Genomic DNA, 144,179 nt, shown 5'->3' on the forward strand with positions numbered 1-144,179 from the left:
AGCGCCCCATAGGGCAGATCCGATATTCCCGTAGCTCTCGGTTAAACTGCTTTGGATGCATCGCCGAAATAATTAAATAACCGTACGTAGCACGCGCACGCAGGAAAGTCCCCGTGGATTAAATGCGGAAAACCTACTAATCGTGTGAATGTTATTGACACAAGAGACGACCCTATTGTATTCGCTTCCCACGAAAGTTTTCACAACGTGCGGTTGTGAAATAGCATTAAATATTAATCAAAACTACAGATTAATGGGCAAAGGGACAGGACGAGCTGCAGGTTTCCTTAATACCGGAGGTAGCCTACAGCAGGAAATAGAGCCGAACCTTTCCCATGCATTCACTTCTCCGTGAATGATAACTTGCTTCCGTTTAATTATGGTACATATTATGTCGACAGCCTGGTAAAACACACGTAAACCGCAAGTCCTACATGCCTGTTGATTTAATATTTGTCCGGATCGTAACTTTTTGGTTAACTTGCTATAACATAGGCTAGGCTATTTGTTTTTGCGGGGAAATGTATCGGTTGCAAAGTAAGTGCATTATTATTTAATTACATTAATTAATGAGGTTTTATTGACACTCGTTTCAGGACAATATATAGGCCTACATCATTTCGACGGTTTACAGAAACAAAATAAATAAATCGTCATTTTATGATTTGACTGAAATATAAAAAGTGCATTGGGGTTTGGCAAATCTTACAAACAATCATTATTTAATAGGTTATTATTTAAGAAATATATAGCGCTCATAATACTTTATAAGGAAAAATTGGGATACGTAGCAGCCCAGAATACCGATAAATCAATAAAACAAAACGAACCCACAAAAGAGGTTGAGTCCACATAAAAAAAAAAATATTGAATAACAAATAAACATCTTATTATATTGTTATTTATGCGACTGCTTTTGTCAGAACGGTCCCACATAAAATGATTTTGTACAATGATACAGTACGATTTAACGAAAACTTCTAAAATCAATTAAAATTAAAAATAATTTTGGTTATTATTTACTCGAACGTTCATGGAACGTATTTGATTCCACAGATGAATCCTGTAATTATACAGTATCTAAAGGTCAGAGAGCAGCGCTGCATTCACTTTTTCCTGGACTAATGGCATGCAGACGAATACGATGTATAGGTATAAACACACAGGTAGTTAACCATAAACACACAGTACCGCTTTATGTAATAATGTACAGCGATTTTAGGTAAGTTTGACTTCGCCGGATCACATTAAGTGGAGGTTTCTAAAATTTTTGTTCTGTAATTTTAACAGGTCACTAGAAGAGGCAGAAACACCATCACGTCTCTTTAGAGGTCCGGACGAAAACCAGTGACCCAGTGAGAAGAAAGGAAGACCTTAGCTTAAACGGAAACCCCCTTCAATGTATTTTTGAGGTTTGTCGAGCCGAAGCATCAGGGAGCCATATATGTGGTTAAGGTTTGACTAAGCCTGCAGAATGTGTGGACGTGGGAGGCGGTATCAGTGCGTGAAATGACTGCAACCCCGGTACGGTGACTGACTGAATGTCATGCTCAGCATCATCTGGGAGACGAGCGGACACACAAGACGTTTAAATGCACCGCATTAAAAAGTCACTCATGCAGGCTGTGTGCAGGAACTGGCAGCGCACAGGGGTGAGAAAACATTCACGTTATCTGAAAAGTTCAAACAGCTACATGAATTAGAGACTGAAAATGGAAATAGCAGAAGCAGACAAAAGGGACAGATAGATAAATGCGTCAATGGCACAGACATCGGGAGGACCCGAGTACTCGAACTTTAGTACCCAAACTTCAAGGTTCAAAAACAGTTTATTTTCTGAAATATTACGACTTTACAAAAGTTGCTGATTTCACGGTATAAGGTTGTCGTTGAATAAACCGCTGCTAACTTGCACACCCCATGTATCACCATCACTGCCTAAGTCCGGGGTGCAGCCTGGGCAGGATGCCAGCCCATCATAGGCCACGTGCACTATGGGTAGTCTAGACACCCCGTAACCTAATTGCATGGAGTTACTTCTTATGACACTTTATGAAAACTCCTACAGCTGAGTTGCTATTCAAATCCTCAACCCCAGAACTGTGAGTCAGGCAGGATATCTACTGAACCATCATGCCACCGTATTGTCTGTGCTTTATTGAAAAGAATAGTTATTTGAACACCAAAGTACAATGCATTATGTTGCGCAAAGAATACCACGGTCCACTGTGGGAAGTTCATCCATGGACACTTGGGCCACATGCAGTACCACCAGCTTCCCAGCTTCTCACCAGCTCAGCCCCAATGTAACAGATATACTGAGATGTCGATAAACACAGAAGCATGTGTTCATGTGGGTCGTTGTGTGTGTAGCTTTTCCACTGCGGGGATTATGGGATGGTTGCCGGGTCCCCCCGTCCCGGATGCTGCATATTGACATAATCATATCATCAGAGTCTTCATATTTATGGCCTCACTTTTTGATAAAGCAGCTTATCCTAAGATTAAGGATCAGACTTTGTGAAAGTTCTTACTTCGTCACCTTGTGAAATTAACTCACATGTCGCAGGTGTTCAGTAATGCAGTCTTATGTGTCCAGATTACTGCCTCTCCAGAGGAGGGGGAAAAAAGAAAAACAGCTGAAAAAATGGCAGAAAGAAAAGCCACAGTGTAGCACTTGATAGGAAGAACCCACCATCTTATTCTTACAGTAACTAATTTCCTGTCATGGTTCCATTATTGAAATAGTTACTATTTCCCAGAAGCACAAGCGATGATGCAGGAGACTCTCTGGCTGGGATGGCAGCGAATCAGAGGGACTACTGGGCAATTTTGATATGCCGTATCACCTGGCTACATGGTTTTGGATTGTCTGAGTAAATCTAAATGCATGTACAGGGGAGACCATACTAAGTGCATATGACCCCAGACGGGGGTGCATATTAAACCCCTAAAACGGCATAATAATAATAATAATAATAATAATAATAATAATAATAATAATAGCAACACAAGTTTCATATATTATATATATGATGATGATGAAGAAGAAGAAAAGAACACCAGCCATCAGAAAGAAGAACTCTGTAAATACCAAAAACACTGAAAACTGGCAATTCTGTACAGGAAAAAAAAACTTTCAAAATACATAATTTAAAAATGACATAACTTATCTTTCGGTTAGTGGACCCTAGTGGATCCTTGTTTGCTTTATTGGAGACAGATTTTAAGTGAACAGCCTCCAGTGATAGTGCAGAGAAGCTGTAAATGTTATTTATGCTTTGCGTCGACTAGTCACATGCTTCCAATGAAGGTCCATTTACCGGGAAGTGGTGAATGAATGAGCAACTTGTTGAACGGATGAATGCAGGAATAACCGGAGCCTTTTATTACAGGCATGTGCGGCCATTAAATGGGGAAAAACTGCCCTAAGCTGAATCATTGCCTAAATTAATTTCAGCACATATGTCCTGAGCATGAAAAGCAGGTGGGGAAGGAAAAACAAGATGCTGCTTGGTGGTTTCCTTGTTCCATGAGGGAGGGGGGCATGTATGACTGTATTAATCAAATAATTTAAGCTCAGGGTAATTTCTGAGTGGGGGGAGGAGAGTCCACATGTCTGTATTTAGCAGTGAGCTAAATGAAATGGCCAGCTGTGTACTTTCTCAGTGTCAGCCAACAGGGAAATGGACCCTTTCTTCGACCATCGCTCAAAATACTTCACTGGAGCATCACTGAGAACTCTGCCCTACTTTTGGCTTCTCCTGACCCACTTGAGATACCTCAGATACACAAGGCACGTGCACACAGCTTTGAAGCATCAGTTACAGCTGGAGTGGGCTAATCACACCATAGAAATATCACTTACTACTGTAGGAGGCTGATAACTTGACTGGAAAACAATTTAATTTGATTAAATAAAGAGCCATGGATATATCTAAACCAACTTAACAAATCCTTTAAGTTTAAGTAGAATTTTTTATAGTAACCAATTTGGACTTAAAGAAAATGTATTTTTAATGATACAAAGTCAAAAGTCCTCTTACTCTTCGTCAGCTCATGGTCAAGTTCATCTGTGGTACATTTACACAGTGTCCTTGTTTAACTAAAAGTACTGTTGTTGCACTGACAGAGCAACTATTACTTTGACAAGACAGTGATTCATGGAGAAGCACCAAAATGAATCCTCCTTCAGTTGTCCTAATGACTAATACGAAAACCCAGGCCGGCATTAGGTGTTAGGTGACGTTACCAGAGGCCACTACAGACGTTAACCGTGAACCGCCACCAACTCCAACAGCACTGGCAGCAAATTCCGGCGCCAGAATGACAAAGGAAGGTTCAAATGTTTTAATGTACAGTTTGAAATTGATTTATAATAATTCAGACGATACTCCAATCCCATACTAGTACGTTTTATTTTCAGTAACACTTGTTTCAGATCCTATGATGTCTTTCTGTGAATGAAATTCCCTATACAAAAAAAAACCTCATACTGAATAATACAACGGTCCGTGTCAAATGACCAAACCTAATGGAAATAGGGGTAAGCAGTTGCTTCTTCCATAGGCAGGCAGAAAGTCCTCGCTTGCCTAGAGTTCTTAAAGAGGAAACTCTGAAGAGGTGTCAGCCAGTGGCAAATGTGCTCCTCTAACTGGTGGATGCTGATTATTAGTGCATAAAAGAGCCTGCAATTCAGAATTAATTTTAATGAACAATCATTACAGCCTCACCATTCCTGAACTAATACAGTAAGTATTGGCCTACCCTGAAAACTACTGTTCTAAAACAATATTTCCCAACAATATATATGAACATAAATATAATAGACATTTATACACGAGTGGTGTTCTGAGTGACACAGTCATTCATGGAAAACAAAAACCTAGATGAACAAAAACCTCCAGACAAAATACAATTTATATTAATACTTTGTGAATAATTTAGATAATAATTTTACTTCAAATAAAATAAATAAAACCAGAAAGTCTTGCACATGCAATATTATTGGTCCGATCCCTATCCTAAGTGGAAACGTAAGTCCTCTTATTTAAAACGTCTACCCACACATAGTTTATTCTTCTTTAACTCATTAAGCAAAAGAGAAACAAGTCAACTTTTGGAGACTGATACCATCCCTTTAAGACATAATTTACAGCTCAAATGTCATGGTCCTTGCATAATAAAGTATTCATATTGCACATCATACAAAAATAAGACAAATACAGCTTGCTCTACTAGTAGTAAATACAAAAAGATCTTTCACCGCATCTCTCATTTCCTCACAGTCCAGTACAGCCCTGCTGCTGTGTTTCAAGTTCACCCAGTAAAGGCCATGAGATGAAAATTCACATGAGTTTATATAGAAAATGCGTGGCCCGTAGTCCTGTGCAGAGGAGAGGGGCGGCAGGGGGGGTGTGAGCGAGGAATCCTTGGTACCGGTTTGGCTTAAAAGTGTCCTAAGGGCGAATTTAGATAAAAGCTACACACTCATCAAGTTGGCTCGGGATGTGACACCACATTTCCACTGGATCTGGACTCCTAAGCGAACGCAAAGCGGCTGTTGATGTGACTCTCCCCCTCCCTCCTCCCATCAGCTGTCAGTCAGTCCTCCTCTCCTCATGCTGGTTGCTGTGGATTGACGTTCATGTGGGGGGGGTGCCCCAGGAGGCCGATCCTCTGTTTCTGCTTCCTCTGCTCTGTCATCTGGAAGGACAGGCAGGGCGAGAGCGCTCTTCATGTCACGACACCAACAGGCACATGAACACGCACATTTTACTGTGTCAACGCTTCTGCCAGCCAGATACTGGCATGTGTCAGGGCCAGACATGCTGCAGGCATGATTGGTCCCTGATAGCAGCTGTCCAGAATCATCTCATACTGAGAATGAAAAGTTAGACCGACCGAAGGAAGGAAAGAAGGGAAAAAATAATAATTTAAATACTGCTTGCACTGATTTTGTAAGTTTCAACATATTTCACCTCTGGCCACTCATGCAACGCTGAAGGGCATTTCTGAGTACTGAGACCTAGTGATCTGGCTAGATCTCCAAAGGTCTCATTGATCAGCCATAAACTTCTATACCAAATTCAGCGTCCATTTCTGTTGGATGATATATAGCATTTGCCAGCAAAGCATACATAACAGAATTACGCTGATCATCCCAGTACTGTTCTGCTCACCAGGCAATTGCCAAACAGTTTATCATTTCAAGGTTCCAATTCAAAGGCAATTGCAGGTGACTTTGCAATGGTCGCCTAGCAAGCTCACTGGGTTTTTCATTGATCCTGTGATCCACCTGGTCGCACCGCATAGCCCCTACCGCCCTCCGCCACACCCTATGGCCCCTACCGCCCTCCGCCACACCCTATGGCCCCTACCGCCCTCCGTCACACCCTATGGCCCCTACCGCCATCCGTCACACCCTATGGCCCCTACCGCCCTCCGTCACACCCTATGGGCCCTACCGCCCTCCGTCACACCCTATGGCCCCTACCGCCCTCCTCCACACCCTATGGCCCCTACCGCCCTCCGTCACACCCTATGGCCCCTACCGCCCTCCGTCACACCCTATGGGCCCTACCGCCCTCCGTCACACCCTATGGGCCCTACCGCCCTCCGCCACACCCTATGGCCCCTACCGCCCTCCGTCACACCCTATGGGCCCTACCGCCACACCCTATGGCCCCTACCGCCCTCCGCCACACCCTATGGGCCCTACCGCCCTCCGTCACACCCTATGGGCCCTACCGCCCTCCGCCACACCCTATGGCCCCTACCGCCCTCCGTCACACCCTATGGCCCCTACCGCCCTCCGCCACACCCTATGGCCCCTACCGCCCTCCGTCACACCCTATGGCCCCTACCGCCCTCCGTCACACCCTATGGCCCCTACCGCCCTCCGTCACACCGTATGGCCCCTACCGCCCTCCGCCACACCCTATGGCCCCTACCGCCCTCCGTCACACGCTATGGCCCCTACCGCCATCCGTCACACCCTATGGCCCCTACCGCCCTCCGCCACACCGTATGGGCCCTATCCCCCTCTGTCATTCTCCATGCTCTACCACCTTATGTTTGTAACTGGCTTTCACAAAAGAGGGCGGGGGCGGCGGCAGTATTAGAACACAAATGAAATGCATGCTGCTGTGTACCAGGAATCATCAGGAGACTCATTTAAAAAAAAAAAAAACTAAGAAAAAAAAATAATGACAATGGTAATAAGGATACTGTGATCTTCATCTGGCCTGTCTGTACAGTGCAGTAATATTTACTGAATGGGGTTATGGGCACAAAAACAAATTAGTTAATATGAAAAAAAAAGGCGGAAATGGCAGAGACTGGGATTTTTTTGTACTGCGGTGGAATTGTCTCAGAAACAAAATTAGAGCAACTAACGTTTAATTTGTTGTTGTCTAGGGCCAGACAAAACTTTTCACCCACTCCAGTTTCCTTCTGTCTGGACTGGTGTCTAGATACAACTTCAGTTCCTCATAGACACTTCTTATTTCATCTCAATCTGCACTTTTACCTACAACTCTAGCGTTATTTATCAGAAGTAACACTTAGAGTGTGACTGGAGGGGTCTTCTCTTCTCATTCCTAACTTCTAATTTGATCCTTATCATAAGATTGCACATTGCATTGAAGAAGTGCTTGTACCTTTCACTGTCTGGCCTGGTTTTGATCAGCACAACATGATGGTTCCTGCTCTTTATCACAGGAAGTGAAGATGACCGACTGGAGTTCAATAGCTCATCAGGTTAGGAGGCTAATATGTCGAATCACAAAGATACGGCAAATAGAGCGACAGCCAAACCAAGACCCACCTGCTCCTTGAGCTCAGTTAGCTGCCCAGAGAGGTTGGACACCAGTTTCATGGTAGACTCTAGCTTCTCCTGAAGGTTGCGGATCTCATTCTGTTCACCATCACCATCGCTGCTGACCAGAGACATGGCACGCATGCGGGGGAACCAGTCCAGGTTGTGCTCCTGTAGATACGGGGAGGAAGTTACCGTTGTTAGGTGAGGCTTCAGCTATGGGGCTTGATGTTAAACTAAGACCTATGACAAACCAACAGTGAAGAACTGAAAAGTATATTTGAGATGTTGTATTCCTCTGAAGCTTCTCCTCTGAATCAATCCACCGTGTAAAATTCAGAGAATTCATGCTTCGGTTGAACTCCCAGTGACACTAAATATATGTTTGCCTGGTCTAACATTTCAATGCCCCTTTGACTGGAATCCCCTTAATGATGAATTCCTCTCTGTTTTCCTCTTTTTACATGAAGAAACATTCAGAAACTAATAACATTAAACCAGAGGATGTTCCATATTAGAGCGGAATGTAAAACGCTCACATGTGACCGGTGGAAGGCGGTGTCTAGACCTTTGTCATCTTTCTGTACGGTGATGTCCAAATTTTACTGGCCTCGAAGATGAAATGGTGCAAGGTCAGGCCAAACTCTGCAAGACTCCATATCCTGACTGAGCTCCTTTCGTCAACATGGGAGGTCCCAGTATACCAGATAGACAACAATAACTCAGTGTATCTCAAATAAGACGTCAGCCAGGTGGTGGTGGCTCCAGATCATTTGTTTTATGTCACAAATTGTGAGATGTTCACAGGTTTTCTATTTCAAACCACGCACACACACACAGAAATACACACACACACACACAGAAATACACACACGCACACACAGAAATACACGCACGCACACACAGAAATACACACACGCACAGAGCATAACTGCAGTTCTTTAAATCTTTTTTTTTCAGACTGGTGTCATCTTGTCATGACACTGTATGGTTCATGTCACATAACTATAAGACGTCAGACCGACACACACAAAACACACACTCACACGCACAAGACACAGACAGCACGGTCTAGTGTTTTGGTCCTATTCAACGTAAATCTGGCAACACGTGCCTGCATACGAGCAGACACACACGGGACGCGTGCACGCAAACACACACACAAACGCACACACACACACACACACACACACGCACACACACACACACACACACACACAGGTGTCTCGGTATAGCCACAGTAGAGGAAGCAGCCGCGGGGTTGGGGGTGGTGCTGGCGGCAGGCCTGTAAAAGTCCCCGCGATACAGCTCCACAATCTCAGACATGGGGGTGGGACGCAGCCCTGGGTCACAGGGGAACCACACACTGTCATTCTGAGAGCGGAGGAGAGCAGAGAGGAACACTGCTTCCTGAATGCGGTGAGACAGGGGGGTCTGTATTTACCTACATCTCTGACCTTCCCACGTCACCATCACAGCTGTCTGACCTCAGCCAGTCAAATGCTGACAATACGGCCGGCATGCGGCATGCCCCCCCCCCCGTGACACAATCTTCCCTTACAGTCTACAACCCTCTACTCCTCCTCACCCAAACCCACTGAAACAGAATCCAGCCATGATTTTATACAGGCTATTTTACAACAGACTGTCCGTGGGGGGGCGGGGGTTCAATAAGTGCTTACACAAGCACCCAGGTTGCTGGGGGCATCTGGTCCATTGTGTCAGAGGCTCGTGAGCAACAACCATTAAAAGTAAATAAATGAGAAACAACTTCAAATCATTTAGTCACGTCAGAAGCTTCTGGATTGGCCTAACGCTGCACTGCCAGTAAATGTCTGTCCGCTATCTTTCACCTCATCGATTTTAACCTCACCAGTAACCCCAGCTTTACGCCAGTTTAATGGAAATGACGGAAGAGCTGTTTTCACAGTTAAAGCCACAGATGGGAGCGGAGAGACAGGAAGTCGTGGCTTTGAAGCTACAGAATGACAAAAGAAATAAATGGAGCTTCATTCACTATGACCTTTTTTTAAAAAAAAAAATTCCCTTTTGTGTCAGGTGCTCTGAAGCGCGTTAAGGGGACGAGGCTCTACGATTTCACACTGCAAAGAATTTGATGTTCTACTGAAGGAGTCTCATGCAGTGAGGCTCCGTGTGCATCTGTGCTCAGCCGCCTTTAGTGTTAAAGTCTTCGTAGTGGATTTTTAAAGGCACAGAGAGAGGCTGAATGAGTGCCATGATGTCACTGACATTAGGGATGCTGCCATCACTACGTTTGTCACTCTCCTGCCTGTCCCCCTTCCGCACTGGCAGTGGCCTGCCTCGATTTCCCTCATGCCTCCCACACCCCCCCCCCCCCCACCTTCCGGATTCGCATCACGCCTCCGGCATCAAGAACATGAAGGAGGGGCTGCCGGGGGACGCATGGTGACAACACAGAGGACACCGTGAGGAAAGATGTGATCTCAGGTGCTCTACCTATCCTGAGTGAAAAGTCCATGAAGTCCTGCTCTGTCAGGTCATCTGAAGTCAGTCGAGGCTGTGAGGGGCGAGGTTATTTATGAAGCCCACACATCAAAAGCATGCTCACGCAGTGGGGGGGGGGGGGGGGAGTAGTGGGCGAGGATTATCGGTGCATGGCAATCCGCTGACCCTGGGTCGCCCCCGTGTGCTTCACCTCGGATGACCGGCTGTGCCGTCGGGCCAGATAATCCACTATCAGGCAGGAGGTCCCCGCACAGCAAGGGATAGACCTGGACCAAACGGCATATGACCCCACCATAGCTCTGACGGCAGCATGACTGAGGCGAACAACCGCGCCAAACACGGATGATGCTCGTTCAGATACCAGAACAAACACGTTTAACGTCCTCCCTGAATCGGGAAAAAGTCACGTGTGAGACTGATAGGGGATTTACTGTGCTGAAAAAAGAAGTGTAATAATATAAAACATTACAAAAAAATCTTCCCATCTGGTGTCTTGTGTGTCAGTCTCTGATTTTATGCCAGTTTGTTTTTTCAGTTTTCCCACAATCCTCAGCTGCTAGTGGGTTTTCTGGTGTATGGGTTCAATGTGTTTTGTCCAGAGTCTCTGACAGTGCGATTACATAACAGAAGCCCACGAGTGCCAGGCGTATGGAGAATTCAGGGAACGCAGAGCAGACCTTGAAAGAGACCCTCATTACAGCATCTATCTGAAGGCAACCAGATAGCTTGGCCAAAGGCCACTTGCTTATTGCCTGAGTTGGACATATATGTAGATCCACTGAGGTTCCTGTAACTCACTAATGTTCGATGGGTCAGGATCAACCCTACCTTGATCATCTTGGCCACGTAGCTCTCGGGACCCGTGTACTCAGTAGAGTCCTTCACCTTGACCAGGACAATGAAGAACAGGTAGTGCCACATGTTGTGCTCCACCTTGATGTGCTCCTCAAAGGTCACCGTCTTGTTGTCGAACTTATCACGCTCCAGGCCTGCAACGTGACAGCAAGCACGAGAGATGAGGACACACTGGAACGTGTGCCTTGGCTTGCAGGGACAGATATGTGGGACACCAGGCCTCCCCTATTGTATGGGGACACGTCCCAGTGTCTGGCCAAAAAATGTAAAGACTAATTAAGCAAGCAATTCAGAAATTGTGTTATGCTTGAAGAGGTATCACTAGGAGAGGCTAAAGTTATTTCCAATGGAACAGAGTTCCCCTGAGAAGCAGACTGGTGTCTCCTATGTCAGCTAGCCCTGAGGACCACCTGCTTGGACCTGGGGGCAGATTTTCAGCCCTTGGAAGGCATACCAACAAGAGGCTTAGCCTTGCTGCATACCTGCCCACACGGCACATGACCACCAAACTAATTTCAGTGGGAGAAGGACAAAAAAAAGCAGAGAGGTAGAATTTGGAGCTGCATCTCTGGGGGATTACAAACTGAGCTGGGAACAGGGCCGACCCCGCTCACGAACTGGGCAGGGACAGGAAGGCCTCCTCCGCCTGAGCAGTGACTCAGCGTTCCGGGAAGAAGGGGGCGTCTCGGCCTGGGCCTCAGGCAGACGCTGCTAGTGTTTACTTTTATGAGCAAAACATCTCGCTTTCTCCAGCAAGCCAATGATGCTGCGTCTGGCTCCAGGTTAGCGTTGGCGGGTGTGGTTGCATCTATCCTATAGCAGTCATCATTTGTGCCATCCGCCCACCACCAAGACCCCGTCAGTAGTGCGAGAAGAGGCTGAGATCCAGCCCCGGTGTCTCCTTACCGCAGATAAAGCAAGTGGTTTTTAGAACCTCTTCTTTCTTCTGCTTTTCACTCCTCAGGTCGGCAAAGGTATCAATGATCACTCCAAAGATCAGGTTGAGGACAATGATGATGACCATGAAGAAGAAGAGAAGGTCGTAGATGACTCTGGCAGCAAACAAGGGTTCCTGCCAAGGAAAGGCAGGGGTTTTTCCCAGGCACACAGAGCCATACTGTCCCCCGATATATTGACCAGCATCCAAAGCTCTCAGTACAGTATCAACACAAACATCATTATTAGTTTTTAACCACAACTACTGACTAAGCTGTAAAGTTTTAGACAGGAGATGCAACGTAGTCCGATGTCATCATATATTATTTCGCTAAACACCTGGGGAAACTGCTTCTAAAATACAGTCATATCAAGTCTGGAGGAAAGCTTGTTTTTAAAAAAAAAAAAAAAAAACACCCTGAAACTCCTGCTGTCAACATTAAACAGAAGTGGAAGCTTCATTTTGTGGGTCCAGCAGCTGGGAAGCTCAGCCTAATTTCCACTCATTAGCGCTGGTCCTGCTGAGAGCAGCTCTGGTACATTTATGTCCAAGACAGAGAGATTTCATCGCACGCACCTGTCTGACTCACTCCGAGGCCCTCATACAGGCATGGAGAATCATGGGACAGGATCGGTTTAGGGGCCCCGAGTGTGACATATGGGGGCATGACTTATACTGGAATTCTATGGCATGTGAAACAAGTATTTAACATACTACATGTGAGGTGATGGAATGCAATACAAATATTCTCCATTCTATCAGTCAGCATTATAGAATTTCAGTTACATTACATATTTCCCAATTCATTTCTGACACTAGAAAAGTTCATACTTTCATAATACCATACTAATCACCCTCAGTATGAATATTAAGTTGACTGTAACTTTAGTAAACCATTGTGTTGTGAGTTGGGGCTTTGATAGGCCTATTTTAGGGGGGCTTTGGCATCCATTCATCTCTAACTACGCCCCTGATTGTGAGCATCCACAACTAAGCTTTGAGACAGATTAGCTCAGAAATCCTGCACAGTTCCCTCCTATTCCTGACGGACTGACTCCATCACCAGTTGGACACGCCTTTGTGTTCAATTCCGATCCGGCCCCTTCCCAGAGTGGAAATGACTGTACCTCTTTGGACGGTTTTCGTAGGACGTCCCCGACCCCGCCTCCGCTGCGGAGTCCGTGGCTTAGGACAGTGACGATGCACATCAGCAGGGAGTCACAGGTACGTTCCTTATCTTCGATCACCAGGGCAGGTGGATGTGCAGCAGCCGCTGCTGAGGTATGGGTACATGCCCATTCTTAATGCGCATCTACTGCTTTGCTAATATGCATCAGCACAATGCTACACACAACATTCATGAGCACACAACTTTACAAACACGCTGCTGACACAGGTACCTACTGACCCCTTCAAAGAGCATTACCAAGAACTGAAGCTGTTACGAATTGAAGCCCATGGCTACACAAAGCCTGTGTTTACAAACTGAGCTGAGGCCAAAACAGGGTTCACTGATGCTGCTAACGTTCTTCTGATTCTTCAGGATACATATTTTTTTTATTGTTAAAAACGGCTGCTAATTCATGGCACTGCTGTGTGAAGATTGAGATTGAAGTTAAGCCAGGGCTAGACAAGTTGCTTATCTTCGTTGATTTCATAATCCCATGTCAGGATTTGTACAGGTCAAACTTCCAGGAGCCCTGACCTATATGACCCTTTAGCTTTCAGCTCACCTATTGGCTCTTGATTGCAATTAACCTCTGACCTCCCCCTGTCATTTGTTACCCCATGACTGCCACGCCAGAGGATTGATGGTCAAGTTGAGCAGAGGATTAAAAACAGCAGATCAGGGTTGCCTCGTGAGTGCTCCGAGGTCACGGAGGAACAAGAGGAAGCCTGTGACCCAGCAAACCTTCTACGGCAGCATCACTCGAGCAATTGTCCCCGCTCTCCTTCCGGCACACTCCAGCAGACAGGAACTCCCCGAGCATGCTGGCTCCACTTTCTGTCAACAACGGACACGGCAGGGAGTCAGGAAACACATGCAGCAGGACTCGTGGCCCATGCACTGCCCTTCACACCTGGACAAACATGGCTGCCAATGTTTGCAATTCCATTTCATCCTTTTTCAGTTTTATATACTGCATTTCCTAACAGAGTTGCCTGAAGGTGTTTAAAGAACAAACAAGAACATAGTACAAATCTATATGTAGAGGTAGGGTGTATAAGACAGGGGTTTTATCATGAAAGAAATCATGAACCTCTCTCCAGTGTAAACTGGGCTATCCTTAGGCAAAGAAGACAAATGAAAGCTTTGAAAGAGACTAGCAGGATGTGCAGCCATAAAGACCTGATCACATGCCTGACTCCCGTAGGCGCTCAGCCAGGCCTGCACAGTTGCACTTCCTTCCAGAGCAGCTGAGCTCACTGGGGGTGCAGGTTCATTTTCTCATTAGGCATCGCCATCAACAGCATCCTCATGGAGCTGGGAATGTAGCAGGGCTAAACTGACATGCACGCATGCAGAGGACATACCCAGCGTTTTATTTGGGATCCTATCCACCGCCAGGATGAAGTCATTTTTGAAGATGATGTAGCCCACGATGGAGAACAGGTAGACCAGAATAAGCGCCAATACTGCAGTGAGGACAATGGAGCGGCCATTGCGTGTCACGCTCTTGATCACGTTCAGCAGGGTCTCTTCTCTATAGACTAGGTCAAAGAGCTGGACAAGGCAAAGAGAGCATGTGTCAGGGGTCTAAAAGACAAGAGAGAGACTACAGGGAGTCTGAGAGAAAAGGCGGGGAAAGACTACAGGGAGGCAAAGAGCCAAGAGACAGAAGCAAAACTACAGGGAGCTACAGAGATGGGAAAGAGACTACAGGGAGTCAGAGAGAAAAGACCAGGAAAAAGACTACAAGAAGGCAAAGAGCCAAGAGACAGGAGCAAAACTCCAGGAAGCTATCGATATGGGAAAGAAACTACAGGGAACAGAAGAGCTAAGAGGCTAGGGAAAGACTACAGGGAGCCGGGAGATGGGAGAGAGATGGCAGGGAGCCGAGAGAAATGCAAGAGAGACTACAGGGAGCTGGAGAGACGGGACAGAGACTACAGAAGGCAAAGAGTCAAGAGACGGGAGAGATACTATAGGGAGCCAAGAAATGGGATACGGAGACTGAGAGACCAAAACCAGAGCCACAATATATGGTGGCCAAAGCTCACGATCACAAACCTGGCTGGTTAAAGGACAGTTTTATAGCCAAGTGTAAAGTTCATTTTAATGCCTATAGACATCACAGGACACAAAATCATGGAGCTAAATGACATTATGCCCAATGTGCTCCAAAATAAGGGCGCTTCAACCATTCAGAACAGCAAAGAACCATATCCATCATGTCATAATGTAATTGTTATGAAAACTTAAAATATTATCAAGGTCCTATGTAGAATATGGTTAAAAATATCAACTAATTAATTTTTTTTGTCTTTTTTTGGGCATTCCCCCAATAAATGCTACTTTGAAAAACAAGCCTACAGCTACCTAACACTACCATAGGGGATTCTGTTTTGTTTATAATGTTTTATAGTGTTTGAATTAGTTGTTCACACACTAATGGAACACCTTACTGTGCATAACGCATTTGGAACACTGCCCTGACCCACAGCAGTACACATCATTTTTTCCTCTTATTTACGCTGCCTGTAAACACACTGGCCTTCCCAGCAAGGCGAGCCCTGAGACATCACACTGACTACAAAATCATGTCAGATGCCTCACGCCCGCCGTGGTCAGTGTGGTATGAGGCAGTCACAGAGGCAGTAAGAGCAAACCAAAGCACGGAGATGGCCTCCTTTTGATAAGATAGGGCTGCCTACACCCCACACAGACAACACTCATTTCCAAGGGCTACTGAAGAAGAAAGTGACACTGTCAACACAGGGCTCACCAGAAGGCTGTAGAAGAAGACGTGGACAAACACACCAAGGCTGCAGATGATCAGGTAGAGCACATGGTACAGAAATTCGACATCCATGATCATAGCTCTGTAGCCTCTGGTGAATGTCCCTCGATTCCCCACAAAGCTCATCAGGAAGATGATCTTATTGCAGACCTTTTAAAGGATAGCAGGAGACACAAAATCAATGTTATCATTTATTAAAAAATAAAAACTTTTAAAGTCATGTCAAAAAGGGTGCATTGTATTTTATTTTATAAGAATGAAAAATATGTTATAAAATAATAATAATAATAAAATATATATATATTTAAATATGAAAATAGTATTAATGAGAATAAATAGCTTTTAATAAGGAAACTCAGTTTTCACAGGCAGGTATCGGGGGCTCTGGTCACATGACTTCTTGAAGGCTGAGGAGCCCCGACGGACTAACAGCTGAAGCAGGGCTGCGGAATCCAGCGTGATCTGTGACGCATCTAGCCTCAGTGAATACCGCCGCGCGCAGTCATGTGACATGGGGTGGGGCAGCTTTCCAGGAACACCCAGGGCTGACCACTCACGTTGAAGGCTCCAAGCAGGAAGAGAGTGGGTTCCAAGCCCACCGAGAAGATAAGGCGCAGAATGGTGGAGGCGATGAAGGCTCGGATCCCATGTGGCTGGGGCATGATGATCACTATGACCAAGGACACCAGCATGGCAATCCATAGCAGGGCGGACAGGTGTGGCTCCAGAGTACCTGACAAACAGAGGAACTCTCAGATCACGCGAGCAGGAGGAGACAAATTACATGTCAGGAGAAATATGTGACTTATGCTGCTCACATACCAGACGAAAGTATGCAGTCATTTGAGCATGTGACTGTATTGGGTTGGGGACTGAAGGAGGCCACGCCCACACTACCCCAACCCCCATTCACGTAAAGATCACATGACAGGTGTGACTTACACAACAGCAGCAGCTAAAAATAGGTCCCTCCTGAAAGATTGATGAAAAGCAGCCCATAAGCCCAAAACCCAGGGGCAAAAGGCATGACATCACTGCAGGGCCTGCTGCCACCCCAATGGGAGAGAGGAGCCAACCAAAAGTCTCCATTCATCTGTCCTTCACAGACTTACAAGACTATAAGTCACATAACCTGTCCCCTGTCCTGAACACAGGCAGATTACTACTGGAAAAAGGAAGCAGAAGAGAGAGAGCGAAAGAAAGAAAGATGTGCTGACGGATCTCAAACCCCAACATGTAAAACCTCAAAGAAAAGATGGATAGAAATGCAAACATTCTGCTTAAAAATTCAGGACAGATGAACTTCTGTGTGGGAAATTGTCCCTGTGGAGCCACCACAAACTTTGGGACTTCTCTCTCTCTCCACACACACACACACACACACACACACACACACATACATTGTATATAAATATATATATAAAATTTTGAAAGATAGGAATGTGAGAGTACATGTTCCTGCAGTCCTGGTACACTTTCGATGGCCGCCACCCTACATTCCTGGCTGAAGCGCGGTAGAGTTGTTTCGCACTGCACACCACTAAAGCTGCTCCAAAGTATGCAGACCTGCTTATGACCCTGGCCTGGGCACGCTTTGACAAATGTTTCCTTTCAGTCATGTGACTGGCATGTGACTATCTGGAGATTCGGCGGCGACGCTTGGCCCTGCTTTCCAGTCTTTGGCTGCGTTCCCATTTCGAGCAGGAGGAGAGAACGGGGGGGAAGGAAATCAAGACTTTCCATTGTCAAGAGTATCTGGGCGTCTACATTAATTCCTGAACTGAAGACAGATGACATACATTTCATGGAGGGGAATCGGCATTACCAGTCAGGGAAGCGGCACTGACCAAAGGCTCCTTTCTGTACCACAAATGAACACGGACGCCGTTTTATTGCAGGACGACAGTGTTACTGAAGTCACCCTCAAAGCACCATCGCAGCATGATTCCATAAACCTGGGACTCCATGTGACCTTTGAGATCGTCATGGCAATATAATTTCTCTCTCTAAAAAAAATTCCCTCCTACAATGGGGAAGTTTGAACAAAAGGGACTGTGCGGTTCAACCGAGGTCAGAACAATTGAAAGTTTATGTGGATTCAGGGAGGGGGGGTAACAGTGTTGTTCTTCTCCCCGCATGGCAGTGTGGAAACAAAGGCTGGATTCATTCTGTTAGACGCACCAGCGGGCCAGCAAACGTGACATCGGCATGATTTCACTCAAGCTCGGTCTTACGTCTCCGCTATAAATAATCTCCAGCAGGCAGGCTGGTCCCAGCAAGACTGGCCAAACACACCAAACTAGGTTCCAAAATTCACGCCTGTCAGGTGAGACGAGATGAAGTCCGTTCCTGATGAATGGCGAGTAAAATAAGGCGGAAAACCTTGGGCCCAAGGTGTGGCTCTGTGGGTTAAGACTCTTCCATGTGATCAGAAGGTTCAAATCTCATGGTTAGCAGAGTGACCTCACTTTTGAGTCCTTGAGGAAGGCCCTTAACCCCCCCCCGACTCTGTGGGTTGTTGTGGGGTTTTCTCTACGTGCTCTGGTTTCCCACAACAGTTCAAAAACATGCTGAGGCTAACTGGAGCTACTAAACTGCCTGTAGGTGTGTGAGGTGAGCACCCCATCCTGGGTTGTTCCTTGCCTTGTACCCATAGCCTCTTGATAGGCTCTGGACCCCCTGTGACCCAGAATAGGACAAGCAGTTACAAAAAAAAGGATGAATGGGCCTCACACTTGCAGGATTAGCACTTTAATAGGGACCCCAGCTGAGTTTATATGCAGTTTACATGCTCTCCTTTGTAAATCCACTCAGGTTTACTCCCAGAATCCAGAATTATGCAGTTAGCATCTCTAAATTGCCCAAAGTTAATATGAAAAGTTAAACGAGATTAGGTTATTTCGAACAAGAATGTGTGATACATTTGGAAACTTCAACTTTGAAAACATGGAACCTAACGAGAAATATGTTTTGTAACAGTACAGCAACACCACACCACAGTCTTAATTAGCGAAATGTAAATTTGCAAAACTGGAAGAGACTTAAGTCTTGAGAGAGGACAGTCTCGGAACATAATCTGAGAGTGGTGTTTAGGTGCCATTTCTATGAAGAGGCTGTACTCAAAAGTCTGCACTGGTCAAGGAAAGGCTGCAGATCCAGACCTTTGCATGTAGTTCATTGGAAATATCTCAAAGGTGGATCACGACAATTTCATCATTATCCCTGGTTGTTTAACCCCTTTCCAAACTATACAAGGTGCAGAATATTAAATGCAGCTCTAACATCAGACAAAAAGCACAAATTCAGTTACCTAGCTACGGCTTCAATGACACAATTAACGTTGTATAGTCAACGTCGGGGCACAGTGGTTAGCGTTGCTGCCTCTGCCACATCTAGGACCAGGGTCTGAGTGTCTGCCATGGCTTCATGTAGAGATTGCACATTCTGTCCGTGTCATCGTGAGGTTTCCGGCGGGTACTCTGGCTTCCCCACCATAGTCCAAATGCATGCCATGGAAAATTGGAGTAACTAAATTGCCCATAGGTGTGAGTGCACCCTGCGATAGGTTGGTGCCCCATCCTGGGTTGTTCTGTGCCTTGCACCTGTAGGCTCAAGACTCCCCCATGACCCAGAATAGGAGAAGCGGCTACAAAAAATGGATGGGTGGATAATCAAGGGTCTTCTCTAAAAAAGGGATTTGTGAAGGGTAACTTCAGATTCTTGCCTTGGGGAGGGGCGTTGTGGGTGTTGGATTGGGTAGCGGAGCTCACTCACCTTTGTGGCTGCCCTCTAAGGGGTAGAAGAATGCCACCAGCAGGTTCATTAGCACGGCGAGGTTGAAGGAGATGCTACTCCAGAAGGACATGTTGCGTGAACACCAGTAGAGAACAGGCTGAGCTGGAAGAGTAATGGCAGAACCCTTAAAAGCTGGTCCAACATGAGTATTCCCAGCAGACTCACATCTTACACACTCGAGCTGGTGCATTTCTGTACATCAGTCTCACATTAGGGACATTAATATAATAATACTTTTTATATATTTGAGTCCTTTAAGAGAAACTCCATACTCTACATCAGTGTTTCCCAACCTGGCCCTCGGGGACCCCCAGACAGGTCTCTGTTGGGAGTTGGGGGAGCAACAATGCAGACTGTCTGGGAGGGAGCCAAAACATGGACTGTCGGGGGTCACCAAAGATTGGGTTAGGAAACACTGCTCTACATCACTAATGCTAATCAAACATTAGATGTGCTTATAAAGTAACTGGATGCCAGGCTTTCCAAATCAGGGACCAAAAAAGTCCAGGTGAAATAAGACCAAAATGCCTGGGCTCAAACTTGCTCCAGTGGATTTACTGGGGTCAAGTTGTTTCATTTCTGAAAATGTGTCATGATGCAGAAGCCTGGTGACACAGGGATTAGAAACACATCCAAGCCCTCTTGAAATCACAGCCTTTGTTGTTCTGCTGTGCTTTCGTCACTGTGGTTGTGTTACAGTATGTTCAAGTGTGTTCCTGTCTCCTGTGGTTGGCCAAGGAGGAGTTTGTTAAACTGGCGTGCACGTGTACCCTATCTATTTCCTCTTCAAAAGGATCTTTTAAGGAGTCGAATCATCAGTGTAGGCTAGAGGAGAGCAGGTCTGGGCCTGCTCTCCTCAGGAAGCTCAGGTTCTACGGGGGCACCAAGCCTTTGGAAAGGAAATACAAAGAGCCATTGGCATTGTTAACAACCTCCAGAAACTAATAAGTATTCTTTGATCAGCGAGAAATCATTCAATCAAAGCGAAAACTCTGCAACACCTTATCCGAAAAGTCAACTTCACTCAGATAATCCAGTGAATGCCCCCAACCCCCCCCCCCCAGGATGCTGAAAGCACCCCAATTTATTTCAGGTTCACATGGATGGTTAAGAATGCACAGTGGAGACTCTAGAGTAATGCTTAATCTATGACCTTTAATTAGGTAGACGACACCCACAAGGCGCTTAGAGGGGCTGCTTGAGCAGCTGCTATTTTTGGACAGTAGTTTCAGTTTAGTTTTAAAGGAAATGAGGAAGTTAATGAGGGGATTTCTCCACCGCCCTCCGCGAATGGAAGGTGTTGCTCTCATGACATCAGCATGGCTGTTTTGTTTTTTTTTATTTATTCAGATCAGAAGCACTCATGCCCCCCCTCCACCCACCCACCCACCCCTGAACATCGGCTGAGTGCCGACGGTCCCACTGAGAAAAAACAAACCGTACAAGAAAGGTGATTTTGGTAGAGGTCCAGACATAGACACTGTGGGTGGAACCATGTGGAAAGATTCTGAGGGTAGAAAGGGGTGCTTAAGGTCTGTTTTACAGTGGCAATAAGTAGCCACCAAATACCTGTGTTGCTCTAGTTAACACTGTATACCCCATGTATACAGTACTGTATTCTATAATTTCATTGGTTGTTCCAATTTCGATTGCAATTTAATAGGATATCAGCTGAAATGATGAAACCAAGTGCATGGGTCGGGGGGGATCTGTTTTCTGTGCCAGTGCATATACTTCCCATCAAATTAGATCTACACACAAGGTACAATAATGGCACAAGAAACCATAAGAATACAGGGCATGGAAATGGCAGTGCCAAAAGCTTTCAGGTAATTTCTTATGACATTATGCTATCAGAAAAAAACCTTAGATAAGAACCTTATATGTCTAATTAACTGTGCTTACGTATCCTTGACCCTCCCCCCTGTTCCTGGGTTTAGGGCGGTTCCTGCAAGGTTAAATTGGAATGGCCCTGAATGAGTCAGGAGGTCAGGGAGGGGTTAAGGGTCTGTAAGACAGCTCTAGAGAGAGGTAGGAAGAGAACGCACAGGGGAACGTGTTTGTGTTACCAGGACCCTCTTGAGTACCTCGCAGCTTCTTCTGCCAGTTCATCTCATTGAAGAGGTCTTCAGAACGCAGGAAGAAGTCATTGATCTTACTGCCCTGCTCGTCACGCTCGGTGGTGTAGTACACTCGCAACTTGGACTCGTTGGTCAGGAACTCGCAGATGTTTGGCACAGGAAAGACTATCTGCTCCATGGTGCGATCAAGCCGCACGATCTGAATAAAGCCAGAGACTAGTCACAGGTACGGTCAGGGGGAACAGGGACCAGGGGTAGGGCTCCTCAAGCAGGACCAGCAACCTGTCCTAATGTGAACAATGAGTAACAATATATATGAAGCAGAATAATATACAGCTTTTCACTGACTTCACAGAGGAAAGATGCATTGACCTTCATAAAGACTGGCTTGAATCTTAAGCAGCCATCTTCCAGGTCACTTCCCTAGTGTTTAGGCCACCAGCCTTTGTAGTCTCATGGTAGACATGACAACAGCAGGTCTGAATCAAATTCAGCTTGACACTCATCTGGGAATCTGTTTTAATGTCACCATTTAACTGTGATAGTGAGTTTCAGGTAACACTTTTAACATCCAATGTGCATCTCTGGGATGAGATTCCTGGCAAGGGAATATTCAGAAACCTTTCTGAGCCAACATGTTCCAACATTTCCCAGAATAAGATGTGCAGATGGTCAAAAGGCTTCTGAAGACCATGATCCAAGTGCTGTGTGGAGCGTTTCAGATGATGCTCGATTCCTCGGTTTCAACATATCAAGAAATGAAGGATAAGGGGCCGTGAACGGTCACTGTCACTGACCTCAATCTGAGCTGTGTGCTTCGCGTAGAACTCCAGGGCCTCGTCACCGTCCCCGTAGTTCCCACTGGGCTTCAAAATGGCCTGTAGCTCCTTATTGTGCCGTGCCAACTGTGTGTGTGTGCGTGCGTGTGTGTGTGTGTGTGTGTGTGTGTGTGTGTGTGTGTGAGAAAGAGGACAACAGACAAGTCAGACCAGGCCTACATTTAAAACTTAACAAAGGAACAGACCATCATCTTAAAAAAAAAAAAAAAACACAAAAAAAAAACAGTATTAATAAGAGAAGCAGAGGGACAAAACGGACGTGCCGAAAAAAACTTCCGTCACACGATGAAGCATCCGACAGCACATCAATAAATAAAGACAAACGCCCCCATCATAATGCCCTGTTAAGTTTCAGTATTACAATGTGCAAAACTCCTCGTTGCCTTCGTCAGAAACATCTGATTCATATCTCTTAATGTATGGTTTTCTGTGAACATGTCAGACTTTCAGGTGTTGATTAACAATAAGAGCATATTTACAACATTACAGCACATATATTATTCATATGTTGTATAATTTACCACTGATTCTCCCTAAACAAGATCCACTTTCATATACTATATACTGTAATACTAAAATGCTATATCTTTAGCAAAAAGAATTACTGGTCAGCTTATCGTTTTATTATGAGGAATTACATGAAGCTACGAGTACTACTAAATCTGTCATTAGTGTGAGTGCACAAGTGTGTATGTGTGAGCTAAGGAGGACATCAGGCAGGCAGATTCTAGTCCAGATTGCAGGCCTTGTCGCCACTGGAAGTGCCCTCACTGGAGGTTTACAGTAGTCAGACGGTACTTTCCACACACTGTAACATTCACTTAGCCGCACTGAAACTTGTGAGCTGTGTAGCAGCTCTAATCTGTCCGGTTTCGTTTGCGTGAGCAGCGCTCAGAGAGCACAGAAACCAGCGCTGTTCAGCACTCGAGGTTTCTCCAGGTGATGCCCGCAACCTCTGTGGGCTCGACTCGCCAAGTCCAACACACTGCTGCTCCTGGAGGCTGAACGCACTTTCATCTGGAACTTCTGATTCATGCAGCATGGTGGCAATAACAGGCTGCTCATCAGAAGCTTCTCAGGATGACTACCGTTTCAACAGAAATGGAACCAATCGAGGTTAACATGACCTAGAAATATCTGAAGAGCTACAGTGTCTTAAATGGAACTCATCTTCAAGAATTTAATTAAACTTGAGGGGCAAACCATGTATATAACCCTGGTTGACATTAGAGCAAAATCTACCTGATGAGCCAAAATGTAGATGTTGTGGCCGACGTTTCGAGGTGAGGCTGAGTGCTCTTCCTCTCCTTCCTCATCATTCTCAGGCTCCTTGACCTCCACCTCTCCTTGCATATAGGCTTTTTTGATTACCTCCACCTGTAAACGGCAGCTTGACTTTCATTCAGCACTCTCAGGACTGGTTTGCATATGTTTAAATGCAGTGAAAATGTGATCCAGGTCAACAAAAGTGTCAGCTTTTCATTCAAGGCAACCTAGTGTTTCTCAAACACTGTTTTTTTCGGGGGGTGGGTGGTAGAGACCCACCAGACAATCTGCGTTTTTGCTAATATGTGGACTGACTGGCAAAGAGCTGGAGGGAGCAAAAACGTGGAACATCTGTCGTTCCCCAAAGACCGGATTGAGAAACGACGAACACCTTAACAGATGCAAAATGCAGAATGGCTGTTTTATAAAGCAATGAATCCCACTAGACTCACCAGCTCTTTAGGTCTCATGTTGTACAGGATTCTCTCAGCGTTCTCACTGTCATGCCGGCTCTCCATAATGGCCAGCAGCAGCTTGGAAGCATTGTTCTGGAGAATGTGAGATGGTGTTCAGTTTCAGAACCACTTTGGTGTATAATAAAATTTTTCTGTTCCAAAGTGGTGCTCAAGGATTTCTGTTGACTGACTGCCAGCTATGGTTGAAGTTATAGCATCTTTAAGACCCAGGATAACAGCAGTGGCAAAATATGTCCATAGTGAATGGAGGTATCACTTCTAAACCAGCCCCTCACCTTGAGTTCTAGAACGAGATCCATCCGTTTCTTCCCTAAGGGGTTAATGTCATTGAGGATCAGGGCAATGATGATGTCAATCCCGTTGCACTCATGGGTGGCGATACAATTCTGGTGAGAAAGAAAAAAAAAAAATCTTAATTATGAAGGTAATTAGATGAAGAAATTGACTGTGTGTTGCACTGTATTTTATTATTATTTTTATTCAAACTTTAATAAGACACCACACACTCCAAGGCCAAAACAGCAAAGAAGGATAAACCACATGTCAGCCCAAAATCTCACACATGGCCAGCAGAGTCTAACTAAGATCAGAAATGGTTCACTGACGGACAAGACCAACCTGGTTCTCATGGCACGGGCCTTGACAATACTCAGTCAGGCTCTCCACGGTCTGGTTGATGAGTCCCACGTTCTTCTCATTGATGTAGAGCCCCAACAGGCCCAGACCCCCTGTAGTGCTGCCACAGATGCAGTCCAGGAATTGCAGTGTCTCACACACCAGGTTGTAGTTGTTCTTATTGTTCTGGCAGCGCAGGAAGTTCTAAGGGTGTGGGAGACAAAAGAAGGTGCCATGAGAGCAGAATGGAGATTAGAGCACCTTACAGTTTTGCACTTTGGCAAATGAGTGAGCTCTTCCCACATGGCTGGCTGACCTGCAGGTCTCGGTTGTGGTTCTCACAGAGCAGCTGCATGAGTCGAAGGATGGGTTGCATGATAGTGATGATCACACTCATCTCCCCGTCATCCTGGCCCTTGTCACCGATGCCGGTTGGACTGTCGGCTGGGGTCGTATGCTCTTCTGGGTCGGCTTCACGCCGGAACGAACAGAATGCTTTCTTGGTGACCGTCGAGGCCTCCAGCAGCTGCTCCCTTGCTTCTTCCGTCACCACAGAGACGACATCCTTCACTGTGTACACAGGGAGCAAACGGTTCGCAGGAAAACAACGGGAGGCCACAAAGGCTCATGTGGACACTGGAGGTCTTTTATCTGCATAACAACACATCGATTGTTGGGCTTTCATGTGGCCAAGATCAGTGGGTACCATATAGCTTGGGTCGGGTGCTACTGGGTAGGGCCGGGTCCGTGAAATAAGAATCGTGGCAATCATTTGCGTAATCATCTCGAGAGTGCCCAGGACAGCAAGGTCTGCTCCAGTCACCACCCTGCCCCCACTCACCGGTCCCCTGAGCTTTTTTGCGTGCAGGGGCGTCCTTATCGGAGGCGTCGTCATCCTTCTTCTTGCTGCCCAGGTCGCTGGTGTTGACCGTCACAGTGGCTTTGATCTCCTGCTGGGCCAGCTTCATCCGGTCGTAGAAGACCTTGAAGAACTTCTCGGATTTCTTGTCTTCGGTCAGGCGGCAGTAAAACGAGCGCTGCGAGAGCGGAGAAGGTGCTCGTGAATGCCGGCAGCCCGCACCGAATGGCGAGGCACGCTAACAGCTAAAACGGAGCCGTCTTTCTGATACTCTGATGAGGATCATCTCAGGCACGTGCAGCAATATCCACGCTCGACCTTAGTTAAGCAGCCACGTTCGCCAAACATCTCTCATTTGGCAACAACGCCGCTCACACAAGCGGCATTACATAATGGGACGTCCCATGAAGAAGGCCTTTGATGGTTGGGGTCACTTCAGCCTGCCTTTCTCAGACATATGCTGGTGTCAGTCACAGTCTGCTTATTGATATTCAGAACAAACAGCTTCTGGGCTTAAGGGTAATTACAATACCAGCCTTTCTGTCCTCAACACTGTTAGACCTCAGAATCCCAAAACCCCAGCAAAAGGGTCTTTGAAACAACCATTCTGATCCCCTTCCAACACCTTATGCTGAAAGCCAGCATTATTATAAGGGGTGGGACACTTTCATGAACGTTTATGTGCGAGACTGGGCAGATCTGGGTCCTGCTCGGGGATTTTTGTGGGAAGGGAACGTCCGGAGCAACATTTCCTTAACGTCTCCACTCTCCACCAGACCTCTAATCTGTGGGGTGGCTTCTGGAAGAGCTACAACAGTGCTACACAGCCCAAGTATGCTGGGGATGAAAAAGAAAAAAAGGAAAATCCTGCCCTAGTTTCCGTGCCAAATTGACACAGGGCAAGTGCATGGAGAGAGTGAGGGGGGTATGAGTGAGGATCTAAGGCAGTTTGGAGTGTGTTACATAACCGACCTTCTTTTCCAGGTCACAGCTAGTGGGGACAGGATGGGCCCAGCTCTAGGAATGCCTCCGTTAAGTTCACAAAGGATCCCAGAGGCCCGAAAATGTACAGAAATGATCATCATAAAGGGGGTAAACATTCCCATTAATCAGTTTATTCATTAATGAGCTACTGAGAACCACATATATAGGACCAACCGTCTCTTTCTGGCCAATGAAGTACGCAGTCGTTGGTAAAGAAGGTGTGCATTCCTGGCACACTCATGTACAAGGTCACAGAAGTGCTAAGGCAGGTGGACATGCAGAGCTGCCATGTCCCTTAACACACAGGTGGGTGGACACACTGAACCAGACGATGCGCTGACTCAGCACTGACCACCGGCCGCGTTCCACCTCAAAAGGGACCTCGGAGCCACCGACTGTGTGGGGAGCATGAAGGAGAGTCCGGCGCTCACAACGCCGGTGAGTCCCAGGCGTATTTTGGGAACGGCCACGTGATGCCACACGCGACGAGGAGGGGTGACGACTCCAGGGCATGGATGGGCGGAGGCAGTGACGGTGTCACAATGACCCCAAAGCTAGAATACAGCCACTACAAACACACGCACACACAAGCCCTACCGCCAAATTCAAGCACATCAGTGTGTGATTATATATATATATAATTTGTTTTACCTGTTTTTGGACTTACTATCTTTGTGGTGACATTTATAAAAATGTGTCTTTCTCAAAAATAGGAAGCAGACACTCAGTCATACACTGAAGACTTACTCTGCCACCATGTACAGATTGTGGAGGTGACTCCTTGGCACTCAGATTCGGGCCGTAACAGGGGAAGTGAGGTACGGCCGTATTCGCATCTGTCTCTGCGAAAGCTTTCGCACAGAAGCTCGCCTTCCATCCCGCTGACATCACTCACGTCTGGCATTGAGTCCAGTCAGGCAAGAAGAGCCAAACGTTCACATGGAGATGCAGGACTACTCGTCTTACACCTCTCATTCTGCAGACACTTCATCTGTGATGTAACACCCTCCCACCCCCATGGGGAAGGGGGGAGTGGAGATCCCGGCCGTGCCGGCCTGACGGCGGTAATCATCCTGATCCGCTTGCGTAACACACATTTCACACTCTGCCTGGTGATCCAGGTCAGCAGTGTTCACGTCCGCAAGAGCAGGACCAGTCCGGTGTGGAGGGGGCGTCTACAAACTACGGCCCGTGCACAGGCATTCAGCAAGGGGTCGTGTTCAAACTCCAGCACACACATGGGGACAGCTAGCAGGGCATTCTGAAAGCCTCCTTTTTTCAGGACCCCCACCCTCCCCCCAGATGGGACAGGGGGACAGGTACCTCCAAATATTTCATTTGATTTAATTCGTCCCTCCTATAAATAGACCCTTTATTTTGTGGTGTGTCCCCCCCCCCCCAAGGGCCTGGTGTAGTGCATTTTGTGTGCCCCCCCCCGCCCAAGTGCAACTTTGGGTTGAGCATTGGGGGGGTTGAGGTCTCCACCCATTTAAGAAGGTTCAGGGGATTGTATTGATTGGTTTTGATTACTGGGGAGTGTTATATCCCCCCATAATTTATGCCTATGCCCCACTCCAATAGCAAATGCTCTCCTAAGGCATTGCACCCAGACACCACGGGGGCTACAGCACCTGACCCCGCACTGGCGTTTACATGCACGCTAATGAAGGCGTTACCTATGAGAGAATGAAGCCGGCTGTGTCACAGCAGGGGTCTCAGTAGCGCCCCCCCAAGGTCACCCTTGGTTAGTGAGAGGTCACCTGGATCCACAGGATCTTGGCCAGAGGATATCCCTTTGGAATCATGGGAGCGTTCCAGTTGAAAAGGCTGAATGACTCACTTTGAAATGTAAGCGTGTTCTAGGGAAAAAAAAAAGCTGGGGATTTTCCTGCTCACCCCCAGCACCCCCTTGGTCCGAGCAGGGCACATCTGCAAAGAGCATCTAAAGGCTACCCCCCCCCACCACACTCCCCTCCCCTCCTGCTGCCTATCCTGAGTGGAACACACCAGTCTGTTCTGCCTCTTTTCAGATGATCCCTCAGAGGAGGAAGAATTTTCTGCAGGCAAGGTGGGGGCGGTCTAATCTGAAAAACAAGGTCATGCCGCACCCCCCCACCCCCCCCCCCCCCTGTCCCGGCACTTTGGCATCAACAAAGGGATGTTATATAACATCTATTTATAATCAGGCTGTTTGCTCAGTGGCAGCAGCGGAAGGGGAGCTGTTAGCAGAGGGGCAGCTCAGCGATGCCTCGTCTCGGCTCGCCTCCCGCTTCGCCAACCGCGTGGGAGGACTCCGGCGAATGTCACTCAAAGTCACAGCTTCCAAGTTCGCCGCATCGCACTCCCGCTAAGGCCCGCTTCCGGCCGCCCTCCCCTCACGCTTGCGGGGGCGTGTGGAAGCCGCCTGACCAAGCGTGCCTCCCCGCCCCCCCTTCCCGGTTCTGCTACAGACGAGCCCATCTGGCACTCGCTCCGAGGACGCCCCCGGCAGCAGCTCAGCGAGCGTAACCGCTCCCGGACGGGGAAAGGCGGAGCAGCGGGGGCCGAGGTATCCCGGCGGCACCGTGACATTTCCGCCCACGCGTCAGCCAGCACCGGGGGCTGCGGAGGGCAGGCTGAGAGCCGCCCCGCGCACAACTGGCAGGTTTCGCACCTACAAATGGGACCGGCGCCGGGCAGGACGGACCACCTTCATGCTGAAATGGTCCATGCCGGCTGCGGCAATTTCAACACAGGCTGATGCACCTGTAACGACTTACTGTAAGCTGACGGGCATGAGTGTGGGCAGTAAGCAGACTAGGGATTACGGGGGGGGGGAGATACAGAGGATTTCGGACAGGCTGGCGCTAAGGACACCTCCACAGAAACACAAGAAAGGAATGGAGAGGAATTATGCTCCCCTCCCCCCCCCCACCCCCACCATGTTAGGTAACCTCATTAGGTGAGATGCCTTTGAGGGTCAATAGCCTCTTGAGGTTGGTTCACTTCCACGTACACGCAAAAACATGTGAGCACAAGGAACACCTGCAGTGTTAATTATCTGGCTGTTTGTCTGCGTACAAAAATCTAATTAATATGCGAACACCAAGAGTACCGGAATTGGGCTTGGCCAAGGCCCAGAGAACTCCTAGCGCAGACACGCAACGCAGCACCAAACAACCATGCATCCCCGACCAATCAGGGCCCAGATGTGGGGCTGTCTGACACAGAGCAGGTCAGCCCACGTTTCCAGGGTGTGTCCCCCCCCCACCACACACCATACTGCAAAGGCATGCATTAGTCAGTGCTACATGAGCTAGACAGCAGTGACGCCTGCTCACTGGGCGCAGTGATCACATGTTCGACCGGATGCACCGAGGTCAGAAATGCGCTGATCAAGATTCACGTGGTCCACACCCAAAAAGAGTGGACGAGTGTGATCAAGATGACCCACTAGTCACCATCGGTCACAGGCAGCCTGCAGTCCTTTCCCAACTGAATAAATAAAAATAAGTTGCATGAGGCTCCTCTGGTTTGCCTTTTCACCATCTGCGTGATGGCATCTGTGACCCTGCTTCCTCCCCCTTCGGTACCAAACACTTCTCACCAAAAAAAAATAATAATAATGAAATAATAATAATAATGGCAGCCTCGGAACAGATAAAATGTCGAGGAAGCAACAGATGGGCATCGCACGTCATTTGGAGAATCTTCCGGAATGTTCCATTATACCTCTCTGCAGGAAAGCCCCTAATTAATGCGGTGAGCAGATGAAAAGCTACCCTGTGAAACACCACCCTGGCAAGGAAACGGCACTGCTCTCCCCAGGCGTGTAGAGAGGAGAGCTCAAAGCACACGTCTGAGCCAAGGATGTGACCTGGCCCGTTCTGCCCCTGCGTGCCGCCCCTCCCAACCATCAAACCATGATTCCAGGCAGCAGTTCTATCGCCACGGAGAGCCGCGGTCCCGACGACCACTCGCACAAAAACAGCCGGGCGACAGACTGGCTGTGTTGAGAATCCTTCCTCGCGTCTCGTCCTGTGTCTCATTAAACGGCAGAGGGTCCTCGCGCCCCTCCTGAGGGCCATCCGCCCACCGTTACGCAAGAGTGGAGCACGGCGCGGGCGTCGATGTCTCAAGCCCGCCGAGCGCCACACGTGACGCAACAAAGATTGCTTGTTCCTGTCAAAAGCTGCCGGGCAAACCGCCCGCTTCATGTGTCGCAGAGGCGCCGGGGAACAGCGAGCTGGGGGGAAAACGACTGATGAGGAGGGTCAGGAGTTCAAATGGAGTCCCCAGAGAGGCGGGTGGGGCTGGGGTATGCCCCCACACGGGGGTCCCCTAGACAAATGTTCACATGCAGTCTCCATGGAAACACTCCTGAGGGTCGGCTCCCCAATAACCTTTCCAGTTTATGCTTTTTATTCCCGAATGCCTCCTATGAGCATAGGAAATTGTGAGGAGTGGTGGGAGGTCTACTGCGGAATGGGGGGGGGGGTCACAGAAGGTTTCTGAGAAAGATGAGTCAAAGTAAGTCAACAGTTCCCATGGTAACCTCCAACCGCACTGATCCACAAAGTCAGGTCCGATGACCATGAGAGTCTCTGGGTGTGTCTTTAGGGAGGGGGTGGTGGGGGGGTGGGGGTCGGTAATAAGTGCCAGGAGTGCCAGAGTCACTCAACATGTTCTGCCCACACAGGCTGTTTACAGTGAAAACAGACAGCACTATATACATTTCAGGTTTTGGTCTGGTTCAGCTGCTCTTATCAGACACCATTCTGTTCGTATGCATGTTGTAGCATGTGAATGATATGAAACCTCCATAGATGTCAGAGGTCATGTAGATCCCATGCTAAGGTGGGAGGAGCAGAAGGGAGGCGGATCTCCAACAGGTGGCAGCAGCGTCGCCACCACACACACACACACACACACACACACACACACACACACACACACACACACACAATCTGAACCTGGATTCCCAGGAACAGGTTGGTCTCAGACCGTGACCCAGAGACCCTAGACCTGTGCGTGCAAAGAATAACACTCTCCAGGATCAGTCATTGTTAAGGAGGAACAGAAGAGCTTAGTGTAAACACACAAATAGCAGCGACAGACACTTACACTCAGAGCTCGAGGTTAAGACCCGAGAGGAACGAGGCGACAGATGGATGGAGAGGGGTGTAAGCGCCCCGTGCTCACATGGTCTGGGTTTACTGGGTCCATCACAGTCCCTGTGGACACGGCTCAGTTTCACTTCCATTCAGTGCCTAAAGGTCTGATTAACATAACGAGGCTCGGTGATACCAGCGATACCCGCTGCCGGTCAAAGCTCGGTCAGTCTGATTCTACTGGACTCTGAGGCTGACTGAAGGTTACCGGCAGATTTGGTCTCAAAACTAGTGCTGCAAGTGGTAGAAGGCATCGCGATCTCACCAGGAGAATGAAAAATCAGGTACCCAAACACTCCTAAGCAGGAAGCAGGTGAGAAACTTTGAGAAAGACACGCCCCCCCCGGCACATGACCGTGTTCGGGGTAAACAGGAATGTTAGGTAGCCCGACTCAGCTCTTATGCAACAGCATCACGTGAGGCTGTAGAGGCGTGGGAAGGCAGGAGACATTAGGTAAGAGGACTATGCAAATGACAAGACCATTATGCAAGAGGCCTGTTTGTGCAAGTGAGCGCGTGCGCGCACACACACACACACACGCACACACACACACAAACTCACAGGCGTCACGCCAGACTGGAGCGATATGCTTGCCCTTGATCCAACACCCCCACATTTCCATTTCCACCCCCCCCCCCCAACTGCCTCTCATTTCACCTTGCCAGAGGTTAGCAAGGGGCTCCGTTGCCATGACAACCCCCGGCTGACGCGTCAGTGCGCATGCAGCTTGGCCGTTTCCCAGCAGACGGCCGATTCTCGGGCCGCCCCCACAGCCGCCGCCATAAGCGGCTCGGAACGGGACCCTGAGACCCCACCTAGGATCGCGACGCTGCTGAATCACCCTACCACCCCCACCCCCGCCGAGTCCGTCAGTTCGCAGAAACAGCCAGCCTCATCTTGCCGCAAGTTCAGACTTCTGGGTGTGGACTTCTCCTCCTTCTCCTACGCCTCCCGTTCCTTATAAACAGATACGCTCACCGGGGTTATCGCAGCAGGATGACACTACCATTCTATCCTCGCCCAGGGTGTCAGACACAGGATAATTGCAAACCAACAATTGACAAACTTTTGAATGGTATGAAGCACAAGTTAAATAAGGTAATGGTTTTGAGTGTTTACCATTAGCAGTTGCCGTCAGGATATGCACAGGAAGCCAAACTGATCCGTTACATTCCGCAGCCTCTCAGCGGACCATACGAATGAGAACAATGCACTCACAATGTTTCACCTGAGACTAAAGACAAGGGACCTTAAGAAGGGAAACATCCTCCACGTGCATCTCCCATGACGCAGCCAAACCGTGAAACGTGAAATTCTGCTGGAAGGGAACCAAAAAGCACATTAAACGATCTGGGCTGCTTATGAGAAAGACGTTGCGTGGAGTTTGGTTCAGTTCTGTGGAAAGGCAGATCCGGCCCACCCACACACACATGGGGACGCGCGTATGGTATTTTTGAAAGAATGGCAGTCGGATAACATTATGGCTCACTGTGCAACATTGCCGACCTCACGGCCTGGCCTGTAAACACAGGGCAGCAAGTCATCATTATACATCATGCAGGTCACTATGGAAACGGCTGCAAGGATGAGGAGGAGATGATAAAGCACACGCACGCGCGCACACACACACACACAGACACACACAGACGTTCAAAGGGACTTCCCATTGACTTCCATTTTAAAAGCAATTAATTATACCGCAAAATTTTTTGCACTTTCATATTTTCTGCAGACAGCGAAGCAGGAAAAAAAATGTCCCTGTGGGGACACCCCCCATATATGTTTTCAGGATTTTTCCTTACACCAGCCGGCCTTGTGGGGTCCTGGCAGAGAGAAAGGATTTCCATGCCGAACGCGGCTGAAAGGATGACAGCAGCGACATTAGCATTCAGGATGATGGGGTCCGAGGGCAAAGTGTACCTCCTACACACTGGTTCCCAGGCTGTAGTTTGGGGATTTCTGCTGGCGCTGACGTCGCTCCAGCCAACCTTATAACAGACTAGCGTGTTGCATCTGACCTCGATAAAAGCAGCTACAAGTGGTGTTTCATGACTTACTCTTTTCATGCTTTACCGTCACTTTATTCTAGCAATCGTTCATATGATACAAATCTGTTTTTATCTCGGTCCATTTAGAGATGACAGCGCAGTGAGTCTCACCTGGATGGTGGGGTTCCCACCCTCCAGCAAGGCGATCGCTAGCAGGATGCTCTCTTGAAAGATACGGTCACTGGTGGCGTTCATGATGAGGTCGATGACCAGGTCAGACGCTCCCTCCCTGTCAAGGTGACACTGGACCTCTGCCAGGCTTATCTCCCCCCGACCGAGAGATCCGGGGGCACTTCCTGCAAAAGGTAAGGCGGGGGGGGGGGGAGGGTCATGGACAATGGCTTAGCAATTCAGCCGTTTACACTCCCTGAAATTAAGCAAAGCAATTCAGGCGAACTGGGGGTTTTTCAGATCTTTAGGTACAGTGGCAAAGTCCTCCCTGAAATCTGACCTTCCACAGTTTGGCCTCCATTAACCGTTACCCGTGTCCCTGTAGGCAGTCTATGTTTGAGCCCACAGACAGCAGGGCACAGTGTTATGGAGAGAAACACTAAACGCAATAACACCAAACATGGAGAACTCTCGGCTTGCCAGTCACACAAACTCCGAAAAACTGAAGAACACACTGAATTAAATCATGCCTCTCTCTGGGTCGTACCCAAGATGAAATCATGGCTCACACCAGCCAGTTTCATCAGTGCAGACCTTGATTGTGTTCAGCTGCCATTTACAACATCCTGTGGCCAAACCATTTGTTTATGTTCAATTTGTTGCTATGTGGTTTAGGCTCCTGATTAATAGTTAGATACACGAAGGGTTCTCCCGGTTTTTCCGACTAGCTGATTTCCCAGCCGTTCCGTAAATGAATCCAGACAGACCATCGATGTGACGTTTAAACACATAAGAGTTGGCAGGGGTGTGTGACTTCGCTGGGAAGTAAGCTGATTAACTCCCATGACTGCATCCCCATATAAGTAACCACTCACATAAGCTTTGCGACCAGGTGGGGCAGGAAACTCAGAGGACGTGAGCTCCGGCCCCGTTGCGTAGCAACAGTAATGGCTGAATCGAACGTGCGGAGAGGCTTCTTGACGTGAAACGTCAATGGGGGAAGAGAGAGTGGCTTTAAAAGAGGGGGTTTATGAACAGCAATTTGCCACAATCGAGTTAACTGCCTGAAGAGGACATATCAAACACCGATGCATGCCAACAATCTCAAAGTAACATAACCGAACACGAACCAAGTATTTTCACTGTTCCTAAGAATCAGGGGGTGGGGAAAGCGATGTCTAATGGCAAGCAGTAAGCAGAAGATCAGAGATGGGACTGTTTACTGTGAGCTTAGAGGGTCATTCTAGGGTTACTCGACATAGCTTCTATTGTTCCTGTTTGGGGTAAAATAGGAAAGACATTTTAAATGTTTGGTATCAGCCATCAGACACGTGGGATTTTCGCATTAACTTCTGCTTATCTGTAAAATGCAGATTGGGGAAATACAACAGAACATGAAGAGGCTATTTCCTATTCGACATTGTTATGGGACAGTATGGGAAACTGTCTCGTCTCCCCACCACACACAGGTAGAAGGATCCATGCATCCAGACAGACACGGACCCACACAAGCTCTCTGCGGCTCACCTGATTGGGTCTTCCCCTGGCCACCGGGGGTGAGGGGACCATTGCTCACACTGGTCAGGCTGTCCCTCCTCCCACTGGGCCTGAAGTTTCCATAGTAACGATTCACCAAAATCTGTCTCAGTGCTTCACCCTTCAGATGGAGAGAGCAGCCGGGAAGAGAGACGTCAAGAATTGGCTGACTTCCGGGGGGGGGGTTGAGCGGTCGCTAGGCCTACTCAAAACCATTTCATAAGGCTTGATGGATGCCAGCCGAGGGGGCTGCCAAAGCCCCTTCGAGATTTGTCACTGCATAAATTACCATGTATTTTTGTGAGGTTCCATCTCGCACCATAATGCGGACGATGTAACACCTAGACAAGCTACTCTTGGAGACAGCAGGAACGTAAACACGGTGAAACAGAACTCAACAGAAGTACAACACTGAGAGATGGACATATTTGTGTGTGTGGGATGGGGGAGCTTCATCTGAATGATCTAGTCTTCGAAATCTGAACTAAGGGATCAGTTGGGGAAAAGCCTGCTGATGTAATTCTGTCAAAAATGGGGAGGGGCCAAATCAGCCAGGGTATCTCTGTCGGTCATTTCTATATACCTCAGAGACATAACACACATAAACGGTGTCTCTCCATAGATAAAATAAAAATTACAATGTTTTACAACAACAAAATAAGAATCAGCTTCTCATGGGCATACTATTTTTGCTAAATATATTTAGGTGGTAAGTGCTATAAGTGTAGATTTAGCCAGAGTTAGCTGTTAAGAAACTCAGTGAGAAACCTCCCCTTTCACTGAAAGCAGTATCTCAGGACCGTAGTGCCACCAGGTACGATACCGTCACAGCAAGGAAGAGCAGCAGGTGAGTAAGCTGCCGGCCAATGAGAGCATAACAGGAAATTATAAGACACCATTGCGGGGCTCGAAAGCAATGCCCACTAATTGGACCAGGGGCTGGACCCACATACCCAGAGAGGAGGAAAACAAACCGTCCCATTAACACCAGCATGGATTGGATGCCTCGTGCAGAGTGCAGGGGCTGTCAGGACCCATTTACAGTAAGACAACGCAACTGAAACCCCTGCAGATGGTACACGAAGCTAAAGGGCTGAAGGAGCAAAATGCATTGACTCACACACACAGTAAGGCAGTGCTGTTTCAATCATATAATGGAAAGTAAAGACCCAGTTCATCTCTGGACATACTCATGTTAGTGGCAGACAAAGGATGCATGCTGTAGAGCAGTGTTTCCCAACCCGGTCCTTAGGGACCCCCCAGACAGCCCATGTTTTTGCTCCTTACTGGGAGCTGGGAGAGAGCAAAAATGTGGACTGTCCACGGCTCCCTGACCACCGGGTTAAGAAACAGTGCTGTAGAGGGTATTGTGGGGAGGTGTTATTAAGATTAAGGTTAGTCATCTGCAGTTGGCAGGATCGCTCCTTCAGAGACCTTGGTTACATACCCTTCTCTGATCCTCCAGTTGCTTCTGAGGCTGATTCGGATCAGCATCCTGAGAGGGCGGAGTTAGCAGAGAACAGAGATACCAGAAGAATCGTGGGGTGGGGGGGGGGGGGGGGGGGGGGGGGCACACACAAAAGAGTGCGTTAATGTCGTGCTAATTAGTCACTTTCCTCACATGCAAGAAGGTGTGGTAGATCTTCTCATGCTGTTAAGGGAGTGTTGAGTGAAGTAGCGGTTTCGCAAACTTAATCATGCAGAACATACTGGGGACCTCTAACGAAAAAGTAACGGTGTGGATTCAATGTCACCCAGCGACCTGGGTGGCCTTCTGATGGGGACCAGGCACTGGACCTTGCTTATCCAGAGCCCAGCTAACAGCTGCTCAGAAGCCCCCAGCTCACCAGCCGGGAGCCCAAGGGGGACAGGAGTCAAGGACACGGCGCCACGTAATGGAGCAGAGAAAGGCTAATGTGGAGGGCCAGGACGGGCTCTCCGAAAGCCAACAAAGATGACATTGGGGACAGGCGGGAAAGGTCAGGCCTGACCAGGCCAGGACGGCGGGGTAGAACACGACGACAAGGGTACAGCTGGAGAGGTGGCACACAAATTGAAAAAAACAACAATAGGACAGTCAGGTCTTCTGGGAAAACGGCTACGATGATCAACACACAGGTGGTCTGTGAGGGTAGACAACTAGAAACACAACAACCCGTATGCATACACTGGGGGTAGATACAGGTGTTGGACACACCTCAGTGGGGGCTTCTGGTTCCGGCGGGGGGGCCAGCTGATTGGAAATAAAAGTGTCGGGTTAGTAAAGCATTCATCTCTTCACATTCTCCCCCCAAGATAGCGTAGTCAGCAGCAGACAGCAGGGCTCTTATGGTATTCTGGGGGTGGGGGCACAGCGCGGGTCTGATTACTACCCACGTTACAGCGGATGACTGTCCAAAAGCGACGACGACAGACACCATCACGTAAACATCAGCACCAGCGACAACCACAGTAGCAACAAGGTCACCATCACACAAATCACTGATAGAAAAACCAGGAGCAAAAAGCTTTGCCTCAATAGCCTGTGCTGTACCAAAGTATTCCCCGCGTTCAGCACTATGACATCACGCCCATTCATGAGGTCACCATTTACACTGACTGGTATTGGTTCATCTACCTGTCCATCATTTGGTTACGTGTCGTGTGATTGGAGTATTCAGGTAGACAAAAAATAAAAAAATACAGGTATGCACTCCAACGCAGGTATGGTGTCATTGTTCTCAAATTCTTATCTATTGCTGTGTAAAGCCTCACCACAGAAAGTATGCTTACATTCTCCAGAACAGGGACACAAGTCACTCCACACCACACCCCACCCCACCTCGAAAGCTTTATTATGAGTAAATCCAAAATTACAGTAATAATTCATAAGCCTGACCAGTTATTCTTACAGCTGAGGACAAAAAGGGCTCCTTCCCATCCTAACTCTTAGTCTGGATCACAGACACACAAAAGCAAAGAAATAAAAACGAGTGTTAACTTATTTGGTGTATGGAATGTTCAGGTACAGGTGATATTGGGTATATCGCATCAGACCTGCTCAAATGTGTTTGTGTGTGTGTGTATGTGTGGGGGTGGATCTGGTCACACTCACCTTGACAGACAGACAGACAGACAGAGAGACACACACACACACACACACGGGTGCCTGAGTAATTGCGAGACCAGCCTGGAATCTCCCTCAATCTGACTTCTGTTTATTCAAAAGATCAATTTTCACGCAATAGGAACGTGCACGCACAGAAGCGGCAGTTCGAAACATCCCCCTTTCTGCCTTGCCGAGTCTGCTGGCCGTAGGGGCTGATGACAGGAGTGATAGGTGTTGTTTAATACTTCACTGCCATGAGGCCTGTGAGGGAGACTCTTCAGAGCTTCCACACATGCAGGTTATGTCGAAAGACATGGAAAGGTCACGGCAGATGGACTCGAAGTGCCTTTGTAAGGAGTGCATGCAATTCCTCCAACCCAATCACACTTAAAACACTCATTTTCTTTTCTGTAGTTTTTTCTTTTTGTTTCAGTCCCATGTATAGTGGCAGCACTTTTAGCAGTTTGTCCTTTTTCTTTCCATGCAGAATTCCATTTTTATGATTCATCTTTTAATTTATTGTATTTTAATTAGTTTAGTTTTAGGACAGCACTAGCGACTATTACTAGTTTAGATCAGTTCTATTGCTTGTATGTGATGGAAAGTGCTGAAATCTAAAATGAAGTATATCATAATTATAATCATTATCGTCATTATTATTATTACTTATAATGTGTTTATTAAAAATGTCTTGAGAAACTAAATATATAAGGGACACATTTTTCCAAAATGATTCAGAATAAATTATGACTACCTGCTTAATTGTTTTTTTTTTTTTTGTTTTTTGCTGGATTACTTAATTTGTCGTCACTGAAAGCGAAAATGCATGAACCCGATGACACTAAATAATAAATGAACACCGGCCAGCGACACGCTTGTTCCTCAGGGGTAACCCTTAAAGGTCAAACCAAGCAGGGAAAGCATTAATGCAGCAGCAGGTCTATAACAGTTCAGACACCAACTGCTCGTGATACACCAGTAATTCTTTACTGGGCTGCAGGCAACAGGAAGCCTGACTCTGATCGTCACTGGTGTGGTTAGAGAGCCATTAACCAGAGTCGATGTTTCATGCTGCTTAAGGCAGAGAGACGTGTCGGTCCATCACCGCCGGACGTTTGGCAGCTGCGAAAGTGGGAAAAGTCACATGTTCACCATTGACCAAAGAAGGAACAGCTTTGGCTCCCGTACATGCAAAAGCGTCCCTGGAGGCCTAACCCTTCAGCTTCAGGAGGCAGTACCCGATTTCTGGGGCAGACCTGCCTTCCACGCGGCCCCGCCCAAGGCGTGGGGGAAGCGGCTGGAGAGCGTCCAGAAGCCCCGCCGAAGCGTGAGAACCTGCAGGCTGCGGCCGTGTCCTTCAGTCACGAGGCGATGCGTATCTAGCGAGCATGATACTGAAATAAAGACACGGCCTGGCCTGTAGAGATGACAGCCCCCGCCACATCCGACAGATGCAGGAGTCAAAACGCGCAACACAGACAGGCCAGGGATGGGACCCACTGCACTCTCTGGTAGGAATAGTGACCGGCCTGCAAAGCTGCTCCGATCCTTTATTATTATTATTATTATTATTATTATTATTATTATTATTTTTATTTTATTTTTTTAATAGCAGGATGTGACTGAATGTCCTGGGGGCATCGCTGCTGAAGTGTCCCGGGGGCAGAGCATGAGCTCAGTGAAGCTAACGGGGGCACTCACCACACAGCACATGCGTCACCCAGAGCCCATCAGTTATCGCACACTGATATAGATCTGGTACCCAGACGCCCCACACACCACCACCACCCCGGCCGCCACCAGGAGATCAGGCAGTTGAAGAGGTCCTGCATCAGCCAACCTCTGAGGGCTGCAAAATGTGCCAGTACCCTCCCCCTACCCCCCAACCCTACGAGACGCTGCCAGTATCTCTCAGTAAACAGCTCACCGCACTTTTATTGGCAATTACCGCTGAAGGTCACACACCAGTGGTGAGTCTGAATTCCAGGAAAAAAAAAAAAAAAAAAAAAAAAACGACAGATCTTATGCAACTGCTGCCCGAGAGCTGGCAGCGGCTCAGGAAGCGGCCCAGCGTGCAGGCTGGGAAACTGGGACGGTGGATTCGCAGCCTCACACAAACAGTCACAGCTCCTCCTACTGGAGGTCAGTGGCAGTGCGCTCAAATGGCAGAGCCTGGGGACGGCCGAGGACTGTGAGGGAGGGGAGAAGGGGAGATGGCTAGAAAGAGATGAGTGAGGGGAAAGAAGTGGGGTCTCCTACAAGGACACCGTCCTTGATCTAATAATATTTGTACATGTGTACATACATTCATCGACATACTGATGTCGGCAATGACTGTTTTCTTGTATCGGCACAACATTCTTTAATTGAAGTCCTAAATGCACCAATATAAACGCATGAACTTCAACTCAACTCTTCACTCAACACACAGCTGGGATGATCTTACACAACAGGAAATGGAAAGAAGTGAACAAAACATAAAAGGAAGTGAAAGAGGGCTGACACAACGCATCCCGATGGAAGAGAAAGAGAGAATAACTGGTATCAGGGGTGCACTGCACCTCAGTCTCACTCGGCGTAAGATAACTGGCAGTGGAAATGAGAGGGACCAGGATGGGGTGGGGCCGGAGTGAGAAAAGCCCCACCCCCAGGTTACTGCTCCACCAATCAGCCTCCTCCTAGACTTACATTACCATGACAGCACAAGCCTCACCCAGGCCAGAGACCCAGGAAACACTTGGAGCCTCAAATGGGCCCCCCCCAGATGTCCTTGACACAGAAGGATGGTGATACTATGGCCGATGGGGGAGGGCATGGTATCTGTATGAAAGAGAGGCCAGTGTTCTTTCCTAGAAAGCACCCTCACCCCACCTAACCTCCCCCGCCCCCCCAGGTGTAGGGGCTATACCATTTCACGTGCAGCATTCGCAGGATGACTTGGACGGTTAGCTTGGCTATTAATACTCACAGCTGCTACTCCGGAGTGGCACAGAGCTGAGGAAGATGAGAACTACCCCCCCCCCCCCCAATCTGCCTGCATTCTCCACTGCCCCCATGGGGGCCCCGTCTGACCAGTGTCCCTTTCCCATTCAGGGTCAGCGGTGAGACAAGGTCAGGTGTGAATAGGGGTGCGTCCCCCAGAGCTGCAGAGCTCAGCCACCAGGCCCCCCCCCCCTCCCCGGGAGACAGCACTGGTCTGCACATGGTCAAACCTGATCATGTCGACCGGTTAAGACCAACAGCCCAAGACATCCTGTTCTCTGGGGATATTTAGAGATGGATGAAAGTATGACACACACACACACACACACACACACATACACACACGTAGGGTAAACATATCCTTATGGGGACCGCTCATTCATTTCAATGGGAAAAATGCTAACGCTAACTATGACAGCCTTAACCCCCACCCTGCCCTAACCATAACCATAAGTAACCTAACAAAATACAAGAGTTTTTTCATAGCAGTCACCGATGTTTATAAAATAGAGTTTTCCCTTATGGGGACCAGGAAACCGGTCCCCATAAGGGAAAAAAAATGGATATTTATCACGTTATGGGGACATTATGTCCCATAGGGATAGGTACACACACACACACACACACACACACACACACACACACACACATGTAGGGTAAACATATCCTTATGGGGACCGCTCATTCATTTCAATGGGAAAAATGCTAACGCTAACTATGACAGCCTTAACCCCCACCCTGCCCTAACCATAACCATAAGTAACCTAACAAAATACAAGCTGTTTTTTCATAGCAGTCACCGATGTTTATAAAATAGAGTTTTCCCTTATGGGGACCAGGAAACCGGTCCCCATAAGGGAAAAAAAATGGATATTTATCACGTTATGGGGACATTATGTCCCATAAGGATAGGTAAACCCACACCCACACACACACACTACAGCTCCCATTTTAATATAATAAATGACTCCTTAACTTCTAACTCACAAACATCAGAAATGCTGTTTTGCTTTGAGACTTAAACGGGAATGCACACACAGGTACACGCGCTGATCGAGGCATGCGGTCACGCAAACGTGTTGAGTGCGTCACTGGCTCCCAGTCACCCCCAGTCCTTTCCTGCACACTTCGCTCACACCCTAGGGGGGGGCGTGTTGACATGCTGACAAAGACACAGTGTCCCGAAAATCACTGTGCCTCTGAAATCCATCTGAAAATGTCCCCATAAAATCTGTGACCTATAACCTTTGTTGGTAGTTGCTTCATGGTCAGTAATGAGGCACATTAATGTTATCTCCTCCCATAATGATGTTTATATGTTTGGACATTTGCTGAATATCTTCCGAGTACAAGGCCACCTTCCATCCAGAGGACGCAAAGCTGGAATGAAGCGTTGCATTGACACGGCCACGGCGCGCACCCACACCGCCGCCTCTCCACAAGCACGCAACGGCAGATGCACAGACTCAGCGAGCTGGTGGGGTCACCGCCACAGCCCAGGCACTGGACACATGGCAACCCAGGGGCCTGCAAACTGCCCCCAGGGGAACATGGAGCAGACAGCAGCCAAGGAGGCACAGCGGAGAGTTAGGGGGGAGGGGGAGGGGGTGAGGGGGGGTAAATAAGCAGCAGGTCACCAGGGAGACAGAGAAGCAAACAGTGAAGAAACCAAGAAAAAAACCGTCAACCTCAGCCACATCCATCTCATCATCAAAGGCAATCAACTGGAAGAGAAGAGCACAGCAAACAGTCAGTATGGGCGCATCTGACAGGGCTGGGGTGAAAAACGACAAAGAAAAAAAAACAACAGAACAGAGGTCATTTCAGAAAAGCACACCATGTCTGTTAGTAAGATACATAGGAGGAACAGCATTTCAAAGCTCTGGTCAGTACCAACAGAAAAGAGGGAGCAGATACAACCAAGCCGACAGACCGGAGATTAGTAATGAGATATTTACACAGCCGGCAGAGCGTATTAGTCCTGGGGTGCTTTAATACATGCTGCTGTCTTTGACTCATACTCCAGAACATGCTGCAGGCCACCAACCCCCCAAAATAGATGGAATGATAGGGCGGGTCCTCCGAAGACAGCTAAGAGTGGCCTAAGAGTGTGTTTGAGCGTGTGGGTGTTAAGGAGGGCATGTGCTACGCTACCCCTCGCCGGCCACCTCAATAATAAGCGGAAGGCAGCAGAGCAGGAAGAGGAGGAGTCATCCCAGCTCACGATTGCCATTCGTGCCCAAGGTGACAGAGCACCCAATCAGAAGACTGGCAGCTATGCTTAGGGTGACTTTAATAAATAAATAATAACATAAAGGGACAAGGCAGGAATAAGATTGTCCAAACCATACCATGTGTTTCTTAAACTGGCACATTGGTGTCTTTACACTGCAATGCTGAGATGTTCCCTTGGAAACCCCCCAAAGTGGAGATATGGAAGAAATCCCTTGGACTCACTAATAGCAGGAGCAGTTTTGATGTGAAATCTGCATGATAACATGTGGAACCCCTGAGACCAGGGGATTTCCCCCACTCCGCATTTGTGTTACAAATAAATGTTTTTGGAATAAAGATACAACTCGGAGGGCAATGCTAAGATGTTGTGAACCGTTGAAGCTTTCCTCAGCTGGCTGCCGGACAATATCAACAGAAGAGCAAAAAAATAAATAGATTAAACAGTACAGACACAGTTACTGCACACGGAGATTCCCAGAGGCGTCTGAGGAGAGGCCTAGACCAGACTGATCAAACAGCAGTGGTCAGGACAGGCGATCGGGCAGTCTGGATGCTGAGGACGTGGCCTTCAGTACCTTCTCCCCGTAACCACGGTCTTTGGTCATCATCTCCCGTAGAGTCTGCAGCACCTTGATGCAAAGCCGTTCCTCGTTCTCCTCCAGCAGCTGCTTGGTGTGTTTGATGAGCCTAGTGGAGGCAGGAGGGGGGTCCAAGCATAAGCAGGTACCAGGGGGGCCTGGGTGTGGACTTACAGAAGGGGTGTGCATACACCAGCCTGGGGAAGCCTGTGTCCTTATGACATCATTCGCCTCGTTAAACAGAAAATTCCCCAAACTATTCCTTGCTGATCAGTTCAGGTTTAGGTTAAAATGAGAGTCCCCACGAAGATGTCATGCGTGTGTGTGCGTGGGTGTGTGCACTGGCAACACATATGGCCGGCAACACATCTAATTGCCCAAAGGCCCAGGCAAACAAAGGTAAACAAAACTGGGTGGACTCTGGAAGGAGCTGAGCAACTCTACTCAGGAGCCAGCTAAACTCAGAGCTCTGGCACGCCCATCCGCGGAAGGCGGCCAAGGGCAGGTTAAACATTCTCCGCTTTGGCGGAACGTTGTGCGGCGGCTCCGCGGTGCAGCAGGCCGCGTCCCAGCACTCAGGATGATCGGCACCCTCTGCGTTACAGGCTCCCGGAGCACATGCTACCCTATCCGGCTTAATCAGGCAGGCACCTGTTCATAGAAAGCCGTGGGCTTAGCACAATATCTGCAGATGGGGCGCTGACGTCTGTCTTAGTCCCCCCTGCCATGGCCCCGTGGGGTTGCCATGTGCAGCACTGGGAGGACAGGACGCAGTATAGCACACACTTTCTAAAACGGTAAAGCCTTTTTTTGTACTTTTGCTTTCCCTTCTCACATCCTCTTCTCACAGACGGCACAGAGCGAGTTTATACACTGGAGTAACAATGCTGCCCCACAGGAATATTACCCCACCCTCTGTCCCAGCTCTCGATTCCTATTCCAGTCAGTACTGGCATCTAAATCCCCATCTGGTGCAGACATCACAGCCTCAGTCTGGAGGCATGTTTAGTACACAGCTCTTTGCCTGAGCCAGACAGCACTGCGGAAGCACCAAAACAGAGAAGTGCTTTACCTAGAGATACGCCGGGCCAACCTTCACGTGAAAAGTTCATTAGAATTGTATTTATGTGGGGTCCTGGGGGCTCCGGCTGAGCTTATCACTGCTTTAGATTAATAGACATTTTTGCAAGCGATGTCCCATCTCACAAATCACTTTTCAGGTTATAAATAACAGCCATTATGTCTGTCAGTAGCCAAAGGTTGCTGAAAATTAGCCCTCTGCTGGAAGGTTCCATCTTTATGCAAACTGACTGTGAATGAAGTGATAATGACAACTTGCAGAAGGCGGCAAAAGTTACAGGGTGGCGGGGGGGGTCTGACAGCTTGGCCCCGGGTGGGGGGGGGGGGGGGGGGGGGGATAGGGGGGCGGACAGCTGTCAGTGGCTGGCAGGGATGCCTTACTTGCAGATGAAGCCCCCACTTTCGCACTTCTTCCTGGCATCCGTGTTCTCAGGGAAGAGCAGCTCAGGACGGTGGAGAACGTCCACCAAGACCGAGAGCTCTGCCTGCACCAGTGGCCGGAGACGGTCCTCCAGCGCCGACACGATATCCTGCAGGAGAGAGTGCAGGTCAGCCACCACACGCTCCTGGGATCTTCTGTCCACACGGTGCCCCCCCCACAAGTGGCTCACCAGGACAATGGCACTAAAACGAATGCAGAAGGTACGACTCTGGCCTCCACGCATGGCCTGTTCATGGAGTCACTATACCTCCTGTTATACTGGGGCTGCTGGGAAAGGCAGGCTCACACTCCAGTTTCATCTTACATCATGTTCAACAACTAAAAATAAAAAATGTGAAACAAAATGCACTAAAAATTTTATTCTATAAAATAAGTTTAAGGGGGAACAAGTCATATTAGAATATGACTCATAATTTAAAAATTAATAATAAAAAATGACCAAATTTAGTGCTCTAATTCGTTTTATGTCTTTCCTTTGTTGCCTAAAAGTATTCTGTTGTTTTTCCCAGTCACACAAAACCCCATTACCTACCCAAGCATGTTTTTAACCCCCAACCAGAGGCTGTTTACTAGATCTTCTCTTACTAGATCTTAATTACCAGCTTAACCTTTGACTCCTCTGGACTCTCTGGTAGAACACAGAGCGTTAACTAGGAGCTCTGTGATAAACAAAGGCCATCAGGACTATGTGTAGGTCAGGGGCTCTCCAGACCCTGTGTAGGTCTCTCAACAAAAGGTGCACATCCTCTCAATGAGTTGCTGCAAAAGGTCAGGGCATGTTTTCCTCAAGGTGATCAGAAGATCTGAGGTAGACAGAGGAGTAACTTCCACCTAACTTTGTCATGCTGGGTGAGGCAGGAATAAATGTGTGTGTGCATGGTTAGCCAGTTCCTTCACAACATCGTGAAAAGTCACACCTACCCAACCCCAAGGCCGAGCAAAACTGTGACCGCTGTGTGACACGTCGGCGCCCTCACACGCAAACACGCACATGCTCACTCTCCATTGATCTGCCAGCACAGGACCCTGTTTAATCTGCACACTGATTCATGCAAATGATGCAAGAGCAGAGTTCTACAAGGACTTTGTCAGAGCCACGGATTCTGTGATGAAAAGGTTTTAATAATGGCATCCATGGCCTGAAATAGCTGGAAGACTCCCTGCCTTTTCTGTAAGTAAAGTCAAATCAGATCATATCAAAGTTTATTTATCAAACGCACAAACATTATGTCAAACAGAGGCATATGGGCACTGAAATGAGTTGAAATTAGAAAAATATTACATAATAGGATTGATGACATTTTAATAGAAAGTGGATGGAGTTACCAGCTTCTGGTACAGTGTGAAATATACATGGACCTATTTGTCCATTTCAGCTGGATTGATCTCAGTTTATAAGTTCCAAGCCCCCAAACATGGCCTAACAGGTAAGTCAGAGAGCCAAGTGGTGAAGTGTTTCAGGCATGAGAGAACGGCATGCAGAGTTTCACAAGACTTGACCCATGATCTCCACACAAGCCTTTTTCTCCCCTCCTCTTCAGCTTGTATGACACCATTATTTCTAGGAAGTCATGCACCACCCACCCTCGGGAGAAATGGCTGGCATTTCCCTCCTCCTCATGCCGATTATACAGTCACTCTGGAAGGTTCTGCTTAAGGCCGGGGTTCGTACTCACCTGGAGCCGCTCGATGATATTCCTGTAGTCACGCGAGGTGGTCAGGGTCGAGTCCCTGCGGGTTGCGTTGCGAGCGGAAAGCCTCCAGCTCAGTGCCGTCTTCTGCACAATGTTGTTGGACTTGACAAACAGGTTATTCACCTGGCTGTCCAGGTCCACTGGGATGGCTATCGCGCGGCTTTTGGCTGCGTGGTCAAAGAACCAATGAGGGATGGAGGCAGAAATGCAAGTTGACGTTCCTTCAGCAAAATTATATACAATTATATATATATGGAGCTAACGTGTTAAACTTGGCTCCAGGGAGAGGGGGCCGTGCCATCTTCACACAGGTGTCTTACCCACATCAGATAGCACCTTGATGCAGGCCTCCACGGAGGCCTTCTGTGTTGGCGTGAGCCAGCTACAGTGATAAATCCTGAAGACCCCCTGCAGCAGCTGGACAAACACCGGCTGGCGAGTCTACAGGTGGAGGAGAAGAAATAAAACCCAAGAAAGAGAGGGAAGAAGATAGGAAAAAAAGTTCGGTGGGGGAAAGTGGAAGAACAAATCAAAATGATGGTGAGAAGAGAAGGTGACAGACAAAAGAGGGCAGAGAAATGAGAATTAGGCCACAAGGAGTCAGTGACATTTCCTTGGATGAACAGTCTGCACTGATGGGTGTTTCAGGTAACTCATACCCTGTCCATCAGGGTGCTCCTATCTCAGTTTGCCCTGTGGTGAAACGAAAGAAGACACAGCCAAACCACATCAAGAGGCCTGAAAACCAGGCCAGTTTGGCTGCCACAACAAAGTCCCAAAGTTGAGCAATTTCAGTTTTCCACGGCATAACTAAATGTGTTTATTCTAGGCCATCCAAGATTACAAATAGCCACTTAATACAAAAATGTTTTGTTTGCCTTGGAAGTCTTCAGATCTGCAGGGCCGTACAAGAGATTTAGACAGATGGATCTTATGATGGTGGACAACTTGGCATCATCACTGCTCTATAACCAGACCACATCCTCCTAGAGAGGAGGGTCTGTAATCCGTTTCACCAACTATTTGCTGATATTTCTAGGCACAAGTGACGGTGCCGACAGCCCTGCACTGGGAAGTTCATATGGTTATTGCAAAGATGTACCACAGACCAGTCAGGCATATCAGCTGACATGACTACAGCTGAGGTTCGATCACACCAAGGTAAGCCACAGAACTGTGGAAAATACAAGCAAATACCTCTGTTATGTTGCCCAAAACAGATGCATGTTCTGGAAAACAGAGAGGTTTGAAGGTCTGAAAATTTGAATCTGTCCTGAATAACATCTGGCAAGTTTTCACTAACAAAGGACTACAGTTTCTTAAAATGCCCTCAAGTTCATTTTAATACATATCCACCGAGGAGCAGAATAAAAATGTCTGAAATTAACATTTAAATAAGAGGAATATATCTCTACTGCTGACTGATCAGGTCCATACCAGCCTGTGGTCGATCTCGCTGTTTATCCTGCTTCAGCATCAACTGCTTCACGCCAAGTGAGGTATTCACGCTATTCTTGCAAAGTCAACAAACAACATCAAACACACCAGCCGAATCAGAAGGGAGTGCAGAAGGGTGTGTGTGGCTCATGTGTTTAAACACACCACTCTCCCGAGCACTGAAGCAGGGCTGAGACAAGATTACATCTGCATCCAACTTCCTGTTGGTCCACAGCTGAGCCTTTCTATGCCAGAAGCTCTCCAAGTTAAACGGGAAGGAAAGGAAGAAATTTGATTTCCTTCAATGTCTGTAAACCTACAGGCTTGAGCAAACAGGAGCCGGCTGACAGGCAATGGGTGGGGGGGGGGAGGTGCTGAGGCACAAAGTTTCTGAAGACACATAAGAAAAATTAGACATTCCTCTTAAGAAGAACAGACATGGCCATATATTTTATTCAAACTTCACAGACACTAGGTCAAGATAGGTACAAATGTTTCCAGAAGTAAAAGGACCAGGAAACTAACAAGACCAGCTTATTTTGGACAAAAGCAAAAGGCTTTCTTGTCACCTTCTACTTGTTGGTGGTGACAGAAGCTATCCCAGATCCACAAATGGAGCTGAAAGTGACTTCCATGATTTCCTCAGAATGAGATTATTTTTAAATGTCATACTTCCTCAAATAAAAAGACAACATATCAAGTGGGATCAGCAGGACAGGAAATAAGAGACATATTTTAACCTACTTCTCAGTTGTTGACACCAACCTATCCTAACCTGAGGTGGAAAGTTCAGGTCGAGAAAGTACAAATCTAGACTAAGGTTTTGTTTCAACCCACCAGTTCAGTATAAAGAGTCACAGTCAGAGTACTTCACTGGTTGGTTGAAACAAAACCTTGGTCTGGATTTGTACTTTCTGGACCTGAACTTCCCACCTCTGATACTAACCTATGTGCAATATGACACTGATACAAGGGAGGAATTCAGTGTTTGTAGCTAGAAAAAAAATGATTTAACCTTTATAACAAAGATGGTTCTTAGGTTTTTAATCACTAACTGACATCTTAATTTTCAGAGCTTTCAACAAAGTTTGGTGTTTCCCTCTGGTAACTCTAAACTCAGTTAATCGCTTCACTGGTCTTTCATGGTAACTGAATTGAGTTCTGAATGCCACTTTGAGAGACATGGTGCTCTCACATTTCTAATGCAAGGACAAGTTAAATTATAACAGCAGTAGAGTCATAATTCACTAGAGGAGATGTCCTCCAAATTCAAAGTGGTTTTAAGAAAGCAGAGCCCCCACCGACTTCTCCCGTGGACATACCTGGAGACTGGTACTCTGGTCTGAGAAAGGGGAGCTGAAGAATGTGGTGACAATGCTCATGACCGTCTCGGTAACGTAGCGTTCCAGAATGTTATCAGCATGCTTCCTGTCACTTGTACTGTTGCATACCTGACAGGGGTTTGAAATTTCACATGGGTCAAACAAGCCTGAATTCTGGGTGAAGATCTACTTCATGAAGTTATTCTAGGGAACTGGAGGGAGCAAAATCAAGGAATGGATTTGGAAACGCTGCTCTAAAGAAACAGATACTGCCTTCCAGGTTCAAGACAATATTTTCTGATGTAGAAAGACTAGGCAGCAATTCTCCCAGAACATTCATATCCCATTCAAATCTTAACAAAAAGGTCCACGTTTGATTTTTCTGCCTTCTTCACTAACATCCACAGTTCATCACATTATTACTTATGAACAATGAGAATTAACCTTTACATTTCATACAATGGCATCACCACTGTTGATGTCTTACCCTGCATATGTCTATCAAGAAGTTCTCAAACAGTTTCCACATATGGTTGCTTGTGTAGATCTCCTTCATTTCAACCTCAGTGTCAACATAGCAGTGGTTCAGGAAGTTGATGTAGGCAATTTTCACCTGCAAAAAACGGAGAACCGCTTTGACGAATTGGCTTTCCCTGGTGCACAAAGTAGCATAAGACAGGTTGTAGCAGTATATCTGAGCGCTGAAAACATTACAAGGAAATTTTAGGGCACATAATCTAGTTATGTAGACCCATGAAATTATGTTTTATGAGTGGATTGTAATATTCCATCTGCTTTAAAAGATATTTTCCTGAGGAGTTACATTCCAGACAGCTAATAACATTTCCTACACACTGGTTTCATAGCACGTTCTGTTCCCCATGCTGGAGGATAAGTGGGTTTTCCAAAACTGACATGGTGACCACTGGCACTTCTCACCTCAGGGATGCAGTCCTCATGTGTCACCACACGAACAATGTCATCCAGGGGGAGTAGCGAGTTACATTTGATCTCAGTGTAGACATTCTTGCCCTCAGTGCAAATGGCCAGCAGCTCCACCAAGTGGATGTGGTAAATAAGAGGGCTGTTCTCGTCCATGCGGTCACGTTCCGACCGCATCATCTGCACAAGCGTCTGGAAAGAAGCGCGGTCGTTGTAGAAGACCAGCACATCCTCGCCTGAGTTCACCAGCTGTGAGACGGGAAAAATAGAATAGTATAAAACCACTTACAGACAAAGCTGTGGTCTGTTGCATTAACATAAAGCTCTTGGACAAACAATTGCAGGACAGAAGTTTTTAATAAAGATGTTAATAAAATCAAAAAGCATGTCTGAAGGATTGTTCTCACCTCAGCCATTACTATGTCCTGGCACTTCTTGATGAATTTGTTCTCAGCCTTGACAATGGTCTGCAGAAACTTGAGGTACTGGACATGGCGGCCATGGGTCTCAATGCAGTGGACAAAGTGTTGTACCACGCGCTCGTTGATTTCACTGCACAGCTGGAAGTTGTTCATGAAGATGTGCTGCATGGTGAGGGCTTCCAGACTCTAGAGGAACACAACATTTTTGGGAACTGTCCATGAAGATATGCATCACCTTTGGCAAGGGGCAGCTTTCATACTAATTCAGTCACTAAGATTCAGATTTAGCATTTGAATGGTAAACATCTAAACCGAGGACTCATTCCTTTTGCTTTTTGGTGTTTTAAGTTAAATACCAAGATATCCTTACTGAAGTGTAAGTTATCTCCAATACTGCTCACCCCAGGATTGAGGAAGAGGTTAATGTGTTTGTGAAGGAGCGCCTGGTTCTGTTGGTTTCCAGCACAGAAGTTCTGCAGAAACTCATGAGCCAACTTCATGATTTCCTGCATTCTCAGATCTTCTCCCTATCATACATACATATAAACAAATGAAAACATCACTGAAAAAAAAATGCTTTTACCACTAAAGATTAGTAGCCCAGGAAAACACAATACTCATGCTCTGATACTCCTGACCTCAGTCCTGGACTAGAGTACCTTTTCATAGGGAATCTGCAAGAGCTCCAAGACCACAGCATGGGCCCCCATGTTCCGAAGAAGCCTCTGCTGCTGTTTCTTGCTCTTCTTTCCAGATGAGCCCTCCTGAACACACAGCTTACTGAGCCTGAGGAGGATCTGAGCATCAGAGGAGACAGGAGGTCAGGGTCTGGCTTGTGTCATGAGTAGGTTCTGGAAGCCACCGGGAGGATGAATACCTCCTTCACTATTCTGTAGTTGTAACTGCTGGTACTCTCCTGCTTCTTCTTATCAGAGCCAGAGTCTCCCTGCAACAGAACAAAAAAATTTGAGCCTCCCTGAAATAGAAAGGTGGGGTTACAATCGACTGTGGAAATGGACGTGACCCTTGACCTTCTGTTCCATCTCGGAGGAAGGCCCATCTCCTGTATCCATGGATTCTCCCTGCCGCTTATACACCCACAGCTCAGATTTCTCCACAATGGAGCGCAGCAAGTCCAAGTCCCACTTGATCTGCTTGTAGTTTTCCACATCCTGGTTTGTGACCAGGAGCTGGACCTAGGAAAAAAAAAAAAGATGCGATGCACATTAAATATTAAGCTGCCCAAAAACATGGTGATGTAATCATAGATCCGTATCTCAGTGCTGATGAAGTTAGGGCACTCAGAGAAAGCCTTCATTGCCATGAGGGAGTACCTGCTTGAAGGCTAGCAGTACCTCCTGCCTCTGACTAAAATGTCTGAAAAGCAGGTGGAGAGCACCGGACACCAGGGGAGGGTAGTCATGCATTGTCAAATGGAGCAGGACCCTCAGGAACGTTCTCCCACCATGGTCATCCAGGTCCAGGGGTGTGTTCTCTTCACTGTTCCGACAAGAATGTTTCCATATGAAAGAAACCCAGAATGATAGTCAGTCAGTTCACAAGAAAAGAAATTCTTCATGTTATGAGTCACACCAAGGTTTCTCATCCCTATGTTTAACTGTTAATACATCAAAACCCAATACTTTATCTCAAACCACTTAAATTTTATGCATTTTTCACATTTTATGTACTTCACATTCCCTCAGTTCTTTTTAAAAATATTTCCATTGAGACTTGAGGGGAAAATGCATATTGCCACTGGACTGGATTTACCTTCCTCCAAAGATCCCCTCTGCCTGTTCTTCAATGTTCTCAAAATTCAGTGATCCTGAGGGAACACCAAAAGGAACATGGCTACACATAGAAAGTACGAGATCAGAGCACCCAACAACTGCATTACAGCTTGTGGGAAAACAAAACAATTGGGGATTAAAAAAATGGAATCTACATTTTAGAAACTAGTCCTGGAACCTGACCTGGTCCAAATCAAAACTCACACCCTTTTTCCGAGCCTTTGAAGTAGACAAAATTGTGCAGCATGAAGAAGTGAGAGGTGACTAAACAGAAAGACTTTAATCCCAAAACCTATAACACCAATATGTTTTTTAGGGACCATGGAAGTACCAAAATACTACTGTATATCATAAAAGAATAACAGATTAGTCTACACAGAAGGATTTTTGTATGGGTAGACTGTTTAGTGGATACTGACAGACTTGGGGAATGAACCTTGGTCACAGCTGGGGGAGGACTCATTTTCAGTTCCTGCTCGTACCCGTCATGTTGAGTCCATCCTGGGTGGTTCCTGGCGGTAGATCTGATTGGGAATTACTCTCATCAAACTCCCGTTTAAAGATGCAGAGCAGACAGGAGATTCGGTAGTCTAGACGAACATTCAGAATAAACTGTGGGGAAGAGAAAGGATGCCAACAAGTATGTTTCAGTAATCACTTTTTAAAAGAGGACATAGCGTTTTACTGTTCAGATGTTAAAATGAATAACAAAGGGAGAGTTAGCTACTGCACTCTCGACTTGAAGGACACAAAGTAACAGTACCTGCAGAATCTCTATTATTTTGAGCTTGGTGTCCATTACTAGAATGTCCTCCTTCTCGGGCTCTGTTTGGGTCTGGACAGCATCTCCATCAGGAGGATTGGCAGGGGTTGTGGGAAGAAAACCCCCTCCCCTTAGGACCACCTGGGTCATTAGCTCACCTACCCCATGGATTGACCTCATGACATTGCTACCTGTGTAAATAGATAATGATTGGTCCAGATCTCAGAGTCTGCATCTCAGCCAAGGCAGAATACACACATCCAGTGGTCTCTCACTCGTCATACTAAACTCAGGTATTGATTCTGAAAGTGGTCTCATTGAGTTTTACCTTTGCTCTCGTCGCCTTTCTCAATCTTGTTGATGGGAAATATGGTAGTGACATGGACACAGTCCAAAATAGACAGCAGGATCTTAGTCAACCTCAACAAATCACTGAAGTTGTAGAAGCCAAAATATATGAGGTTGCGAGCCAAATTCACAACCTGAAAATTGCCAAGAAGCAAAAAGGTTTAAACTGCTGTCATACTCAACTTCTAATTTTTTCCTTAAGTGACCAATAGCAGCTCACCTCAAAGGTTAGTTTGTTTTTCTCTTTGTCCGAGAAGGGAACATTCTGACAAACAACATCTCGCAGGTAATTCTCCACAAACTCCATGGTGAGGGCAAAGCGCTCCTTAATTTCATCTTTGGTGGTGCCACTGTTATCATAGCTGCCAAGCACCAGAAAGATGTCAGCACCAGACAAACTGATGACCTACAGTGAGTCTATCCCTTCCATTGAACATTTTTCTTTCTATTCAATATTAGTCCCATTGAAGCAGCTGCATTGAACATGCTGCCACAACTTCCAAAGAATTTACTAGAACTCACTCATCAATGGCGATCTGGGAAGGAATCTCGGACCACAGTCGGGCATACTTGACGGGGGTGACCGGCTCCTGTGGGTCACGGTCCACATGCATGTGTAACATCAGTCGGCAGAAAGATGCCCGTAAATCGTATGGTAGGTCTTCATCCGACATGCAGCGCAGTATCAGGTCCACATCCAGCTGGCCTGAGATCTTGTTGATGGCCAGGTACTGCCGATCCAGGCACATGCGCGCAAACAGGTTCAGCTGGTACCTAGATGGTACAAGCAGAGTCATACACGAACACCATGCAAACAGGTAAGTAGTCTGAATCTCACACCCTCCATTTGCCTGTGGCCTCATCTACTTTAACTGCCATCTACAGATATACGCTACATAAAACCATTGTAGCGGCAGGCAGTTCAGCCTTCAGGTATAGCCTTCTAAAGTATAGACCTCAGGAGCACCAAAATGACTGATCTGTCCATCTACCTGTCATCTGCTCTTCAGCCAAGAATGCTGATGAATATGATCTGGGCACCTCCTGCCTACCACATCCCTGACCTGTAGTAGCTGACCACTTCCTGGTCCTCCTTCTGGCCTTCCTTGGCATCCTGGGCCAGCTCCCGAATGCTCTTGCTGCGAATCTCCTTGTTTCTGTCCTTCCAGAAGAGCCAGACCTCCTCTTCATCCTCCTCAGACTCGGCTGGGTTCTCCCCAGTCGGCGTGCCCTCAATCTCGAACCGTGACAGCACCAGCCTGATGGAGATGAACCACAAATGGGTCATGACACAGAGGACGTGAAACTCACAGCCGCAGCTCCAGAGCAGTGGAAATGGGGCTCCTTGCTCACCTCAGACTAATCCAAAAATGAGCTGGTGAAGAAGCAGCAGGCTGAAACACTTAAGTTTAGGGTCAAATTGTTTTTCCTATTTGTGAGCAAAAATTATTTCCTTCACTTAGAGTTAAACCGTTATTGGCAATGCTTAAATATTACTAAGTTACGAATTCATTTCTTGTATAATTTGTGCAAATGCTGGCTTTGTGACATTTTATGCTTTCTTAAAAGGGGATCACAGAGATGCATTTTTTGATCCCTGACAGAAATATTTAGTGAAGGCAATAATTACATATTTTAATCTAAACTTCTGATCCCAGTTCTTAAACAGCATCCATGCTGATGCTGTTCTTTATGGCAAATGTCCTCTAGCTTATTAAGACATTAAGACGACTGGGGATTAAGGTTAAGGCTGGAGCACTTTGGAGACCACCCAAGCGAACATGTGAGGAACATGGGAATCGAACTCATACACCTGGAAGTGTGAGACTGCAGCATCATCCAGCAAGTTACCACAACACATGGAACAGTATAATAAGCAGGAACCATATATCACAAAACTCTCATTTGGTGGGGAATGGGACCTCCCAGGTATCCCAAGCACTCACTTTGTCTCAATCAAGATGTCGGCATTAGTGGGGTCCAGAACGGCATTGCAGATAAGCTCCTGTGTCACGGGGATGGACTTGTTCATGGACACACACAGGTCGGACAGATAGTCCAGAAACCTGGGGGGGAATATGGGACAAAAGCAGGTGTTCAGGAGTCTCACCCTGCACACAGGCAGATGTCATGACCTTAGACTCATAATGAGCACTACAAGAGTTTCAATGGTATAGCTAAATCTACACAGGTTGCTGTTACACATGGACGATCAATGTGAAAGTAAACCATTTGGGCCATACTGCGCCAAGGTCTTCTTCTAACCTGGGTTCCCTGTTCTTCCTCACGAGACTGACAAAGGTGTCTATCTCCGCAGCTGTGATGTGCTTCTCTAGGAGCTTGCGGTTGTTGTGCAGCAGGGCCGTGATGGTGTCCTCGGCCAGCACGTCGTAACCAATCTGCTTCTGCATGAAGCGGAACTGTTTGGCGATGTACTCCTACACGAGAGGGAACACAATCAGACGGCTCACTCCAGAAACCTGTCCGAGCTGATCAGCTGGCCCCTTGGCACGAAAAATCTCAGCTCACGAGACTTAAATGCGTGTATCCGGTCCATTAACATGCCACTGGGCTTTCGCGGCTATACTGTAGGAGCAGCACTGATCTGGGTAAGCCTTTGTGCCTATAAAATCCCATCTTGCCCTCTACCAGGCCCACCTGGTTCTTCCGGTAGTCCTGCTGGGAGTGGCGGAGGACACGGTAGCACAGGCGACAGATGTGCCGGAAGGGGGCGTGGCGTTGGTCGCCCAGCTCCTCCAGACGCAACATGGGGCCATCACCGCTGTCAGTGAATGGAGCCTGTAACAGCTTAAAAATCTGCAACGGGAGCAAGGGGGCAGAGCCAGCTTCGTAAGTGGTTAAATTATCCTTGAGATGCACACTTGGCTGGAACAGAACAGAGAACACTGGGGTGTTGGAAGTGGACCTTGGAAAGAGGACTGGCCTGACTGAACCCAAAGTCTACATCAATAGCAAGACAAACCTTCCAGAAAATGACGCCTTCTGCTTTGATGTTATGAATTAGGCCTGCAGGCATTGTTTCAGACAAGTAAACTTCACATGGCCTGAATGCCATCAGGTAGCTGGTATCTTTCATTTCCTCCTACAGCTACTAACAAAACATTTTGTGTGTCTCCCTCTGACAGTCATATTTCTTCCATGATTGCTGCATTTCTTTTACTGAAACTTAGGGGATGCACAGCCATCCAGAGAGACAACAAACACGAAGGCTATCCATGATTCCTGAGCTTCGCTCACACAGCGCTAGAAGGCCCTTCTGCACGCTTTCAGCCTGCTGCTGTAAAAGAAGCTTCAGGTGTCTATCGGCCTACCTGTTTGAGAATGTTCTGCTCCCTCATCAGTTTCTGCCTCTCCCGGTCAGGCTTGTTAACCATGATCTCCAGCACATCTTGGCCACTATTGGGGATGTCTACCACAAAGAACACCAGGTCCTCCAGCAGTTTGGTGACAAACCTACAGCATGGGTGGAAATGATCCAAACATTTTATTCGCGTGGGAACTGCCAGCACCGAGGCACAAGTTCTGTTACCGAAGGGAATGGGGTAAACAAGTTTTGGTGGCCATGGAGAAAAGAGAAGAAAAATCATAATGACATTATCCCACCACAATCTGAGGAATAATCTACTGAGAGGTTCATAATCATACCAAGTTTCTCCACTGGGGTTTTTCCAAACTTGCAGACCCACAGATGATGAAATGAGTGTCAGGCTGAAATGAGTCTGAGATCATACCTCCTCTCATTTTGCGTGATCGTTCCTTTCTCCAGCTTGCCCGCGATCGAGGCCAGAACCTTGCTGGCGTCGTTGGCAAAGTCCAGATCGCGCACCTCTGCAGGGGGGACTGGCACAATGGCAAAGGCCTCCTTATCCTCCTTCACAGTAGATGTGCCAATCTAGGAGGGGGTGGAAAAGGAAACAAACAGGCCAGATGACAGCTACGGCATGAATGACGACTCCATGTGCCTGCCCCAATTAAGGAAAACAGCCGTTGAGGTGTTTCGCCATTTCGTGGAATGTCTTATTTTATAAACCTAAGATCTTTAACAAAATTCAGAAAACTGGAAAACAAATTGGTGTTCTAGAGTGACAAATGTCATGCCAAGCATGTGTGGGTAACTGACGTGCTGAATACAATGCAGATATTTGCCGGCCCACGTACCCTTAACATCACCGGCTTCTCCTCCTCTTTGTCAATGGGGTTGTTAGTGCTGTGGACCCACGTGTTGGTGCACAGGTGTCGCAGCCTCACGTACGAGTTCCTGAGGGAACGCCAAATATAGACTGGGTCCGAAACACGAGCAACATGGAGATAAGGACACGTTTTTAAAAAAAAATTAAAAATAGGGATCCCTTTTCTAGGTTTCCACAGAAGGTTCTTGCAAAGTAAATATGGCTGTAGTTAGAGAGCAGCAAGCCAACCTTCTACACCAGCGGCCAAAAACGTGTGAAAACAATTTAATGGGAATAAGAGATGTTAACATTCCAGTAAAGAATCCATCGTATCATTCATTCAGATGCTGAAAGGCAATTTCAGTTATGGTGCATGGCTGAACCCATGGACCCATAAAGCCTTAGCTTAAAATCAAAGGTGCCATGGCCACCCTGGTCTGCAGCAGTAACCATGCCGGCACATCAACCATGTCTCCAACTGATGGTTGCTCATGCCCGTCCAAAAGCATGAATGCAGGGTTGGTCATGGAGACGCAACCACATTACTGTTGGTCACAGGACAAAGGTGGTTGTGTGCTCCTTTACATCCTGCATTAATAAGCTATAAGAACCAGACCCTTGTCAATGCTGCCAAGGCGAACACAGGACTGGCCATTTCAGCTGGGAGTCACCTTCCTTAAACCACGCGTGGGTGTTTCACACGGTCACTCATGCTGTAACCTATCCGCACAGGAACCACTCATCTCATCTGACCATAAAATACTCTTCTGCCCACGACCACAGCTCACGATGCCGGAAATTCAGTGCCTGAAGCATGTGAGCAACAGGAAAGCTGTGAAGCTCTCGCAGAAGAAGCCAGGGCCTCCGACGTGCCGAGTTCCTCAGAGCAACTGATCCAGCATCTTATTCATTAGGAATACTGACAGCCCCCCCCCCACGGCCCCCCACCGGAAAACACACTGCCAGGACTGTACTGCCATACTTTTAAAAACCTGGAGAATAAGACCATTTGCCTCTTATTTACAGATCTGACCATTGCCATGACACACCACAGAGCTAACAGGAGGGGAATTCCAGGCTCTGACGCACATCTACTGTATCTGCAAGCTAAAATTGGATGCAGACAAGTTTGCTAATCTTGGCAGCTGGCCTTTAATTGCAAAGAAAAGCGGATGCAGAGAAAGGAGGCTTTATGAAGCTAGTGCCTTACGCAACCTCTGCGCTCTGCTGTTGGACGTGGAGCATGACAGAGTCTGTTTACACGCCGCATTGCGACATCCTTGTCTGGATCAGCCCATCCATTGTGTGTCGACTGGAGAAGTTGGTTACCAAAGTTTTCTGATTAAAAACGAACACGGTACTTTCCTGACATTAATGAACTGTGTAGAAATAGCGGTTTGTGGAGGATCCACCCTTTTCCCTCCCTCTCCTCACATCCCCAGGAAGTGGGCCGTGATGTGTGAGGTCCAAGGGTGAAAACAGACAAATGAAGCATGTGAGAAGTTCAGTGCCACCCCCAAGTCAGGGGCAGGAAAAAGGGGATTTCTACGTGGGCTTTTCTTTGCTGCAGGATAAAAAGAAATGCGATCCGATTTTTAAAAATTATTATTATTAATCTCTGAAAAAGATTTTCAGTGATCCACTGGCTTCCCATAGATCAGAGACAGCAAGTGACAGGGAGCAACAACTTGTCGTTCCATATGTTAAAACTCCCCATCACACTGAAAATGAACCTGACGTGAAATAAGTCATGTCAATTTACAGCAATTATGATGGAACCAAAAAAAAACAAAAAAAACAACAGATGCCAAACATACACATACAAAAATAGATGCCATCTTTGCCAAACACTCAAATTCAGCACCCCTAAAAGTCCATATTACATACAGCCGTGGGGGGGTTAAAAATGTTTAAAAATCACGGCACAATATTTTGTTTCACTCATTTCTCAACTTATATACGTGCTGTTTCTCATTAATGAAGGGCTTCTTCCCTGTTTCTCATTAATGAAGGGCTTCTTCCCTGCTTTATGGGACTTCAGTCCTGCTTCTAGAAGCCTGATATGAACTGTCCTAGCCGTGCACTTCACACCTACACTTAATGTTTCCCATTCCCTTTGAAAGTCACTTGATGTCATTCTACGATTCAAAAGAAACTGCTGAATAACTCTGTCATCTCTGGTATTAGAGAGTCGCTTCCACCCTTTACCTGGCTGGTTTCTGCCCTGTTTCACCTTATTCTTGTGTACTGCTGTCTTACACATTTTGAACCTTGAAGCATCCTGCTGCACAGCATAGCCTTCTGCCAGCAGAACCAGGATTAAAGCAGGATTTAAAAATGCAGATTTGTTTAAAAATATTTTGAAGTGGTCTCGTAATTTTTTCCACAGCTTCATATATGGATAAAAAAAAAGCAATGTAAAAGATAGACTATCCGTAAAGGTGAATCATCCCCTGTCAGCATGTTGGATCATCCCAAAGCGTGAGGCAATCCCAAGTCAGGAGGTTAGATTTCAGAAACGTTTGTCAACAACGCATGACCAACCCGTGAGAACACAGCTGCAGGGCTCAGTCGTTCCCCGAAGGCCACGACCCAAGCTAACCTCCCACACAGCAACCAGACAGCAACAGCATATAAAGAATTACAGAAATAAAAACCGGCAAGTTAGGCATGTTAACTGCTTATCTTTCCAGAAAAATGACTGTCCAGCTCAAACATGCATTTCTGTTTACACTCCATCAGTCATGCAACTAGAAGCCAAGAACGGATTGTGTCACCAAGGCGAGGCACTATCGCTCAGCAGGAAAGGACAAGCACTGCTCTGAAGATTCGTACCTGGGCACCAGGGAGTCTCCTCCTCGCAAGGTGGTTGGGTCCAGCTCAAAGATGGAGGAAATATCGTTGCCGTCAGGGACGGAGACGAGACTGTACATGACCTTTCCCTGAGGTGGGCGGAGCCGAGCTCTCAGGGCCTCGTGCTCGGAGTCCAGCTGATCGAAGGACAGACGGCTTTCAAACACAACACAAGGGGATAGGCTTCTGCTCAGAGCCCCCTAACCCAGGAGTGGGACAGCACACAGACATCACAAAAGACCAGACAGTACCGACGCGATGGTTTGGAGGACAATCAATCCATCGCTGCGATTGCATATTCAAGGACATCAATGACAGGGGGGACAGAGATAACTTTGGGAATGCCGTTCCTATTGTCCAGCCTTCCAGCAGTGGCAGGAATTCTGCTAATCCTAGACCTGCCCTTCGGATTCATGTCATGGATGACTGGTGAAGACGGGACAGTGAATATTCTAGCAGGAGGGCCCAGTGACTCAGAGACATAGCACTGTTACAATCTAGCAGCTGAATTAATAAAACGTTAAATCATTATTAGCTAAATTGTAATCAGTCTTTACTCAACTAGTCACCAGTTCAAAACGTAAATTTGGTGGCATACTGCCCTCTACAGGCAGACTAATGGCCACACTAGTCTTGCTAACATTTCTTTATACATAATGACACCTAGTGGTCATTTCAAAACACTTCCCTTATACATTTCAATCCATATTATTTAGATTAGAATGTTATTCTTACATTTCCTGCAACCCTGAGAAACTCTGGACTCCAGCCAATTCAATAGAGCACGAACATTTTAAAACATGTGCCTCTGCCACTGATCTGTAATCAGCACCCTGTGTAACACCCATGCAGAGCAAGCATCCAGACAAACCTGCCAACTGCATGCACAAGGGACAGAAGCATCTTATTAAGGTGCTGCACAAAGGGATCAGCTCAGCCGAACTCATCCCACCACCACTACCAGACTGACAGGTGAGAGTGTGTGTGGGACAGGGGGTGGATTAAACACATTACCTGGAAATTAAAAGGGATAAAATCCCCAACCTGCAACGTAAATGAGAGTCAATACAGAAGTTAGGCCGGGCCACAGTACACTGTAGGTGACAAGCAATCCGCTGGTCCTGCAGGTCTGACTTACAGAAGAACGAGGTTCCGGGTTCTCCTCTACATAATCTGGGTTCACCTGAAAAGAAACATGAAACGGAAGGTGCTAAAGGTGGCGTTATTATACTGCTGATTTTTTTAAAATGCAGTTATTTTTATATTACTTTCAATTTGAAATCCAGTTTATTTGTAGCTCGTTTTTAGTGAGGGTTTATTGGTTTTTAATTTCAAGATATATTTCTATTCAGTTTTTATTTTTCTCCCATTTAGTTTATATTTTATTTTCAGTTTAAGTTTTAATAATTTCAATTCTAGGGATAGACTGAAAGTAAAACTATTTTCTGAGTCTAATCTTTAGAGAATCCTACATGAATGCACAGATCACATTATACACTGTCCGCAAAACACATTCCAGAGATTATTAATGGTAATTCAAGATAAACATTAAAAATAAAACAGTGAGAAGTATTTCATTTGTCAGTTTATAGCTTTACAGTTTATTTTTTTTGTAAGCAATAAAAAAAGTTAGTTGTAGTTTTTTTTATTTTTGTATGTTACAGCTTTATAGTAAAATTTATTTCAGTTTGTTTTGTATGCAATATTTTTGTATCTTATAGCTTTATAATTTTCATTGACAATAATAACCCTCGTCCACAGTGGCATCCTCCACCCCACAAACAGAACCACACCCCCAAATTCAGAATTACAGTTCCAGGTACACCTGGTTCCCATTCCAAGCAGGCAATACACGTGACTCACCTCCGCAGCCAGGTAGGATCCAGTGGCCAGGTGCTTAAAGCGGAACAAGCTGTTCCAGTAGCCGGCTCCACCCCGACAGGGATCAGGGTGCACCACCTACCCCAGGGAAAAGCCAAAAAGAAAGGAAAAAAGTGAAACAGCACCACCTAGTGTCTGTCTGAGATGAGAGTAGCCGATTCACAAAAAACAGCATCACCAAGGAATCCATCGATTTAAACACACACAATCATTCGTAAAATGCAATTGTATAGTCCCGACTGAAATGTCATACACACTGTAGTTACGCTGCATTAGGTGAAACCTATTTATGAGAATTGCTTGCTTTCAAAACTTTATATTGATCTCAAGATTTGTACATCATGTGTAAAGAACCTGAACATTTCTGGGAATAACTAACACACTCACAGAATCCATGTTCCCCTTCGGTACTCTCTGAGAGAGCAAAGTCTTAATAATAAACACCTAAGCATCTACCATCCATGTCTAACTTTCAGGGCTCACCTCCACTTCCCATAAGGCCTTGCTGCTTGTGGCGGAAGTAGCAGACTGGCGGCCAGTGGTGCGGAGGAAGACGTGCTGCTTTTTCCGGTATTCATCGCAGGTGAGAAACTTTTCCTGTTCCGCGTGGAACAGCCGAACGACATCACCCTGAGAGCAGAAGCAGAGAGGCAGAGTTGGGGGGAGAAAATTATGTTAGGTCACTCAAAAGACAAACACTTCTGCAGCAAAATACCTTATGATTTAAGAGAAAAATGTAGGAGGAACCTACCCCTTTAAGAACACTCTCCATGTTGTCACTCCATTTCATAAACAGGACTATCTTCCAGCTAGTGTTGCAGTTAACCGAGTTCACCTTTAGGAAAAAGCGATTAGAGGAGAGAGTCAAGCAAAGTGGGAATAAATCAAATAAAATAAGTAAATACATGACCATTTGAAAAACTGTAAAACCATTGTTCTCCATTCAAGCCCCTGTTCTCTGATGAGACTCAGGTTATCAGCTGAAATTAGCATCAGTTGAAAGTGGCTTATGAATATGTGACTGCAGACACACCTCATTGCACCCTGGGTTGTCCACCAGCTGATGGCTACTGGCGTGAAGTGGCTGGCCAGCGTTTACAGGGTTCAGGACCACTTTGTCCCCAATGACGACCTTTTAAGGAACAGAGAGAATCGACGGATATTATTGGCTGAACTTGTTACCTAAGACATGGGCCCAGGTAGTTACAGAGACATTCAATCTCTATAAAGCAAGGATTTATGTGTAAACATAGAAAAACAAAAATATTACAAGAGGAGTACATTGTTATAGATATGCCCACAAGGTCAGAGTTGGAGTTTCTTGGGGCAGTGTGGGCTAAGCCTCTGTGAATGTGATCAGAAGGTTGCTGGTTTGAGCCCAGCCTCAGCACGTCTGTGGGTCCTAACCCCCAGCTCCCTGGGGGCTGCTATGGGTGGTTGCCCTTCATGCTTGCAGTAATGGAGACCAAGATGGGGAAGGTGAAAAGTGTTATTTTATTGATCCCTGTGGGGAAATTCTATTACTATTTTTCATTAAAAATTGGCACCCAAGCAGAGTAAAATCACACATTTCACTGAGGTGGACTTTAATGAGGTTACGACTGGCTCTTTAACTGCACTGTAATTAAGCGCAGTTCAGAGCTCTGAGTCTGCAGATTAGGAGTCCAAGAAGAACATGCAGGGAAGAGAATATCCCAGTAATGGGCCCTTTAGCCCTAGTACCAGGGGGCCTGTTAAGGGCCGGCGCTCCGGCTGCACCGCTCTGCAAAACCCGTCTGTTCACAAGCGGGGAAACAGAGCAGATGGATGGAGCTAAAACACAGCGGCTGGAGGTCTGTCTCACCAGGAAACGGAAGCTGAAGCGAAAGGCTTAAGTGTGAAGATCGGTGAAAATCCCAGATATGAAAGCAGACCTGGCCTTCAGCATGAATGAGAGAGAAAGACCTGAGCCATACCCCTGACCCACCCCAGTGCAGACTGTATTAGCTCATACTCTCATATACTCTTCATCAGGGGCGCCGTAAGCTAGGACGACAGGGGCCCTAAAAAATTAGGAAAATAACTGGATTGGTTTAGACTGGGGGGCCTAATATGATATGCTTTCATGGGGCCCAAAATCTCAAGCAGCGCCCCTGCTCTTCATGCTTGAACAAGCAAAGTCCTCACTACTGCACAAAACCACAGCTATTGTTATTCTGCAGGTATGATTAGATTAAAGGAAAGGTGACATTGCTTATTTGCTTCAGCCCGATGTCATTAGCTATATAACATCTTGGAAAACCAAATTATAAGGTTCCACCCGTCTTCCATAAGCACTTAGGTTCAGGAAGCATGGGGAACGAGGCAGGAGACACCCTAGATGCCCCGTCACTTCATCTCAGACTTTATGATGGGTAAATGTTTTTCACTTTCAGTACATTATTCAATAAATCATACGAGATATTCAACATTTTATTATGAAATTGGCTTTGTGATGATTTTGCCCAACTGTAGGTTAATTTAAGCGTTGTAAGCATGTTTAAGGTAGATTAGGCTAGGCTATGATGTTTGGTGTACTCTAATAAAATGCATTTCCGTTTTACAATATCTGTACCTTACAGTATGGTTATCGGAACGTAACCCCATCGTAAGCCGAGGAGTCTGTACCTAACTGCATTTTCCAACTACAGGAAGAAACTTGAGTACTTGGAGTAAACATATCCACTGTGTACTTGTTCTTTTTAATAAACAATGCTAATAAAAAATAATTGCTCAGTTTGAAGACCATACTGCAACTTGAGTACAGCCCCCATGCAGACCACAGACCATCACTCCTCAAGGCATCACGGGTGATACAGAAAATAGAATAACAACAATTAATACTCCACTTTAATGTGATGTGAGTTTTTCCTTGCTGTATGTATGCTGTATTCCATTTGTACTCCTAACTATGAAATTATGAGTTCCCAGTCGGAAATTTCAACTGGAACGCTCCCCCAAGTCAGAATTCCTACGCGAAAAGTCGGAAAAATCTACATGAACCAGACCTCAGAATTCAAGATGGCTGCACTCATTATCAAAAGTCAAAGCTGCAATTTTATACAATTTATTAACACTCATGTCTTATTTGTGGCTCATTAAATAAGTCGTACACATAGTACTGTCCAACCGCTATCTGTGGATGTGTTCCTATGTGTTTTCATGCGCAAAATACCACATCATGTGTTATCAACTGGTATTGCCAACAATGGCTAAGGATGGACCTGCATAGAACTGGGGCCTGTTTCAGAAAGCAGGATTTCTTGCTTAGCCGGATAACTTCTCAGATTTAAGGTAGTTTGGGCTAATTGTAAGTGAATGAAGATAAAGGGCCTTTAAACTGGGGTAAATTAAATCCGATAAGATATCTGACTAAGCAAGAAATCTTGCTTTATGAAACAGGTCCCTGGGTATTGCTAAATGGCTTTCTGACTTGCTGTACTGGAACGCGGTAAACTCAGTTGTGACATCATTCCCATTTCCCTCAGGATCACTCACACTGTCACCGATAGAGCGCAGTTTGTAGAAGGGTTGGATGTAGAACCAGGAGCCCTCGTTCCCCGCAGAGTCCAGAGTCACCCTCATGGCATTCTTCTCCAGGAGGGCGGGCAGACGCTTGTTCACAGTCAGGTACTTATTGCTCTTCAGGTGGAGAAGCTGGAGACAGATGGAGAGCAGAGTGAAAACTCTCATGCGTGCGTGCGCATGCACATGTATGATTAATGGCACCACCGACAGGGAGAATCAGTGCCAAACCAACGAGATCGGGGGCTCTCCAAGGAGCCACATTAGGAAATGAGCTTGAACTCCATCCAAAGCATAATAAAGTGAAAGCGACTTCACCACAGAATCACAATAAGGTGAGAATGCACTGCCAGTGTGAGCATGCAGAACAGTTCATGCACCGTTAAGAAAGGTCATCTGTGAAACAGTTTGAATCCCTTCTGCTGTTCCAGCCCATCCAAGACCCCAATATATCTGCAGATAAAAATGCACTCAAAAATACGAGACAATAAATTCTAGAGTCTTGTTAAATGTGAATATTATGGTCAGTAGCTATATTCATAAATTCTTCGAGTACCCAGAAGCCCTAGAAGCCCTGGAGCAGAGCCGCATACAGCTATGAAGGCCCAGAGCATCTTGAGTGAAACGCCTGAGCGACCACCTGATCCGTAAGGAAAACAGTCATGTGGCTGCCATCGTTTCTGCACACTGTCTGGCACAGGAGGCTCCTGGGGAAATTCAGCTCAGCTCCAGGATGACAGAATGGATAACGCTTCTGAATTGTGGGTAAAGGAGAGTGCACATGGTTCTGGCTGCAGTTCTGCATCAACATGGCCACCGCATCCCCCAACCCAAGACTTCAGGCTCTCTTTGTCTGCCGCTCCAGCAGCACTCCCTTCCAAATGCACCACCAATGGGGGAAGCATCTGCCTTTTCCTACACTGGTGGCGCTGTAGTCTCTAGGCTGTGACCTGCTCCATTGCTTCATGCTCAGTGCTCACTCTCAGGCTCACTCCACCTCAGGCCTCCTGTCACGGGGCCGACACAACCCCGCCGCACACGGCCGTACCTGAATGACGTTGCCGTACTGTATGACGGTCCCCAGCAGCTTGCGGTTCTCAGACTCGTTCTGCTTCTTCTCCAGGTCAGCTGCATGCTGCAACAGACAGATGGACCCGGGAAGGCATGAGGGGGGCAGAGGTGGGACTGCACATGCAGCCAAGGGTATAGATTTGGGTATGGACAGTAGGGGCACGTCTCTACTGATATTGGGAGTACCGTGTGTGTTTAGCGGGCTGGGAAGTTTGGGGCTAATTTGGTCCCAGTGTTGAACCATCCCCAGTTCTTAGAGAAGACTTTCTTCTATCAAAAGCATATACAGGGGCGGAGCCACAGGGGCACTGGCTCCAGCTGAAAGCTGATTGGCTTCTGGAGTGACCTCTCCCCTGTCAGTCACCAATTCAAAATGTATCATTGACTAATGACAAGGTTGCCCACTCTGTATGAATTACGGACCGTCTTATATCCTCCACTTTAACAAAAAAACAATCCTACAATCAGCCCCCAGGGGCACTCTATGGGGGGGGGGGGGTTAGGACAATTTCAAGGGCCCTAAAAATAACTGGATTGCTGATCTGGTTTACCATTGGTTTGTCATTAGTTATATAACATCTCAGATTACAGAAACATAATTGGATTGGTCTAGATTGGGGGTCCAAAATGTTACGCTTTCATGGGGCCCAAAATCTGTAGCAGCACAGCTGATCGCCCCTGCCTTCCATCTCAGTTTTAATTCAGTCTATGACTAATCTCTCTCTAGTGCTGCTCATCACACCATAAACAACAAATTTGAGACAGATCGTTCTCCAGCTGGAAAATAAGAAGTCTGTGGGCCAAAACCTTCACCCATGAAGGTTCCCAAGAGAACAGATACATTATGCAGCTGCCCCAGAGGATCGTCCTCCACACCAGACAAGAGACAAAGCAGCTATACAATTACGAACGGCAGAAAACTGGTTCGGCAGAGCCGGAGAAGTGTTCCAGGAAGACGTGCTGCAGGGCATACTCACATGCAACTTGTTCAGCAGCACGGTGTCTGTGGTGTTGTTGCCCCCAGGCTTGGCCGCTTTCCAGAACTGTTTCTGTGCAGAGTAGCGGTTCATTGGGCACAGTTTGAACTGGCAGTCTGCGGAGAGAGCAGAGGCCACACGGGGAGTTACGGATTTGCGTAGGGTCAGGAGGAGCGAAGGGCACAGTACACACTATAAATCAGCAGCCAGCTCAGCTCGATGCAACACAGGTGATGATTTCAACTGACGCTAATAAGATTGAAATAACAATGCAAATAATCAGAGAAAACTGCTACCTGGATAATAGGGAAGGTGATTATCAGTGCTATAGGAGGAAAATAACCAGACAAGGACTGGCCAAAACATGCACATGAGTAGACTATCGATGACCACCAGGAGGCACTGAACAGATTGAGCAAGACTGCACAATACCAGCAACAAAATGCTGCAACTCTAATTCCTCCAAAATGCATGTTACACTGGGCTCATTTTGGCCAATCACCTCTCAGAACAGTAATTTTCAGTATGAGTATTGTACTGTAAAAGTCCCCAGATATAAACAAGACAAAAAAATCTAGATGGGACAGCCATGCCAAGTTCAATGGGTCAATGTTTCAGAGAACCAGCTATGTACCTGAAAATAAATATGGATCCTACAAACCATATAAATAGAACGGACAAGTATACAACACAGAGGTGAGATTGAAACAGCCAGGAAGCAGAACCAGAGAGACACCTCAGACCTGGAAATTCAGTTACAGTGAAGCTGGACAACTGGATAGCAGAGTTACACTGTACGAAGGTCAGTGCTTGAGTCTTGTACCATGACTGAAGTTCTTAAGATGTGCTGCTCTAATCATTGTCAACAGTGAAACAGCATCTGGAACATGCAGATGTGAAAGAGCAGACATAATCTAACGGGAACTATAAAAATACGGCTTAGAGAAGTCAAGCCACAAAGGAGACCTTCCCCCAGGGTCATCTAAACCCCCCCCCCCGCCCCACACACACACACACACACACACACACACACACACACACACACAAACACACAGGTGGACAAAAAGACAACGACCCCCATCAGAAACCAGGAAGGAAGCCTGAGGTGGCCAAACTGGAACTCTTTGGATCGCCTTTCTGGGTAAATACTAGCTCAGAAAGATTTATTCATATCAAACTCACAGCATCAAGATGCTGCCTTTGCGACCTACCGGACAACGTGGTTTAAGGATACAAAGCTTGTAAGGGCAGCACACAACAGTCTTCAGTACTGCATACCATCATTTTATTCCTTTTGATTTACATTTGATAATAATAGTCACCCTACTGTACGTTATCCCTGTAGTAACCATTACTTGTCTTTATGCCATTGCAGCATTTGTTGCAGTGAAAATGCTGAAAAACACTTGAAGGACAAATGAAATATTTTACAAAGAGGTTTTAGGAATAAATTGTCTATAATGAGTAACTTAAGTATCAAAAGCCAAGAGCAGTTCCTTAATGAGGACTCACTTATTGAGGCCCCACTTGGCAGCCAGGAGGCCAAAGCATGCCAGGTGGCCCCCGACACTGCCCACCTGTGCCCCCCCCCCCCCGAACACCTCCATGAGTAACTGACACCCACAAATACTGTATAATGGCGTTAGTCAAAGGAAGTTCAGACCAGCCCAACTTTTCTGTGCGTGACATATTTGTACAAAGTTAAATTTAGGCACAGTGGTACTTTTGTCCATTTTGCAGTGCCTTTGAGAAGCAGATGGTAGGTGAATTTCCAAGAGTACATCATGATAATATATACACAAGCCTTTATACACCACAGAGTGTGCAGTGCAGCCCAGGGAACTGGAGCACAGGCTCACCTGACCAGCTAACCTCCATCTCTTTGGGTAGCCAAATGTAGGTACTGCTACCAGGAAGTGAAGGGCTTTCCTCAGCTGCTGGACCACTGCCCCACAAAGAGGGTGTAAGATTTGCCTGTCCTGTTTAGAGCTTATTATGGATCCTTCAGCTGCCGAAGTTACATATCGTGCATCCACTTTCTCTGTTCTGATCTCTTTCTCACCATTCCGAGCCCATGACCTCGTTTGATTCGATTAAATTGTGGTCAATCAAGGTCAGTGTGAGGTCATTAATTCCGATGCTTGCATAACAATGTTAGATTTTAGGGTTAGCAAGGTAACTTGTCAGATTTAAGGTATTACGTTAAATCTGTCAAGTTCTCGCTAACCAACAAATCTGGCTTCGTGTTAAGCCTCAGGTCACAGTGCCCAAAGCAGTTTCAGCAATCTCATTCATACTCAGTCAGCTAGCGACCAAATATTCAGTTTCACTATAATATTTTTTAATTCTTTTAATTTACTCCAAATTATGTTCATACTACTTAAGACTGGACATAAAGAAGAATCAGGTGATTCAACAGAAGATGTAACCTTTTCAGACCTGAGACAGTTTGGTGAAGTCATGTTCTCAAAATATATGCTAGTATCACGTCGATAATTAAGAAAACTGTTCACCATCACCTGCAGGCTCTTGCTTCATAATTTATCTGCTAATTTATTCCTAAAATACTCCAGGAGTCGATTTCTCAACATGCGGCCCTGTGCTTCGTCATGAACCTTACAGCTGGAACATGAGGCTCCAGGAACGGCCATGTTTGAGTCAGGATCAGCGGAGTGAAGTAGCACGGAGAAACATGGGATGGCTGAAGTTTTAGCATGAATTGGAGTGATGTCCTCCAATATCTTGTATTGCCAGGTCTGTAACAGAGGAAGCCATGCTGCACTTTCATTTGTACAGGAGCTCATGCCAAGCTGGCATTTACTTTTTCATATGCATTTTATTTATTTAGCAGAAGATTTTATCAGAAGTAACATTTTACCAAAGTAACATTTTTTTTTGGAGAAAGAAGGATCAGACAGTCCCTGGAGCAACTGAAGGTTGATTACCTTGCTAGAGGGACCAAAGGTGACATCACATTCTCTGACACTGGGATTTGAGCCAGCGACCATCCAATCACAGGCAAAGTGTCCTAATCCAAAGCCAAACACTGTGCAGGTCACAGCCCGGGCGGGAATGCAGCACCATTAAAAACAATCTGTTATGAACTACTTGCAGGTTATAGCACATTTACTGTGAAATAGTAAACCACGTCACAAAGCTGAAAATGTCCATCACTTACTTTCATAACCCCCTCCATGAAGAACAGCGGGCTATGGACTTTTCTTCCAAATTTGCATACTTTCAAAGCGGGTCACAGTTCCTTCTTTTTCTGACAGTTTACGATAACCACAAGCAGACAGAACACAACAACAGGGCTATGAATAGAGCTGTGGCCCTATCTACTCGCATGTGCGCAAGCTGCAAGGGAACCAATGACGGAAACAGAGACAACAAGTGCTGGAGGATCTCCACTCAGCTGGAGAGCAAAGTTCACCGAAGGCTACAGCCTTCTCATGACAAAACTCAACTATGGCTACAGGCAGGAAAGCACTGCGGTTGTACATGAAAAAACAGAAGTATGAATTATCGCATGAAATACTGAATGGAACCAGTGCTTGATTACCAATGAGAAAAGCTGTCGGAGCAGTTTTGTGAAGAAGACAGAAAGCTCAGCATACTGTATATGACAACACCATCATGTGGAAGAACCAGTTCTCCCCATGATGGCACCTTCAGATACTGTATCTTCTCATCTTATGGGCTTAACATCTGCCACAGACATCATGCCTTCTAATACAGCTAAAGCACCAAGACTGAAGGTTGCGTCCTGCACATGGCCAACACCTGTCCTGTAGCTCCTGTAACAGATAGAGCACTGTGCCAATAATGCAGAGGTCAGAGATTCAAATCGCAGGATGCACACATAAATTGTATCTCTTCCCTCTACTACATGCCTTCTTGGGTAAAAGTGCCCATTAAATATACAGTTACATGTACAATGTCTACAATGCCTCCGGATATACAATTAACTTATTAGTTACAGTATAGCTCAACAAGTAGAGCACTGAACTAACAATGAAAGGTTGTGGGTTCAAATTCTAGGAAGCATATGTAAATTGTAACCCTCCCTCTTACTGAAAGTCTCTTTGGCTAAACGTGCCAGATCAATGAATAATAGGGATAAACGTAATATCGTGATAAAAAATCCTTCAAAACCACTGTTGAACTGTTACAATATCAACCATGATATCATGTGGTTATTTTGCTCGTATAAGCTCTGTCTCAAAAAATACATACTACATTAACGAATGCTTTGTGCTCTGTTGGCCATGTACTGTTTTCACGCATTACTTAGCGCAGGGGTGCCCACACTTTTTCAGCTTGCGAGCTACTTATAAATGGCCAAGTCAAAATGATGTACCCAATATAAAAATGCAAAACATATTTATTTATAAATATATTGAGCATTCTTCATTATTAATTATTTATTATTGTTGAATTGAATTTGAATTTAATCTACATTGTACTGCATGGCTGCTGTCTAGTGATGGGAAGTTCGGCTCAATTAACTGATTCGATTCTTTCGAACTGTCCGTTGTAATGAATCGATTCTAAAATCGATTCTATGATTCACTTTTTTTTCGTCTTTTTTTTTCGCCCCTGACCATATGACTCAACGAATAACACTAAAAAAACAATATATAAAAAGCAGAAAGGGTGTCGATGCTGAATAAACACGCGTGTATATATAGTTCTTATTTCTTCCGACTTCTTTCTTTACTTAAGCCAAATTCATATGCATGAGTATCACAGTTAACGACAACTGAAATATTACCAATACAATCACACATACACATACAAAGAGCATGAGTAAGCTTGTATACGTTGTTGTGTAAACGTCAAAGTTAATAAATATCTTTTTTTGTTCTTTGATGAAACACATATAGTTTTATTATACAGAAATGCAATAATTTACTGTTGTGATAAATGATAAAGAGCTGCGTTTATTTTATTCCTTTTAACAGCGTAACTGCATTTCCGCAGTAAACGCCGCACGGGCTCTTGGGATCGGTTCGCGAACCATTCGCTTGAGTCACCGACCGAGTGTCCGAAAACCCGTAAGTTCGACTCGTTCATCGAACAGGCTCTCGGGTTTTTTGGAGTCAGCGAGTTATAAACCAGGTACTCGGCCGTTCGGGTGTTCTCGGCACCAGACGGAAGTCTACGAACGCAAAAGTGGACAAATGAAAGTGACGAACATAAGAATAAACCTAAAAACGATAAGACAAGCGCAGACGGAACATGAAAAATAAATCCGAAATCACGAGGGATGCTTTTGGATGTTGAATAGCCAAAGATCAGTTTTAAAAACGTTTTAAAATTATTTTGAAAATCGATTCGTTCACACTTACGAATCGGTTCAATCCGTTTATTAAAAAACCGAGTTAAAAAGAACGATTCGTTCGCGTGCTGTCCAGACAACTGGGATTTTAGTTCCTTCACCTTTCTCTTTGTCAGCTCAGTTTTAGGAGGGAAGTTAATGTCATTGGGCCTCATTCACCAACCGTTCTTATGAACAAATTTGTTCTTAAACCCCACTTTTTTTTTACAAAGATTCTGACGTTCACCAATATTTTCTTATCTGAATTTGTTCTTAGCTAAGAACAGAATCTACGCACACTCAAGACCATTCCTACGCACATTTGAGTAATGATAGTTTGTTCAAAATAATCGGTCATAGCAGTGTTGTTCATTCTACAGTTGATAAAATTATAGTATTTGCATAATCTATAAAAGTAAAATATAAAAAATAATTTTAAAGTGTAAAAATTATTTCCATGGTAGTAACGGCAATCGTGCGGATTTTAAATAGGTCTGTTTCTGCGTATTGGTCTAATGCGTAATGGCATTTCTGTTACTTCTTGAAGAGCTTGCCAATCGTGCTCTGAGAAGAGAACGCATGATGTTTGAAGATCATTTAGATTTATTCGGCACACAGCGTTCACAGAGAAGGTGATATCTTTCCACGTGTCAGCTTTCTTGGGGGCTTTATATCCACTGGTTACGCTACTAAATAATATGTGTATATTTGCATTTACCTCCTGTACAGTACAATCCAGTTATAACGGACTTCAAGGGACCTGGCAAAACAGTCCATTATATCCAAAGTCCGTTATATCCGTTATATATACAGGACACCATTTACTCATGCCACATCCCAGCAGACGCACTTGTGGTATAGATTATTATATTGTACATGTAGTAATCCAACTTTACCTGACCAGATGCGTGACTATTAATAATCCTGACTACGTACTGCATCTGCGCTGGATATCACCGGCACGCCACGCGCCTTATAGGCGGAGCCTGCATGTCCGTTATAGGAACAAAACTGCAGCTAAAAGCAGCCAAATTGCTTGTCTGTTATAAGCGAAATTCCGTTATACGCGAGTCCGCTATATCCGATGCTTTGGCCCAATCCCAATACCCCCACTTAGCCCTACCCCTTAGCCCTACCCTTCTGTTGTGCGCGTACCCGCGTAGGGTACTGTTGTCTCATTTCTTTTTGGAAGCGAGGGTAGTGGTGTTCAGCCCTCAAGATAGCCCTCGAAACAGAGGTTTTTCAGATGCTGACTCAAAACCGAGTGAAAGAAGAAAATTCCCATAATGCATTGCAATACACAAGAAGAAAAGATGGCTAGCGGTGTGGGGAAAGAAGCTCATATCTTTATAAATACGCTTGCAAAAAAATCTAATTTTAGCAGAATATCTTTAATGTAAGTGAAACGGAGTATGAGGTTGAATTTTTCGAAAACAATTTTCTGAAAATCGCTAATTCCGTGCGTAGAGACAGAGCAGTATCTCTAGTATTTAAAGAAAAAGAACCGAGCAGGGGTGAGTTTCATAAAACAGTCGAAGAATTAAGAACGTATTTATTCAGAGAGAGAGCATTCAAAGTCCTTTTTATGTAGTTTTTTGGCTACGACACTTTTGGGAAACTCACCCCCGATTGTTTTCTGTGTTTCGTGCAATAGTCTTCTAAGTGCATTATTCTACATCGTGGAATATGTAAAAGACATTGTTCCTGACATATTGTTTATGCAACATAAACATATTTGTTTATGCAAAACGTGTGCATGTTTTATAGAAATATTGCATGCAATATGCTTAATTTTAAATCTGTGTGCCATTGCCAAAGGAATGCTAATCCACAAATCGACAGTGTCAATCATTTTGTAATATTCTAGGGACACGTCAGTGGTATAATCATGTTGTAATGTTAAAGTGACTTGTACGTGTTATAAGCATGTTGTACTATTCCAGGGACTCCCGAGCAAACCAGGCAGCTCATAAGCGAGTGGTGTCCCGATTCCTAGGTAAAGATTTCAAGCCCTACCCCTTGTGGCTACGATCTGTGAAGTCAACTTCGGAAGGGAGGGCCCTCAAGATCTAGTGGTATGGCTAAGGGAAGAGAAATAGGATTGGGCCTTTTTCTGCATGTTCTTAAAGGCGCACGGCTGGCATCAGCGGACGTCATCCGTTATAGATGATATTCTGTTATAAGCAAGTCCACTATAACGGGATTTTACTGTATTAATATTTCTACTTCAGCATTACTAAAGTTTTTTTCCCTCTTAGTGCCAACCGGCTCACAGCCTGCGCGTCTCTGCCATTACTTGCATACGGCCCTACAGTCTCATGCCCTTTTATAGGAAATTGCAGGGTGTTTCCCTATGCTAATTAGGACAAACTGGCAAGCGCTTTTACTTACGAAGACGTGGGATTCATCATTCTTAAGAACAATGGTGCGAACAATTCTACTACTTAAGAACACGTCATGAATCCAACGTAGGTTGTTCTTAAATTTCGTAGGAACAAATTTAAGAGAATTCTTAAGAAAATATTGGTGAATGAGGCCCAGTGTTTTTATGAACAGTCCTAAAATGCCACTCCATATTCCCCTTCTTTGGAATTGCAATGGTTGACTGACAGATGAGGCAAACGCATTTCGAATATGACATTGTGAAAAAATTCCATATGGAAGTGGCAGGTTTTTGGCTTCTTACTTTGGTAAGAAGCTCCCCCATTCGTTTTTATACCCTTTCTTAAGTTCAGTAGAAACAAATTGGAGGCTAACTAGGCGACTCAGTAGCTTGCTAAAGTTTTGCAGCAGCTGGCGCGGTTGAACGCGCATGTGTGGTGTGGTGACCCGTATGTCAAAATAAGATCAGATGTCAGACTGGCTGCCCTGTACAGTATGTCAATCAAGCGACAATTGTCATTGTGTGGATGCATGATAGGCTATTATCCATGCTCTATTTTTTATGCTATGCTATCTACCCACACTAACTTTGCAATCGACCAGTAGATTGCGATCTACATATTGGGCACCCCTCGTTTAGCTTCTTAGTATGTATGGGCGTGGCCTATATTTCACGCGGTGAATACAAACCAAGCGGAAAAATGGCAGAAACTGCTTCGATATTGCAGATTGTGGACGCTCCATCATCTTTGAAAGTTGACGTGTGGCAGCATTTTGGTTTCCCCGTTTTAAGAAATAACAAGAGTGAAAAGGAAACTGACAAACGCAACATAATTTGCAAATATTATCGAACGACGGTCCGCTACATTATGGGAAACACATCTAATATGAGAAGCCATTTGGCACATCACCACCCAGAAAACCTCCGATCACAACCTTCTGCAAGGAAAAGGCTGCAACCAAACTAAATGATACTAAAAGAAACTTTTTTTGTCCGACTTGCCCATAACAATCTGAGAGTCGAAGAAATTACTAGATGCATCTGTGAGTACATAGCAAAAGATTTAAGGCCCTTTTCTGTGGTCGAAAATGATGGATTTCGGAGTTAAATAAATGTGCTGGAGCCAAAGTATACTATACCATCGCGGCCACACTTCACACAGGGGTACCAGCTTTGTACCAAAAGACAAAAGTTAAGGTAAAGGAGATGCTTAAAGAAGCAGAGTGTGTCTCGATAAGCACAGATGGGTGGACTTCACGAGCTACTCAAAGCTATATTACAGTCAAGGCTCATGTAATTACAAGCAAATGGCAAATGTAGAGTTTTGTTGTACTAGAGCTGGGCGATATGGCCTAAAAATAAAATCTCTTTTTTTTTCCACAATAAATCCGATTTTCGATTTTAATCGATTTTCCCCTCCACTACTCAAAATCAAACTACAGATGACAAATAAATGGTTCAAAAGTCTTAATTTTATTTTGTTGTTTTTTTTTTTTTACTTTAGAGTTAAAGTGCAATCTGACAACTTGTGACAAGCCAAAAAATATGCTTTTAAGTGAAATGGCAGACCACGCCATTGTAAACACTTTTAGAAATTTGTAAAAACTTTTAGCATGTTAATGAATCCCGGCTTTTCCACAATATATATGGGCACTACTGTATGTCTTTTGCAATATACATCGCGACAGCGTTTATTATCGCCTTCCACCGTGCGCCATTATTATCATATGGCACACAGTTCGAAAACGTGTAAGGGACGGTTGCTTGCTTAACTTTTGATGTTGTGCTGGTGCTGCGGGTATTTTAATTTCGCTGGGAGCTGTACTTCTCCCACTCCGCTGTGTGCCTCTGCTTTAGGTGCTGGAATAAATTTGTCGTGCTGCTTCCTTCGGTTGCAACAGTTTTTAAACAGACTTTGCAACGAGGACTTGTTTGATCTGTGTCCGACGGCACAAAATCGAACCATTGCCATGTTGTTTGTGAATCCGCTACAGTGTTTGGGTACGCCACGCTAATGTACCCGTGAAGAACGGTGCGTCGCATTAGTACCGCATTTGGCGTTCGCATGTAAAATAAGTAATAAAATCGATTTTCACAAAAATACTAATCAATTAATTAATCAATAAAATCGATTTATCGCCCACCTCTATGTTCTACAAACACAGCCCATTTTCTCATCACATACTGGACTAAACATAGCAAAGGTGTTGAAATTGGCTGCTTTGGAGTGGGAACTCGATGCGACGAATAGATGTAATCATCACAGCTTTGCTGTAGTTACGGATAACGCGCGAAATATGGAAGTGGCAGTGCGGGAGGCCGGGCTGTCCCCTCACATAAAATGTTTTGCACATGCTTTAAACCTTGCTTCACATGCAGGTTTGAGCGAATGCTGCTTGCTTGGTCGAATAAGGCGGGTAATATCGTTTTTTCCCACCGCAGTTCTAACTGCCTCCGCTGTTTTGGCCACGAAACAGAAACTGTTAAAGCTGCCAATGCATAATCTGATCATGGATGTGGTCACGCGATGGAACAGCTCACTCCACATACTTGAGCGCTAGCTGGAGCAACAACAGGCAGTTGCTGTAGCACAACTGAGTGACGAAGTCAGGCGCAATGGACGCGACACAGACACTTTGGACCCAAACGACATCACAGATGCCGAGGACGTAGTAAGGCTTCTCACACCACTTAAAAAAGCAACCAGCGTGTTGTGCGATGAGTCGCGGCCTACAATCTCTTATTGTGCTCCTCAAGCACATGATAGAACAGAACATGTCACTGTGCGATGAGGACTCCACCATAATCGTCCAAATGAAGCGAGTCATACTGAAGGACTTGACTGATCAATACCAAGGGGAGCAATACCAGTCTCTGTTAGAAAGCATTGCGTTGGACCCCCGTTTCCGTAGCTTGTGGCACCTAAACCACAGAGATAGGGACCTAGTATTCAACAAATTCAAAATGAAAGCAACGCAGATGCAGAACCAGGTATTTATTTCCTCTTTTTATTTATTTTATAATTTATTTTCCATGTATGTTGCATTTGTGAACTTTTTTCTACCTTTGCTTGCTTCTACAGAACCCTAGTCAAACACAAGGGACAGAAGCTGCACTGGCCAGTCCTTCAAAGGCTGCAAGACTACTTGAGCCTGGTGATGACCTGTCACACACAGCAGATGATGGCAAGCCAAAAAGACAGCACTTGAAGATCTCCTTGGGGATTCTTTTGTTGAAAGAAAGGACGGTGCCCAGTCTCGCACTGGGATTGAAACTGAGATGAGTTTATACAGGGACATCTATTTTACTCTGACTGTCCTCTTAAATGGTGGAAAGACAATGCACATATTTACCCACTGCTGTCATTACTGGTCAAAGCATATCTCTCTATCCCAGCCACCTCAGTACCAAGTGAGAGAGTTTTTTCTACAGCAGGGGACATTGTAAATGTACCTATAGGAGACTAAAACCCCCTTACTGTCCACTCTTTCTATTAAAAAAAAAAATCCCACTAAATGTTTTCCTGTGCACTGCTTTCCTAACAAGGTTTTTAATATAAAACATACTTGGCGCTAACTTGATCTTGACGACAGTTGTTGATTTTAGGTCTAGCTTATAGATCAAAGAACAGTCATGGACTACAAAGCACTGTGTTGTAAGTCGCTCTGGAAAAGAGCGTCTGCTAAATGCTGTAAATGTAAAATTGTAAATGCCCAGAGATCCCAGCTTCTACCTGAAAATGTGGACATGTTCATATTTTTAAAAAAGAACATGTCTGATAAATGAGTTAATGTTTTTGTTGTTTGTTTAAGTTTACTTACTTGAAAAACTATAGTGCACTTGACATTTTATTTCAGGGTCAGATCTCCTTGTTTGTTTAATTGTTATATGTGACATTTAGTGGCACTGAGAAAATGCATATTTTTTTGCAGTGGTTAAAACACTGGATGTTCCTGTTCTGGTCTGTTAAACATACCTGACCAGTCAGTGCGACTTTTCTTATGATTAAAAGATCCAGCCACTGCATTAAAATTAATATTTTATAAAGGAACTACTGACTGTTTTTGTTTTAAGATTACATGCATTGTTCAGTCATTCATTGCAAAGAACAATTACCGCTAAGTTCTGGCAAATGCTTAAGGTCAGAGCTGGATATTTCACTAATGTAGAAAAGCAGAAGCACTTTATGTTAAAAGGAAGAACTAATTTGATATAAACATGTTGACTTAATTATTAAAAGAGTTTTTAATATAGTGATAATTATCGTATCATGAACCTTTTATTGCGATATTATCTTACGGTGAGTTTTTGGTATCGTTACATCCCTAATAAATAAGGGTGCTTTTCCACTGCAATGGGTACTGTACTTTAAGTACTTTGAGAAAGTACCAAAAGTACGGTACTTCAAAGTGTAGGTTTTCCACTGGCATGAAAACTGGTACTAGCACCGAATGACATCACAACGCGAGGCAGGGTATTTTGTGCCAAATTAGAAAAATGGCTGCAGTATATCAAAGGGCTGGACGATGTGCAATATTAATACCAACATCGCATGACCAGAAGTCAATGGAAAAGTATGGTACTTGGTGAGGTGGAAAATTCGAAAAGTGCTACAACTACTGCACTATTATTCAGAGAGACAATAAAAAGAAAGTTCACCGTAACCAACATCTAAGCTACAACTGCAGGGAATGTAGCGTCTTCATTTGTGTTACAACAAGAGTTTGGATTGACTCCAGCAGGACTGTTGCTAGACACAGTTTATGGAGGATTTTACCAAACCCGGCAATAAGGATAAAAAAAATAAAAAATCAATAAGCTCAAAAGTTTCTTTTTCAGTTTTTATGTTGACCATAGGGTTAAACAACACAAGCTATAGGACCACAAGGATTCCTGACATTTCCCAATGCATCCCAGTATAGCCTCCCAGAATGGAGACAGCAGGATAACAGCTATGTGAAGATGGACAGACAAAAATTGAACGGGGTAAATCAGATAGCAGATGATGCCAAACTAAATGTTAATGCTAGCTTGGTTGCTTGAATGAATATTTAAATCTTTGTTTAAATGAGGCATCTAGCTCCTCTCAAAGGTAAACTATGTTGATGTAAAAGGTAGCTGGCATCAATAAGTTATAACAATACAGTAATTGCAAACATTTTGGAAGCAGTTTTGGTCAATGACCTTGTGAAAAGTGGAAAACAAACAGTGAGAGATGACCCATTTTAAAAATGGGATATATTTTTAATTGCTGTGCACTGCAGAGTGACTTTAATGGGGGTTAATGAAGTCCTGTTTCCCCTGCAAAATATGCACATATAAAAACATAAATTTTGTGTTAAGCAGGCTGTTGACCATATACACCATCTGGCACTTAAGACTGCTGAGCAAAGAAGGTGGGCTGCACCTTCTTAATTCTATGTGTGGCCAAATTCAATCTTCAGTCTAGAACACGACAGACAGTCGAGGTGACTCTTTATGCTCAACTGATTGGTTGACACAAAACCTTGGTCTGGATGTTTACTTTCCGGACATAGGAGTGACAACTCGGAAGCAGAGGCCGCTTGTTCAGTCTCATTACAGCTGAAGAGACATATAGTCTTCAGGGGCCAAAAGATCTAATGAGACAAGGGACCATAATGCAGCAAAAAGCCTAACAGAAAGATACCTGATCATAGTGTCACTGCTGGAACCGCATTTTCAAAATACAATGACTTAATAAATCAAGAAACAATTAACTATATGTCCATGCAGGAATTGGCAAAACCATAAGAGATCAATCACAGTGCTAAATAACAGCATCACCCACGGGTACTCCCACTCCCGGTACTCCCACTCCCGGTACTCCCACTCCCGGTACTCCCACTCCCGGTACTCCCACTCCCGGTACTCCCACTCCCGGTACTCCCACTCCCCTACATTCTTGGTGCTTACATAAAACCAGGAAGGTCACAATGCTTTATGTTCTGTCTACAGTGGTGTTTAGGTCAAACTCTCTTTTGTGTAGGAGTGGAGTAGCTGTGTGGTCTGACTGGGCCAAGATTACATCCACACCACACTATACCGCATTGTGTCATTCAATGTGTCACACGAATGAACTGGTCGGTCATGACTAACCCTAAAGCAGTCCTCAATGTACTATATGCTAAATTTTAAAATGGGGGAGGAGCCAAAAAAAGATCCAAGATCACATTGGAATGAGATTTCAAAGGAGACCTTATTTACCGTCACAAACATGGGAATCATCTCTGTGACTTAAACGGCCAACAGGCAAAAACACCTCAGAGCAACAGCCTCCCTTTTCATCACTTATACTAATGTAACTATGTTAGGAAGAAGTAAACTAAATCTAACCCCAAAAAACAAGCACCGTGTTTTACCTTATTGGAAATGGAGTGCATATGTTACACTCTTTAACTAGAGATGCATGATATATCGGTTAAGATATTGACATCAACCAATATCTGTTAAAAATCAAGATAATCGGCATCAGTATGACAGGTCAGTCTCAGCTGATATTGGCAATATTTACACTTCTTCAATTTTCAAAAGTAGCAGCAACAGAGCTAAAGACAACAACTGAAATAATGCAGACGCATGAAATGGACGATCAGTTTTCTGTAGTGGAGGACTAGAGATTTCATTGGCTCATTCGCCAATTATTAGACATGTCAAAGTACTGGCCTGCAACGTGTTTAGAATTTGTTATAAAATCTGGCCCGCAGAATGATTTTTTGTTTTCAACATAACAAAAAAACAATGTAACATCATTCCGCTAATCTGTTTAACATACTGTATCATACATAATAGTCACTGAAGTCAGCTTCAGCTAAGTAATATATCTGTCCATTCATCCATCCACCCATGCATGCATCCATCCAAGGACATACAGTAGAAGAGAGTTTGACATTATGGTTCACACAACTTTATTTAAATGCAAAGGTTTTTTTTATTTTGGTGGGGGGGAGGGATGGGTCAAATTAAATCAAATATTGGGGGGTACACATCTCCCTGGTTCATTTCCCCATCCATCCATCCATCCATCCACCCATCAATCCATCAATCAATCCATCCAGGAAAGGGTCACAGTGAGCCTGAAGGCTAACCCCAGAAACACAGGGCAGAAGGTAAGGGACACACAAATGTATAATCTTGACTAGAGCTTAATCCGATATCATGGCCTACAGAGCTATCCTAGCTTATTGATTGATAGTTCCACTATTAAAAGTGAGCATATCACTCAGACCAGTATAATCTCAAGAAGAGTAAAGAAAAATCAGTCTGACCCAGGTGTCTGATACCAGCGCTAACAGTATAAAGTCGGTCCTGAACACGCTTCCCATCTCAGACTGATTTCGGGGCGCGAGTAGCGTAGCACAGCGTCCCCCCCCCCCCCCCAAGGCTGCCTTTCACATCGCACTTCGCACTTGCAGAATGGGTCTTTACATTGAGCCGATTTCTGCTACACTTGACCTTCAATACAGAATGCAATGCTGGGGGGGGGGGGGGGGGCAGCCAAAGAAAGAAATAACCTCCTGATAGCAGTTCTAAAAATCTGCTATTTTTCCCAGTTTGGATTCAGAGATGTGTTTTTAAATCTGCAGAATACCTACATTCAGTACATTTGGGATTGTGTTATGTAATGTACAGTGTCGCAGCATACTTGCAGTGTTTAATTGAGCTCCATCTACAAAAGGCCAGATATGACGGGCAGAAACTATGGTAACTAAAGCACCTTCACGCTTCTCCATAACAGACTCAGGAGAAGCGAAGGGGGCCATCAGAATGACGCAGTGTAGGATCGGAGCGAGCCTAGCCCGCCCAGGTGGGGGCTACAGTAACTGCATAGTTGTGCGCTTGCCAGAAAAAAAAAAAATGTTCTTCTCTCAGATGACAAGAAAGCCTTTCCTCCATCTCACACTCTAACATGCAGAAGCACAGAGAGAGGCGATAGAGAAAGAAGGAAAGGATACAACTCATGGAGCCAGAGAAACACATGAAGGGTAAGCAGTTGTGGCAGGGAATGCGATGGCACCTCAGCGCGGAGGGCAGACGGAGGCCTCAGGGCCCGACCTGAGGAGCACACGGACATTCCCCAAATGTAGGGGCCAGACCAGAGGCCCACCAGCACCCTAATGGGTCTAGGGGACCAAACCATAGCACAAAAAAGAGCACCAGAGCTGCTACGTTGGCTGACAGCAGTGTACAGTTTTAGTTTAAACCAGGGGCCATTTCCTTTCCCCTCATGTGAAACACGAGGACGACGTAAAACTGCAACAGGCTGAGAAACCTTTCAACAGCCGCAAACTCCTTGCATGCCACCACTGAAGTCTGAGCTCAGCAATTCAGATAAACCTTTCAAACCTAAAAATCTCAAAGAGGCTTAGGAAAAGACCCCCCCCCCAAAAAAAAAACCCCAGACTATTTTAACAATGAAGCTGCTCTTCTTTCTGCCCCCGACTCTGCTCTAGGACCTATTTGCCATGAAGAAGCTACACCACCATCATCTCATCCTCAAAAGACCTATGATGAACAGTAATTACAATTTTTTGCAAATAGGAGAGGTATCAGCATTTAAAAAGTGAAGACATTTACAGTGAACATTTAATATACATTTCCTGGAAGGTCTTTTCCTACAGAAACACCTAAATGACAGAAATCCAAAGTGTTGCACAGGTATTTGAGAAGGTCGGCACTTGAAGCAGGGTTACTCACCTCGGAATTTCTTGGGGGGGTTGTTCAGGTCTCCCGTGTCCGGCTGAACCACGCAGCGGTCATCTACAAGACTGAGAGGGAAGAGAAGTCAGGGAAATCATCAGTGAGGACACACACACACACACACACACACTAATTAAATAATGAAAACTAAATATGAAAAAACAATTTCATTAACTGAAATTAGGCTTCACAAAAAAAAGGAACTAAAACTAAAATTAAAGAAAACATCTTCGGTTTTTATTGTTATCAATTTACTTTACATACATAAATCTAGGTGGATACAATCTTTCATGTATTAGCTCTGGCAGTTTTACACCTGCAAACGGCAGGCACATGACATCACGCGCATGACATCACGAGCATGACATCACGCGCATGTCCAAAATTTGTCAATTTGTCCATCTATCATGGCGGCCGCAGCTGCCAAAGTCGAGAGGAAGCACCAGTCTGGTAGACCGCTGTCGTCTGGCTTGAGAAAAATAACAACCACGTTTCAGGAGCTACAAGTTTCTCTCAAGGTTGACAACAAATTGTTGCTTGACTTGCATCTCTATCTTTCTCACTCATCCACACACACACACAGACACACACACACACATGTGGGGTAAACATATCCTTATGGGGACCGCTCATTCATTTCAATGGGAAAAATGCTAACGCTAACTATGACAGCCTTAACCCCCACCCTGCCCTAACCATAACCATAAGTAACCTAACAAAATACAAGAGTTTTTGCATTTTTAGTTTTTTCATAGCAGTCACCGATTTTTATAAAATAGAGTTTTCCCTTATGGGGACCAGGAATCCGGTCCCCATAAGGGAAAAAAAACGGATATTTATCACGTTATGGGGACATTAGGTCCCCATAAGGATAAGTAAACCCGCTCACACACACACACACACACTTGTATTCTTTAATGTTTGTATGTCTTTGTAGGAACCGCCCATCAATTTATATGAAGAAAAACCCTAATCTCAACTCTGTCTGACCAGTACCCAGTCCTAACCTTAGCCACAAGTACAAGTCTTGGCATTTTTAGTTTTTTGATTGCATATTTTTATAAAGCTGAGTTTTCCTCTTTTGGGGACCAAGAATAGGTCCCCACAATGTCAAAATAAGTTATCACATCGTGCAGGACATTTTATCCCCACGATGTCATAAAAACCTAATCCCCCCCCCCCACACACACAATGCTGTATTTCAACAGGTGATTCATTCATAATGCAAGAAATTTTTGTTTACAATGTTGGACATAAAGCAATGATTTGCTATGGAGCTGGAGGACCAGCAGCTAGTGCTGTACAGTCCAGCTAATACCTGCATCTCAGCACAGAAGCAGAATTAGACACATTTCAATTAGAAACTGTTTACATATTTGGGCCATATCTACATTTTACGGACTGTTCTTTTGTGCAATAACAGGTGAATTTTTCTGGTTAATGACAGAAGTACATTGACTGTCATCTTTTATACTTATATTTCGTGCATGCTTGTTCGTCCTTCCTAAGTGAATACATTTTTCAAAATTGTATATTTTGAGTTTTTATTACACAATACTTTCTTACCTATGAGTGTCGCCTCTGACAAATACCTTATATTACAAAAAACTAAAAATTAACAAGAACTAAACATCCTCAAAAAAATTAACCTGAACTAAACCAACAACCCCACTTTAAAAACTAATAAAAACTAAAATGAAATTGGGGGAAAAAAAATAAAAAAATGTTCAACTGTTATACCTTTGGTTCATAGTGATAATTTCCAGTGTCCAGAGACAATGAGCAGGCATGTGCTTTGGGGGACGTGGGGGGAGCGAGGTTCAGAATGAGTATGGCCCACGTCATGAAGGAGCAGACCTCTCCCAGCTGAGCCCACTTTACTGGGAAGCACCTCACCTGGCCCACCCTTTCCCCACCACTGTTCCAGCTACCACACCTCAGAAGACAGAGTGTAGCAGTTAAGGTGTTATCAGTCACAGATACAATCACCTCTTCTAGAACACATTTGCTGCAATCCTGCGAGCAACTTAACTATTAATCTATTGCGACCTGTCCACCAACCCATCCATTTTAAATAAGGACTCATTCAATGACACTGTGTGTCCCAGGAAGTGGATGTGTAAGAGTACAAAATAGGGCTGTAAAGTTACACATATTTGTTGTGTGTTGTTCTGTTGCATTTTTTTTCAGTTTGGTGCTCACAAAGAAACTAATGAATATATTTAAGAAGTAGATGTTAAACACAAAAAATTATTGTGGCTTATTGTGGCTGCGAGTCTTAAGTGTTGCTAGTTACAGGCAGTCATAATCAGCAGTTTGGGAACATTTTGTTTTCCCAGTGATTTATACCAACACTGGAGAGACAGTAGCGGATTAGACCAAGACTGCCTCTAGGCTCTGTTATACCAAAACACATCCAACATGCTGCAAACTCAACTGAGACAAAATTGTCCGAGTGTGTGTATGACCAGAGCAGAAACAACATCTGCAAGTTAGACTCTCCGTGGCATTTTAAGTGACTTTTGTCAGGAAATTCAAGGCTGAAAAATAAATGAAATAAAAAAAATATAATTTAGGCTACAGTGCTGTTTATCACTGCAGATATGCAACTGGTGTTTAGTTAAGACTGCATCATAAGAATCAAAATTATTTTTGAATTTTTATTTATTTTACATAATTGATTTCACAACGTGCTAATAATCTTAGGTTATGCTGTTTTACAATTGTTCCAAGTTAAGTTTGCGTTTGCATTTTTAATAATAAATCATTTCAAAACCAGTTCTGTTTTCCTTGCTGTACAGATATTGCACTGAACTGTGAACCCAAAACTGAGGTTTGCACCAAACCGTGAGTTTTCTGCAGCCCTTGTACAAAATAAACAGAAAGCAAGTTCACCACAGGGTGTGGAAAAGACACAACCTCCTGAACTTGCACAGCAACCGCAGCGACACGCTTTTCTCCTGTGATCCAAACGTGGGACTCCGGACGAAGCCCATTCCGGGTGCCTGCTCAATAGCAGGTCAGCTTCAATTATTTCAAAGGCTGCAGCAGCAGTTTCCTCTTTTGAGTCATGACCTGAGATTGGTAGGAAGTCCCGTTCTTAAACACAATGATGAAGTGACTAAGGTGCGTATATTCTGTGTTTACAGTAAGGCTGCCTCGGCCAAATGGTCTCTAAAAATAGAATGTCGATGCAGAGTGTACATCTTTAGCCAAATTATGTTCCCCGTGTCCCTGGGCAGCGTGTAACTGAGCCACTGAGGATCTCATCTGAGACATAGCATTCAGCCAGCCTCCCAAGTGTCCAGGAAGAGAACAGCTGTTATGAAATGGTCCACTTAAACACACGGACGAGCCAGCACTCGAGAACCAGCCCTTTAATCAAATAGCTCCAGATTTACAGATCCTCTTAGAATCAGCTGAGGTAAATGGGGCATATTTCTGCCCCCAGAAATATGTTTTGATAGTTTGGGAATTTGTCCTTAATGACATGTTTTCCATTAAGTATATCAAATGATGTGCTTTTGTATAATCTGACTGGTCTGTTCCTTAGCAAACACAACAACAAGCAAGCAACAAAACAATTCTGTTTGTGTGAGAACACAGCATCTACTGCAGCAGCACCAGGAAACCGCATACACCAAGACCCGCATCTAGGTGCCAACCTTCCCATAGCATCTATGGGAGGGGGGGTAGTGTGTGGCTCAGAAGGTTAGACCACTGTGCCTATAACCAGAAGTTCACCAGTTCAAATCCCAGGGTCAGAAAAGTGAAAATTATATAATAAACGAACAAATAAGTTGCAATAATAAATGCTGTATGGATCTGGCCCCACCATCATATCCAGGTTGATAACATGCTCTCTCTGTGTTTGGTCCCAGCCCCTACCACAATGCATACATGTTCTCCCCATATTTGGACCTGGCCCCTCCCACCATTTTTTTATTCTCCCCATATTTGGACCCAGCCCCTCCCACCATGTTTACATGTTCTCCCCATATATGGACCTAGCTCCTCCAAGCATGCTTACATGTTCTCCCCATATTTGGACCCAGCCCCTCCCACCATGCTTACATGTTCTCTGTCCAGCTGGATTTGCGGAGCTCTCTCAGATGTTGTGGGAGTTTCTCTCTGAATACTCATTTCCCATACAGTTACTCCCGAGCCAGATAATGCAGGTAAATAGGGGCTGGTAAGTAGGGAGCGGTGAATGTGTGACTGAGTTATGGACAGAGTGAACCCCCCCCTCCCTCCGCTCTGTGTTCTTTGGGATTGGCTCCAGATCACAATGACCCCGATTGAATAAGTAGTTACTAATAATGGATGGTAATGTTATCCCAGAAGGGACAGGCGGGTAGCATTAAATCATGTAATTAGCCTAAATTTGAAAATTCCAGCTATATAAATGGATTGAGGAAAACAGAAGTAAAAAGAATAAGCAAAGTTCATATGACAATAAAAAAAACTAACATCATACTGCATGCAGCACTCCTACGGCAGAGAACTCTCCTAAACCACATGACAGGTATGTGGCTCAGAGCGTTAGGATGCTGTGGCTGCACTTAGAAGGCTGCAGGTTCAAATCCCGGCAAAGTAATGTCACCACAGAGGCCCTTGAGCAAGACCCCAACCCCATAGCTCTGGGACCTGGCTGACCACATCTTCTTAATTGTACATTGCCTTAGATAAAAGCCTCTCATGAAAAAGCAAATCCAATGTGCCTCTAGGACAGTCACAGCTGAAGGCAGGGCAATGTAACCTACTGTAGTGTCCTGATAGATGGATAGATAAATAAAGGGCATTCCTGAGCCCCTCAGGGGCATCCTGCTTTGTCCTCAAGCCCCCACATTACAAAAAGACAATGTGGCCAGCTATAAGCCACAGAAGCATGCTACAGAGTCTGCTCCTTGTTACTCTACCACCATCCTCATAATCATTTTCCACTGATTGATAAAACGCATGGCCGCGAGTTGGCGTGCACTACCCCAGGGCAATTCTCACACCACCAGTCAGATATTAAACAAACCAGCCACTGGCACAAAGCATCATGAGAATGACCCTTATTTTACACGGTGCCGAGATGCAGGAAATCTCATGGATCCACGTTAATGGGTAGCTGAGCTTCAGGAGACCCATGGCTACTTTGCCAACTACCTTCACACCATCGTTTGGTAACATAAACAAACAAACAAACAAATAAATAAACAAATAAATAAATAAACAGAATTTGTGACTCTTCCTCATCGCTGAATGGCCGTGGGTGTTACTGTTTTGTGTGTGTGTGTGTGTGTGCGCGTGTGTGTGTGTGTGTGTGTGTGTGTGTGTGTGTGTGTGTGTGTGTGTGTATGCATGGGTGTCTCCCTATCTTGGGGACCATGGCGACAGTACGAATCTGAGCCCTAGGATGAGACAGCATGGACACGCTCCACAACTGTGACATTTCAAAGCGCCACCCCACCCCGCCGCCACAAGCGAAAAATGACAAGTCAGAAGTCCTCTGCCCCTGGTAGGGCAAACGGCCACCTTTGTGGGCCAGATGACTCAGCAGGAACTCGTGCCTGGGCCAGAGTGACACAGGAAGCGTGGCAAGCGGCACGGACACCATGTTCTGCCGAGCAGCACTCAGACTGGCCCTAGCTCATGCCGTCAGTCCAGCAGGCTTTGCATGACCATTACATGCTTCAGGCGGTGAGTGTGGAGATGAAAGAGGTTGTTCCCTACCTCCCTCCTTAACCAGCCACCTGCTCTCACACATCTTTCCTCCTGTCCTCCTTCACCACTCATTTCATCTTTCACCTTTTCCTTCTCATTTTCTCTGCTTTCTATCATCTCCTCTATCTTCCTCTATATTTAATCTCCTTCCCTTACCTTTTCACCTCCATTGTTCTTATATTTTCTGACTCTCAACCTCCCATATTATCAACTCTTACAACTCATATGGTATAATTACTTGCCACTCCAAGCCCACTGAAGACAAACACTGTACCACAGCAACAAGACAAAACTGGCGATTGACCAAGATGTTCCTTATTATGAAAAAACAAAGGATGACAGGCACAGCACAGCGGAGACAACCTTCAAGAACAACTAGTTACAGAACCGGAAAAATCACTACATTCCAGGTGCATTCTGGGTTATGACACCAGAAAATCACGAAGCATTCCCAGTGCATAGCAAGACCATGGCAAGGCTTCTGCAGGTCTGGACTCATCAGCTCACTGTGGTTTCAAGCTTTTGTTCCAGATAATTAACTTTGATTGCACTGCTGACTGAATCAATCCATTCAAATCACATTAAACTGAAGTCACCAACCCTATGCAACCCTATGCAAATGGATACATTAATATTTAGGCTAAAACCTTTAAGAACTCTGGCAAAACTTTAATGCAAGCAGCTGTAGAGGTATCGGTAACAGATGTCCCCAATATGCCAGTTCTGTTAGTCATTCAACTGAAGAACTGAATACAATTCATCTGATCTTGATGAACATAAATTATGCTTGAAAATAAAGTGCAAATGGTATGTTAGTGGCACAAATGCTTCTTACAGTATTCAAAATTCTGTAAGGCACATTAACGTGATGTTAACAGGGTCAAAGGCCCCTTGGCTATTTGAACTGTTCGGGGGTGGGGGGTGGCTACAGGAAACGCTGTTCATTGGGGTAGGGAGGTATATAAAATGTTAATAAACAAGGTTAGCTGAAGTCCCTTATTAGCAGCCTGACTATGTCTGTGCATCAAAATGCCTCTGTCAATTTTACACAAGAACGTACATGGTAAGATCGGAGGTGATACGTCAGTTTTAATTCAGCTCTCTTTTTTTTCTCCATTCCAGGGATTCTCTGAACAAACATGAATACAAATTCTAACAAAACTCACACCAGAAGAATGACTGAGAATGAAGCAGAGTGCAGCTGAATCTAAAACTTGCAAAGGCAGGAGCGACTTGGAAAAATTACTGTACTCCATGCTAAAGGCTATTATGGTCTCATAGAGGGGAGGCAGCATCCAGCATGACATGGGGTGTGTGTCTCTACAGGTGTGGGGGGGGGGGGGCAAAGGGCAAATGTTCTGCTTAACCTTGGAGCCTTGAAGACAAAGAGCTAAGGGCTTAGGGACCCAAGATTTCCATTGTCAACAAGCTATTAAGTTGAGTGCACAACTACAGGTGTGCAACTCCCTGGAAGCCAAGTCACACAATAATAATGAAGATGATGATGCAGAGAGAGGCTGAAAGGGCCACACTTACCCCAGTGTGCTGATGAAGCCATTGGTTGACCCTTCGGCATAGAGGGAACAGATGTCCCCAATATGCAAAAAACTAGACATCTTGTCTGACATTTTTGCACCCTGGACTGTGTCTGAAACGGGAAGAGAAAACAGCATTTGAGTGACATCAAAAATGACAAAAAAAAACCCAACAATGTGGCCACTTCATTTATAACGGAGGCATTTCATTCAAACTTAATATGCCAAGATAAACGACCGTGACATTCACAGCATGGTGCTATAAATGACGACACGATCACTGAGAAAAGGTGCATCCCTTTAATGACTACTGTTTGAATTACAGCACTGAGCAAAGGCAATGGCCCAAAGGTCAGGAGGAGGGAGCGGTGAAGTTGGGGAGAGCAAACACTTCTCTGGTCAATCCACCCAGGAGTGATGGTGACAGACATCAGACAAGGCCTGGTCGTTCAGAAAGTGGAGCATCCAAAGACCCGCGGCATGTTCAGCTGCACGCATGTGAGCCACTCTCTCACTCTGTCAGAGAACCTCACAGGGACCACTGGCCATCTAGCGAAGTACACAAATGGCCCAAAAACCTCGTCGAGGGCAGGACGTGCTGGTTTTGTGCCCGACTGACATTTTTCAAAAGGAGGGAAGAAGGTGATTAGTGTTCAGTGTAAGCCAGCAAGGGAGCTCAGCAGATAAACTCCATACATTGTTCCCATGGGGGCAGTAAACAGGCTACAGCATAGACTGTTTTTATTCAATTTACAAGAGCACTCGACCATTTAGTACTCAGAGCTTTGGATTTACACATAGAGAATGCCATACAGTAATTAAGGCCATTGCAAAAGCACGCCAGACTCCGGCATCTACATGTGCTCTGTGGAGACTTCAGCCCTGTAGAACCAGAGACTAGTCTAGGGTGGAGGTGTGGCTTCAGGAACTGGCCACAGTGGACACCACCATAGCCAGCAAACGCTGTTTACAAAACACCTTGACCATCAGAGCCACTGTGCAGCAAAAGGTTCAGGCCGATGATACAGACCAAACTTACAGGAATATCACACCTGTACAAAGAGCAGCTTTGAAGAAGACTAATCTATGCTAATTAATGGACTCATTCTGTATTCAGCAGACACTCCAAGTCCTTAGACCAGAACTGCCTTACCAGTATGGCATCTGCACTGGTCTCATCCACTAACTCATTACCCAGGCAATAACAGTTACATGTTAAAATTCTTTACTCTATAAATACCGTACTCCTACCATATAACCACAATATCACCTCTTCAAGGAAAATAATGTAAACTATACATGTATTAACAAGCAGGTTAAGAGTTCCTCCAGCCTAACAGAACATGATTATAAAGTGTGGTCTATATCTACGACTCCTTGTCTAATATTGACAGCACGCAAATTTGTAAATACACTGTTAATACTCCTCCTTGTACAACAATAATCACGCGCTTATTTATAAAAACATTGTTAATACTCCGTGACCAGGACTGACAACGTTTTAATTTGTACAAACACCGTTAAGACTAGTTTCTCTCAAACACCGACACCACGTTTTGTTGCAAGTAAATCGTTAAACTCCTCCTGGCGCAGCACTGACAGCATGCGTTATTTATGAATGTATGTTTAAGAGGGTCCGTCTGGTCTCGGGTACATCCTGCGACTCACCGATGCGCACTTATTGTACAGGCGACCCCCGGCTGAATGATCACGCTGAACTCCGCAGGAAAAGCAGAGTTAAAGCCGGAGTTTGCACAGCCTGTGCGCCCACAGCAAACTTTCAGACCATTTCAGGACCGCACATGGTTCGGATCGCCTAGTAGCAGATGAACAAGGCAGTCTGCTCTCTTTTAAACCCGTTTTACTATGGTATCAGAACCGAGAAGGACGTACTACGATCGCGATATGCCTTTGAGCATATAAACAACTGTCCAAACAAGACAGCGACCCTCCAGTTGATGGACATGCCGGCGGATGAGACGTGGAGCGCCTCCCGTTTAGGCGCTATATAAACAGGTTCAGCGGACGATCCGCGTAAGGAGTCGCATCCCCATCTGATACAAAGTAACAGCTACCGGTCCATCGGTAACATAGCTGGAGATATCTTCCAGTGTCCGGGTGCTTTACCTTTCTTAGGGACCGCGGCTGAAGACTGATCAGTGCAAGGCAATGTCCACGGCGCTACCCTCGTTTAATCCCATCATATTCAAACCCCGGTCAGAGAACAGCAGGCAAATCACCATAGACCAACTCCACATGAGCTCTGCGGACCCGCCTGCTTTCGGCCGGATTTATAGCGGCTTGGCTGCATGGGAAATGTTGTTTCGGCGCTAAACCGTTTAGCGGGGAAAGTGACGAAACGGCAGCACTATATATAACCGCGATTTACTACAAGTCCCAGTATGCTATCCAGTTTGCGGGTATTTAAAGAAGTATCTGCCCATTAACTACTCCGAGTAGGTTAAATAGAGTATGGTGATGAAAACAACATCGTCAAAAAGAATGATAGTAAATCTCACACAATCTTACACAGTTATGTAACACAGCACACATATTTTCACCTGTATATCTTTCTGGTCAGTGATGTCAATATATAATTTTCCTTAAAAATTCAGTGAAACTTTCAAAAGTATCACATATAATTAGTAATGCTGCGTTGTAGGGAGACGACTGTTAATCGTGGTCAATATTTTACTTAGGCCCGTTGAACACGTGATATCTATAAGGTTAGCATTAAAGTGAAAAGTATGAAATCAATGCAATAGTTTTGGGGAGCGTAGGTTATAAAATCAGCTGACTGATCACATGACCCATTCCTTTGCATAAAACATGGCTTCACACATGTTGACATCAGAGGTATCATTAGGCCCATATTAATTAATATACACTAAATAGTTTAATAATGATGGTCATTTCTTTCAGACCCTTCTAATAAAAGGTTAGCCCTCCTTCATCAATCTCTAATGACGCTCCTGGATGACATGGTTGCTGCCCTTTATCTACAGCAATGTCTTTTTGGTCCTTTTTTAAAATATATGACATGCCTGATAAGGTGTCAGTTCTGATGTCAGCTCCAGAGACACTCCTGCTGTCTGTTTTCAAAGACTCATTATCTAGGCCCCTCTCCATGAAAATCGATGTTCGCATCGAGCGAGGAATCCATTCGCCCGTCCAAGCAGACAGCTGTCAAGCACACAACACTTAATAGGAAAGCCTGCAGATAATTAAGGAGGTGCAGACGCTCTTGTCTGCTGAGGGACTGACCCTTTGTTCTGTTTAAATGCAGAATACAGCTGAAATTAGCATGTTTAATAGCTTGGTTGGGTTTCATCATTTTCTCAGACCATGCAGAAAAACACTCATCTGCGCTTTAATAATTAATATTTGCTCTGACAACAATGTGCTCCAGCTGTGGGGTACACAACCCAGGATGACCAACCCCCCTCCCTCCCCACATTAATACCCACCCATCCCCAGTATATCAGACCTTTACAGTTCATAGGAAATTGACGTCGCTGGGGTTGTACTATCCCAGCCTCCTGTTGTGTTTTATTATCTATAATTTCCCTCATTTTGTGTAATGACAAAACTGTTAAAAGTTGGAAGTGGCGTACAGACTGATTTATCAGCATGCCTGGCTTGCATATAGAAAAAAAACCTCTTGCTGATAAAGAAAAACATCAAGAGATATTGTGAGCACCTGCAGACAAGGCAGAAGCTGCCACTTCAGGTCAACTTCCCACAAGACTTCACCTTCCTCTGCATCTGTGTATAGCTGGGACTGAAATTTCCATGGAAGTAGCTGGTCCTTAAATTACAGACATTATTACTTAAATCTGTCATTCATATGTTTTGTCAGTTCCGAGCCATGCTTAATACTCTGGCCTTTTCAGACACCATATCTGAAAATAACCACACCTGCTTGAAAGTAACTAGCTGATTTCCCCATCTGGTATTTGCTAAGGTTCATTGGAACAGCACCTCATTAGTGTAAATGTCATAACTAGATAAAAACAAAATGTACAAATGTGATTCAGCAGAGCCAGTGATGGCCAGAAAGGTCCTGTTTGTGAATCCACTGAGCACACTGACATTTAGCATTCACCGGAGATGACCCACTTAAAGAAATGTTTTTTTTGTCTAATTAGTTCATCAGTGTTTCTTTACATTTGTGGAAAGGGAGAATTCCATGTTCTCTCTGTTATTCACTTAATGGGCGTTAAAGAATGTTTGCTGACCTTCTGGATGTTCTTGCTGGAAGGAGCTTTATGGTCACCCACAGTGTTGCCAACTTTGGTCAGCTGGCTGGCATGAGGTTTTCAATTCGAGATAAGTCTGCACACACATGCACATACATTACCATGTATGTATCAGTTTTATTACCTTGTAAATAGTCTGTAGGGTTTGCAAACTACCCAACACTTTTGATGTAGCTAATTTTAGGTTTATAATGGAATAATATAGATTTGCTGTATGATTTTTGTGTGAGCATGAGAGTCAATAAGCATGTGTGTCACGCCAGATGCGTTAGAATTGGCAGCCCTGCATTCCCCAGAAGCCTTGTCCACCTCGCAGGAATGACTGTGCCCCCCTTGAGTCAATGCAGGCTTATCCAGGCGGATGTAGACCGGTGGCACCTGACAGTATGACTATCACCCTGTAGGAGTGGATACTGCTCACTGCTTTCTGCTCTAGCCACACACATGAACTGATGGCCAATAAACCAGTTCCAGCTGATCCACTTTTACATTTGACCCATTAAAATCCACCCCGTCCCCTTGTTTTTTCATCCTTAAAATTGGAACACAGACCTATTGATGAAGTTTGGCAAAGATGCTGGGACACACAGAACGTGGCCGGCCATATGGGAGCTGGGCAGGATCTCCCCGGAGAAGAGATTCATCTAGAAGTGCCCCGGGTTGGTGCTAGACCCCAATATTGCTTGAGCTCATTGATTTGAAGATTAAAAATAACCTTTGACGAATAAATAGTGTCTGGAGCAGGACTGGATTCGCAGTCTGTCTTACTTCCTTTGGCAATTTAATGGCCTAGTAATGGGAAACTGTTTTAATCGGTTTTAAAGGAATCATCACAACCCTAGGACACTAAATGCTTCCTTTCAGATGTTTGTGCCTCTGCACACTGTAATCAAATACTGCATGGATTAAGCATGTTGAATAAAGACTGTTTAAGTAGTTTAGGTTGTTAAACATCAGTTAATGTTATGGGTAATACTGACAAACAATTAACCTTCTTCACACCCTGAAGATATTATTTTATCGAAACAGATTTAGGTTTTACCTGGTTTATAAGTTTTAACTTTAAAACCATTAAAATATGTGCCATTTTAATGACTTCATTCAGATACTACCTCATTCACAAAAAGACACCCCCCCCTAATCACAATGCTACCTGTTGCCCATCTATCAGAGGATAATATGTCAATTTTTATGGGGCGATAGAGTCAATTTAACTTAATGAGTCTTTCATAAGAGTCAATATGACTCAATTGAAATGTCACAGATATAATGTATTTTATCTCTTTGTGGTATAAATCTGTTTTCTGGTTTTTATATAGCAACATATATCTGTAATGAGTCAGTGGTTTGCTCATTAAGTCCTATCTCCGCATCTATCGTCTATGTATTCAGGGGCACTTTTCAGTCAGTATGATGGCATCAGCTATAGATCTTCAGCAGAGTATGAGGATTAATCACACGCTAACGATACAGAAGACCATATCCTCTCTGGATTCCTGAATCTACTGTTATCTTGAATCAGCTTTGATGGCAATGTAGTACAAAAGACTCGCTTTCTTCCAAGCTGATGGGCTGAAATTTTGGGCACAGGGTCAGTAAGAAAAATATCACCTGTAGTACCTAATGTAAATTAAACCTGTTCATTTATGCTCTTTTATAATTATCTGAATATTTCAGGGGGAAAACTCCAATCATATCTGGGCAAGAGAAGTGCTACCAATTCTATATACTCAAATCAATAGATCCCGTTAAATAAAATTATATGCACTATAATATTAAATAATATATTCTCTGTTATCAGATGTCAATCAATATTCCACCAATGGTGTTATATAAAACTAAATCAATTTTTGCGCATGAAAATCTTACTTATACGAAAACGTTCTGAGGGCAGAAGGAAAAATGATTGCTTCAGAGAGTTAACCAATCACATTTTTGAGGAGGTGGGTCCAAGCAACTAGAGGAAGCAGGACCAACCAATCGGATGTCTTGGACCCACCTCCTCTGCAATTTGATTGGCTATCTCTCTGAACCAACCATTCTTCTTTCCACCCTCAGAACATTTTTGTGTAAGTAAAACTCCCACAAGTGCAATTTTTCCCTCTGACTTCAGAGTATTTGTTTCATTCAGCATTTTGTCATAGCATTCCTGACCTTTAGCCACCACTTTTTAGTGCCTGACTGGCTCTCTCTCTTTGTCCAGACACATAGTGGCACTGGTGCCTGTGTACTGACAGTAGCACTGACATTCCCATACATACCTAATCCTTCAAATTCAAAACAGCAACATAAGAAAGGCGACAGCAGCCTGTGGACGCTCACAGTTCCACACGTCACACTGTTGAAACATTTTCCTTTCAGTTCTTTCCATTTTAAATTAAACTTCCCTCTACAATTCCTTGTAGAGACTTAATTTAAAACTTCAAAGTATCACCTTAATTATTCTTCTGAAATAAATATAATTGTCCAAATTTCAAAACATATACTATAGCATGTACATGTACAATTTCAGCTCTGAATTAGGAAATTATTGTTTTACTGTCACACATAAAATACACAAAAATACCGACCAATAGACCTATTATATAAAATGTAATCTGAAGTATGCATCATTTACAAAAAATACCCTGAATGTAATGCAGAAGGAATAGCTTGGATTGTTTTCTCGTGTTTGAAAGTGAGCTGTACTCCCTGGAGGGTACTGAGTGATCGGTGCATTGGGGGCAGCCCGACACTGTGTCAAAGTCCGTCCCCGTCGCAGAAGCACAGTGCAGGCTTTCAGGTTCGCACACTGCATGTGCCTGTTAAGCCATGGAGCCCTTTCTTCCTCCCGTGACCTTCTGTGGGACGACATGGAATGAGATTTAACATCTGGGGCTCAGGGGCCAGTGAACAGAAGAGTTCATTGTGTCTCATATTCCCTCTCTGCCTTTGGCGGTTTACTGCATTATTAGTAATATTCTAAGCTGCTGAGTTACATGCTTAGAGCATTCGTGGGACCTTTTCTGGATTACGGCAGGGTCACACATCTACACTTCCTACTGATGAGCCGTTTGCGACATGAATTAATCATCTTAACATTGCATTTGTTCAGATTCACAACAGTGCATCTGTTTCTCATTGTCTATGAATAACCCTGTCAGTTTGTTGGACATACGTATTTCATGGCCTGGCCCATTGATTGAGCGTACGTTTTTATTGGCACCTTCCAGGGAGGCAGTTTTGTGCACATGCTACTGGGAATAAGCCCTTGGACAGACCTAGGAAATGCTGCTGCTGGCTTGGGGAGGGCTAGAGATCCCTAGAACGATCTGGAAGGAGTGTGTGGCTTTTGTTGGTGACCTGCTTGGCATGCTGCCACCGTGACCCTCATCAGGTAAGGCAGTGGGAAGATGATGAAGACATGATGACATCATTCATGCCATCCTTACGTCTTTCGGGTAGCAGCCAGTGTGGAAAATTACACCCTGTAACATTTATAGATCTGAGCAGTGGAGACTTGAACTTGCAGCACAATTTGAGGCCCAGTTCTTCAGCCACTAGGCCACATCTACAGCCTATGTTTGGCATAAATGGGCATGAGCCACTCAGAGGAGGACGGGAAGCTGATGACATCAGAGCTTTGAAGGCCTCGGGGGTGCCAGTCATCTGACAGCAGCCAGTGTCTCTTGGGTTTGCAACCCAGTTTCTGTGCATAAGATGTCTTTTTAATGCAGTCTGAAGATCAGTGAGCGATGATCAACATGTACCACTAGACCATCGGCATTACAACTGATGAACTATACTTCATCAAACAGTAATAATACAGCACAAAGTTGGAATTATTTTATTCTGTGAACCACAGGGCAAGAAGCGGGGAGTGTCCTGAGTGGGTTATACCATTCACACACTAAGAGCAGTCACAATTAAGAGTCAGAAAATGTATTTTTTGCAGAAAAAGATGACAATAAATCTATATCAACACATTTTAGTAAGACAATATTAACATGCACTAGTAACAGTGCCTGTACTTAATACATCTATTTTTCAGACTATATTAATATATATAAACACACATATGCACATTCAGTGCTATATAATGTCATTTTTTAATTAAAAAAGTTAAGCCGCAGTAAATCAGGCCATGCGGAAAATGACTTAAAAAAGCAAACACAGAAGCAGGCTGACTTTTCTGAGTAAAGTGCAGTGGTGGTTAGGGAAGTGCACTTGTAATTAGAAGATTGCAGGTTTAAATCCCTGACCAGCAAGGCACCACTAAGGTACCCTATGCAAGGTACAGCCCCCAAGCACTGCTTCCATCCATCCATCCATCCATTATCTATACCGCTTAATCCATCCAGGTTGTTGGGAAGCTGAAGCCAATAGCAGCATCTTCGGGAGAGAGGCAGGGTACACCCTGGGCAGGCTGCCAAGGTCGACACAGACAAACAGCCACACACACTCACATTTACACCTATGGGCATTTTAGAGTAGCCAGTTCACTGAATCTGCATGTCTTTAGACTGTGGAAGGAAACCCACACATGCATGGGGAGAACATGCAAACTCTACACTCTGACCCAGGGATCGAACCCAGGACCTTCTTGCTGTGAAGCGACAGTGCTAAGCACTGCACCACCATGCCACCCCAGCACTGCTCCCTGGGTGTTGAATTAGCTGCCCCCTGCTATGTCACATATGGGTTAAATGCAGAAAACAGGGGTAAGAGAGAAGGTGTGTTAATAACAACTACTCACTAAATTCTAAAGAAATTCAAAGCTCACTGTCAGACTGCATTTCACCACATGGGGAGTGTCCTTCTTGGTCTGTTCACAGGGCCTGTCCGAAATCCCAGGTGGGAATGCACAGCATTAGATCGGTGTCACTGGATGTACAGTAGGGTGTGTGGCGTGTGGCAACCTCTGTCTGCTCCTAGATGGGCCTTTTTCCCTCATGCTCCAGGACTGAAGAATGATGGACATGCCCTACGTTCAACTCCCGCTGTCCCAGAATTTCCTGTAACCTGATTGGTTATGATCACTGCACTGATAGCGACACACAATTTGATTAGGAAGGAAGGAAGCCAAAGGATGAAGCTTGTCATCACTTGGTAGTAAATTGTATTAGATGATCAGTATCAGGGAAAACAAAGATTTTACTTTTGATTTATGAATACGGTGTTCTGGTTTGTCCATGTATGTCTGCGCATGTCTGTCAGTGTGCATGTGTGTGTTGGTCTGCATGCTGTTGAAAAGCCTTTTGTATATAGTCGAAATTTTCCTAGTTGGTAAGTGGATGGATGGAGATTTCTTGATAGCTTTCTACCACCATACTGAAAATGCCCCACAGCCACCCTGACCATTAGACTCCCACCTGTCACATCCCACCCCCGTATCCCAGTGTCCTACATTGTGAACTTTACAGTCATCTTCCTTCACGTATTGCCACCCCAGCTCCCTGTGCCCACAGTAACCAGGCAGTCTGTTTTCTTGGAAACTGCCATGATTCTATCCAAATGAATAAACACTAATGATGGATTCATGCTGCTGTGTGCCTGTGATGGGAAGCGCTGAGCTTGGCTTTCTGTTGTTAGAAGCCTCACAGACCCACTTCCTTCCTGCTCCATCTGAAGCTCCGCCCCCTTCGCTTCCTAGAGGAGGAATGCATGACAGAACTATGTTTCGTACAGAAAGACTATGCTGATTACTGAACACCAGTGCTGGGACTCCAATGCCTAGAACTGGGACTGTGTGCATACACAAGGACAGTATTATAAAAGGCTGTCCTGGGACTGTGCTGCATGCAAAAGGCTGTTCTGAGGCTGTGTTGTGTAAAAAATGATATCCTGGGCCTCTTTTATATACAAAAAGCTGTTCTGGGACTATGGACTGTGCTGTATATAAAGTCCTTTCTGGGACTGTGCCGTATGCAGAGCACTTGGCTCTTCATTCTGGATGAAGCACCCCAGCAGATGAGCCGTTATGTACCAACGGCATGTTTTATATCAGGCAGGCCAGCGACACGATGTTTCATTAATAAGCCTGCAGGCTCTTTTTGTTAGCTCCGTTTCCCTGCACTACGGTAACAAAGTGCAGAAAAGGCAATAGGTCTTCATATCGTGAGCCAAGCCTCTGGCTGGGGGATGAACTGAAACAGGAAGTGGCAGCAGAGTGTCACAGTTGAACAGTTGAATGTGCCAGAGCTAAGTGAGCTCATCTCAGCTTGCTCCGCCCACATAGCCGGCTGACCCGCGCCACAGCTGGGTGAGCACATGCGAGCATGCTCCGTCCGCACAGCCGACCCGACCCATCCTGCCGCTGCCACTTCCTGCTGGGAAATATACCGGTCTGAGATGGAACAGCTGGTGCATAAACAGATGGTGGATGGCTGAGACTCGTGGGAGATGTGACATGTGTCAGGGAGAGGAAGAGAGCGTAAGGGAAAGCATAAAAAAGACAGACAGAGAGATCGTCAGAGGGGAGAGAGAATAAAAGGAAGAAAGTGAAACAGAGAGCAAAAGTAAGAGACAGAGTGGGATAGAGGGATGAGGAGGAGGGTAATGGTACAGAGGCTGGGAACACAGTAACTGTGGACACATTCCCTGTTGTTCTCTGGGCCTGTTTGGCTCCTTCCTGCTGTCTCGCGTCTCTGTGTCCTGCTCCAGATCAGAGCCTCCTGCTTCTCAAAGAATCTCTCCCTTTAAGAAATAGGTCTTTAGTTTGGACTCTGCTTCTGCTTCTGTAGTAACAGCAAAAGACTTTCCACTAAAGACCGCTGCCCTACAGGGTAAATTTTACTTCACTAAAAATAAAAGACAATTATGGAGAGATAATGGTCTTTGTGGTCCCCATGGTGATGTGCTTATTAAACCTGCCACAGAGTGACTATAATTAGGCCTGGTTTATGTTATGACTTCCTGGGCTGTCCTGACTAGTCTAGTAATGCATCTGGTTTGGTACCATCCTTCATTCCTCTTTACCAAATGGCCTTAGCGATGCAACAGGTCAGCAATTTACCCAGAAACCTCAGTGTTCTACAGCAAGACTGTGCAGGACTAGGAGTGACAGAGTCCATGGGTTGGAGAGCTAGAAGAGGGGGAAAAATGAGAAAAGAAAAGAACTCTGGAGTTGTTTTCCAGGTAGACAGGATTTACTTCATCAGTTCTTAGATGCAGCGTAAACCTCACAGTCCAGTGAATGCAGGTGTTGCACAAAAAAACTTAAGGTCTTTCATTGTGGGAGCTACAATTACAAGGACATCAGGACTGAAGTGTTGAAAACTCACCCAACAATGACAGAACGAGTAACCTTAAAATCTGTGCATAAGAAAATCTGCTCACACCCTTGGTTCAGCAGATTGTCCCACAGAGCCCTGCTGCTACTGTGAAAACAGTTTTAGGGAAATGCATCATTGCTGTATGGTACCATGGGTTCTCTCACTGAATTATAAACTAGTTATAACATTATCTGATTCCTCGCTGAGCTAAATATGGTTCTGAGCTTGACGACAGCTTGAGAAACAGAAGTGTCCGTGTCTGTGACTCAGAGAAACTGATGATGGTAACCCAGAAAAAAAAAAACACATTTACATTTCTGACTTAACCTATTATCCGTTTGCACCATATGGTGGCGTTGGGGTTAGGAAACAGTTAAAAGTCACCCACATTAACACAAATATGCACTGGTAAATGATCGGCAGGACTGGATAAAACATTAAAAACTATGCTTTTCCAAGTGACATTAAAATGACTGAAATACCTGATTCTTCCATAACTCCCACACCAGTCCCATTCCCTGTAGGTGCACAGAATGACTCTGGGATGAGTACAGAACCAAAGAGATTCCATGTATTTAACAAAACCCCTGCAAAATTACAATGACTAAAGGGTTCAGATTAAAAGGCACGGACTAAATCAATCAGCAGCATTAAGGTAACAGCAGATGTCCTTCAGTCACATGCTTTATACTGGCCTGCTTTCACACTGATGAATCTCCAGGCAATTCAGCAACTGAAATAACTTTCTTTACATGTATATCATTTTAAATGTTATACAAACATTGGTTTTTCTTAATATCTGCAGGCTTTGATAGTCACAGCATAATGGTTGCAGATGTGTATATTGGTGACACTCTTATAAGAATTAATGCAACAAACTACTGGTGCTTTGGGAGAGATCACACTCAACAGGTGACCACCTATTAGAAATATCTCCTGACCTTGAGGATCATTCCAAAGACTGTCCTGATAATCCCTATGCTTTGAGTGTGGATTTCCTTACAGCCATTACAATAAAATGGTACTTTTATCCATAGCAAGTTAGTGGGCATGCCCAGAGGCTAAATGGTTGCCAGGTGACCATTACTGAACAGTATTAAGTGGCAAGTCTCCATTCATTAGACTCTAATGACAAAGTGTGTAATTTATGGGGCTTTAAAACGGCATGCACTGACATGCTGACTGATGTGTGGAAACCAAGCACTGGAGTAAGGACTGTGTTATCCATCCCCGATGCACATCAGATACAAAGCAGAAGGGCAATTAAAGAAGGACAGAGTACTTCACCACCTTCACTATCCAGCAATTAAAGTCTCAACGAAAAGCAGGATTCACTTCCTCTTAGGAAACAAAGCATGCCTCTGGGTAAACACACGTTCAGTTATCGTTGTGGTAGCCATTAGCCAAGATCACAGGTGCGACGCTGGAGGTTGTGTGTGTGTTCCTGACTCAACACCTGAGTCTCATGTCCACAATGATTAGTCCTGTGTACTGAAGGGGTTAACAACAGGAAACACAGGTCAGACACCAGGTTCCTTAGCACATGCTCGTGATTTTCCCTGTTTTAAATGAACAAAGTGTGACTGGTAATCTCTTTTCATAACCTGGTAATCGGACGAGGGCCAATTTGCACTACTGCTGTGCCAGTGTCTGTGAGTTGACGGAGTGAACTCCATGAACCAAGACACACTGATGCTAGATCTAGCACGTATGAAAATCCTGTCTGCCCTGCTGCTCACACATCATAGTACACAGTCTCTGTAAACTTTTACTTTCACTGTAACGCAGTTCTGATATTGCAGACTTCAGATGAGCGGTAATTAGCATTAAGGTTAAGAAGAGATGTTACAGAGAGCTGATCGAAAATGTCAAAACCACAACAGAGCTCGCGGATGCTAAATTCACCCAATGCGAGTAAAATTCTGCTGTCTTTCCAGGTCTTAAGAGGAATCAGCCACAGGTAGGAATCCCTCCCCTGGGTCAGAGCTGCACCTCTTAAACTATCTACTTCATCTTCTGTATGCTTCCAGATCCACATCCATTTGCCCCCACAAACTGGCACATTAATCCAGAACTTTCACAGGTAAAACCTTTTCAAAGCAGGCAGACTGGGCAGCACATAAAATCCCAAAACAAATGTGTCTATTTAGAGAGGAAAAAACAAAGCAGTGTGATGTGGATCTCACAATAAAGGTTTCCATTTAACATCCAGCATCCAGCAAATTGGACCCGTTCCACGTTTTTCTTCCCTTCTGTATTGACGCAAGCCCAGCCTGTCATTGGTCGCCATGGTGCTGATTACCTCATTATGGCCATAGCCTGAATAATGTCCCATTTCTAACATGACAGGCTGCCTGCCACCATTTCCATGCTGGTCAATCACCTCTAACCACACACTATGAACCACCCAGCCTATATTAAAGGGGAAGAAATGGGGGGAGGTGTGGAAGGTAATCGATGGCTTGAACATTTTCCAGGCAGGTAATACGGGCTGTTGTTAAGGCCTAGAATTGCCTGCTAAGTGACATGGAAGGTAGCTTGATACTGTCTGCCCCCTCTGGTCGGCACACCTCACTAATTACGGGTCTCACCGGCACTGCCCTCACAGACCCACGGCGTGCCTCATTCCCCACCCACATCTGTTCTTTCTCAGCATCTCAATTAAATATCATTTGCTTCAAACCAAATTATTCATTGAAGGTGTTTTATTAAAGAAACAAGCAAGAGAAAAGTTGCTTTAGTTTTGCAATTTTATCTTTTTTTTTTTTTGATATGTTAATCGTCAACATAAACTCAGAGCTCAGAGCATAAAGAGAGTCATAAAGAGCGCCGTTAAGTCCCTCCCCCACCAAGAGGCTGGGACTTCCTGTGGGCAGAGCCTGAAGGTGTACGCCACCCACCTGACCCTCCTGGATCTGCACAGGTGAATGTGGATGGAAACACAGCGTGCGGTCTGTTTCGTTCATTTATTCTGGAAGTCAGTTTCCTATGGAAGAAAAAAAGTCTTTGCACAAACCAGATTGACTCCCAGGGCGGTTAACCTTGAGCTGGGTAGAAATAGAAGCACTTATCGAAATTCACATTAGTATCTGGGACAACGGAATGTTATGCTTTTTTTCCCCTCTCTCCCTCTCGGTGAAAGGGAAATTCTCCTGGTGTTTGCAAAGCCCAAGAAAATATGAAAATAGAACGCAATAATCTCTGCAATTCTAGTGCTACTGAACTGATAACTTTAGTAGGTGTGGCTTACGTGAGGGTGTGGCTTACAGGACATACAAACCACTAAAACACTGCCTTACTTTTACACAGGCAGCTCAGTACTGATAAATTACCCTCATCACCAGAACACTCTAGCGGGCGAAGAAAGTTGAAAAGACAGCAATTTAAGACATTCACCATAAGAAATATTGCAAACTATCATTTCGCCACCACCTTAAAGCTGTTTTCCCCCTGACTGATCTCGTCTACACTTTTACACATTCTGTGGTTATCAGTAATTTCCCCCTCACAAATCCAAATCTCCTGCTTTTGTAAGATGCCCCCTATAACACAGAAAGCTCAGCCTCTCTTCCTCCCCTTGACACTGCGTTTGTTTATTTGATCTCTCCACATCCTCTCCTTCTACAGAGTATAAAGATCACGGAGAGCCAGTCACTCTTACAGCTCCTGTTGTCATGGGGATTCAAGGGACTTGAATTTTAAAACGTGAACATGATCCAGAAGATGGACTCACACAGAGCATGAAATTTCTCTGTGGTTAAATACTCATGCCACCGATAGCTGGTACAGATCACACTTCATAAACCTTTTACTGCTACTTAAGCAAAGATATGCATTCGGAGATACCTTTTTTTCCACTATTACCTGTACCAGTCAACCCCCTAGGTGGGCTGCTGGTGTTAAAGTGATGTGGTCATCATTTAACATGTTGCCAAGCAATGGGACTGTGTTACGGGAGGAGGGGCCTGAGATCCTGGACTAACACGTGGTGGTTTTACGTAATGCTGTGATGTCAGAGTGATGTCACAGGAAGTGCCGTCTCACTCCAGACGAGCATACAGGAATGTCCTTGAGAACTAGACAAGATGTTATCACAGAGTTCCAGGGCACCCATCTCCATCCACTTGGAAGCACTGATTACACAACCTCTTTCCCACTTTGTCTCTCGCCACTTCACTGTGGGTCTTCCTCACAGACATTAATGTAATTATTCCACCTAGTGGGTTGACTTGCCTTGATTAAACATAAATAATTACTCCTGGTTTGCAGCATTGTCTTGTTGAAACAAGTCGACAAGCTGTCTTCTTATACATAAATGTAAAAAACAAATATATAACAAAGTGAGAAAGACCCTTCCCAGAAATTTCACTATATAAATTTAGTTAGCCAGTCAGATAATAGAAAAGGACACAATTCTGATCCTGGGCGAAGAAGATTTGAGAAATGTTTCTCACAGGTGCATGCGCCATCAGCAGACTTGTACTGCACACCCATCTTTCTTTTGGAACAATATTCAATGATTCTGGATGGCTAAGTATTTCCAGAATCACTTTAAAAGTGATTTCAGCTAGGAGAGCGCTCACGACGACGAGGGAGGAGCGGCGGGCGGGGGCGCCTGGGGATCGGCTCACAACGTGCACCCTTCCTGGGAAACTTGATCTCTGAGGTGATTAACCCAGATGTGGAAATTAGCAGAAGAGCAGCGATGAAGGCGGGTCTAGACCTGAAAGAGGGCAGTTTGGGAGGAGTGGGAACGTTAAGAATGAGAAACTGAAAGTGGGACATCGAACCAACACAGTGGTGGGGGGGGGTTCTATAAAGGAATACCCAGAGGCACTCTTTAATTGCTCTGAGATGTGGGTTAAACGAACAAACCTGAGAATGTTTCTGAAGGGACACGGCGTGACATGAAAACACAGAAGGACCAGAAGGACAAGAAAACCATATTTCTTTATGCAGCCTCAAGATGCTGTCAGAGTCATACTTCCAAAAATACTATATAGAAGTACGATCAGGTGTCTCGGTTGAAAGAAAAAAAAACAGTAGGGACCTTCTTGGGTACAGAACCCGTAACTTTTTGATCACTCTCCAGCAGCTACACCAGCAGCTACACAGAGTACACCAAATCTGACAGGAATATGTCTGCTATATATAATACAACTTGTGTAGAGATCCCATGATCCTCTGTTGGTTTGATGGGGGCGAGGGTCTTAAGACTTCCCATAGATTGCAGCTGCAGGCTCCAAGGTGCTGTCCCATCAATCGTAGGAAGCAAGTTAAACCATTAGAATTTTTTTTTTTTTACTGTTGCAACCCTTTACTGTCAGGCAGGGGTGACCTAGATAGGGTGCCAGTAAAAGACATCAAAGTCTGATATATTTTTCAGCTCAGTGACTTTTTTGGGGAGTGGGGGAGCTGAGTGCCCTACATTATCGGGCTTGTCTTGGAGTAGGCCATGACGTCCAAAGCTGATGTACCACAAGGGTGCAGCAGGGCACTGCAGTTTGCCAGGATGTCAGAGACATTGGCACTAGAGAGACTGTGCCTCTGTGATGGTCCAGCCACTTACAGAAGTGCCTGTGACTGGCCCACATTCCCATCAGCCATTGCATCTCTTTTAAACACACTTGCCAATGTCAACTCAAAGTCGTTCGACTACCTTTGAGTCTGTAGTTACTCATTCTGGTGGCAAACTCTTAATGTGACTCTCCGCAGGCTTCTGCTTCCTTGGGTTTTCTGCCTTTAACTCTCCTTTGAAACTGCACCAGCAGGATAGAGAATACCATTCTTCTCCACCTAAATGTCCCCCATTGAATCCACAGTGAAAAGCCAGCCAGGTGGACTTCAGCATAGAAAAATAAAACCTAATTTCAAAAGTAAATCACAAGGTCGCAGTGGCCTCTGGGGGTTTAACTGCTGCTGATTACAGAGACGTCCAAAGGCAGAAACAGTCTGCAGTTCTGGGTGCCGCACAAACAGGGTTTTCTTTTCTGTAGATCTGTACCTCCCGTGGCAGATATTGGTTCACCTGGGCCCAGGCCTATTCTTACATCCCCTGTTTTCTTGTAGCCACCTGAATAGTCAAAGGTGAGCTCCTCCAGAGGGGCTATATCACAGGTAGCAAACAGAGCCAGCCTGGGCACCATGGAGTGCACACGCACTGGCACCATCACCAAGTTGGGCTGGCAGGAATGGTTGAGGAAGCGGCCCACGTTTCCCTTAGCAGCAGGGTCCACAAAGGTTTCACTCAGCACATCTGTTCCAGCATGCTCCCTCACTGCGATGATATAGTTCATGTCATCTGGGCTTTGAACCCGCTGCCTCCTGCAGGCTTCCTCAAACCCGATCACCTCCCCTGCGTACTCACACACAAAGCTGCCCCGAGATACAGGCTCCAGTGTGCGGACGCCGCAACCCTTGCCCTGGGTGGGAAACACACACAGACTCAGTTTTAAGCCTTGCTGGACCAGCCGGTTGGAGCAGGATTCTCCGCACCTGCACAAGGTGTTACACTCAAACACGGGCCTGCTGTATCCTGTAAGCTCATCAGTGCGGTCCAACAAATGGCCTGTGCTGTTGTAAAGCTGCCCATGATGCTGAAGGCAGGAGCAGCTCCCCTGCTGGCAGGAGTGGGATCTACAGTCACATCCAGGTAAGGTCACCTCATTTGGATAACTGTCACAGCCTGGCCCAGGAACATTTTCTGGTGTGTACTGCAATACAAACGTTAAGCATTTCAATGACAAATATATCTGTAAGCACAATATAAAACTACCAAAGATACTGCTATTGGCCATTTTTTATGTGAAAAGCCTTAAAATAACAGAGAATCATAGGAGTAGTGAACATCTCGCCACAAACCTTTACCAATGAAACAAGTACAGCCCCTTGCATTCTCATTCTAATAACACAAGCCAGATAGGCCACCATCACTACACAAGCCCAAATTCACTTTTCCTAGCCTGATTCTCCATACTTTTTGGCAATGCCAGCATACTATCTTAGTCTTATTAGACTATGTTACATAGATTTATATAACAATATTTATATAGTGTTGTTTGCCAGATCCATTTAATTTAATAAATTATGCTATTTAAAACAGCAAGCCATACAATGCATTTTTTATTAAACCTATATACAAACTGTGTTCATCATTTCATTTTGTATACATTTCCCATCAATGTTTTATTAACTGCCATTATTAAAAATGTATAATTAAAAAAAATGGCAAAAATAAAATTAAAATGTTGGATTATGGATGGCTTTATCCTTTTAAAACAAGTTTAAAAATTAAGTTAAACTCTAGTTTAGTTACTAAAGTGAAAAGTGACTGCTGAAGTTAAGTGAGGAAAAAACCAGCTTCTGTCGCCATCTGCTGTTAAAAGGAAAACATGTGAACGGACTACATGGCGATTCTTAAACTCATAAATACTGTAGCTCTTTAAAAATTGACCACGTATGAAAATGTTCTTATTTCAACTATTCTTTTGAGGTTTTCTTGGACAATTTAATAAAGTAACACTATGAAATTAAATATTAAATTACCAAAATGTTTCCTCAGCCATCATGCGACATACATTATAACCAATAGAAAAAAATAAATGAATAGTTTTACTATGTATTTATTAAACAATGCAGAGGCACAAACCTACTTTCCCAGGTGAACTTTTACGCTGACTGGACTGTAGTAAGACTTACAGTAGATGGAATACATCAGCAGTAGGTGACCACCTCAATGATCCACAATACCTGGAAAACCGGCGTCTCTTTTCTCACCGTCCCCTCGAACAAAACAGGGACATTCTCCGTCCCATGAGACAAATCCTCAACGGTGATGCAGTTCATGTTTTAAAAGCCTTTGTCATAAAACATCATAATTTTTTAAGCAAGCGTGCTCAAACAACCATCACACATTTCATACATAACCCTAACGTAGGGGGCGGGGCTTCCGGTTCATAACAGCACGTGACATTTAACGGAATATCCTGTTTTGAAATGCACGTGTGACCGTTAACCCTACAGGTGGTGGGTTTTTCAACTAAGACAAATAAGCTATGTTATTAACAATAAATACGGTAGTTAAGAAAAAAATGTTGAGTGTTCTACTATTGTTGTGCTCGTATAGTTTTGTGTAAACTCGGTAAAATTTTAATTTTCCTGTTTTACATGCCTTTTAATATCCCGTGGTCTATAACTTCCAAAATGAATGTTTGGTACTGTTAAAATGCACGCCAGTGCATAAATAAATTTTATTTAAAGCACGGATACTGTGGATATACTAATGTCACCAATATTTTCAAGTCTGCGCACATATTTACATGTATGTAAGTTTTATTTACTACGCTCTTGATATAGCTAATTTTGAAATCTGTTCTTTATAGAATCAATCTTACGTATACCAATTTTTACCACACAGCCCAGTCACGACCATGAGCAAGCGCGAATTTAAGCCAGTCAATGCCTATCGCACAAAATCTGATTGAATATGCCGTGAATTTTAAATTAAGAATCTGTGGTTTGTCTTCTTGGATTGGTTGAGTGTTCACTAGTTTTGCGCTAACGGCTAAGCATTTGCAGACCCAAGACCCACTTATATGGCTAATTCTACGACTGGGTTGGGAAATCTGATCGTGGATCCGTATAGGAGCTTGCTGGTTTTAAAATGCTTACATTTCCAACTCGCGACCCTTCTGGAACTTGACAAGACACAAATTTGAGTGGCAACTCATGGGTTGAGAATTGCTGTTGTAGACCATTTCAATCATTTTCTTGAAGAAAATATGATACATTTTGCGGTGTAGCTAGCGCCAAACCAGTCAGTAGGTGGCGATAAAAGACCAGATAAAATTAGGACTACGGCTTGTGAGCTGTTTGGTGTACAGCTTCAGACAGCTAATGAAAAAAAAAAGAATTACCATAGTGAATCCAAAGCATTTCATGTTCCAAATATGATTTATTCAGCATTTTATTACTATGGTGTCCATGTATATAGTTACTATGCTACTATGTTGTTCTATTATTATTTGTGTTACAAAATAACTTCTGTTAAATTGAAGAGCAATCTTAAGTTGATATCACTGTCACTACTTTACGACAAGTCTTTTTTTCTTCTCGCAAACCAGCAGATGGTTCGAGGTCACATTGCTGGCTGACATTTACGCTATCCATCAGCAGTAACTTGTCATCTTCTGTTGTGACATTTTCCCAATCCTAGGCAGAGAGGGGAAAAAATCCCTTCAAACTGTTTATGTCCTGCTGCTTTCTTTATTATTTTGGAAGTGTGAAAGGAGGTATCTGAACATGCTTCATCTTTAAAGCAAGAATATGGGCCATGTCCATATCTTAGCTAAAGGGAAGTCATCTGGGAATTTAGGTTGTGGCTGAACTGGACAGATGCCATACAGGTTTCAGCAGTTATAGTTCCTGAATTTCACCATGGCAACTGTCAGCCAAATCTAGTGAAACAAACATCTCATGAATTACAGACTCTAAAAAGCTGCTTTTTAAAACTTTTGGTGAGACTGAGATGTGTCACCTGGTTAGGTTCCAGAGGATGTCGGAGGAAAAACCTGCAGAATATCCATCCCAATGCACTGTATGATTAATGGTCCCCACATTTTCTGTAATTCAATTCAAGCTGCTTGTGGTGGTTATTTCTTCTGGCTTTTCAAATTGTTCCTGATGCTAGAGACCTGCAAGAACTGTAAAGCAGTAATTCATACCCGTCACAGTCCTCGGTTGTGCTCCAAGGAGCACAAGCAAACAAATACACAGGAAAGGAAAATAACCCTTCTAGTAAGGATTTTGACAGATTTAAATTAACATTATTACATAAAATTAGTTTTAGTGGTAGAGTAAATACATGTAGAACACATAGAAATATACAGGTACAGTATAACTACATTTATTCTCCTTGTGTCATTGTTGTTGATTCCAGAAACAGCCTGTGCAATATGTGATCAGGGCATAGCGACTGCAGTCAATGCAGTACCGTGGGTGCAAAGTAGTGTTGTAGTACTCAAGACTGGTCTTGGTTGAGACCACTTTTTTTGCAGACTTGGTCTCTTCTCAAAATCGACTTTATTTTGACTCGGTCATGTCTTGGTCTTGGACAAAGAGAACTTGAAGTTTTATTTCAAGACTAGTCAAGAGCACTCATCAAAATGCCTCAATATTAATCACAATGGCTTAATAAGTTAATATTCATCTGTTTGTTAACACAGTACTGTGATTGGGTGTAAACATCCTGCTTCGAAGGTCAAATGCAACCAATAAGGTGCATCTTATTTGAAAAAAATTGTGACATTTGTATAGGAGCATTTATATTGAAATTTTAAGAAAAAACGCCCATGGTTCAAATTATACTGTGAGATAAATTTCAGGCCATACTGCCTAGACCCAAGATGATGCTTATGCTCCACATTTTATAGTGTTGTGTTATGTAGTCTGTTTCTAATCTTGACTTGGTCTTACCCTGCCTTGTTCTTGGTCTTGTCTTGGTCTTGCCCCACCTTGATTTCGGTCTTGTCTCGGTCTTGATACACTCTGGTCATAGTAATGACTTGGTCTCGGTTTAGGTGGTCATTACTACTTCACAAGTACAAAGGCAAGCATCCTTAACAGGTCATTTGGATCACAGGGCGCTCAAGTTTCAGCAAAAGTTTGGAGTGAGAATGCACCTGCTAGGTTCGCAGCATGTGTTACAGTCAATGCATGACATGATTCCTGCCTCTCGCGTTCTTGATTCTTGATCTTCATTTGCCACTTCCACCTTGTCTGCACTCCGTATGGGAGTGCATCCATATAATAACATGCTTGCAGTGGGATCACATGCAACAAATGCTATTTTCTGATTGGTTGGTAGGTGGCTATTAACTAACTCAATCTAACAAAATCAGGGCAGCTATGAACTCGGTGTAAAACTCTATATAACGGGACACCTTGGTGGGTTATATCCCTTCTCAGCATGAGAAACACAAGCCGTGGCATGTGAGTATATTAACTGGTGTGTGATGCGTGTGTCTCACAATGAATGCGTGAGATTTGAGAGCCCTGGATCATTTGGAAAGCAAAGCCTTACTGGGACTAATCTTAGCTTTCTTTCATTAGCAGTCTTTGCCAGCCTATTTCAGTATGAAACTGAAATTTTTGCCAGATTCAGTTGAGATGTGGGAGCAGCCTGCGAGGAAAGCTGATTCTTGAGTCCTCGGATGTTTTTATGGTGCGAGTTGGAGGAACGCAGAACTCTGATGGGATTTTCATGTGTCTGGCTGCTGCTTGTAGACTGATTAGCCAGCTGGCTGTTATTTGAATAATGAGCCGATCTCACTGCAGATCAAGGGAGAGCAGGGAGCAGTCTGGGGACCACGTAAAAGACAGATGGTGTTCATAAAACACCTTTCCTTCCCCTTCTTGCTATCAAAGCATCCAGTGGCTACCACTGGCCACTGAGGGTGGTAAGTAGCTCTCATGTGTGCTCCACAGGACTGCAGGAAAGATGCTTATGGGAACGTGGTCTTTCTCGGTCTCTGGTGAAACTGCTGTCATACTTTCCCACGAACATGGTAGTTAGCAGATGAAGTAGGCATTTGGAAGGAGGGATCTCTTGATGGTGAGGGAAAAGCAAAGAGATTACTAAATAAAAGGAAATAAATTCAAGCTGAACTGAGTTAATTCCTTTTATTAATTCTCCTATAATGTTATGGTGAATTACAACTTAAACTAAATGCTGTCATTGGAATAGTTTTGTTCATGCTTAATTGCTCACAAAACTTATACAATTGAAAATCCTAGAGCATGTATTAAGTGACCTGCTTTTGTGGACTGAAATAACTGGAACTCAGGCAGATTTGTTCCCCAGTCTTAGATATTCTATTTTTAGTAAAGACAGGAAAACAAAATCACCCTGAAAAAAAAACTCCTCAAAATCACCTTATTTCTGTGCAGAGATGGTATTTCAACTAAATGTATTTAAAATACGTATTTAATTACTTTGTGCAATAACAATACTTTGAGAGATTGTATTTTATATTCTTAAATATTTAAAATATTTCATTTCATTTTATTTATTTTCTGTCATTTGAAGAACCTTCATCACAAGGCTTACAGTCTTTCAAATATACGATTTGGCAAATAGTCCCTCTATCTTTCAGTCGTTCATGTATACCGTGTTCCGAGATATGATTAACCAGTTCGTGATCGTCTATATCGATGACATTTGTAATATATTCTTCTTCCCTCTCTCACCACATAACCCATGTTTGCCAGGTACTCCAAAGGCTACGGGACTATCATCTGTTCGTGAAGGGTGAAATGCAAATTTCATCGCACGCAGGTACAGCTTTTGGGGTACGTCTTCCACCCTGGAGCAATGGCCATGGACGAACAGAAGGTAACCGCTATAAAGGAATGGTTACGCCCTCGTACTGTGAAAGAATTATAGCGATTCCTTGGATTCGCAAACTTTTATCGCAGGTTTGTGAGAAATTTCAGCCAGGTAGCTGCACCTCTCACCTTCCCTTACCCGTGGAAAAGGTACCAGGTTGCAGTGGACCCCGAAGGCAGAACGCGCCTTTCAGAAGTTGAAGGATGCCTTTTGTTCTGCACCCATCCTGCAGCAACCCCGTACCGAAGAACCATTCGAGGTAGAGGTGGATGCTTCTGAGGCCGGAGTAGGGGGTGTTCTCCTCCAGAAAAACCCAGTAACCGGCCGTCGTCACCCCTGCGCATACTTCTCGAAAAAACTCACCTCCGCAGAGCGCAATTATGATGTCGGGGATAGAGAGCTCCTCGCAATCAAGCTAGCATTGGAGGAGTGGAGACATTGGTTGGAGGGGGCCCGTCTCCCTTTCCAGGTCCTTACCAATCACCGAAACCTCCAATATCTACAAAACACAAAAAGGCTAAACCCTTGTCAGGCACGCTAGACAATGTTCTTTGCACAGTTTAACTTTGTGGTAACCTACCGTCCAGGATTGAAGAACATCAAGGCGGATGCTCTCTCCCGGCAGTATGACCCTCCAACAGTGACGAATCAGACAACACCCATCCTACCTCAATCCTGCTTCGCCGCCACCATCTCCTGGTCCCTGGAGGAGAACCTCCAAGTTATTAATGAGCGCACGTCATCCCCTGCCAGTTGCCCACCTGGGAGATTGTATGTGCCTCCTTCCCACCGATCAGCAATTCTCAGGTGGGTCCATACCTCTTGGAGCTCCGGGCACCCAGGAGTCTCCATGACGCTCCGGCTGATAGCACGACGGTATTGGTGGCCAGGATGGAGGAAGCGGTAGAACAATACGTGGCCTCCTGGCCCGAGTGTGCTCAACTTAAAGCGTCCCACTTTTTTTCATTTCTATCAGCTAGACATAGGTGTTTTTATAGCCACTGACCCTGAGTAAGAGGGAGAACCGAATGGTAAATGTGATGTGTATCAGGGCTGCTAGCTCTCACGCATCTGGCGTGACACTCTCACACTCACGAAAGAAATCTTCCAGCAAATTTATATTATTCCTGTGCAAGCTGCATATTTTGTAAATATTACACATTAATAGGGATGTGACTGTACACATATTGTTCGTATACCATTACTATTTTACATGTATTTTTTGTATTTTCAAATTACTTCTATTTTAAATACATTTTCTCACACCAGTATTTTTTCGAAACAAACATTTAACTGCATCTCCAGTTCTCCATGATTTCTGGGAAAACACTTGATTATAATTGTTACTCTCAATTCATAAATTACGTTGGAATTTTCCTGGTGTGTCTTCTTCAAAAATGTCCAACTCATCATACAGGGCAATATATGGTATAAAATTATATAAATGGCAAAAGCTACCCAGAAAGGAAAACTCATTCTTAACTAATGAGAAACAAAATTGTTATGGATATTGAAATAGAGTCTGAGTTCAGTCATGTGACTAGGGACATGAACCACCCAGCACCATTAGATACTCAGTAGGTGGGCGCTTCTGCTGCTAGGCAACCATTCCTCACTGTATTCTCCATTCAAATGACAGGATTTCCCGCAAAGCAATTAAGAGGAGATAGGACAGTTTGCTGTGCTGCAGAGGAATGCCCTTCCTTATTGTTATCATTTATTTGCTTAGCAGGTGCTGCTATCCAAGGTTAATAAAATCACGTTACATTCTTCCCACCTTGACCCATTTTTAAATCCACCTGTCCATCCATCGTCCAACCATTTATTCAGTATTGGCTCATAGGGGGAGAGGGAGGGGCTGCAGCACATTTATAAATCTGGAAATTATAGAAATTGTTCAACTGAAGCAGTTTGTTCAAGGATGTAAGAGCAGCTGTTTTCTGTACTGGGTGTTTTACCTGCAGACAGATTGGTTTATAGCTTTCATGTAGCTTTGGAGCAATGACAGTCCTGGCTCTGAAATTGCTGGGGTGTCCTTGGTCCTTAAAGGGACTAGTTTGGGTGGGACTATCTTGTCGAGGAGGTTTCCTCCCAAGGATTTATGGGCAGGCAAAAATTCAGCAAAATTTGCACTGATCCGGATAATAGCTCTCAACACCTTTAATTTGGTGTCACTTCTGAACTCGAAGGGAATGTCCCTTCCTGCTGACACACAGTAGAGTGCAGGGATGGGAACAATGTGTGTACCTCCTGGTCCACTGCTGCTTTATCTGCAGTAACGGCATCCGCTGCCTGCTCACATGGATCAGGTTTCTATAAACTGCTGCTTCCTTCAACAGAAGTGCCTTGCTGAACTGCCAGTGGAGAACGGTTATAGGGGTCCACAAGATCTTGAGCTCATGAAGAGTCATGGTGTAAATCTGGTTTGTTAATAATGACAAGACTACTGATGATGAGATTGTCTGTAACCTCTAAGTAGCAATTAGACCTATACTTTACCAGTGGAATATATACATGTAAAATAATTAGTTATGTAAGTAGGTGCAATCCATCAAACCAATGTGTAAAATCATCAAATAATTCCCCTTATGAGGGACATGTTATGTGCTATACTTACTATATACAATGATGGGTTATGTATAATAATGAGCTTTATACTTTAAATATGTGAAATGATGAGCTATGTAAATGATTTGTCTATTTGTTTAGCAGTTAATGAATGAATTTCATGTCTTAAGAGTAGAAATGAGTCATCGAGTGGCTGTTTTCTCATCCTACTGTAATGTTGACGTTCTGTGGGCCCTGGCCGAGGTCAGGCTCAGAATGACAGGCCATCTCACATGCTGATGTTCCCTTTGAAAAAACGAGCTTAGGTAAAAGTCACTTGCCTTGGGAGCACGTGTTGGAGTGGGAGATGATGACCGTGACAATCCATCAGGGTATATGGGATTAAGTTGAATTTTCAGCCAGATGTCACAGCACCTCTGACACTGGGCTGGAACGGGACTGAAAGCTGGGCAGCCAAGGCGGAATTTCGCTTCAATAATAGTGACCTTCAGTTTACAAACCATTTAGAAAAGCACCCTGAACTACACATTCATTTCTGATATGAGAATCACAGCTAAAATATGCAACTAATAACTCATTCAAGCTGCCAAGCATCAATCTTCAAAGAAAACTGCACTGATTGCTCTGATTCTAATTTGCTGTTCAGGACTTCACAGAGGCACTGCACTCTATTTATCTGAAACTCTTTGGTACATTATCATAACTGTAAACCTGTAATCTAGTCTCTTGTGAACTCAGTGTATCAGCATTGCACATGCTCAGCTGCCGATACTGTACATATGAAATACCCTTTTAAATGGCCCAATAGATCAATATTTTCTCTTGCTTGGTGAAGCATGAAATAGCAAAGTGTTTCCCACATACTGCCTGTCAATGACACATCCGCGTGTTCATTTTTTAAGTTCTCTAAATCATTGCCAGCCTTGTGGTCCATGGCGTCCATGATGTTTAGGAGTCTCTGCCTCTCTTTACAGTACATGTTTTACAGCCTGATCAATGAGGCCATGGTAAGGATTAATGCTTATATTTTTGTGGAGCCCTTTTTTATAGTGGATTGACATTTGAAACGTATGTTTGCCTTCTATGCAGTCACTGAGGCACTTATAACAGGGGATGTGTTTGTCGTTCCTTGATGTAAAAGCTCTTTGTACTTTGTGGATGGATCAATCACTTGATTTGTTTCTTTCTGTGACAGTAAGTGTGACAATGGGGGAGGGGGGGTGGAGCTGCCTTACAGAGTAATTCTTTTACACACGAAGTAGTTAATAATCAGCAGCAGAAGAAGCAAGTGACTAGCCAATGAATCACTGACTGACGAATGAGCTACAACCTGATTGGAGTTTCTAGCTCCTGCCACAAAGTTTTGGCTAATTGTGAGAGAGCATGGGCAGCCAGCATGTGGCCCTCTGCTTTCAGTCCAGCTGAAATCGATAGCTTTGCACGTATGATACATGTGCTGCAGGGATAAAGCTGGAAGCCTTTTCACCGCAGTCAGAAAGATTTTCTAATTTTTAATTCTGTGCAGTACGAATAAAAGTTGTTATTTCTCAGTAAATTCTATAGGTAGATATACTCTCTTCTTGTCATCACAAAGCCTCTGGTTACACAACTGAGCATCTATCGCCAGCTACTGAGCAATGTAACTCCAGTCATTCTGACAGGTCAGGCCATGTTTGCTCACTGTTCAAGGTCAAACAGGGAGACTGTCACCACGCACAGGTGCAGCACAGATCCTGCTCCTTCATGAAGTCCTCCATCAGCTTTGAAGGGATTCACATGCATTTTCTTTGTGACCATTGTCTCAGTGTTGAAGATTTTACAAGCCTGAGCCATTCAACTGAATATAAAGAAAAAAAAAAACTGAAATGGAAGCTGCAGTATAGGGGGCGGGGCATTGCTTCACTTCTCAGCCAATAAAACGGAATTCTTTGTATATCGATCAAGTGATGTTTAGTTTCCATACCCTTGTAAAGTCAGCAGGTATTAAAAATCAGAAGACAGGCAGCATTACACAGATTCACACATGCATGCATAACCTGAATGTAAAATTAGCAACACATTACATCATGATCATCATATTTTACATATTTAACTACCTGCCATACATTTTGTGCCTGAATACAAGTAATTACAGATAATGCATTAAATCTCTAATTAAAAGAGGTTTTTGTTTCTTATGTACTGCTAGAGTGTTGGTGAGATTCTGGGCCAATATTAATATTTAAAAGAAATCTCACTGGTCATCGTCATGGGGTATCTTCTGAACCCCGATCTCAGGAGCAGCTTGGACTTTGGGATGGAGCCTGTAAGCATCTACCTCCATCACCTGGTCCGGACCCCGAAGATTGAGCTGGTGTGACTCTGTAGTGGCCTGACAAATTAGAAATCGATGGCTGGCAAATTGCACTCAATACAGCACAATTTACAGACTTCTACGGCTCCGTCTGTTCACTGGGCTGCCTGTTCTCGGGCAGGGTGGGGGGTTCCTGCCTGCCTTTTGTGTGCCAGTCAAATGGCCGCATCCCCATATGGCACGGACTGATTTAGGATCGTGGGAATATGATTTTGCTTATGCCATGTAAACAATATGAAGTTATCAAAACACAGCTGGTCTGCCCACGCAGTCAATATGATACGAGCTCCTGCCTACATTAACGATGATTCAGAGTGTTAGGAGTGTGTTAGCTCGCAAGCTAACTCCCTGGGTGCCGATCTGCATGCATCACGCCCTCCCTTTGCTCATATAACAGGCTGTAATCGGAAGGCTCTCATGCCAAGCCCTCCCTGCAAAAGAAACTATCAGTCACAAACATCACAGCACATTCAGTCATCGCTGACACGTCATGAGGAACCCGGCAGCTTTCATTCATTTATCCGCTCCGTTCAGTCACATGGCCTAAAAGATGGATTAAATCCGCACTTATTTTTCCTTTTGATTCCATCACAGGGATGTAAAATCAGAGAAGATGCTGTCATTAAAACAGTATTTCAATATAAAATATGGTCATAGATCATGTGACTCCCCTGTGCGCTGTCATCCTCCCTTGTTCTCTCTCATCCCTCCTGGAATACTCCCCCCCTCCTCTGTGCCCTCTCACTCTTCCATGTGCCCTCTCTCCCTCCTCTGTGCCCTTTTTCACCATCCGTTGCGCCCTCTTACCCTCCCCTGTGCCCTCTCACCCTCCCCCTTACTATCTCACCCTCCCTCTTACTCTCTCACCCTCTTCTGTGCCTTCTCACCCTCCCATATGCTCTCTCACTCTCCCCCTTACTATCTCACCCTCCCTCTTACTCTCTCACCCTCCTCTGTGCCCTCTCACCCTCCCCCTTACTATCTCACCCTCCCTCTTACTCTCTCACCCTCCTCTGTGCCTTCTCACCCTCCCCCTTACTATCTCACCCTCCCTCTTACTCTCTTACCCTCCTCTGTGCCTTCTCACCCTCCCATATGCTCTCTCACTCTCCCCCTTACTCTCTCACCCTCCCCTGTGCCCTCTCACCCTCCCCCTTACTCTCTCACCCTCCCCCTTACTCTCACCCTCCCCCTTACTCTCACCCTCCCATATGCTCTCTCACTCTCCCCCTTACTCTCTCACCCTCCCCTGTGCCCTCTCACCCTCCCCCTTACTCTCTCACTCTATCCCTTACTCTCACCCTCCCCCTTACTCTCACCCTCCCATATGCTCTCTCACTCTCCCCCTTACTCTCTCACCCTCCCCTGTGCCCTCTCACCCTCCCCCTTACTCTCTCACCCTCCCCCTTACTCTCACCCTCCCCCTTACTCTCACCCTCCTATATGCTCTCTCACCCTCCCCCTTACTCTCTCACCCTCCCCCTTACTCTCTCACCCTCCCATATGCTCTCTCACCCTCCCCCTTACTCTCTCACCCTCCCATATGCTCTCTCACCCTCCCCCTTACTCTCTCACCCTCCCATATGCTCTCTCACCCTCCCCCTTACTCTCTCACCCTCCCATATGCTCTCTCACTCTCCCCATTACTCTCTCACTCTCCCCACGGCTGCCATTCCCCCGTCTTATTGTTGCACATTCTTTGCTTCTGTGCATTTACTCCTGTGGAGATATTGTGATCACCCACTTTGTTTCTAGGAAATAGTCAAGCTGAACATCATGCCAGAGAATTTCATGATATGTGGAGAAATAATAAAGTAATTAAAAACAAATAATTATATTCTGCAAAGAAGATTTATTTTTTTTCTCCTATACTTGGTTTCAGTTTGCCATGTTTGCAGTTTGCACATTACAATGATCAAATGATCAAAATGGTTTCATTAACTTTTTTGTGTACCACAAATTAGTCTTTACATTACAGGATGGTAAGTATCCACATGGGATATGTAAATAACCGATATGATAACATCAGTGATAATAAAGCCATAATGATAATGTCCTCCATGCAGTGGCATCTCATATATGACTCTGAAATCCTTTGATAATGAGAAGGTTCTGGAGTGGATGGCTTGATGGCTAGGTTTGATGATTTTGAATAGACTCAGGAAGCTCTGGATGAACAGCTTCAGTCACCACAGCTCTCAATATTGAACACCGGTGTTTACAGTTTTTCTGAATTGCTAAAACACATTTCCTAAAATCTCATCTCTTTGTCTCAAAACACTAAACACAAATTCTAAAATTCAAGCTACACTCACAAAACCTTCAACTTGTCTTGCAAAACCAAACATTTGACCCAAAACTATTTTAACTTTACTCAAAATCAAGCACTACTGTCAAAAACCACACAAAACCAGCCAATGTGCAAACACAACTTAGCAACTATTACACACTACATAAATAAGTACAAAACACTGTGGGATAGCGGGAAAATAATATTTATTTATTCATTCATTCATCCTTGTACATTTAAACAAAAAAGCACACATATAAACAAAAAAAGAACTGCAGCAAAAAAAGTTTTACATAAAAAAAAAAAAAAAAAAAAAAAAAAAAGATATTTGTACCGCATATTCAGAAAAATTATTCTGCCTCAGCATCACGCCTCTGTGCTGGGTCAGGCCACAGGACTTCATCCACGTCACATGCTATGTTCTCCCTTGCAAGGCAACGGGGAAAGAAACCTTTAGCATGCCGAATCCAGCCCTGGCAAGATTCCACTCCAATGTCACCACATGCTCCATTCATTGCTTGAAGCAGATTTTCCTGTGTGTAAGGGTTTCGGTCATATACTTTCCATCTCCATGCCGAGAAAAACTCCTCAATAGGGTTTAAAAAAGGAGAGTATGGTGGAAGAAACACATTCATAAAATGCTGCTCATTGTGAAACCAATCGCAAATTCTTTGACCACGGTGAAAGCTCACATTGTCCCAAATGATAACATACATGGGATGCTCTGTCTGCTCGCGATCTCTCTGCTCAAGCAAAGCATCCCGTAGGCCATCCAGGAATGTTAGTAGAACTTCGGTGTTGTATGGCCCAACAGTAACATGACTGTGGAGAACCCCATAGCTGCTGATGGCAGCACAGATAGTTACATTTCCACCACGCTGGCCAGGCAGTTCAATAATGGCACGTTGACCTATGATGTTGCGACCTCTTCTCCTTTTTGCTAGATTGAATCCAGCTTCATCCACAAAGATGTATTCATGAGGCCTAACCATTGAGTCAAGCTCAAAGATTCTCTGTACACAGTGAAAACAAACTACATTTAGTTCTGTAAATGACACAGTATGATGTATACATGTGCTGCTTCCCAGACAATACAGGATACATTCTAGTACTGAGTTTACTGTAAAAGTTTACTTACTTGCACATATTGACATCGTTGCTCTTTCACTCTCTCACAGTTTCGCTCAAATGGTACCCGATAAACTTGCTTCATCCTTATCCTGTTGCGTTGCAGGACACGGTCAATTGTTGACAGACTCACACTAATTATTCCCTCAAAATGTATGTTGTCTTCTATAATCTGTTGCTGTATTTCACGCAGTCGAATTGCATTATTTTGACGGACCATATCCACAATAAGTGTCTCCTGGTGTTGTGAGAACATGCGTGTTCTTCCACCCTCATATGGCCGTCTTTCAATTCTAAAAAAAAAAACATTTAGTTAGAAGTATACATATATACATACATATATATTTTATTCAGTAAATGTTTTCAAACACAGTACCATGGAGAAAATATTTTTCACTGTCCCCTTACTGAGACAAGTAAACTTTTTACCTGTTTTCTTCTCTGAAGGTCCGGATTATAGTAGCCACTGAGAACCTGCTTAGGTTTGGTTGTACACGTTGCCCTGCCTCCCTCATAGTCATGCCATGCACCAGAACATGATCTATGACAGTTGCTCGAATTTCATTTGAAATTACAGATCTTCTTCTTGGTCTTCGCCCTTGCCCACCACCTCTTCCTCTTCCTCTTCCTCTTCCTCTTCTATTGTGTTGCTCCATTGTTGGATCCACTCATGCCATTTGCATTTGACTAGGCTTATATACTATTTACTAATTGGGTTCACTGATTGGACACATGTGTTTTCAATTTTGAGTGGTAGTGTGTAAATGATGAAAACAGTGTGTTAGTTGTATTTAACTTCTGTAGCCTGTGTGCATCATTCTGGGTACAAGTGCACCACACTGCTAAATGTGTTTTGTGTTTGAGAATGTGGTTAGAGTTTTGGTAAATGGGAGATTCAGATTTGCAAATTGTGTCCTAACCAAGTGAATAGTGTTTAAGATTTTGACAACTGTGGAATTGATTTGATGAAAGAGTTTTGGTAGTTGATAGTTTAGTTTTTACAATGGGATTTAGTGTTTTAGCAATTCAGAAAAACTGTAATAAAAGCTTTTGTGAGCCCTGCTGTTTGGCACCTTGGAACCATGAGGCCCTTAGCTCCCCACACCCTTATATCCCACTCGTAATCTACCCACATCACTTTTCCCTAACAATGAAAAAAGGCAGTGGGGGGGGGGGGCATACTGGACTTCAGGAAATGGGCATTTATTTTGAAAAAATAACTGAGCGAGTACCATGGTAATGGAAAATCACTCAAACACGGCCGGCCCTCCCTCTGCCTGAACTGGTCCCTGTGTCTTTTGCATGACTTCAGGGGGACCTTTTCACCTCCATCCTCACACATGTAGCTTAAATTTTAACTGGAACACAACACGACTTTAAACATACAAAGCCTCATCTAATTCCAGTGATATAGAGATTAGACTACACAACTGCTCTACACAAACTCAACATTTCGCAGTACTCATCATACATAACATACAGTCTGTGTTGTATGCATGAGCATGTGCTTTTCACCTATTCACTATTACATTCATCAGAAAAACCTAAGGGTCTGTCACCAAAAGGGTTGCAGAAATTTACTCACATTTCATGATGATGAGATTTTTTTTTCTGGAAGTTAAAATGTCAAGAACAGCTACTCACTTCATCCCTGAGAGAAAATAGCAGCAGACCGTCTGTTTGGCTGGGAATCCCTGTGCTTTTATTACTGAAATTTAAAACATCTTCATTTCACTAATGCATGAGGCTCCAGCTGAATGATTCTTTCTCAGCTTCTGCCTGATCAATCATGTTTTCATCATCCTTTCTTAGAGCCTTATGGGCTATTTTGCCCTCTCAAATGGAGATATGTTGCACCCCCATGCCATGGGGTGTTTATCTCAGCAAAACCTGCCCTCTTTCCAAATGTCTAGGCTTCAGCAAGGAGACATTAAATGAAAAACCTTGGAGAGGAGGGGTTAGACCTTGAGGTGAGAAGAATCTAGGGTCTGGAGACTTTGACGTAACGTTGTTGTAAGGCCATACTTATGTGAGCAGTTACCGTGAGGAGATGTTGATTTGATAAGATGCTAGTGTGATGACAGTTTCTGCAAGTCAATATGTAATGAAGCCTCTTAGCTCCACCTCCACCTACCCCATCCTCTACTATCAAAAGGAGGGCTACAGAAGAATGAAGACTCATGAATTCTTTTAATGGCTCCCTTCTCATAAATATTTCAGTATCAGTGACAGCTGATGCAGTCGGTTGAGTGCCTGGGAAATGTTGGGCTTCATCCAGTGCTATGCTGTGCTGTGCTGGGTTGTGCTGTGCTGTGCTGGGCTGGGCCGGGCCGGGCCGCGCTGTGCTGTGCTGTGCTGGCAGGCTGATGGTGCTGTTCTTAGGAGAAATCCTGCAGATACGTATTAAGATCACATGCACCGAGCCCTTTGTAGACAGGCCACGCAACTGTGCCTTGAATGTCAGTACAGCGAAAGGGAGTCTCGTCTACTTCTGGGGCTCACTGGCAGGGTCGAGGGGCTAGACGTGGGGGTGAGGAGTATGGCTGATCAGTAGGAGATCTGATAGTGGCTGTGTTCACTTTGGGATGGAAAATCACATTATCGTGCCGAGGAGCACACATACAGCAGGAGGGCTCAGTGGAGAATACAGAAACGGCCCTTTTCTTATTTATCGCCTCTCCTTTCATTCAGTCTCCATCTTCCTTGTTTCTCTTTAATTCTCTCCTGTGGTGCTTGATGTATAATTGGCTTCTCTAGTTTGAAAAGTACAGGAAAACAGAGCCATAAGTTATAAAAGTCATAACTGCTGCCACCATTCCAGATTCTAACATGGCCTGTTAGCTAAATTATTACTATTGACAGCTAATCAGTCATCTGTTTACTCCTGAGGTAATAACCAAGAAAATTATTAAGGTATACATTATCACTAATTAGTTGTATAGCATTATTATCAGACTGGTGTAAATTGTCTCAAGCATTTCTTTAAAGTGTTTCCTTTATTTCTGGTATATATGAATTGCAAGTGAAATGAAAAATAACTGATAAATGATGAATTTATTCCAATTGGCACTGCATCTAAACAGACAGCAGTCCATAATTGGGCCTGGGAGAAATGCTTACAATAGTAAAATGAGTTCACACAATTCCTTATGCATTAAAGAGCTAATGAAGGGTGTGGAAACAAACAACATGCTTTTTTTGAGAAATTGCATTACATATCTACTTACATATAAGTAATGTAAGTAAGTCTGAGACGGGAGGAAACTATGGGATCGAGTCCTATTTTTCACACAAAGGAAGAAATATGTGTTATGCAAAGTATTGCCTTGCAAAAGTATGTGCCTTAATCACACATGCTTGCCAAGAGTAGACAACATGATCAGACAAGCCCAGCACTGCAGTAATATTGATAGAACTCTCTTTAAGCCATATGAGAAATCCTGCACTCATGTTGCCTCCTGAGTCCTTCGTCTGGACATGATCCAGGTATATCTGGATGCTACTCAGCCCAATGGCTATTTCAATATTAGTTTAAATGCCAGAACTCGTGGCCATAAGTGGAAATTAGCGGGAGAACATTTTAAAATGAATTTGAGAAAGCACTTCTTTACACAGCGTGTAGTTAGAGTATGGAATAGTCTCCCTGTTAGTGTAGCATAAGCTAAAAACCCTGGGTTCCTTTAAATCAGAGCTAGATAAGATTTTAACAACTCTGAGCTATTAGATAAGTTCTCCCCAAACGAGCTTGATGGGCAGAATGGCCTCCTCTCGTTTGTAAATTTCTTGTTCTTATGTTTTTAAGAGCACCAAGGCATTGTCCTCTGTATGTTTGCAGTTCACGATGGAGTTACTGAGAGGTGCAGGGACTCCGCACACGCTCACAGATTATACCATAAAAGTATTACACATAATGTATTATCCATTATTACGTTCCTGGAGTTTCTACACCCGCTTTTTTAAAAACGTACCTTCTAGTCTACCGGTATTATAGTATTATTGGGGATGGAAAAACCCATCCCCAATAGGGAGTGGTTCCTCAAAAGCACATAGCGCCTGATCTCTGGGTGAGACTTCACTGCTGACCTGAAGGCCAATGCAGAAAGCAGAAAGCAAGCACCCACCCAGAGAGACACCTTCAGACTGCAATGAATTAAAGTTTAGTGTCCTGTAACCTAAAGAGCCTCACCGTAATATGTAACCTAAACCAAATCCCCCAATCAGGAAAGATCCAGCAAATCAGCATTCCTGAGTGATTATAGAGCTGGACCTCTAAGGAAAGGTCCCCTTGGATCAATAACAGGCCCCTTTTTGGCTGGTTTCCTAAGTATTACAGTAAAGAACATTTTAAAGTACAAGTTAAATTTCCAATGATTGAAAGTGAAACTGAAAATGAAACATTGTAATGCTTTCGTTTAAAAAAAAAAAAAAAAAGCACCTTTCACAATATCAGCAAGAACATGATGAAACAGCTTTAACATTATGATCAAAACCAAGATCTGTTGTTTGTATTTATACAGCAGATGCTTTTATTGAAAGAGGCACACATGTTTTTTTGAGAGAGTAGGGTCATGGGGCAGTTAGGAGTTAGGAGGCCAATAGAGAAGTCTGTCTGCTGAGCCTGGGACTTGAACTAGTCACCTTCTGATTACAGGTCCAGCATCCAAACCCACTGAACCACACACCACTCACATTTTTTGCTACTTCATCTGTAATGTATTATGTTCTCTGGTAGAAAATGATCATTTTAATTACTACTGGCAGATAGATTGATAACTTTTAGTGGACCCAGGGAAGCTGTGGAACATAAAAACAGTTGAAAACAAGTTCCAATAATTAACTAATAGTGTACCAGTTATTTCTGCCCTATTCCCATTCATTTGGCTTCTATTAAAAGCAACTTTAAAAAATTACCATGCTTGTTCACAAGGTCATTCCAAAATGTGCCTTCCCGTGACAGCTGTAATCCTCAGAGTTTGACAGCAACTCCTGTACAAAAATAAATGTAAATAAATTCCCACGCTAAAAGCTTTCAGAAGTACAGGTCAGAGAATTACAGTAGTAAGAAAATGCCTTTGGAAGACGAACAGCATCTAAAATAAAAGGACAGCATGGGGCGTCCTCTGCAACTTGCCCCAACGTACAAGGTGTCTTTGTGGTTCCTTGCCTGAGGGGGGTGACCTTGGCGACGGTGTTTCATTCTCAGTGCGTGGGGCTTGTTTCATGCACTGCTGCCAGCTTCACCAGGTGGAACAGAGGGAGGTTGCCACGGAAACCAGCCCCGCAGCATGAGGTGTGGCACACCACGCTCCCCACAGTGGCTTACTGAGATTAAGGCACCAAGATGGGGGCCACACAGCTGCATGAGAAGCTCGTTGGCCAGAACGGAACCCGGACCGCTGGCTTTCATGATGTTAGAAGTCCAATCTGGGCGTGCTCTCAGGAAAGGTCTTCCTCCGCAGCACAGCCCCAACAACTGGCTTCCATAGTGTGAGATGTCCAGTCTGCACCCGTCGTGTAAACCACCTGGGCACAATTAATAAGTAAACGCTCAAGTTACTCTCTAATTACTCTCTAGAACTCAAAAATGGACGAAATATGTATGTGCACCCCAGGTGTTAGACCTTATGAATAATTCATAGGTAACAGCAGCCAATTTGAAGAACTGTTTAGGGACTTCCATCAATACCTTGATACGATGAAAAGTATGAAAAGGCAATATGACCTCACCAAGAATACTGCATGCAATGCTGCTCCCCCTACATCATAAAGGACGCTCCTGATCCAAGGTAAGGAAAGAGCAAACATAAATGACCAATAAAGGACTGGCATATAGGGAATGTTTACAATTAACACTGATTCGACAACATAAGGCCACAAAGAAAGACCTTCTGGGTCCCAGTTCTGGTCTCAAAGTTTCTACAGAGGGTACTGAAGTTTCAGAATAAGCTCCAGATTTTGCTAAGATTTACAGACCTTTACCCTGCACTACTTAAAGTTTTACCATCTCTTACATATTAAAAATGCAAATAACCAAACAAGACTGAAAGGCTTCCTCTTTTCTGGAATAACCCATGTGCCCTGGTGCTGATTTATGGGAAATATTCTAACCAGAATGCACGTGGAAGTCCATAAAATGATGAAGACAAAGGAGCAGTGAAATTCAGGTTATGACCCCTTTGAATACCTGATGCCATTATGAAGGATGGCACTGATTTTTCAGGGCGATAAATCCAGCCCAGAGCAGATTGTCACTGTGAAAAGCTGCACTATATTTCCATCTTCATGTTGTGCTCTGTGCAACGGGCATCTATTATTAACACTACCATCACCAGATGGTGGAGTCTTTGACTGTATTTGTGAAAAGACACTTGGTACAATATGCTAAATCTCTGACCTTGAACCACAGTTTTCCCTGTGAGGAATAATGTATTCTCTCAATGTGGCGCAATAACACACAGGCCTTCCAGGTGCTATAAACACCCTCTGTGTCAGTTCCAGTTAAGACACGAGCTCTCAGACTCTGATGGAAGGATGTGTGACATTCTGTGACATTCTCTCCTCCGATCACTTCTATCTCCTGCAGATTTGTTTGAAAAGCAGAAAGCTGGAAGATGAAGATGCAGCGGAAATGTCAGACGGAGGACGATGGATGCCATTGTGGGTGTCTTCTACCACCCTTGGCTGCTTCTGTTCCCCAATAATTATCTCAAAAATCCTCCAAAAGGTTACAGAAAACACCTGGCCAGCTGGAGAACATAAGAACATAAGAAATTTACAAACGAGAGGGGGCCATTCGGCCCATCAAGCTCGTTTGGGGAGAACTTAACCAATAGCTCAGAGTTGTTAAAATCTTATCTAGCTCTGATTTAAAGGCACCCAGGGTATTAGCTTCTGCTACAATAGCAGGAAGACTATTCCATACTCTAACTACACGCTGACTTTGTGTGGCCTGAAAAGTATGAACTGTAGTGCAGGCCAAGAGAGAGGGGAGAGTCAGATTCCTGAATTTAATTGATACTTTATTGATCCCTGTGGGGAAATTGTTTTCATGCCTCCTTCAACTTGTTCTTTTTGCAGAGCAAGTTGTCAGCAAAGGGCAGCCACCTGTTGGGGTGCCCAGGGAGCTGGGGGTTAAGGGCCTTGCTCAAGGACCCACTGACATGCTGAGGCTGGGTTTGAACCAGCAACCTTGCGATTACAAGTACACAGGCTTAGCTCACTGAGCCACACACTGCCCAGGTAGATCCTAAATTCTGTGGTCAGAAGTCCATTATTATTCACTGAATCAGAATAAGTATCAGTATACAATAGTTTTACTTATGCATCAGGGGGAACTGGGACACCTCTGTTAGTACAAGTCATTCTTATTTGTATAAAGATATATTTCAAATGCATAGAATTTTGAGAGGTAAGCTTCTCTACCTCACCTCCACCTCCGTAAGAGGAAAGCATCATACTGTATGTGTGATTGACAGTTATGATTGGCGTAGCTGTTTCACGTAATCTCATCAGCATGGTGTGACAGATAGTCTGGTTGCTATGTGACCAAGTCCCCAAGAATTGGATACATTGCATAACTTCTGTCCCTTTCTAGCATAGTCTATACTCATCGTTTTGAGAACTCAGGGACTTGACCGGTGCAGCAGAAAGCCAAAATGAGCACAGGCCTCAGTACTCACAAGAGTGTGAGGCTTAAGACAAGAACAATGAACGTACAACCCCCTCCATTTTTTAACTACACTGGAAACCAAAGGAGCAGAAAATGAAATTAAAGCAAACAGCTTCATGCTAATTTGGCAGCGTGGCCAGAAGCATCTTCTCTCCTTTGAAGCCCTTAATGATAATTATTTATTTGCATAACAGGTAATTAATCTAAAGCTGTTTATTAAAGCTGCTCTTCTCTCTTGAAACACATCACTGCCATCCTAGAGTGAACCAGCAGCTGTTTAGGCAGCGTTTCCTAGCTGTGGTCTAACATTAAGAGACCTTAATGTTTGAATGGCAGCCAATAAAACACACAAATACAACAGCCTAATTATGCAGTTCACAGAGAAAGGCAAACAGAAGTAAAGCACAAACGTTTAAGCATAACAGTGCCACCCCTGGCATTACACTCACACACTCCCCACGAGGGAAACCATCCCATAATCCGATAAATGATGTTCTTGGCACGGTCACATTACATATGAAGCAAGTTCGGTTCAGATTACTTCTTTGCGGGAATACTAATCCAGCCCATTAAAACGTTCCTTATGGATGGTTCTGTTAACACGGCTAATAAGGCAGACTCAACAATCACCACTGTTTATTAACTATATGCATAATTTGGAAAATGTTGCTTAGAATCTTTAAAGATATACGAATATCCCATACTGCCAAAAACAGTTACTTCAAGTTCAGGCATTAAATAGTTTACGGAAGTTTTAAAATAAATAGCAGCTGACAATATACATATTCATGAAAGCTCATAATATAATTGAGATGCATATTTTATGCAGATGAGTGTATGCATGATATTCTGAGAAGTGGGCATTTGTGGCAAAGGGGAAGAGTAATGAGGTGGTTGAAGAGAGCAGTGGGATAATTGACTGGGTTAGGAAGCAAGGTGACATGACAAATGCCAGCAGGGCATCAGTGGGACTAACTCATTCCTCAGACAATGTCACGGTCCAATAGATGGACAACCTGTGTCTTTTATCACCACACACACATGGTCCAAGGATTTGTTGACAATTCAAGGACTAATCCATCCATCCATTCATCCATCTTCTGATCATGCATCTGGGTCAGGATCATGCAGTGTCCCGTGTATCCCAGGTAGCACTGAGTACTGGCAGCAGTACACCCTGGTCAGGATGCCAGGCAATCCAGGGTCCCCTGGGACCCAATTATCTCTGATGAAGGTGAGATCTTCAGTACAAGGTCTATGACTTTAAAATGCTATGCCAGACGGTCACCCTGGCTTTTTTTCCCAGGCAGAAATATATGTGACATTAAAAGTCTTAATGCCCCCCATTCTAAAAGTCACTGTGAAGGTCTTTGTCCAGGTAGAGTGGAGTGTCATGCCCTGTTCATTTGATGCTCCTGTGTGCCACACCCCTTCGTTACCTCGTGTGGAATCCCTGTGTCATCAGCTGTTTTGAGTTGCTGTCATTAGTCCTGTGTATTTAAGTCTGCGTTTCAGTTTGTTTCCCCAGTCTGGTCATTGTAATGTCATTCAACGTTCTTGCGTGTTTCCCTGTGTAACATCCTGAATAAACCCCGTGTTCCTTGACTTCCTGGATTCCAGCTCGTGGTTTCCCGCTCCGTGTGTTGTGACATGGAGACCACACACATGAACACACCAGCTGTAATATGTAAAATAACCCAACTACACACATAGCACCTAATATCTGGGTTGCACATTAAACCAGAGAAACCCCCCCCCCCCAAAAAAGGATCTAGCTTTAGAGGCCCAGATGTCCTTGTTCAGTAGAATTTTCGCTGCCCTCACGATTTGGCTGGTGTGGGAACCCCATGCGTGGAGGCTGTACCACTCGCCCGCACGCGGTGGGGGTGATTCCACCTGCCAGAGATAATTAAAAATCCACAGCTCACAGATAGGCTTCCTGTCCAACGTCACTCAGAGCCTCTGCTTCATACCCTCTGCGTGATGGTGGGTGTTTCAAAATGGTGGTGGACTATGAGAGGAATTATTCACCACTGACAGACTAATAATTATTTTTGCAATTTTTATCTGTGGCTTCCTTCCTATTTCTTTTTAGTAAGTTATGTAGGCAGTATCAGTGCGACGTTTGCTGACACATCTTTTAGGAAAGAAAACTACAAATCTCCGGTATTAGTAGCATTTATTAAGATACACTTCAGAAATCATGTTGATCAATAACACTTGTATGTCACTATTAAATCTTGAAACATTTCATGCAGAAAATCATCTGAATCATCACCTAATCTGAACTGGCAGTGATTAATTAACCCGGGTCAATTAGGAGAAGATAAGAGTGTGGAATTTGACAAGCAGCTTGGATGTGTAGAAATAATGCAGGAAAAAAGGGGAACTCCTGCATCTATAATGATGTATATACAGTATGAATGTGTTTTTTTATGCAAGCATGTTGACCTCTTCTAATCACAGCAGCATATCTCTAAGTTGTGCTCCAGGGTAATTTAAAAATGGTTTCCAGGGGCAACCGTAACTAGGCGTCCGTTAATCAGGCAAGCAAACAGCAGCATGTTCAGTGGAACTGCCTCTTTTACCCAGAAACTTATCGAAGTGCTGCTGATCACGACCATTCAGGCACAGGAGTGGATCATTTACAGCAGATTAACTCAATTCTGCTTTGCAGGGGGACGCTCATAATTAAAAGTCACCAAATACACATGACACTCACACACATACCTAGACATGGCAACCCAAAGCAGGAATGTTTCCTATAAACAGAACCAATAAGGAATGAAACCCTCCCATTTGGATTATGGGAAATAGCTCATACTGACAAACCAGCATCAACAAAGTGCTTCCACAGCATTAAGCAAAAATGACTAAAGCTGACCTGTGAGTTTTCAGTCAGATGTTATGAATGTGCTTCTTCGTCCTAGTTTCATATGAAGCATCTCTTCCAATTATACCAGCTACCCCAATGCTTAGACTCGTTCCAAGACTCATGTCAAATGTTACTTGTTACAGTGAAGAAGGAACAGGCATAGCATGACACCTGGATGTCAACATGGTCATGCTACCATGTGTAGCTAAGTATCATCTGGGCTAAAAGCCTCATTAAAAGTATTCAAAATCAGGGGCTTCAAAAGCACATACACCTAAGATAGAAATGACCCACTGTTTACCTGGGAGGGGGTTATTTAGAATCCTTGCTATTCCTGTCTGCCCAGTCTCTGCTGATTGAGTGTAGAAATTGCTTGGAAATGTTCATGCATAAATTCAGAAGTGAACCCAACAGGGCGCAACAGAAAGGCAAGAAAAGCAGAACACAGCCTCCACAGTCGTATAAAACAAACTGTTATCATATAAATTTTCTCTATGATTCAATAACTAACTGGGAAGCCATTTCCAGAAATACCAGGGACATGGCTCTCAGAATTAAGAGTCAAAGATGAATATGAGTTTGCAAATAAAAGGTTTTCTACTCAAACCAGATCTAGGGATGATTGCCTATGCATTGTGCTGTTGCCATGATCCAGAATTCTTCTGGTTTCCTTCGAACTTTATATAACTGCAGAACTGTAATCTATTTGAAAAACAAACCCCCAAATGATTGGGTCACCAGAATTGATCCAGGAAGCTGATGTTCCTAAAGGAAAGGATGTGTGTGCCTTCAGCTTTGACATGTTCAGAGGAGAAGGTCAATTGGTCTTGTATCCCACCCTGCTTGGCTCTTTACAAACCAACATTAAGCCACCTTTCACAGTCATTTTTGCACCCCCAGTCCAAAAGCATGTCTGCCTTGACTACCACCCCATGTTAAACCCCCTCGAAGCAGACCACCCTCACACCACCCATCTAACAAACATATGAAACTGGACGTCTATAAGATAACCCTTAGAAGTTTTCTCATAAGCATCGTTCAACTGATTGGTTCAACCAAGTGTTACAAGAAACCATTAGCCGGCAATTCAGCTCATATGTTTTGAAATATAAGAATTACATCCAGGGAATCCCCTGGTTTGTGCCCTGTGCTTCCAGAGATAGACTTCAGGCCCACTATGACGCTAGTATCAGGAGAGGTCAGGTTGGGGAGTATGCACTGGTACGAGGCATTGCTGCACCCACCATGACGATCTCATAATCCTGGTTGGCGACCTCCCTAAGTATCAAAATAGTAAATTTAGAATAATGCACTACACGATAATGGCACTGGTCCTCTGTTTTGTTGCATCTTCTGTGTCTAAGCAGATATTTTCTTCATTCCATCCTTAGCTCTGTCTGTAGGCTGTACTCTTTGTGTTGACATTCTGAGAGCTGAAAACAACGGTACCTGTACCTCTGCATGGGTTTGCACATCACTTAATGCCTTGCTTATGATCTGCTAACTTCCTGCTGTGTGTCACACACACACACACACACACACACACATTGCAGCACACACAGGATAGGGCCAGACAGTGGGACTTACGCTTACAGGCAGGCCCTGGAGCCTAGGAAGAAATGCTCCACAGTGCAGCTTATTTCCTCGGTACTCTATGGCGAACTTGTGAGAGATGTCAGCCGTGCAAAGTAGCCAGTAGGTGGCGACAGCGAGTTCATTGTCTGATTGCGCACAAAAAAACACTGCTTTTAAGGCAACAGGATTTGAGTTTCAGCATGGTTTTCTGTGACCAGCCTCAAAACAGAATAGATCTACTGGGAGTTTGTTCATCAGAGGGACATTAAATGAAAGAAACAACCCTGAAATGTTATATTTTAACTATGTTTATGAATATTGTTTTGATATTTGTAAAGAAGAAAAAAATAAAAAATAAAATGTAAATACAATTAATATAATAACATAAACAAAACAGATGAAAAAATGTATTCTCTCTCCAGGGTCCCCAGACAGGTGCAGCCATGAAACCCAGCGCAGACCCAGACAGCAAACAATAGACACCTTCTGCTCTTCACCAACCTGCTCTGCTTGCTGCTGAACATGATGTTTTGCTCCTTCCAGGGATGGTCCTTGGCTTCTCAGAGGCCATCGTTAAGGTAATTAGAGCCTAAACGGGGAACGGATTCTGGCCCCGGGCATTCTTAAGGACATCTTTATAAGGACAGTCAAAGTCGAGAGCACAACATGAAAATTCAGCCAATTCCCTCTCTACACGCAGTCATGCACAATAAAGGCAAAGTATCTTGTTAAATTACATTCAGTATCGATCTTCCTTCTGCACCCGCTGTCTTCCTAACATCACAGTTAACACCCTAGAAAAGCAGGACAATACAGTTTAAAATATGTGCAAGTCTTTACGTTTCTGGAGGGAAATGCATTTGAGTTTTACACACCATGCAGACTGCATGTACACATATGGACACACAGACGACAATGGCAAATGAATTAGAGGCCATTCTTGTTACCCTTCTATGGGCCAGTTACGGTAAGAAGAATCCAGTTTAAGTCCAGCCAGTTTATTGTCATCTATGGAAATTGCTTTTGATGAAACTATGCAATGGAATAGGGAAATATGCAATAAGACACTAAATATATGCCATACATTTGCATCTTTATGACTCACTCAGATTTTCTGCTAAAAAGTTACAGATCTAGTAAGAATACTGGATTTGTGAAGTCTTCTAGAAAAAATATGAGAAGTAAACCATCATTTATTTTAGTATGTTCCTCAATATACAACATATTGTGTGTGTTTAAATCACAACAAATTCAAGTGGTCATTGACAGACTAGCAAATTAAAAAATAAACCAAGTAATAAAAAAGCTTTGTATTCTACTTACCTAGATATTGTCTTTAAACATTTACATTTCTATTGGTTGTTTACAGTACTTATCTGCAAACTATGTACTAAGTCAATTTTTGTGTTAAAATTCAAAAGGTTGAAACCATAGTTGATACATCATTACAGCACATTTGCTAATGGCATTTAACAGGCAGTATATTGAGTCTAAATTTACCTTGTCAGCTTATTTTTAAGTTTGTGGACAAACGCGTGTCTCAGTGCACAACAGTTAGATTGTTTTATGAAGGAGAAAAAAAAAAGATTGCAACCACCCAAAAAAAAACCCCCCCAAAAAAAAAAACGCTGCTAAGGACAGAAACAGAAGAGGCTTTGAGTCGGCGCTGTGGCTTCCGCTGTTCTGGCAGAGACAGGAACCACAGCGACGGAAGCCGCGCGATTCATGGACGGTCTCAGTGAGATGAAGCTCAGCAACTGAAACATTAGGATAGCTGAACAGAGCTGCCATTTTCAGTGTCAGAGAAGGACGAGAAAGGAAAAGGCGATATCCTACGCTAAGAAGCTTTCATCACTGGAAAATCTGAAATTCCAAAAAAGGAAAACAAAAACAGAAATGTTCATTTTTTTAAAAACCTTTGCACAATAAAAGCAAAAAATGTGACTTTGTGCTCCAAGAAGCAAAGACCCCTGGATTTTACCACATATAATAGCTTCTTGTTGTGTCAACCTGTGTGGGCTTGGTGTCCGAGAAGCCCTCTTTGTCCTTCTCGCTATCTGCCTCCCAGAGGTTAATCAGGGGTGGGTAGAGCTCATTCAGGGGGATGGAGGAGGTCTTCTGCATGTATTTCTTTAAGGAGTGATGGTAGTTCTTCCTCTTCAGTCGTTTGGCAACGTAAACTGCAATGGATGCCAGGCTGATGAGAGCGAACATAGTGCCCATGATGGCAGCCAGGGCAGTGTTGGTGCCCTGCTCTGAAACCTCCACGGTGAAGCTGGCTCTCTTGGTGGTAACATTCACACAGGACTTCTGCATCTGCTGGTGAATGCTGGACACAGTGAGGCACACCTCATACTCTGTAGCAGGCTGTAGATGTGTGAGGTTGTACTCATGGACGTCTACAGGCACCCTGGCAGTGTAGGTGATGTGTGGATTATCAATCTTCATGGTAGCAGATGACCACTTCAGGTTGGAGGTCATAATATTTGAGTCTATCTTCCAGGATACCAGAATGGAGTGTGACTCAGTCTGCTTCACGTAAATCTTCATGAGCTGCGTGCCATCCAAGAGTGTTCCATTGACCCGGAGGGCAGACACTAGAGTGTCCACCCCCTCTGAATTTTGAGCCACACAAGTGTACCTTCCTGAGTCCTCAACTTGCACATGGGTGATGCGCAAGGTGCCCTCTCTGCTAAGCTGGAACTTGTTTGACAGGATGTCTCCGGCGATCTTGTTCCCCAGAGGGGTCACCCAATAGATCTTTGGCTCAGGTTCAGCCATTGCACGACAGTCCAGGTTAACGGTCATGCCAATGTCCACGTTGAGGTGGTTGGGGAAGCTTTCATGAGCGATCATGGGGAGGCACTGGTCAGAAGCATCCTGTGGCAGCACCTCACGCACATGCTGACCCCTAACCTCTGGTGGCATGGCACAGAGCATAGCGTGTGGCTCCATGAAGCGGATCATGGTCCGGTTGGAGTTCATCCACTGAATGACACAGTCACAACGCAGCGGGTTGCTGTGAATGCTGATCTCTCGCAAGTTAGGCAGCGACTCTACAGTTGCCTGGTAGATGCCATTCAGTGCATTGTTGTTCAACATGAGGCTCTCTAGTGACTGCGCATCCCTGAAGGCCAGGCGGTGCACATATGATAGCTTAGGGTTATTGGTCGCCTCCAGTTTGGTTAATTCTGGAAGGTTGTCCAGTGCATAACGATCAATGGAAAGCAACTCAGCCATGTTATTCATACCAAGCTCTTTTAGTCTTAGCATGTTCCTGAAATCTCCTTCCTGAATCCTGTGCACTGGGTTTTTATTCAAATCCAAGAATTTTAAACTGGGAACCTTCTGAAATGCAAGCTGTGGTACCCTGATTAGCTTGTTGTCATAAAAAGATAAACTTTCCAGGTTGTCTAGTCCCACAAATGCATTTCCAGGAATATCTGTAAGGTCCATTCCAGCTAGCACCAGGCTTCTAAGGTTAGTCAAAGGTTTGAAGTTTAAGTCTGTAATGCCAAGCACAGGATTTTCCCCAATCATGAGAATTTCCAGGTTGGGTGTGAACTCAAACCACCGACTGTCAATGACCTTCAGCCTGTTGGAGTTTAGGTGGAGTCGGAGCAGGTTGCGCAAACCCAAGAAGGCGTTGGGAGAAATGGTGCTGATCTGGTTGTGGTTGATATAAAGCTCCTGCAGGTTGACCAGATCCTGCAGGCAGTGGTCAGTCATCTGGGTGATCTGATTTTCTTCTAGATGCAGAGTGGTGAGCTGGGACATGTTAGAAAGGCCCACATCTGCGATGCTGCTGAAGTTGTTCTGGGAAAGGTCCAGCTCGGTGAGGTTGAACAGATGCTCCAGCTCCTGTCCAGTCTTGCCGATATAGTTGCTCTGCAACAGGAGAACCTGGGTGTCACCTGACAGGTTGGCAGGAATGTGGGTAAGGCGCAGGTCATTGCAGTCCACTGTGGTGGCCTCCCTGTAGGTGGACTGAGGAGTGAACCAGGGCCGGGTCTCGCACACACACAACTGGGGACACTCGCCTCTGCACCCTGAGGGCAGTCCTGCCCACGCAAGGATCAGGCCAAGGCACAGCCTACCCAGCATGGCACTGCTCTCCTGCAGTCTTTCCTGTCTACCTGAGTGGACTGGAGACCGAATCAGTTCCACGACCAACAGGGAGTCTGAAGAATCGGTGTTAGTCTATCATCAACGGGAGACAGGAAATATCTCAAATGCCTTGAGCCAGATAATTTGCCTTTAGGAGACCAGCTATTACTGCCTTGGGAGGTAAGATTCAATGAACTTCAATGAACTTGAAACCTCTGGGTGCTCCTCACAGCTGGTTTAAAAGGTTTGAGTGGACCTGCAACAAAAAGTTCAGATTCTGCATTACAACACAGCACACAGAACATCCACACACAAGATGGAGTATCTACAGGAAAGAGACATACTTTGATACTGAGTGCTGCAGGCCAGTCTGAGCAATCCAAGAGAGACACACAGGTTTGGGTGAAGAACTTTAGCAAAGTGTTGTGGTGAAATATATATTTGTACAAATGTTTTGCAGAAGAGCACAGAGTAAAATCAACTCTTCCTGGATTTCCGTGACAGCAAAGCACTGCAAGTGAAGAAACAACCAGGAGGTGAAATCAACAGAGGAGTAGAGAGAGAATGGAAGAAACGAAGGGAACGGACATCCAGCCTAATTTGGTTTAAAGCATCACAATAAGAACAGGAGCCATGTGACCCGGGATGCTGTCAAAGTCAAATGCATGTTTGTCATCATGAATTATGTACAGGGGCATTAATGATGCTAAAAAGTGCTTGTTCAGCTGATTATGATGCAGATGCAATGTGCACATTTAAAGCAAAGCTGGATTTGTCTGAGTGCTTTAATCTGTCTCAAAGGCCCTTGAAATTCAGATAATTAGGCTTCCTGGCATCATTATGGGTCTTATCATGTGGGTGCATTGTCAATTTATATATATATATATATATATATATATTTATTTATTTTCTTTTTTTTTTCAGGGAAAATACAGGGGTTCGAGTACCAGATGAAGATTCTAGTAGTTGAGTTTATCAAACCATGGGAGAGTAACAAATACAACAACAGCCGTTTCAGCTTCAGTGACAGGGAGACTGGACAGATTTAGAGATGAGGCAGCATGGGCAAAACAGAAGGCTGTTTCAAATCACCTGACTCTCACCTGAACCACTCAAATGTACATATTAATAAAGGGTCATTAAAATAGCATTTGAATGAAAACTGATTTTTGCAGTCAGTGTCCACTTCATTAGGTACACCTACTGTAGCTAGCACTGGGCAGGGCCCGTGTTTGCCTCCAGAACCATGAAACAAGTTGTGAGTTCAGAGAGGCCGTTCTGCAGGCCGCTGTTGTACAGAGCTGTTATTTTTACTCTTGTATCCTTCTTGTTAGCTTAGAATCTGGCTGTTCTTCTCTGACCCCTCTCAGAAACGTTTTTTTTTTGGCACAGAAATGCTATTGACTGGCGTTTGCAGTTCTCTGTAAACTGTAGAAACTGCAGTGTGGACAAAACACACACGATTTTGTGTATTAATATGGTGCCATTATTTCACAACAAAGCCTAGGTTGTTCTGTATTATTTATTCAGCATATTTCATTTATTAGATCAACTATCCAAGCATGCCATGTTGCATCACTCTTCCCCACCTACAACATTTTACTTAAAAAAACAGCAAGTTTCAGCTGTCCAACAGACTTACTTGTGATACAGGTTTCAGAGTCCACCTAAATTAAATGCAGATTTTTATCCTAGCACGAGACTTTTTGTGAAAGTCCACAGCAGTGCAGAAGCAACAGTGTACTGTCTGCTTTTTGAATAAGAGTAAGAATGGTGATGGAGATGATGAATTGTGGAGGAACAAAATTATAATAATAAAGAAATCAAAGAAACTTCCATTAAATTTATGAATACCTGCCTGACAATTAAACCATTACTTTTACTTTCCACACACACTATTTTTTAAAGGGGAGATGCTTCAGGTTACTGTGCCATCCCTGGGTCTGACATTCCATACACCAATGTCCATGGAGCTTCAGGCAATCCTACAGACAATAAGAATCAGGAGTGACCTCAACCATACACAAAACATATAGGCAGAGGGAACCCCCCCTACAGGAAGGGGCAATTCAAACCTACAGACAAATACTTCATTCCTGCAAACAGGAGGAATCCTTTTATATATGGGAGAACTGTGAAACCTATAAGCAGATGGAACTCACCTATAGGAGGCAATTACAACTGAAAGGTAGGAGGAACCACTTACAGACCAGAAAAACCTCAAACCTACACTCAGGGAGAACCTTAAACCTACAGCCTGGATGACTCAAAATAACACCTGAAACCTAGAGGTAGGCGAAACCACAAACCTATATAGAAAATACCTAAAATCTCCAAAGTGGAGAAATCCACCTACAAAAAAAACTAATAAGATGTGAGCCAAAGAATTTTTAAACTAGCCATATGGCATGTCCTGTAGTGATCACAGGAGACATCTGCAGGAGTGACCAGGTGCACCAATAGGACTGCTATTAATTATGTGTTGACTGCTTCTCGTAGATGCTCCTGCAGACCCTTTAGGAAGGAAATTGACACAGTCAGCTCCAAAGAATGCCAGGTAGGATCATAAACCCTTTCCAAAGAGCAT

At 44.6% G+C, this 144,179-nt stretch overlaps 3 protein-coding genes and 1 long non-coding RNA gene across 13 annotated transcripts in view; 1 reads left to right on the forward strand and 3 right to left on the reverse strand.

Moving 5' to 3' along the window:
* Window positions 1-4,694: 4,694 nt before the first annotated feature.
* Window positions 4,695-95,407, reverse strand: itpr1b (inositol 1,4,5-trisphosphate receptor, type 1b). Of its 8 annotated transcripts, none has more exons than XM_072715297.1 (62): window positions 95,258-95,407; window positions 93,132-93,243; window positions 85,881-85,951; window positions 69,463-69,578; window positions 68,463-68,549; window positions 67,388-67,546; window positions 64,905-65,003; window positions 64,623-64,706; window positions 64,355-64,501; window positions 63,854-63,949; window positions 63,129-63,173; window positions 63,005-63,034; window positions 61,973-62,127; window positions 59,127-59,226; window positions 58,700-58,860; window positions 58,280-58,421; window positions 57,606-57,764; window positions 57,213-57,385; window positions 56,894-57,013; window positions 56,012-56,206; window positions 55,470-55,721; window positions 55,168-55,309; window positions 54,928-55,081; window positions 54,600-54,790; window positions 54,319-54,448; window positions 53,817-53,871; window positions 53,378-53,543; window positions 53,075-53,239; window positions 52,921-52,989; window positions 52,703-52,840; window positions 52,445-52,570; window positions 52,029-52,229; window positions 51,619-51,870; window positions 51,167-51,292; window positions 50,680-50,808; window positions 48,241-48,361; window positions 47,903-48,087; window positions 46,166-46,314; window positions 44,702-44,813; window positions 43,580-43,615; window positions 38,019-38,054; window positions 37,269-37,316; window positions 35,813-35,942; window positions 34,286-34,470; window positions 25,974-26,169; window positions 25,449-25,702; window positions 25,136-25,336; window positions 24,793-24,903; window positions 24,494-24,589; window positions 24,018-24,152; window positions 22,734-22,841; window positions 21,943-22,135; window positions 19,835-19,957; window positions 16,618-16,793; window positions 16,046-16,210; window positions 14,634-14,823; window positions 14,011-14,103; window positions 13,226-13,374; window positions 12,068-12,233; window positions 11,135-11,295; window positions 7,829-7,990; window positions 4,695-5,706 (listed from the first exon to the last, which is right to left on the reverse strand). In XM_072715297.1, the coding sequence occupies exons 2-62, from the start codon at window positions 93,221-93,223 to the stop codon at window positions 5,620-5,622; spliced, it is 8,295 nt and encodes a 2,764-aa protein (XP_072571398.1). In that variant the 5' UTR covers window positions 93,224-93,243; window positions 95,258-95,407; the 3' UTR covers window positions 4,695-5,619. The 8 variants fall into 8 exon arrangements, with proteins under 8 accessions (XP_072571398.1, XP_072571396.1, XP_072571397.1 ...); XM_072715295.1 differs by having other exon boundaries at window positions 21,904-22,135; XM_072715296.1 differs by lacking the exon at window positions 43,580-43,615 and having other exon boundaries at window positions 21,904-22,135.
* Window positions 95,408-109,573: 14,166 nt separating this feature from the next.
* setmar (SET domain and mariner transposase fusion gene) lies at window positions 109,574-112,624 on the reverse strand. The gene is made up of 2 exons (XM_023804222.2): window positions 112,392-112,624; window positions 109,574-111,355 (listed from the first exon to the last, which is right to left on the reverse strand). Exons 1-2 carry the CDS (start codon window positions 112,485-112,487, stop codon window positions 110,552-110,554), a joined length of 900 nt encoding a protein of 299 aa, XP_023659990.1. The 5' UTR covers window positions 112,488-112,624; the 3' UTR covers window positions 109,574-110,551.
* A 3,399-nt stretch (window positions 112,625-116,023) lies between these two features.
* Window positions 116,024-120,794, forward strand: LOC111839896 (uncharacterized). 2 transcript variants are annotated; one of them, XR_002837212.2, is made up of 3 exons: window positions 116,024-116,098; window positions 116,910-117,033; window positions 117,117-120,794. It is a non-coding gene; the product is annotated as an uncharacterized lncRNA (long non-coding RNA). The 2 variants fall into 2 exon arrangements; XR_002837213.2 differs by having other exon boundaries at window positions 117,177-120,794.
* Window positions 120,795-138,467: 17,673 nt separating this feature from the next.
* LOC111839818 (leucine-rich repeat neuronal protein 1-like) overlaps window positions 138,468-144,179 on the reverse strand; it is a 14,328-nt gene continuing 8,616 nt past the window's right edge. Inside the window, exons 2-3 of one of the 2 annotated variants that reach the window (XM_023804071.2) lie at window positions 139,467-141,848; window positions 138,468-139,348 (exon numbers count right to left, since the gene is read on the reverse strand). In XM_023804071.2, coding sequence (XP_023659839.1) covers window position 139,348; window positions 139,467-141,589 — 2,124 coding nt within the window. In that variant the 5' untranslated portion in view covers window positions 141,590-141,848 and the 3' untranslated portion in view covers window positions 138,468-139,347. Of the gene's footprint in view, window positions 141,849-144,179 lie in introns of both variants that reach the window. The other variant, XM_023804070.2, reaches the window with a different exon arrangement.

Source organism: Paramormyrops kingsleyae, chromosome 8 (genome assembly GCF_048594095.1).
Source record: "Paramormyrops kingsleyae isolate MSU_618 chromosome 8, PKINGS_0.4, whole genome shotgun sequence".
Taxonomy (NCBI): Eukaryota; Metazoa; Chordata; class Actinopteri; order Osteoglossiformes; family Mormyridae; genus Paramormyrops; species Paramormyrops kingsleyae.

Bases quoted from the DNA above. Each gene is read 5' to 3' on its own strand.
- itpr1b (XM_072715295.1), bottom strand. From the start codon at position 93,223: ATGTCAGACAAGATGTCTAGTTTTTTGCATATTGGGGACATCTGTTCC. The intron at 52,230-52,444 runs GTGAGCAGTATT...GTGTTCCTCTAG, and splicing joins ACCTCTTCCTCAATCCTGGG to AGTCTGGAAGCCCTCACCAT. The intron at 24,904-25,135 runs GTTGGTCTTGTC...CTTTCTCACCAG, and splicing joins GCCCGTGCCATGAGAACCAG to AATTGTATCGCCACCCATGA.
- setmar (XM_023804222.2), bottom strand. From the start codon at position 112,487: ATGAACTGCATCACCGTTGAGGATTTGTCTCATGGGACGGAGAATGTC. The intron at 111,356-112,391 runs GTATTGTGGATC...TTTGTATTGCAG, and splicing joins AAGAGACGCCGGTTTTCCAG to TACACACCAGAAAATGTTCC.